The sequence below is a fragment of the Falco rusticolus genome, chromosome 1 (assembly GCF_015220075.1).
Source record: "Falco rusticolus isolate bFalRus1 chromosome 1, bFalRus1.pri, whole genome shotgun sequence".
Taxonomy (NCBI): domain Eukaryota; kingdom Metazoa; phylum Chordata; class Aves; order Falconiformes; family Falconidae; genus Falco; species Falco rusticolus.
In genome coordinates this window covers 3,040,188-3,151,452 of record NC_051187.1, presented here as the reverse complement: position 1 = coordinate 3,151,452, position 111,265 = coordinate 3,040,188, and the positions used below count along the sequence as shown (strand labels likewise).

Here is a 111,265-nt window from a genome sequence, read left to right as displayed (position 1 = left end):
TTGCATTTTATAAGGCTAATAATAAAATTGCAGGGATGGGAGTCCGTACAGAGAAGGAAAAGGGTGTTTGCAGGTGAAAGGGGCAACCAGGGATGAGCAGCTGGGGTTGGGGTACTGGCACTATGTGGGGGGGTGGTCTGCGAGCACGCGATGTCCTGGGTCTCCAGCTGCCAGGACCTGGCAGCACGGGCTGCACGGAGGGGAGCAAAGTCCAGCCGCATCTCAGAGTTTGCACGGAGGTCAAGAGAAGGTGCCTTGAACTTTAATCCAGGTTATTTACATAGTTCCTTTTCTAATCAGGTTCACAGATTTAATTGGCGCTTTGTGTGAGAGGTTTAATTTCCTGTGTCAGGATGTTATTTTTAATTACTGGGGCCAGAATTTGGTTAGGCTTCCGTGTTTCTCTACATCAGCCAGGTAGGATGCTTCCTCCTCTGGGCTGGCAAATTGACTCCCTCATACCGGGGCCCCAAATCGGGCTGATGGGGGAGAGTTCCCACAGCGCACAATTTTCAGGATTAATTTTTACTCTCAGCTTCACAGATCTACTTCTGTGCTCCCTTCCTGGTCTTACGCACTGTGAGCAATTAAATCCTCTAAAGTATGTGTGAATTATCTGCTATTAAAAGTACACCCCGGAGTACACCTATATGTATTTTAAAAATTACTCTTTCAAAATAGAATCACTGTCACATTTTGATATGTGTTGCTGTTGTTTCCTTGCTTATTAAAATTTGAATTGGACATAAATATATAGTTTATGTCCAGTTACCCCTTTACACGCTGCTAAGTTTGGCCCCCTCTGCTGAAGGTGCTTTTAACCAAGGAGGAATCCAACCCGTAGCTCGGGCTGGAAGATCAGCATCTAGCCCTTGAAGATAAACACCATGGTGGAAATTCTTGTCTCATTTAAAGCCGTGCAAAAGAGATTGAATAAAAATTGTGGAGATGTGAAGATACCAGTGTAGATCTGGGAAGGAGAGGGGTTGTCTCGGTGAAAATGATTCGCGAACTGAAGTTTGAACGGGGTTTTGTATTTTAAGTGCTTGGGTGATCCGTTTGCAGCGGGATTTGCTCCGTCTGCTGCTGGGGGAGCGGGTTTCCACCTTCTCTTTGCTGAGCACCTTTGATTGTGTTATTGGAAGAAGCTGTGAAGGGCTCTGACCCCTCAGCAGCTGAGGCAGGAGGAGAACAGCCAGCAAAAGGGAAAAGAAACAGAAAAATTGCCTTTGTGCCTGCAGACTCCTTCCCAGGTACACATTTAATGCGTTTTTCTTCTGGCAGAGTGTGGGGAATCGCATGAGTTACCGAGGGAGGGAGGTCTTGCGAGGCTGGCGGGGTGTCTGTGTGGACGAGGGTGGGCACAAGAGGTGCTGGAGGGGTGGCTCGGGGTTTTCCAGCGAAGGCAGACGGGACCCCTTGCCGGATGATGCACAACCCGTGTTCCAGCAGAAAAGGGCTGTGTTTTGTGAGCAGCAGGGGAACGACTGCGTGTCCATCCTGCAAGGGCTTGCTGGGGGTTGGGGAGCAGGTTCCTGGGTGGTACGGAGCTGGGGGGTGGGATGTGTGTGGCCCCCTCGCCTGGGCTCCCCACCCCACTCCTCCCCTCGGCAGGACAGGGATGGGGACAGGGATGGGGATGGGGACAGGGATGGGGATGGGGACAGGGACGGGGACGGGGATGGGGATGGGAGGACTGAAACATGGCAGTCAGCTCTGCGCCGTGAGTGCACACGCTTCTGCTTCAGCCTTTTCCGACCATGTCTGGAGGGGGGGCCCAGCTTCGTGCTGGCTTTCCCTACCAGCACCGAGCTGCCTGGTGGCCTCTGCTCGGTGGGACCAGGTGGTGGGAGCCCACACCAGCGGCACGAGGGCCTGCAGCACCTGATAGCACCCAGGGGTGCCAGCCGTGGGGCTGGCTGGGGCCGATAAGCCCATGTGCTGCCACGGGGGCATGTGCGGGAGGAAGATACGAGGCGGGAGGGTGTTCGGTGGCTGCTGCTTGGTACAGGGAGGCAAGCTGGGAGCTCGCACCGGAGCCCGGGGGCTGCAGTGGGAGAAGGGAGTGATTTCACGGCAGGCAGGGAGCCCTGCCGGCTGTGGGAAGGAGCTGGCTTTTCTGGGGGTTCAGCTTCAAGCAGAGCATGGGCTGTTGCTCCGCGCGTGTTTTCCAGCGTTGAGTTTCCCAGTGTGCATTTTGTAATATTTGGCCAGCTTGTCCCCCAGAACTGCTTTTGGAGGAGCAGTAGAGGTATGTCCCATCCTGCACCCCCAGGGATGCATCCCGTCCCGCAGGGAGGCTGGCTTCTTGTGCTGGGATGTGGAGGGCACCCTGCTTTACCCTCCTCTCCGTGCAAACTGAACCTGTTCTCACACCTGGTACGAGTTCCCCAGGGGAACGCGACGTGGGAATGTTAAGGTGTAGTAAAGCTGTGCCAGCTCCTGCCCACAGATGCTGCGTCCTGTGTAGAAGTGGTCCGTGTGTGGAGGTGTCCTCACATCACCACTGTGCTCCAGCTGCCGGGGCCAGCTCCAGTGGGACACACAGCTGCTGCCTGGCCACCGCCAGAAGCAGGGATGCAGACCTGCGAGGGGAAGGGCTTGGGTAGCTTTGGTCAAGTGCTGTGTCTCGGGCCAGGTAAAAAGCTCCAGCAGCACATTTGTCCAAGTGGCGGTGTCAGAATCAGACCTTGTCACGTATCTTCCTATCCTTCAGGTGATCTGTGCATCTGTCACTGTGTTACTTAGTCATTAATCTACAGTCAGTTTATACCCACTGCAGGAAACCTTCCCTACCATCACACATGGCCTGGAAGTGAAGCGGGGGGAACATGTTTGGGCTGCTGAGCTGGGGGTCCAGCACTATGAGCAGAGCTGACCTTGTTTGCTCAGTCGCTAGGGCAGGGGTTAGGAGGGCGCTCAGCAGGGGTTAGGTTGGTGCTCAGCAGTGGTTATGAGGGTGGTTGGCTTAGGCAGGAGCATCACCCTGTTACTGTGCCTGGGCAGCACTGGGTATGGAAAGTCACCCCTGGCAACGCTGGTGCTGGCTGCCCCGTGCCCCCCGTGCCTGCCTGCGGCCATCCTCGGTCCCCAGGTATAACTTCACAAATGCCCTTTGCTCTTCACTGATGATTTTGTCTTTGTTTCAACTTGCAACATCTAAAAAAAAAAAAAATACCAGCCACATTAACAGCAAAATGCAAACGCCTTGATGTGCTTGAAGTGCTTAAAATGCCTCATTTTGATAACTTCCCATAGCAGAAGTGCAAACTTGTGGAGATTAAAGCAAATTAGCAGAGCAGAGAGGCAGGACGGTGGGTACCGGTGTGGCTGGGGAGAGCAGGTAGCTGAAGTAGGAGCACAGGGTGATGCTCAGCACCCTGAAGGGTGATGCTCAGCACCCTGCTGTGCCATCACCCCACTCGGTCTTGCTCTGGCTCCTTGGAGCTGCTTTGGACCGTTCCTCTGCCAGGCTGACTGCAGCAAGCAGCCGGCAGCGGATAAAGTAGAAAAAGACGTTCACGACGTTAATGAAAGCTTTGACAAAAAGGAAGCGAGGGAAACTATTGTCTCCTTGGCCTTATTCTCATAATGTCTGTGTGTAATAAGTCTTTTGGTTATGCTTGCGGCTTCTGTGACAAAGCAGTGATTTAGGGGGCTGTCTTTACAGAGGCAGAGCGGCCCACATGGGCCAAAGTGCTGGTGAGTAATATTTTACCACAAATTGTTGTAACTGGAGCTTGACAACTGCAGTAGGAAGGAGGGTGGGGGATTGCATTTGATTTATTAGACGACTTACTGCAATTTGCAAGAGCGAGCTTTATGCTAGTGCAGCCACGGATTTGCAAATCCTGTGAGTCAAAGTCCCTGTGAGTGAAACTGGGGAGGGGAAAACTGCTGTGTTTTGCTGCCAGGACCCCCAGAGGTGGCCTGGGTCGGCGGGAGGCGTGCAGGCACCGTGGCTGCTCACCAGCTCCTTGAACTGCCAGCATCTCCGGGTGCCCAGGAGCCTTTCCCATGCACGGCCGGTGCAGTATGCCAGTGGTGACCAGGGGTTCTGCCTTTTGGTGTGGACATCGAGTGTCCATAATTCCTCTGGCCAGCAGCACTTTCCCTCTCAGCCTTCAGATGAAGCCGGAAGTTAAAGGGATGTTTTCCTAAATCCAACCTGTGAAGCATCTTTAAGATGAGCTTGAACGAGGGAGGAAGGCTGCTTGCTTGGGCTTGCATCACTGTGAAAATTCAGGTCATGTTTACTACGGGCAGCTGGAAAATGATGATCTCAGATGCTAACGAGTAACATCTGAGGGGAAGCCTTAAAACATTGCACTGTTGTGTAAGCACCTACTTTACTTTTTTCCAAAACCAGTTTAGCTATTTTTAAAGATCCATTTGTCCCCTTAAGTACCTGACGTCGGCTTATCTAAAATAAGTGAAAGAGAACAAGAGGTTGCCCTTCCTTTCAATTCCAAATGGAAAAATGGGTTTGTCGGTTTGGGGTTTTGTTTTTAAAGACCCCGAAACAACAAACAAACCCACTGTACAGCTTCCTTTCTGCTTCAGAAAGGATAGCTACCTACAGTCTGAGGGCTTTTTGTCCTTCTGCAAGCCGACCTTGTGCAATTTCCTTTATTTACATTTGGCTGGCACCGGGCTCGTTGACTCTAAGAGCTTACACAACCGCTTTGAGAGGAATACCGAGGCTTGGAGAAGTAAGTTCTGCCCCGTGTTGTCCTCTTTTTTACTGGTACAAAGTAGATCTACAGTGCTATTGAATAAAAGTAAGTATTCTTATCCAATTTTGTACTGGCCTTAGTGCCTTTGTACCAGGAGAACGGAGGAGGTCATGGGTAATTAATTTAAACCGGGTGGGAAGGATTGCTAGGAATAGTTGCTGTGCAGGGAGACAGCCGATAGTGTTGTTTGACGTGCTTTTGTTTGTCAGCTGTGTGCAGCCTTTGTAATGCTTTTTCTGGGGGGCAGGGGAGGTGTTTTTGGGGAAGTTGTTGCCAATAATGTTTGTTCCCCGCCGTCATTGAGCCAGAGTCCCGTCTGGAGACAGATTAGTTTCCCAGGACTTTGGTATTTGCCTTAAGCCTGCTCCACTTGCATGCATGGTCACCTGTCCTAGGACTTCTGCAACAAGAAGGAAACCAAACTGTGCCTGATCCACATCAGTGGTGTGATGGTTCCTTCCACAGGCGGTTCCTTTGCACCTCTAATACACGTGCTGATATTTGGAATTAAGCAGCGTTACTCCTTGGAGGGTTTGGTGATGCCAGGAGTTACGGGCTATGCAGGGAAGGGTGCACCTCAGCTGGTGTAAAAAGAAATAAGGTTTGAGGGGGAAGAGAATTGCCCTTTACTGCGACTGTCTTGCTATTTGGTAGGTTGATTTTGGATACATAAGCTGCCTAGCCTGGCACAGAGAAAGTATTCTGCAAGTCAAAGAGATAAAATAATTACATGATTGCGTGCTTCTTTAAGACTTGAGGGCAATGTTCCTAAGTGCCACCAATTCAGTTACCACTCAGAGGAAGAAAAGGCTCCTAATCAGGCCTCCCCAGTAAGGGTTTATAAGAGTACCCTTGAGGTCAGCACTAATCCACAGCTTCCAAAGCAGAGGATTGCCCAACTCCAGGGTGAACACACTACTCCGGGCTGGGGAAGTGGCATGTGACAGCCATACTGGATGCTTTCCCTGCGGGGAGGGGTAGCAGTGGCCAGACCCAGCAAGAACCCCGTGGGGTGATGGGTGAGCCAGCCTCCTAGGGATGGAGAAGAGGGAGAAGAGGAAAGTTTCTTCATTTTCTTTATTTCAAAAAAAAAAAAAAAAAAAGAAAAAAAAAGAAAAAAAAAGAAAAAGTTTATTGCAAAACTCAGTGTTTTAGAGTATTTCCAGAGTCCACTAGGTCTGTTACAAACAAATCAGTAAATCCTGCTTTGAACGCATTAAAGCCTGCTTCTGGGTCTTCTGCGCCCGCACACACACATACTCACTCGCTCCCCTGCTCGTGCCGCTACACAGACAGCAACAGAAACGTACTGTGAGGTCAGTGACAAACATTATTTGATCTGTATTGGAAATTTTTGTAAAAAAAAAAAATTAAATTACAGTAGAACCTCGTGAATCTGCAGAACAGGGAGCTTCCACACACACGCAAAACCTGGAGGCCTTATCCCACTTCCAAGCAGAGTTGTAATAGCAAAGTGCTGTAGTGAGGTCTCATATCACAAAGACTTCAATAATCTTACAATTATAGTCTACAGAACATTTACCAAAATGCTTGAAGTATCATAAATTAACAATAAATAAAAACTACATCTTAATGCAACATTGTTATTTGTTCATTTACTCACTGATTCACAAAACTCTAGTTCTCTGTAAGGGGTCTTCCAGTCCTGGGTGCAATGCAGCGAGGTTCTGCTGGCCATGATAAAGTGCTGAGGCAGAAGAAGGACACGAGACCACAGGTCTCGGGCAGTGAGGATGAATAGCTCTAGCCACTTGGTTGCAAGAGTGCCTGTCTTTTTTTTTTTTTTTTTTTTTGACACCTAAGACAGAAAAAACACATCAAGCACCTTCCCAAGAGGTTGATTTTTTTGTTGGTGGTGGTGGTTTTCTTTTCTCAGATTGTCCCACATTTCTATGGCTGGCAAAATACAGACAGGTCAGCATAGCAGTTAATGCATGATGCCACTTCCACTTAAATACACAGAAATGTTTGGGGGTTTTCCCCCTCAAACCAAAACAGACTTGTTTTATTTGTCCCCCTGAGTTGCCTAGAGGCGTTAAGATGCATATAGGTGGGGTAAGCAAGCTTGCATCACTGGGAGGAGGAATCTCTCCCATTAAGACTAAATGAACAGCTAATACATTGTCTTTTGTCATTCCCTTCACGCCTTCCACGTGCACAAGCTCCAGTTCATGTCTCAATGAAGTCAGCAGGAAAAAAAAAAAAAACCAAAAAAACCCTCGTGCTGACTTTGGGGGAGCGGGGAGAGCCAGGGAAGGGGGTACGGCTCCGAGCAGCAGCCCCGTGCCCCCAGGGGTGGCAGGCTGCTGGGGCTGGGTGACGTGGGGCTTCCCATGATCATTCTGTGATGCGGCAGAGATTCCCAGGTGCACCTCTTAGCGAAGGTTTCAGGTACATTAAGACATACTGGGCCAAATCCTCCCTGCGGGGTTGGGCTGGTGGCAGCAGCAGAGCCAGGTCCGTTGACACCAGCTGAGGCCTTATGGAAGGAGATGCTCGAGCTGTAGTTTAGTATTTTTTTGTTCCTTTTTAAATAACAACTGGGTTACCTAAGACCTACCTATTAAAAACAGCTACACTATGCTGTAAGAGTAAGTTTCCCAACAATTTCACAAGCTAGCAATACAAGATAGGTATTGAAGAGATGGATGTCAAGACAGCTTTCCGCTATGCAAAAGATTATTTTTCCTCTCCAGTTTAAACTAACCTCCTTTAACAATCTGAGAATAAATTAATAAATACTAGTTAAATTAGAAACAGTACATCAGATCTGACTATCAATAGAAAAACAGTCCTAAGGATACCAGTTGGGAGAAGAAAAATGATCTTATGAAGTATGTGCAGTAATAACTGGCCATAAAGACATACAGAGCCTTATGACTTCCCAGCATTTGTGATGTTCAAGTTAATTAGAAACCATTGCTAATGTTCTTAAGTCAGCTATCTAGCCTAGCCTCCTCCTCAAATCTAAAACATGAGTCCATATTCTTCCAGAAGAAGAGTCAGTTGGCTACTGGCGGTGTACAAAAAGCTCGTCTCCAGTTTGTATCATCAGTTTCTTGCCTGCATGGTATTTGTGGTAGGGGATGGATGAGGACAGGCAGAGGCTGAGCTGCTTCTGCTGTTGCTATTCTCAGTTTGTGTGGATCGGTCAAACCTTTACTTATGCTTGTTATTGGGAAAGCAGGAGTGTGCATCACATCTTCATGCTAGACAGAAGTTACTCTTATGTGGCTATCCGTATTTTTCTATGGAGCTTTCCATTGTTGGTTAAAAAAGTTCTAATAATAAAAAAAGTTGTCGGTAGCAACTGTTCACATTTAAAATTTCACATTCCCTTTAGAATGTAGTTTTAAAACGTGGAGCAGAGCTGACATTTTCCCCAGTCTCGAGTAGATTAGATTGAGAAGGAACGGTTTTTTATGCCACGCCATCACAGCCTTTTCCTGAATTTTCTGCTTTTCCAATATCCATTTCAATAAAGTCATCTGGTGGATCTGGGGCGACCTCCACCACACTCTCCTGTGTGCACTGCTGCTGGCGGTGGCACAGCCCAGCCTTGCACGGTCTCACCAGGGACAGAAACACAGCACCCAGGACCATGCCAGCAGCACAGGAGTAGAAGGCTGAGCTGTAGTTCTGTGTCGTATCCACTAAGACACCTAAAGAAAACACACATACAGCAGTTAGCCACAGCTGACTCTCTTTCACCCATCCATTCATCCCTCCTATAGGATTTTTAATCCAGGTACCACTGCATCATTTGATTTGCAATCACAAGCTACTCAACAACAAGCCGATGCCAACTGAAAAAAGTAAAAACCTTGTCTCCAAGGGTACAGTGTTGTCCTCAGGCAAGTCAGAAGCCTCTGGGTACCACTAAGCCTGATGCATCTCAGGCATCTGTGTACCGCGATAGAGACTTCACCTTTCTGCAGCGAACAGCAGGAACACGCAGTGAGAGCGATTTGCTTCTGCCGTTCGCTAGAGCCTGAAGTGATGCCGGGTTTAGGTTTCTAACAGGATCAGGGCAGCACTGCAGTATTTTCCTTCTGAGGTTCCTCAGTGGAGACTGCCTCATCTGTGGGACTCTGCAGAGCTGCATTGCAGTAGTCTTCTGGCTCCAGGAGTCTAATACTAGTTGCACAGCTTTTAGGGTAGCACTACGGTTAGCACTGCCAGAACACTCTCTAGACAGAGACCAGCACCCATAGCTATCAAATATACCAAAAAAAAGTTAAGACTATAAAAGTTTGAGTTACCTGCAAGGGGTGGTCCAGCCAACCCAGCTAAGCTTTGAATGAAGACGTAGACTCCAGCCGCAGAAGACATCTTGGCGATGCCAACCACATCGTCTTCTGCCAGGAGGGGAATATGCGTGCCCGCCACCGTTCCCAGCATAAACCCAAAGAAGATGCTACATGTCATCAAGCCCCAGAAGTCAGAGGCAAAAGGGAAGGCAAACAACGCTACAGACAGCAGAACAACGCAGATGAGCTCGATGTAGATCTTGCGGATAGGCTTTTTGTTGAGGACCCAGCCAGCTGAAATTCTTCCAAAGACCTCTGCGATGGCCATGGCTGACAGTATGTACGCAGAGTGGTCCTTGCTGATGCCAAGGCTGAGGCTCAGGGGAATGATGTAGAGGGAGGGAGCGAAGAAGCCCAGGGTAGCGAACAGGCCAAAGAATGCATAACAGATAAAGCTATAGTCTCTCATCACAGAAAAGTCCAGTAGTTTGGTTTTTGGTTCTGGAGGGGTGCTGTTATTTTCAGCAAGTATCTGTACGTGTTCCTTTGGTTCTTCACTTTTCGGCTCTGCTTTGGTGTTTCCAGGCACATTGCTGGGTGAGGTAGTTATTTCTACTCCTGAGTCTATGGACTCTATTGAGGTGCGTGTTTGCTCATTTTCAAGCATGTACTTTGTCTCCGTGGGCTCTTCTGGAGGAGGCTGTGCTTTCACTTCTTCTTGCTCTTTGATGACAATGGGTCGCAGCAGTGATCCACAGATGACGATGCTTAGCTGTAGCACCCCGACAGAAAGCAGGCTGTACCTCCAGCCAATCTGCTCCTTCAAAGCAGTAATTGCTGAGGGAAGAGGGCAGAAGAAAGTGGAACTAAAAAAGCCCGTAGTTACACTGAGGAGCTCTTTCAATGTACAGCTAGTGAAGTAATGGGAGCTTCATCCCTAGAGGGTCCGAAGCACCTCAGCTCTCACAGAGGCTGAGCAGGGGTCCCTCCTGGTCCACCCAGGGATCTGACACCCACATTCCTCCCACCAGCTGCAGCAGACAAGAGCTAGAAGCTGCATGTAACACCTGGCTAGCAGAACCTAGCCTCTAGGTAGTCAGTTTTGAGGTCCCAGCAGGTTTGGGATGCGCAAGCACAAAGGTGGTGTTATTTTTAGTGAATGAGAGCAAACCCAACACTCTGGTTTCCTCTCTGAGCTGACCCCACCCTGAAACCAGCTACTAGAGCTGAGAGACTTCCTCTGCTCAAAGGTGCATGTCACTGCTTCATTGCAAGCCTTCACTTGCAATCAAAGCAGCTTTGCAACAGGTTTCAGGCACAAGCAGGCGCGCGCAGCAGCAGACCACCTGAGCTGCAGAGGTGACACAGTGACTGGCACACAGTGTCTGGGGACAGGTGCCCAGAAGGCTGGAGCAGTTTGGCAGCCTGCGCCGAGCACAAGCCCACTAACCTTTAGGAACAGTTATGTGTATTGCAAATGTTTTGAATAGCTGAAGTCTTAATTTTCAGCCTGCTAGATCTATGCAGGGAACCTGGCAGGCTGCATATTGGTCAGGCACGTCCTGCTCCAGCAGATCATGCTGGGGAGGGCTCAGGCATCCTTAGACCAGGTCTCTGGCATTACTTGTAACCCTGCCACAGGCACAGGAGCAACCACCTGTGGGCTTTAGCAGCTCATGGGAATGTCCAGGAGCACCAGTTCTGTACTGATGGCCTTTGGCTCCTATTTGCTTGGGGAAAAGGACTGGAGCAACGCTGTGCTTTAGGCATGCACGTATGAAGCCACAGCGTTTGGGCACTGTACCTGGTGCAAAGGAGAAGACAGCAAAACATTCCCCTGTAGATGCCACTGCTGTGACCAGTGAACGTCTTTTGTCAAAATACTGTGATAAAATGGTGACAGTCGGGAGGAAAGAGAGGCAGTATCCAAGGCCTGTGAATAAATGCCAAAAATTGCCATAACAACAAGTAAGGGAGGGGGAAACACCGATGCAAGAACACGTTAAGTCAGCTTTCCCAGTGGCGAGATTACAGTATCATTTCAGCCAACTCAGCAAGTCATCCTGGAAAAAAAAATCATTGGGGAAACCAGAATGTTATTTTTTTAAATTGGAGGGGGAAAAAAAAAAAACAAACACCAAAAAAACAAAACCAAACCAAGAGGCCCAACCTCCCAAACCTGCTAAATAATGCCTTCTGTTCCCAAACAGCCAGCAGGGTCCGCTTTGAGGACCTCATTTGCTTAAAGAATTTGAGCCTGTAGCAATTGCTCCCCTAAGCAAGGTAAGCTCCTGGCCATGGATGTGAGCAGGACACCCAGGCCAGACTGGGGAGGGGGAGAAGTATCAGAAAAAAAAAAAAAGAAAAGAGACAGAAGGAGAGGTTAGAGGATTTGACCCTGTGAACAGCTTTCATCTCCCCCACAACCCCCGTCAATCAGAAGCAATCAGTACAGCTGCACTAGCATGGTGGTCTGCAGGACCAAGTCCCAGGGTGGTCCCCAGGGTGAGACAGGGCAGAAAGCCAAGCCTTGAGCCCAGGCTGTCACCCGTACCAGGACAGAGAGGTCAGCTCAGAAGGGGCAGCAGCAATTCTCAAGCACTCCCCACACTATGGAGAGTAAAAAACAACCTGGCCAGAGCCACGCTTGCAGGAAGCCACAGGAGAGAGCAAAGTGTTCGGCTGGTAGGGGAATAGGACAACTCACCAGAGACGACACCGATGGTGACATACATGTCCACAACAGTGTGGGCAAAGGAGGCGGAGACCATGCCGGTGCTGATCAGCACCCCTCCGGCCATCACCACGAAGCGGTGACCAAAGCGATTGCTGAGGACAGTCGACAGAGGAGCTGGATGCGCAGGAGGGGAAGAAAGCCATGGTCAGCACCCAAATCTGCAACTTCACCAGCTATCATCTCCTTCAGAGGCTCTTCTTGTACCCCTGCCCAGGTCCCCGTGACATGCCACCTCCCTTCCCAGTTGGCCTCATAGCAGAGCATCCCCCCGGAGCCACTGTGGAGCACTGCACAGCTCATGGCACTTAGGATGCGCTAAAAAGTCATCAGAAGAGACCAAGACAGGTGCGGGGCAGCCTGGGATGAACCTGCAGCAATATCCACAAACACCAGTGCATTTCAGTGAGGCTCAAGTAATTTCTAATCCTTTTCAGCACCGTTACGTTTTAAAACTCTTGGTTTTGCCCCCAGTGGAGAGAGCTGAACGGCCAGGCCAGGCTCAGCGACATGGACCACATCCCTGTACCATGCAGAAGCACACGAGATGGGGCTCAAAGGGACTGCCAGGCTGACAGAGACATTTATTGTTATTTCAGGGACATGCAGCCTCTGGGCTTTATGGCTATCACTTATAGTGAAGCCATTAGAGACACCAAGAGTCACAAGTACCAGGTCCTCATATGCTGAGTCAGCAGTACAACTGCCCGCTGTGCTTGTGCTGAACCCTGCTGCTCTTACCTGTGAAGGTCTGTACAAACACACATATGGATATTATCCAGGATATCCTGCTGTTGGTTTCGTCAAAGCTTTCCATCAGATCATTGAAGAAGACGCCAAACGATTTTATGATGCCGTACGTTAGAGCTTCCACAAAGAAGAAAGCAAAAGCAATTGTCCAACCCCATCCTCCATCAGGCACTTTAGTATAAACATTTGGAGCCGTGCACGGCATTTTTACAGCTTTGACAGTCATTTTGATCTGGAAAAGAGGGGAGAAAGAGCCAGGCATCAGTTTAAGGTTAAATTTGCTGGAAGAGGCATGGCCTAGCAGCCAAAACACCCCTAAGGCACTTCTAGCTGGTCCCTGTGCTGCCCAGGGATTTAAATGCAGGAGCTGGGCTGAAGTTTCTGCCTTGGTCACCCCATGGGGCTCATTTCTCCTGGTGCCCTTTGAGCCCAGCACAGAAACTGTCTGCTCAGCACCCAGGCAAGCTGTTCCCATCAGCACAACCCAGCGCCTGGGAGCTGTCATCTGTATTTTGGTGCGTGGGGGTGGATGGATGCAGTTCGTGCAAGATCCACCACAGGACCCAGCGTGGGCTGGCAGAGCTGCAGGAGCTCCCCAGGAGCACCAGTTCTCCTCACCATGTCCTCCTGCCCAGCCTGGGGTGGCCAGTGACATCTTGGTGCCACCCACCTGCTGTGGGATCAGTCAACGGCACAACCCACCGTGGCACCCTGCTGTGTCCTGAACCCACTGGGCAGCCGCTGGCACTCGGGGTGACAGTGACTCCTCGGGAGCCTGCCCCTCCTCCCCCCCCCCCCAAAATAACTGCTGCAGGGCTACCAAGCCGGGCTGCCCACAGCGCTGTAGCCTCACAAGAGGCGGTAGGGACACCCCTGCTGCCACCAGCTGCCTTTGCTGTCCCCTGCAGCCCTCGGGGTCACAGCTGCGCCCAGGGCAGGAGGAGGCTGCGGCCCTAAGGGCTGCAGGGGAGCACCCTTAGGAGGGGAGCACCCTGTGTACCACTGGGGGGTCTCTCCAGCCCCGCTCTGTGCCACCTGGGGATGCACTGGGGCAGGTTTTGTCCCGCACGGGGCTCCTGGCCAAAGCCGAGCCCTGCCACACCTGCAAGGCAGGGCACCCCGCGAGGGGACGGCGAGGTGGCCGTGGCCGGTGGCCAGTGGCCGTGGGCTGCCTTGGCCCCACGCCCGTGGTGTCCCGGGCACAGCGTGAACCTGCGGCTCTTGCGGGCGGCGCGTTTCCTCCCCGTCCCCAGCAGCCACCAGGCATTTCCCTCCTCCATTTTATACTCCAGATCATCGGCGTGACTTTCTCGGCAGGGAAAGCCAAGGCGGCTCCGGCAGCGCTTCCCCATCCCACGGGGGAACTTCTCACGGAGGAGCAGGCGAGTGCGTGCGCGGTCCCGGTGACACCGGCACCCACCGGGACCCGCGAGCGGCTCCGCGGGAGCCAGGGGTGGGGGCTGCAGACACCCACCGGGGGCTCCCCAGAGCGGGGCAGGGGGCTCTGCACCCCGCCGGCCCTTCTGCAGTGCTGCGCGGTGGGTCCAGGCTGGTGGACGGCCCCGGGAGAGGGGGAGCTCTGCCGAGGGATGGAGCGAGGCGTGGGCTCCAGCATCCCCCGGCGCTGCCTGCGCCCCGCTCTGCGGCAGCCCGGGCCGGGGGCTGGGGCAGGACCACCGCCGGGTGCCCGGGAGTTCGGCCTCTGCCCAAACTTTGTGGGAAGTGCCTGGACCCCCCCCCCGCCCCGAGAAAGGCAACGGGGCTGCAATGCATTCCTGTGTCTCTGCACAAGGAGCGGGGGAGATTAGATTAGAAGGAAGCACGCTATTTAGAAGCAGAAAGAAAAAAAAAAACCACCACCACCAGCACCAACCCAAACCTTGGCGTACATGATACACGTTTAAAAATTAAAAGAGATTACGGTGGGAAAAATAATTAAAAATTAAAATGCCGGAGCTCAGGGGCCCGGCGTGCCCGCCCGCCCACCCCCCCTCGCCTGCATCACTTTCCGAACATTTCAGACCTGATTTCTGCATCGCCACCGCCGCACCGGCTCCTCGGCGTGCGCCGGGGCCGCCAGCTAAAAATAAAGGGATGCGGAAAAGGGGAGGGGGAGGAAAGCAAAAAGGCAGGGAAAATAAAAAGAAATAATAATAATTGGGGTGAAAAAAAAAAATCCGAACAAAGCCCACCCGCCCTGCCCTCCCCTCCCCCGGAGCCCCCGGGCGGGAGCCCACTCACCGGGCGGCGGGGTGCTGCGGCGGGGCTAGGGGCTGCCCATGGCCAGGGCGGGCGACCCTCGGCGGCGGGGCGGCGAGAGGAGGCGGCCCCGCTGCCCGCCGGCCTCCGGCCGCTGCTGCTCCCGCTGCCCGCGGCGGCGGCTGCTCTGCGCTCGCTCCCAGCCCTTATATACCGGCTGGAGCCGGTCTCCGCCGGCGGCTCCGCAGCGCCATGTGCGCGCCGGGCCCGGCTAGCCCCAGCGGCGGCGCCGGCACCGCGTGTGCGGCGGAGGGCGGCGCTGCGGGAGGGGGGCTCGGCTCTCCCGGCGCCCCCGGGCCGGCACCTGCCGGAGCGGGCTGGGCTCCCCCGCCGCGCCTCAGCCCCCCGCACCCCCCGCCGAGCCCGGGGGCTGGCGCGGCGCCGGGCGCAGCAGGTCTCCGCCGGATCGCCGGGCCGGGGCTGCGCTGCGGGGTGGGCGCTGCTGCACGGGGGGCGGCGGGGGGCACCAAGCTGTGGCGGTGCTGAGCTGGGGCGGGGGCACCAAGCTGTGGCGGTGCTGAGCTGGGGAGGGGGCACCAAGCTGTGGTGGTGCTTGTGGGGGGGAGTGCCCCACCTGCCCGTGCAGCCCTTGGGGGGCAGGCGGGAGTCCCATGGCAGGGGCTGTGCCGGGTGGGTGCCCCAGTTCTGAGTCCTTTGGTGCAGGATGGGCCCAATCCCCTTCTGGGGAGGGGGCACGATGGCGCCAGTGGGGTGCGGTGGCGCGCGTGGGGCCGCAATGGCATGAGCAGGCAGCCAGCACACTGTCCCGGCACGCTTCTGGCCCTTTGGGCAAGCTCGCCTTGGTCTGGCCAGCTCCTGCCCTCCTGGCCCTGCCGCAGCGGGATGCCGCGGTGGGATACAGCACCGGGAGCAGCCGGGTTTAGGCTGGGCAGCCGCCATCCTGCTCAGCGTGTGAGGTGCTGGGGCTGGGATGGGGCTGAGCACACACCAAAGCCCTGCACGCCGTTTCTGGACATGCTGGCGTGCACTGGGCCCAGCCGTGCTCTGGCATGGCGGGCAGCGTGTGTTGCATTTTTAGGGGAAAACATCTCCTTTACGTAGGGAGGTTAAGAAGTAGTGATTTGTGAGTCAGACTGGAAGCAGGCGAGACCCAACTCACCACCTATGTGGACGGGGAAGGAAGGGAGCAGGGGGAGCAGACATCTGGCACGGAGAGCACGGGGCAGGAGTCCTTCCCATGCCCAACAAAGGGGGATGGACCTAAAGCCATGAGTGCTTTCGGGTTTCCCCTGTATTTCCCTGAAATCAGTAAAAAAGAGGAAAATCTGACAGCGTTGTGTTTCCCATCTCAGTGCGTCACAGCCACTGCCATCGCTGCGTGCTGGTGCTGGCCTCGGTGTGCTGGGCACGGACAGATGCTGCTGGGGAGGTTTTGGAGCCTCACACCATTCCTTGGGGCTCATGGTGAGTGACCTGTGCCCGCAGGTGACAGCAGAGGGCTCAGGGTGGGGTGCTGAGCAGACCCCTCCTCGCCTGCCCTCCCGTGCTGGCCCGGGACCCCAATCGCGGTGTTCTGTGTTCATTTGGAACCTGGTGGTTTGGGTTCACGCCCCTGGAAAAAACACCCAGGTTAAAAAGCTCCTCCAGCGCCTCACATGTCAGCCAGGACTGCTGTGTCTGCGTGGGCGGGCGTCCCTTCTGCTGCTTCTGTTGGTTTTGTCGCTGGGGGGTTGCTAGCGGGGCAGCACAGGTGTGGGTAGGGGGTAGTGGGGGCAAATTCTACAAACTTCTGACAAATGAGGTGAATTAGCTATTGCCTTCACTTGGGGGCTTTGAGAAAGCTGCCGCTGATTTCTCACGGCAATGCCGGTCCAGCGGCCGCTGGTGATGCTCACATCCTCACAGGGAGGTTTCGACACCTTCACCCCTTGCAGGTTTGTCCTGAACAAGCTAAAATCCAGGTGCTGGTCATGGGGGGCGATGGGGACTGTGCCCGGTGTGTCCCCGGGGAGCCTCCTACCACCCTGCCCTGCAGGAAGCCCCTTCCTCCGAGGGGTTCTGCCTCCCAGGGGTACGGACGAGGGGCAGCCCCCGCGTCTGGCCTCCAAGAGCCGATAGATCCCGTTATACAAGCCTTTCCTTGAGAATGGGTCACCCTCCCAGAGCTGTAATTCCTCCTGGCAGCGACAGTGCAAGTGGTTATGGGACAACAAAGGAGGTTTGTGCCTCCAGGGGAGAAATAAGAACGCAAATATCTTTGGCATGAAAAAACAAAAGCGATTTACTCCTTGGTATTTCTTGTCAATACTTTGCATCTGTCTCCGCTTCACCTTCCCATTCCTTTCCTTTGGGCTTTCCAAGTGCCGTAAGGCTTTGGGGAGCGGTGGGGGCCCCAGGGGCCCCGTGAGAGGGACGGGGCTGGTGGCTGCAGCCTCTCCAGCCCAGGGCTTCCCAGCTCCCCTGGAAAATCCTCGTTCCCCGTCTTGTTTGCCTGCTCCGGGGGGATTTCCCCTTCTGCAGCCTGGCCTTGGCTTGGCCACATCTTGCCGGGTCCCTTTGCCCCGGCGCATCGGCGGTGGGTCAGCCCCGTGCCCGGCGGCGGCTCGCACCGGGACGTGCTTCTCCATCCTCCCAGGGGCTCCCACGCCGCCCCAGCCAGGGGCCTGGCCGGTCCGGGGGTCCGTAAGCCATGGCGGAGGAGGGCAGGTGTCCTGGCGGGGGGCATGAATCAGCCGGGAGCTGGAAAACAGGGCGGGCTGCGAACAGGCAGGGAGCGCGGGCCCCTGCCTTCTGCCACCGGATGGTCAGGGACTTCCAGTTCATTTATTCTGCTGGGGTTCGCCCAGCCCTGCTCGGCATGGGTAATGTTTGCTCTGAAAGACGGGCGAAAAACATTCTCCTGTCTCAGGAGCTGGCAGAAATCCTAGTAAAGCTGCAGAAGTATGTTTTTGTCGGTGCTGCTTGTTCTGTTAGGGGAACTAGTATAAACTATTCCAGTAGAAAACCTTTTCCTGGAATGAAGTTTTGACTCTCTTCAGAGCATTGTCAGGACAGCTGTAGCGGGAATGGAGCTTTGCTGGTGACATGCTGGGCACGAGGAGGCCTGACGGGGCAGATGCAGAGCTCATGCACCCCCTGCCCCATGGGCGAACCCCTCAGAAGCACCTGCTGCCCTTTGCTGCGCTCGAATCAAAACTTAAAATCTGCGCGTGCTTAATTTGCAAACAAAACACGGATATTTTTTTCTCCCCACCTCCCCTTCCCTGGAAGCCTGGCCGTCCCTGCCAGGATGTGCCACCATCCATCCCCTCCGGGCTGTGGCTGGGCATCCCCCTGTGGAGTGGAGGTCAGCACCATGAGCCACACCATGGGGGCACGTCCCCGTCATGGGTCACTGGGCAGCCGTGGGGTCAGCACACAGCTCGAGCGATTGCTTCCGCTTGCCTGCCTCAGTTTCCCTGACCCTAGCTGGCACGAGAGGCGATGCTGGGACCCCGGGGGGGTGGTTGTGGGATAACAGCGGGTGCCTGCTCTGGTTTAAATTTCTCACCCCCCCCCCCGCTGCATCCTTATCTCCTCGCCCCTGGCAGCCCGGATGGGGATGCCTGCTGGGGATGGGGATGCCTGCTGGGGTTTTCAGCAGGAGAGCAGGGCCAGTGGCGCGGGTTTGGGCCGGAGATCAGAGCTGTGACACCCCAGTGGGGTGCGAGCCCCCGGTGCTGGCAGGCCACCACTCGGCTCAGCTGGCACAGCCGGGTGTGCTTCAAAGGGCGGCAGGTTTTTCTGGGCTCCGGCTGCTGCTTTGCTCTCCAGGCAGGCGTGAAAATGCAAAAGAATGTGAAAAATGTGAAAATGATCGTGCTGGCCCCAAGATTTGTAAACTTCTGGTTAATGTGTAATAAATACATGACAGATACTCCCAGTGCTGGGTGGGTGACCGCGGCTGCTCAGTGGTGGTACAGCCGGCGGTGGCATCCCTGAGCCGAGGGGGCATCTCCCCTCCCCTGCCCTGAGGCCAGCCCGGGGGGGTGTCCCAAGCAGCCCTGGCTGGAGAGGCTTTGGGGCTTTTCTGAACTGGTTTATCTGGTTTTGACTTATCCCTTGTCTTTCTGTGAACTGCCTCGTCTGGCTTGCTAAAAATGCCCTTTATTTATTTAATTCTTCCCTGGTACAGGGTGGGTGCTGTGAAGCCCAGGCGCACAGCACCCTGTCTGAGCGGTGCTGGCACTTGGCACTCACAGCCCAGCGCCACGCGGTGAGGAGCGTGGTGCCAGTGCCGGTTATCCACAAGCCTTGGTTCCTGGGCCTGATTCTGCTCGGGTAATTCATGGAGCTGGAACCACCAGTGCAGTATTTCCTGCTTGGCACGCAGTGAGGTGCCACAGCAACTGTGCTCCCACCATAGTTTGCCATAGAATCTCTTCTGAGTCACTTTTTTTTTTTTTTTTGGCGGGGGGGGCAGTGTCAAAAATAGCTAAAAGGTGGTCCTTCCAGCTCTGCATGGGTCTGGTTGTAGCAAAGCTATAGGGCAACAGAGATGCTGCTGAAGCGCAGGTCGTGGCCTGGTGGGGACCGGGGCTCATCACAGGGAGGTTCCCCCAACTGCCCTGGCACTGCCGGAGGGTGTGCACAGCATGCCATGGGGGCACAGCCGGCACTCGCCCAGGAGTTCGGGTGAAAAGGGACAAAGAGGCACCTCCATCAAGGAGCTCAGAGGCCAGTGCGCTGGAGTTGATGCCAAGGGGTGGCCTCACACTCTGCTGGGGTTTGGGTGTACGGTGGATGAGGATGGTTCTGCAGGAGCCTGGCAAGACCCGCGCCAGCACATCCCACCTTCCACGGGTCGTGTTCCACCTCTTCTTCAAATGGCCTCTGGGCATCAGAGATCAAGAGGTTTCACCTGACGCTAATGCATACATTTCAGCCCTGGGTGACTTTCCCCTGCAATTTAGAGAGAGCATCCTTTGAAAATGGTTTGATTGGTTTTGTTAGCCGTGTCATCCCAGCATCCCTCCCCAGTGTAAATGGAAAGGGCAGAGGTTTGTGGGCGAACATGGGTTTGGCTCCCTGGGTTTTTGCTTGGTTTTCTGGGTGGCTGCAGGTGCCAATGGGGCATCCCTGGTGCACAGTGTGCCGTGCAGGGTCACTCCACCAGGGACGGGATGGAGTCCAGCATGGTGCTGTGTGGAGGGTGCTTAGAGAGGCTGGGCTTGGCGGGGAGACCTGGCTCAGCTTGGCAAAGGGGCTCAGGAGCTGCTGGTTGCCGGTGCCCCAGGGTAAGATTACGTGGTAAGCTTAAGCATGAGCATCACCTGCCTTGGGCACGGCTCACCTGGGGTGGTTTACCTGCGGCTCAGCTGAACTTTGTCACTTGATTTTTTCCCTCAATTGAAACCAGTTTCAAACTAATTCCAGTGGTGGGTGATATCCTGCTCCATCGCCCTGTGGAGAGCCCCAGCCAGAGGGCTGAGATGGGGCTGAGGTCACCCTGGGCCATGTCCGGGTTAATCCATGCTGCTCCGGTGAAGCTGGTGGCTCAGTTCTCTGCTTTCCTCTGTCCAGCCTGGCTCAGCCCCTGAGCAGGGGTGTCGGACCAAAGCAGGGCTGCTCCTTTCAAACACCCAAAGAAATTGCAAAGGAAATTTTTAATGGGAAAATAAAGATGACTTACCCGTCATCTTACATGTCCAGATGCCTGATCGCAATTCTTCTTGTTGTTTGGCAGTTCAGGGCATGAGGGACAAGCTGTGGTTTTGCAGTTATGGTGCAGAATATGGGAACTTGGCTTGTGCTTTGTTTGGGCAGGTCTGTGCAGCCCCCTCCCGCAGCTCAGCCCCCTCCCACAGCTCAGCTCGCTGACCCACCGCATCCCGTCCCTGTTAATTAATGTACGGAGAATTTCAGGGCCCTCGGGTGGAAGTTTATAAATTGATGCTCTGGGCTATGAATTATGAATGGAGTCATATCCCTGATCACTGCAGTGCTACACTGATGGTCCTGAAGCTGCTGATCTGAGGTGACAGCTCAAAGCTTTTAAAGATGTGAACAGCAAAACCTGGGAATAATTTGCTTTGCCAGCTACAAACCTCTTGGCCTACAGATGGGGCTCATCATATTCCCTCTCCTGCCTCCTCCTGTCTTCTCCTCTTTTGTTTTCCAGTATTGCCTTCTCTCCTCACCTTCCCAGTTTGTCTTCACAGATGTCCTGCTTGGCTGTGTGGACCATCCCTTGGGAGCTGCATCCTCCATGGCATGTGCCTCCCCCAGGGTTGCTGGTACCAGCTGGGGACATCTGCCACAGCGCTGGTCCCAGCTGGTTGCCACAGGCCACCGGCCATCCCCACCCAGGCGCAGGTCCCCACACCATCCTGTGGCCTGTGCAAGCTCCTCACACTGGGCTCGGTGAGGTTTTGGCACATCCCTGCAGCTTCATCTCCCTTTGGCTATAACTTTGTGCCCAGGATGCTATGTCATCTCATCTGGGCTCCCTTTCCCACAAAAGGCTGGATGTGATGATCCTTTGAGGTCCCTTCCAATGTGGCCTGTTCTATGATTCTGTAAGACGTCGTGTTTCACGGCTCCATCTCCACCAGCGGTCTTTGGGGTGTTTGTCCTTGTCACCTCTCCACCACTGGAGGCCAAATCCTGCCTGCAGCAGCCATATGTGCTTAAACCTGTAAGCGTGGGTATTTCTGGGGTTTGTTGCCTTTGGGATTTGTCTGGATTTCTGCATTCTTGCCTCTGGGAGCGGCTCCCTCCCGGTGCCCGATGGCCGGCAGCGCTGCCTGCCCTGGCTCCCCGGCAGCAGTGGGGCAGTGTGAGTAGAGCTTCATCCCAAAAAGGAGCTTCACAAACCTGTCAGTTGTTACAAACTCTGGCAAAGCTCTGCATATTCCCCGCCATGGTGCTGTGCACCTCACAGCGCTCGGGTGGGAGGGAGCAGAGGTGCTCCCCAGGGATGACAGCACCGCGGGAAACCATCCCAGCCCAAGCAGTGAATGCAGGAAAGGGACACTTGTCCTTTCCAGTCCTTTCCAGCTGAGCCATGGTGAGCCAGGCAGCGTATAATACAACTTCAAAGGCAAAGTCGTGGCGTCTGGGTAAGGTGTCCTGCCCTGGGCTGGGGTGCAGGAGCACTCTGGCAGGTCCTGATTGCATCTTGTTTCTCTTGCACAGGGGATGCTGTAGTCGTGCAAGGTGAAGGATGGACTGACAGGCGCTGGCAGAACCACAGCAGTTGTTTATCCGCCTGAAGCAAGGGAGGGCAGCGCAGTCTGCAGGGAAAGAGCCATTTTTCGGACACAAACATCCTCCTGCAGCTACAGTGAGGGGAGAGGAGCTGCTGCCGCAGATTGAGCACGCTTCTGGAGGGGAAAATACCACTTTGGTTTGGTGTCTAATTAGATATTTACCAGGAAGGAAGGAAAGTTAAAAATAGGGTGACAGTGACTTCAAAGGGTGTTTTTGACTTCTAAGAATAACACCTTTGCTGGCACCGATTTCAGGAATATCAGCTGTGCCTGGGTGTGAAAGACAGAGGAAATGTTGCAGCTTGGTTGGTAGCCAAGGGAGAGAACCCAGACCTGCAGCCCCTGGCCTGGGCGTGCGGGAGCAGCTGCGCTGCGGAGGGGACGTTTGCATCGCTGCAGGGGCACGTGGAGAGCTCAGCTGCCTCTGCAGGGACGTAGCGGAGGGAGTTTGGGGAAGACGAAGACCCTGGTGCCCTGGCGTGTGTGGGAGGGGATGTGTGGCACCATGGGGAACCCCTCTCCGTGGGCAGTGGTGGTGCTTGTCATGATGCTGGCGGGACTCCTGGCTCCCTGTGTGGCACACGAGCAGCCCAACTTCATTGTCATCCTGGCAGATGATGTGGGCTGGGGGGATCTAGGGGCCAACTGGGCAGAGACGAAGGAGACCCCACATTTGGATGAGCTGGCTGCTGAAGGGACAAGGTAACATCTGTCTCCCCTCTCCGACCCCCTCTGAGCGTCCTTGGTTACTCCGTCCCGCAGCAAAGGGGATTCACTCCCATGGGACTGGCAGGCAAAGGGATTTCATGGACATGGTTTTGGGTGCACAGGGAGGGTGCCCAGAGCCCGGTATCTTGGGGTGCAGGTCCCTCCATATCTGCTGGGACTGCGAGCTTCACTCCAGACCCTCATCCATGGGGCAGAAGGGGAGGCGGGCAGGGGAGCAGGGAGGGATGCGGCAGTGTTAGACCACGCAGGGGCTTGCGAGTGAAGGGTCCTTTCATTTTCTAGGTTCGTGGATTTCCACTCGGCTGCATCCACTTGCTCCCCATCCCGCGCCTCCCTGCTCACGGGGCGCCTTGGTGCACGCAATGGGGTGACCCACAACTTTGCTGTCACGTCGGTCGGTGGCCTCCCCCTGAATGAGACCACCCTAGCTGAGGTCCTGCAGGAGGCTGGGTACAGCACGGGGGCTATAGGTAACACCTGCTGTGCCGAGAGGGCACCCGGGGCCAGGAGGTGGTGGGAAGGGGACACACAAAGATGCCCATGTCTGTCCCTTGCAGAGGAGGTACCGTGGCTAGTTAGGTGAAATGCTGGCAACTAAAGGGCAGTCTAAAGGATCATGTGGGAGAGATTTTGCATATCCCACTTGGATTTTGCACATTCCCCTTAGGTTTTGCAATCCCAAGCTTAAAATCTTCATTTCCAAACCTGCAATACTGCCTGAAAGTCAGGCCCTCCCCAGTTCTCCATTTAAGCTCTAATTGCTTCACCTCACAAGGAATGCACCGGCTTTTCCTTCACAGGCATGGCTGTGCACGGCAGCTCTGCTGTCCTGCATCCCACGCCAATGTGATGCCGCTGGTGCCAGCATGGTCAATACTGCTGACCCCTCCTGTCGCCGTGGACCCCCCCAAGCCTGCGCGAGCCCCAGCTGGTCGTGAGCCCTTTGCAACGCTGCTCCTGTGGCTTGTGCATATTGTGCTGGCAGAAAAGCCCTTGGTTTCTCCTTTCTTCCGTAGCTTTTGCAGTTCTCCCTCTTGGATTGATGCATTCGGTGGGAGTAAGCATGTGCTGGAGGTCGGAGGATGAAGGTGGTTTGGGAGGGGTTAGAAAGTCATCTCTGAACCAAAACACATGAAAGAGCCTTTTAAGTCTGGAAACAGCCAATTTGCACAAGCACGAGATACCTTACGCATTTTTTTCTGGGTTTCTGCAAAAAAAAGAAGGAATTTTGGAAACGTGGCCAGCACAAACAAGTAGCCGTTCTTGTTGCTAGATTGAAGCCCCCGGCACTGCGGGCACCTCGTGGGTGATGGCTGGTGGCGGCTGTAGTTGCGTTAACCTCTGAAATGATGTTCTGTGGCTTCCACACAGGCAAGTGGCACCTGGGACACCACGGCCGCCATCACCCCAGCTTCCGTGGTAAGGGCTGTGCCAGCAGGGACGGGCCGAGTGCCCCGTGGCCGCCTTGTCCCCACTGACACCCTGGCTTGCTCCTCAGGATTTGACTACTACTTGGGGATCCCCTACAGCCATGACATGGGCTGCACAGACACCCCCGGCTACAACCTGCCACCCTGCCCGCCTTGCCCGAGTCATGGCACGACTGCCAGGTATGGGGGTGTGTAGGGGGGTCGAGTGCCAGCACTGGGACGTGGGTGTTTGCACCAATGTCCCCAGCCTGGGGAGCTGCCCTTTGCTGTGGTCACCTCCCCTTATGCTCTGTGCACCCAGTTTCCCCCCTGTGCACTCCGCAGCAGGGTGCAGGTGGGGGAGGTGGGTCAGTCCGTGGAGCACCCTGTGACATGGGGACATTGGCATTGCTCCCTTTCTTCTCTGCTTCTCGGCTTTCTGCAAAGCCAGGAGAGCAGGCAGGCTCCATGCCTGCTGCCACACTGGTCCCCGCTCCGGTGATGAGCGTGGGGTGGCTTCTTCCCAGCAGGGTGGTGAGGAAGGACTGTTACGCAGAAATCGCCCTTCCTCTCTTCGAGAACGTCACCATCGTCCAACAGCCCGTCAACCTCAGCAGCCTGGCAGCGCGCTACGCGGAGGAGGCGGCGCGGTTCATCCGGCAGGCAAGGTGAGGTGCCACATGCCACCGCGGTCCCCTTCCCCAGGAGAGCTTGTGGGTCACTGCAAGAGTCTTCTGCATCACCTTGGTGGGATGCTGGGGGGAACGGGTGCTGCCCCATGGTTCTTGGGGAGCAGATCTGGGGTCTCCGTGGCTCAGCTTCCCGTCCCGCTGGAGGAGGGAGAAGCCACCGAGGCTGTCCCCGGTGTCCTGCAGGGGCTTGCTGCGGAAGCCTTTTGGTGCATCTCCTCTAAAGGGATCATGTGTTTTTCAAACTATCATTTACAAGGAAGATTAAAGCCTTGGAGCTGGGCTGTGCCTCCTTCCTGGGGGTAACAACGAGATCCCGGCTAGTGGCACTAGCCACTCTAGGTGGCACGGGGTGAGGTGGCAGCCGGGTGGCTGTGCCGGGCAGTGGGGCTGCCTCTGTGGGTGCAGGCAGGGGCATGGGAGCGGGTGCCCACAGCCGCTCCAGTGGTGGGACCAGGGCAGCAGCCAGAGGTGTTTAAACCCACCCCGTACGTGGGGTTCAATCCATTTTGAGGATAAAGCGCTCCGGGATCCCTGGGCTTCAGGGTCTGCCTTCCCCAGCCGCACAGGGAGATGAGGAGCCCCAGCACGCTCTTCCCTGAGGAGCAACGTGGCTCCTCCGAGATGATGACCCCAAAGCCCTGCTGATGGGTTGTGTAATTTTAATCCCTATTATCAGCGGATTATGAGCTGTGACTTTGCAGAATGCCTCCCGCAGCACGAGGAGGGGAAGCGCTGCTGGGCAGCCGTGTCGGAGCCCATCCCGCACCTGCATCCAGCGATAACACAGGCCCAGGGGAGGGCCACGGTGGGGGGGTCCTGTGGGTGTGCTTGGGGAAAGGTTTGTGCAATGGGGGCAAATGAAGGGCTGAGCAGGGGACAGCCGGCGGGGAAACGGCTCTTTATAAGCCTGGGTACCGTTTTGCATGCACAGTACCTATGGTTTATGGTACCAAGAATCAGGCGCAGTGTGGCCCGGCCGCGTGGTCAGGATGTGTGCATGGAACAGGGCTGGAGGGTACCGGGGCAACAGGCTCAGGGCAGCAGCGGTCACTCCTCCCGTGCCTCCCCCCAGCCCTCCGTGCTGCGAGGAAGCTGTTAGGCTGTGAAACCAAGTGCGTGAGCTCCGGGTTAATAGGAAAAACCTTTAAACTCCCAGAAGTATCTTGGGGTTATCTGCGTTCACGGAGAACAGGATTAAGCAGGTGCCTGCCTTTTCTCTCCTTCTCTTTGATGGCTTATTCCAGTTTTCCTCTGCCTGACTCATTCATTACAGGACAACAAAAGAACACCGGATTTGTCATCTCGGTGTTTTTTTAACTAGTCGTGTCAAGGTTGAGCAATTTGTGGCAGTGAGACTTGGCTCTGCTCGGGACACTTAAGAGTGCAATGAACAGGGGAGGAAAAGTCAGGGATGTTTGTCTTTAGTTATTGATTAAATGTTTGCTCAATTTTGGGGAGAATTCTGAAATGTCGGTGCGAAAGGCAAGCGGAGTGTTCAGCTGAACACCGCAGTCATGAGTCTGTCTGGATGCTGGAGCGGTGCTCCTGGGTGGGATGTGAGCTGGGGGGAAGCAGCTTTCCCTGCTCCAGGATCTCTAGGGAAAGGTGCCACATAGCCTTTTGCAGCGGCGATTTGCAAGGGGTGCGCCAGCACCCCCTGAACCCCAGCGTTTTGGAGGGGCTGGGCAGGGTGCTGCGGGGACGCAGCCCTTTGACAGGGCTCCAGCGCCACCGGGGAAGGATGCGGCTGCTCCGGGTGGGGATGGGATTTACTCATTTTCCATCCCCAGGTGGGTGACGGGTGAAGGAAGGAAGTGCCGAAACGCCTGTCGGAGGGCCCTGGGCGCTTGCTGGAGGCAGGGATGGGGTGGCCGGAGCCGGGCGCGTGCGCGGGCTGGGACACGTCCCCGGGATCCGGCCTCTCCCCACCGCTTGCCATCCCACCCTTCCCCTCCAAAGTCCCTGAGGAAGAGCAGGCCTCGTTGGAGGAGATAAATATAGCTGTAAACAAGAAAACAGGACGTGTCCTCTGATGATTTAAAAGCAAACAGGCAGCGGGGCAGCGCACGGCAGGGGAACGTGCCGCGCTCCCGGTGCAGGGCTGCTGGGTGGCACTGGGGCCGCGCTCGGGGTCACCGTGGGCATCCTGCTGCTGCTCATCCTCCGCTGAAGTCACCGGCGGGGCCGAGCGCTTGGGCGGGGGGCGAGGGCCGAGACGGGCCGGTGAGAGCGGGGAGGGAGGCGAGCGGGTGCCCGGGGCGCAGCGTCGCGGGGTGTTGGGCTGGCGGCCGGCACGCTGCTGGGGGGGGAAGGGGCAAACCCATCCCCAGTGGGAGGACAGTTGGCAATGAGGGGACACCGGGGAGAGCTTTAGGCAGAAGTGGCTCACGCCGGGCCAAGCATCCCTCTGGCAAAGGGAGTGGGTGCCCAGAGGGTGGGTTTTCCCCTGGGAGCTGCGACGGAGCAGGGGTGGCTGCGGGGCTCTCGGGAAGAAGGGCCGCCTGTGTCTGTGTCCCTAGGCTCGGCAGTGCCACCACCCCAGTGACCTGCCATCGCCTTCCCCTTCCCCGAGCCGGCTGAACACGTTTCCCCCCTCCCCTACACAGCGACAGCGGACGCCCTTCTTCCTCTACCTGGCGCTGGCCATATGCACGTCCCGCTGGGGGTCCCCCGCCACCCCCAGCCTCGGGCAGGGGCATCCTACGGAGCCGCCCTGCGCGAGATGGATGCCTTGGTGGGACGGATCAAGCAGGTCGCCGACGGCACGGAAAGGGCAAGCACGCTCCTGTGTTCGCAAGGTTACAGCAGAAACCAGCTGCAGGGGCTGGGATTGATGCCAGGGGTGCTCCAGCACCAGCACCAGGGTCTGCAGGGGGGGCGGTGGGGGACACCCATGTTTGTCCCCTGCCCTCGATGCTCTGCAGATGGGGAGCAAGGGGCAGCTGCAGCTGAGCTGCCCAGGGCCATCACCCATGGGGATGGGGGTCCCGGGTGGCTGCAGCCGCTCAGCTGGGTGCCCACCCCGCCACCTCACTTCGGCCACAGGGCTGAACCAGCAGGGCTGTGCCTAATTAAACCACAAATCCTCATTCATTAAGAAGCCCAAATCCGCTCTCACTGAGCAGCCTCCCTAATGAGGATGTCTTGCTCCTGACAACAGGAACCGCTCCACTGCTCATTACCACCCAGAGCTGGTGGCAGCCCCCCCCCCACGCCCCAGCCCCACTCCGGCCCCCCACCTAGCACCCAGGCAGCCACAGCCCTTCAAAATAAGCTTTTAGAAATACAAATAAATAAACCTGCTGCTGTTGCTAATGTGGGAAAGCTTCACAGGGATGGGGAGGAGGGGTGGAGGGGTCACTTGTCCTTGCACACCCCCTGTTGCGGAGGTGCCCCCTCTCAGCCCCCTGGTCCCACTGTTGCTCACAGGGATGCTTCTTTCTCTTGCAGGTGACAATGGCCCTTGGGCGCAGAAGTGTGAGCTGGCGGGGCGCCTGGGGCCGTTCCTGGGCGCCTGGCAGAGGCAGCGAGGTAACCCCGCAGTGTGGTGGGGGTCCCTGTCCTGGGGGGGCTGCTCCACAGAGCCCTTCACTGCCCATCGAGGGGCACATGGGGAGCATTTCACCACCAGCCTTTCCGCTGGCTGCTGCCCTGGCCTGCGTTGCCTTGAAGAAACCCCAGAATAATTATTTATTCTTTTCTTTCAAGCAGTCAAGTTTTCCCCTAAAACCACTGCTGCGGGGGGGGGTTGGGGGGGGGCAGTGCAGAGCCCTCCTGGTCCCTGTTACCCCAGAGCCTGAAGTGAGCAGGGGCTGGTTTTGGAGATGGGATGCTCCCACCGCCCAAGCACAGGGGCTGTCAGCTCCAGTGGGGTCTCCCAGTCCCCGGCCCCATCCCACCCAGAGGAGAGTACCCGGCCGCCCTCCCAGTGCCGCGGGACTTTGCTTTTCTTTCTCTCCACCGTTTTGTGGGGTTTTGGTGGGTTTTTTTTTTATCCTGCCTTTCCTCCTTTTCGGCCAAGCCATCTGCTTGGTGGGTTTGTTTCAGCCAGAGCAGCCAGAAGCATGCATGAGTCAGGCATTTCCCACTTCTGCTTGTATTACGCAGTGTAAACGCGCCGGGCTCGGTTCCCCTCTTTGCTCGGGGTCAGCGGGGAGGGAGCAGCGGTGGAGGGGCCACGGGCGGCCGCGCTTCTTTCCTCCTCCGCTTCCTGACACCCAGGCGATGCAACCGTGGCCACTTCCCTGGGCAAACGCTGCCGCTGGGCTGGCTGGCTTTCCCATTCCCAGAGCACTTCCCTTCGCCTGGCCCCGGGGATGAAATTGTAACCTTAATTTATTTTTTTTTTTAATTTATTTTTTTTTTAGTAAACAAACTCTGCTGACGACCTGGGTTGCTCTTGAGCAACCAACAGTCACAAGCTGGAGCAGATGGTACAGGCAGTCCAGTGTTCGGGAACAAAGCTAGGAAAACACGGCCCCTTTCCAGCCTTTCCCTGTGAAAACACCCCGAGCCCTCGAGCCCTGGCTATCGCGGGGGGCTGGGAGGAGGTCGGGCTGGCAGGGCTCTGGGAGCTGGCTGCAAATACCAGCTGGGACGGGTGACTTCTGAAATCCCTGGGCCGCTCGTTGCACGGATGTTTTGAAAGCCAGCCCGCTGTTACTGTCTGCTGCCGGCTGGTCTAATGCTGCCAGCGCCTGCTGGTGTGGGTGCTGGGTGGACAGGGTGCTGGGCCAGCCCATCCCGGGGGTATCGTCCCCCAGTGGGGAAGAGCACCCTGAGGAGCGGGAGGGCAGGGGGGGATGGGCTGCTGGGGACTCCGTATGTTCCACATACCTTTGCTTTTACTTTTAGGGTCCAACCCAAATTCCAGGGATGTTTTCCATTGATTTTGGGTGGTCACTGGAGTTGGTCCTTGCTGGGAGAGCAGCACATCCATGTGGGCTGTCCCCCTTTTCTGGTTGGGGAGCTTCCCACAGCCCCCAGCTTGCCCTGAAAACCCGTCTCCCACCTTGTGGCCGGGAGCCCAGCAAGGGCAGGTGCCGGGACGGAGGTGCAGGTTTCAGGGATGTGGTGCTGGGTGTGTTTTGCGGCAGGTTTCGGAGGCTCCAGACCCGGTGTCCCTGTGCTAAGGATCTGCTGTGCGTGGTGGGATTGGGACCAGGGGTTTCATCCCAGCACGGGGATGCTCAGTTCAGCTTTCCTGGAAAGCCACGGCCTCCACAGTCCCCACAGCAGCAGGGCTGCATCATGCCCCCTCTGCAGAAAATTCCCTGGCTGGGTTTGGGGTGCTTCAGCCCCTTTTATTGCCCAAAATGTTCCTGGGCAGCTCCAGCATCCCGCCCAGCCAGAGGCACTCAGGTGGCTGGAGGGAAATACCCACCCGGTGTCTTCCTGGAGACCGCTGAGCGTGCATGGAAAAGCCCTTGAAACGCAGCTGCCTTACTGGGAGGATGAGTTATTTAATATGCTTGCAGAGATGGGGATTGATATTAATTGCTGTAATTGCTATAATTTCCTAGGGTGTCCAAAGGCAGGGGAGGCACCTCGCTTAAGCCGTGCGTGATGTGCATTAGAAGCGCTGTGAAGTTTCCAATAGCCACAAGAGATGCTGGTGCTGGCTGTGTCCCACCGCTTCAGGCCCCGAGAGATGTTCAGTGTGGGAAACCACCAAAAGTTTGGGTGGGAGCAGTAGGGACTGGGGAAGTGCCTGGTCCGTGCTGGCAGGATGGGCAGTGGGGTCAGAAACCCTTCCCCCGGACTATTCCTCGTGCCGCAGCGTCCGTGCCCTACGTGTCCTCCTCTGCTCCGGCTTTGTGGGTACAGCAGCATCGCTTGGGAGCGCAGGATCAGCCCGTAGCATCAGGCAGTGATGCCCAGCGAGGCCGGGCTGGCGTGGGGACCAGTGCAGGGACTCGGAGGAGTGTGGGGTGGCCGTGCCACTGCGGGGACTTGGCCTCGCTCTTGGCTCTGCCCGGAGGAAATGGCTTTGGGCAAGCGCCGTTGCCATGCGCACGCTGAAAGGCGGCTGGACAAAGGCTGCGCCTGGGAAGTTTGCTCGATGAATCCGGTTGGGATTTTCTGTTTGCCCCATTCCCAGCCCCTTCCCTCCCCCAGCTGCCTGGGGCCCTTTGGGCTACAGCCAAAGCAGAGGCTCTCTAACACCCTTCCACTCATTTTGAAGCTCGGTACTCCCATTTTGGTGCTCAGCACCCCTGTTTTGTTGCTCAACATCCCCGTTTTGTTGCTCAGCACCCCCACCTCGATTGCTCAGCATCCCAGGTGGAGGAAGGGACTGGGCAGCCCCCCAGTGCCATGCACCTCAAACCCAAGGGCAGAGCAAGGGCATTTTGGGTGGTGTCAGGGAAACAGCTAACAGGTTAATTAGCCAGCGGGAGGGTTATCAAGCAGGCTGGTATTTTTAATGAAGCTGGTTTCCAGCAGGCTGGGGGGGCTGTTGGTGTTCTGCCACATGGAGAACAGCACCCTGCCTGCATCGCCGTTGGCAGCCTCTGGCATAAATTCCTACATTTCCCGCCTGCCCCATATTCTCATCTGACATCAAAAGTGGATGGAAATGTGGCAGCTCTGGCAGCTGGCTGCCTTTCTCATCTCTTGCTGGAGCAGAGGAGAAACACAAAGCAGTGTCAAACGGAGCCCGCTTTCTTTCCCCTGTCCTTACTTCTAAATATTCCTGTAACTGTTTCCCCTCCCCTGGCCTAGCTCCCTCTCCAGTGAAACCATCCTCCTTTGGGGTCATTTACTCCATCTCTGCCGCCGAGTCGTTCCATTCCTGGGGAAACTCTGGGGTCAGGAGGTCTTCCCACCGCCGCAGAGCTCCCGAGCAGGATGCTGAGCACTGCCCTTTGCTCTTGCAGGTGGGAGCTCGGCGAAGCAAACGACCTGGGAAGGAGGGCACCGGGTGCCGGCGCTGGCGTACTGGCCCGGCCGCATCCCTGCCAAGCGGACGAGCCAGGCTCTGCTCAGGTAAGGGCCTGTCCGGATCGCGTGGGGCAGCCCCTGCGCCCCTGTTTGGAAGGACCCACCGTCCCCACGCTGTGACCCAGGTGACAATCTGGATTTTGGCTGCAGCAACTGCCGGCGCTGGTTATTGCCTGCCCTGTGCCAGACTCTGTACTTTTGTCCTCTCTCAAGCCCGTAAGACTTAATGCTCAGCAAAGAGGAGCTGAAAGGGCTTTTTGTGAGGCTGCTGGGTTGGCGTTCGCTGCCACCGGGCTCCGTGTGCCTCCTGGCTGCGGTGGCCGAGTGCCTCCCGATAATTAAAAGATGACGATGTTCTCTCTCTCCACCAAGAAGCAGGCTTAGGCTTTGTGGTTTGTGAATGGCTTGATGTGGAGGAGGGTGCGGTTTTGGGAAAGGCTGGCCGGAGAGATGGCGCTTGCAATCGGTGCAGGATGCGGCCGGGCTGGGAGGTAGCGAGCGACTTTTGCTGTTTCCAGCAAGAGCGGAGGGGAAGGGCTGCTGCTGCTGCTCGCCTGGCTGGGAGTGCTGCGCTGCGGAGGGTGGCGTGGAGGGGCCCTTGCTGCAGCGGTCTTGCACCTCTCCTTGCGGCAGCTGCAGCTCTGCATGCAGCACTTGCTGCTCTCCTGTGCAGCAGTTGCCCCCCTCTCCACAGCCCTCCTCTGCAGCCAAGGCAGGGGGGGAGCACAGCCTGGGCTGGGGGCAGCGTGGTGGGATGCCCCATCCCCTTCCATCTCCTGAAGCACACTGGTGGAGGTCAGGGTGGCAGGACTGGCGGGGGTGGGGTTGCTGGGCGTTGGGAAAGAGTGTCCCAGCTGCTGGAAGCAGGTCCTGGCTGGTGGGCCCTGGGAGGTGTTGGGCGTTTCTATGGTCCAGGAGATAAGCTGGAGCCATTTACTCCTCAGCTGGCCTGAGGGCAGCTCTGGGCGCTGGATTTATGCAGGTGGGGGAAGGTTTGAGGCTAAACTGGGTGACTGTTGTCTGGCGGAGGGGACGGGTGCACGCAGCACGCTGGGCTTCACCTCCCAACCCTTCCCCACCATGGGTGAGTGGTGGCCTGACCCCTGGGACGTGGGGCAGAGCTGCCAACCTGTGCGTGCTGGGGCAGCACGGTGCGGGGCCAGTGCCTGACCCTGTCCCCCTGGCCACCAGCCCCCTCCTCATGCCCCTGCGCATGCTGTGGCCCCACTGCCAAGCCCAGGCATTCTGCTTATCTCCTCGAAGACCTTATCTCCTGCATTTCCCAGCTCCAGTCCAGCAGGTTGGACAGCTGGAAATCCCAAGAGCTGGGGGCCCTGGGGGTTGGGGGGTGGGCAGCACGGGCTGTGCTGCACGCCAGGTGCTCAGAAAGCAGCTCTGTACTTCCCCGGGAGTCACAGCACACCCAGCACCCTCCACAGCACAGCACTGCTAGGGGGCCATGCCCAGCTGGGGCAGGGTGATGCCCAGCTGTGCAGGATGATGCCCTGGCATCAGTGAGAGGCACCCCCCTGTCTGGGGGGCAGCACAGAGCCATCCTGGGGGATGCAAGTGATGGCTCATGCTCAGAAAGGTGTCACCACTGTGGTCCTGGCCATGGCCTGAGCTCTCAGGCAGGGCATGCAGAGGGATGTGGAGGGATGCGGAGGGATGCGGAGGGCACAGGGGCTGATTTGGGCTTGCAGTGTGTCAGGGCAGGTGGCTTTTCTCTGCACCTTCACCCCTGGGGGCATCCCTCAAAGGACAAGCATGTGAGATAGGGCAGTTGAAGATTTGTCCCCCCAGCTGATGGAGAAGCCCAAGAAGCTGGGGAGGGAGTGACATCTGTGCGCGGATGTGGCTGGGAGAGCTGTGCACACAAGGGGGGACTTCTGTCCAGTGGGACCCCCGGGAAGGGCAGGGGCTGGGCAAGGGCAGGCACTGGCCGCCTGCATGAACCTCCTTCTGCCCCTGGGGTTATGAAAACGGTGACAGCCTTTGCCGTGTGGCCTGGGAGAAGAGCCTGCCCGGACTGCCTTGCCTCTCCCTGGCAGCCCTTGGCTCCATGTCATCCCCAGCACGGGGGGGTGGAGGGGTGAGCGAGGGTGAGTGCGCCCAGGGGCCGGGGAAGCTGAAGCCAGCTGAGAAATGCTGATGCATCGCTGCCGACCTGCACCTGCACGCTGGTTTCTGCAGAAAACTGCCTTGTCGGCTTTTCTTAATCATATTTAATTGTCGGAACCACCCGCTGTGCGTCTGCCCTTCCCTGCCCCAACCCAGAGTAGGGCACAGAAGAAATAGGTCAGTGGGGTGGCGGAGAAGCAAATTGCACCACGCTGGCTGTGCTGGCGGCGTGGGGCTGGGCAGGCTGGGCAAGCCGGTCGGGGTGTGGGGAGAGATGGTGCTGCTGCCTGGGCTGCCTGCACCGCGCCATCGCCAGGGCCCGGCACAGCTCCCCGCCGCCGTCGTGCCCGCGATGCTCCGGCCAGCGCAGTGCCGCAGGCAGCTCTGCCCCTCGGGCAGCCGGCAGGCAGCTGCTCATCCCTGGGCGCTGCCGGGCCCTTTTCCCCTGGTGTTTGGGCTGGCAGCAGGACACTGGTGTGACTTTATTTATTAAATCCCTCTTGGCCCAGGGCAGAGGGTTGGCGGCGTCGCTTCCCCTTTCGCTGCAAGCACAGCTTCCCCAGCTCAGCTTCCAGGATGTGCTTGCTGGCACAACCTGTGCTTTGATGCCAGCTTAGACAAAAACCCTATTTTTTCGTGCCTTTTTCCATGGGTTACATCTGCCTGCAGCTGGGAGGATCTTTGACCACCTCTGCCCTCAATCATGTTGCCCTCCCATCACGGTGACAGTTTCCAGCAGTCCCATCTGCTGGGTTGGGACCACTTGCTGCAACCATGCAAGCATCCTCATGCGCCCTGCTGGGGGCCAGATCCTGAGGGTGCTGAGCACCCATGGGACCAGGAGCATGCTGATCAGGGCCTGCCCTGGGCTGCCGTGCTGGGTGGACCTGGGCTGACCTCAGCAAGGTGCTGTGCTCTGCCTTGGGTGCAGCGGGGAGCCAGAATTTTTTTCGGCGCCTCCCAGCTTGCCTGGCTGCTGGGGCCGTCTCCGCGAGCGCGCCGTACCGGGGCTGCCTCTCAGCAGTGTTTGTTCTTATTTGTTCTCTCCGTCTCTTAGCAGCTAAATTAAAACTTGTTGAATGGGAGAACCGGGGGCCCTTAAGCCCTGGGTGCTTTTCTCTCTTCTCACGCAGCTGCATTGCATGCCGGGCAGGAGAAATGTGGTGGCAGGAGCACAGTGGCAGGACTGTGGCAGTACCCTGGTGCCCCAAAGTTGGGGGACCTGGTGATTTTGCCTCCAACAATTTCCTTGCCCCAATTGACCCCCCGAGCTGCTGGCACAAGGGTTGTGCAGCCAGAGGGATGCAGGATGAGGGATGCAGAGGGATGGTGGCTCTGCCGGCTCATCAACTCCTGTGCCTCAGCCTTGTCCCCAGGGAGGGCAGCACTGTGATGTGTCACTTGGCCACACCGATGTGCTGCTGCCCCCCGGGACTGTGGGTCACCCGTCGTGTAGGTGGTTCCTTTTAGAGGTGTGGGCTGTGAGAGGGAGGGATGCTCTCGGTGGCAGCAGGGGGGGGCAGACACTTGTTCCTTGCTGGAGTGGGATGTGGGGGGTGGGGGGCAGATGTGGGGGCTGCCAGCAGGCTGTCCCCATCCCACTGGTGTCGAGCCTGGACCCACTGGGCAATGTGGCTGGAGGACAGGGGAGCTGGTCCCAGGCTGGGCAAGGGGCTGGCAGCAGGGCTGGGCGCCCGTCCCACCCCAGCAATGACTTTGCTCGACCCGCAGCCCCTCTGCCCCAGCCCCTCTGCCCCACGGGGACGTGCTGGTGGCTGGGGGGTCCTGCGGCCAATCTCTGGCCCCCGGGGCCATGCGTGGCAGGAAAGCAGAGACTCTCCCTCTCTGCATCCCCATGGAGCCAGAGGGACACCGGGTCACCCGTTCCTTCCCTGCATCTCTCCACGCTGGGAAGCGACCAAGGACGAGCCCCAAGCACTCTTTTGCGGCTAAGGCCCCTGAAAAACCCGAGAGGTTTACGGTGGAAATGCTGACGGGCTTTTTGGTGGGAGTGCACAAAATAGCACCGCTCTCATTTTCCATTCTGGCTGCGATGGCTCGTGCTGCGCCATGCAAAAGCGAGACCACATTTTCCTGGGGCGATGGGATCTGCTGTCATTGGCGTAAAAAGTCCCTGTGCTAGCACTTTCTCCGGAGGGTGACCTGCTGCCTTCGCCATGTGTCCCGGGGGGGAACACGGGAGGGCGGGAGGGGCCACCCCGCTCCCCACCGTGCCCCTGCCCTGCGGGTGCGGGATGTGCCGGGCGCGGGAGCTGCAGATCCTGGCTGAACCCGCAGCGCCTGGCGAGCAGCCGGGGTGGGAGCTGTGCGAAGCGAGGGCTTGCCAGGGCCGAGGCGCTGCTTGAAGCCGGTTTTAACCTTTTGTGCAGAGCTCAGCTCTTGGGGTGGGCGCTGGGAAGCGGCTGCCCCCCCTCGAGGCACTCGTCTGCTGTCAGTGTGCCCCCCTGGGTGAGGGGCTGCGGGGTGCACGTGGGGGGACCCTCCAGGGATCTTTGCTCCTTGCTCTGATGAAAGCCACCTCTTTCCCCAGCACCCTGGACATCTTCCCTACGCTGGTGGCCCTGGCTGGGGCAGCACTTCCCCCAGACAGGCGCTTTGATGGCTTGGACGTGTCCCCGGTTCTCTTTGGGTGGTCGGATGTGGGGCACAAGGTAAGGCAGAGCCACCCCCCCGCTGACATCCCCCTCCTGACAGCAGGGCCCACCACCTCCGAGCTAAAACAGGTAAGTGGAAGGTGATAAAGGCTCAGAGCTGTGGGAGCATCATCACCCCAGCCTGGAGGAGGACAGCCAGATGCTGTACCAAGACTGAGCTCCAGGTGCCAGGGTAAAAGGGCTTTTGGATTAAGGAAGAGTTGTTTTGTGCTTTGTTCATAAATCTGGGATTATAGGTAAAAATGCCAACGCGTGCAGCTTGGTGTGCCTTCCTGCGTGCCGGCAGGGCTGTGCCTGCTCTCCTGGGGGACCCCATCCCTGGGGATGCTTGGCCTTGCCTTCCGACACGGCAGTCCCGCGGTGCCCAGCATGGTGTGTCTCCTTTCTGACCACGAAAGGTACATCAGTGTGGAAAAGAAAAGATCGCAGCTCAGGTCTAGTTGTACCCACTTGACTTATCAGAGCCCTCCTTCTCCCAGCTCCTTGGCTGGGGAACATGCCCCTTGTTCCTGATGTTCAGTGGGGCAGCCCGCCCCATACCCTGAAGCTCTCTGTCCATACAATAGGAGCTGCTGACAGCTCCTTTAAGCCTAAAAAAGGCAGTGAGCAAAACAAGCAGTATGGCGGTGCATTTTTCTCAGAGTTGCACAAGATTTTTGCAGAACCAAAAGAAAAGGGGGGGGGGGGGAAGTGGCTTTAATAGCAGTCCCACAGATAAAGCCTGATTTTGCTTTTAACGTCCACCCTCCTGTGAGCACCATGAGCCAGCTCCCAGCGGGGATCTTGGATTTGCTTTCTGTGTCCATCAGGGTTTTGGTATTTGCTTCGTATTTATGGAACCCTCTGCTGAACCGTGAGATAAAGTGGAGAAGCGGATGGGATACAGCCAGCACGCTCTGCTGTACTCGGCATTAACCCTGTTCTGTGTACATGGTGCTGGAGGGGGGGACCAGTGTTTCGCTGGGGATGATGGTTTGCTGGGAACGATGGTTTGCTGGGAATTACAGTTTGCTGGGAGCAATGGTTTGCTGGGTGTCAGGGTGCAGTGGAGGGGCAGAGCCTGCGCCAGCCATTCCTGCATGTTTCAGACAGGAATAAAGTCCTGAGCTGCGACACACCGCCAGCTCCCCAGCCTTCCCCAGCATCACCCCAGCCTGGTGCTTTTTTTTGGGGGGCTGTGCTGCAGTCAGGGGTGAATTTCCATTAACATCTATGGGGCTGGGAGCGCACAATTCCCGCCCATCCTGGCAGCACGGCAGGGTGGGCATCCCCAAGGGATGTGACCCCACACTGCTGCGGGATGGGGTGACCCTGGGCGACACAGAGCCGCCGCCTGCTCCAGCCCCGCGGGGCAGGGGGGAGCAAGCACAGGTCCCCCTTCCCCCCGCTCCTGGCTCGCTGCTTTTCATCTCCGGCACCCACCCTGACTGCGATGTTGCAGGGTTTTCCTGGACACAAATCCTCCCCAAAGTGGTTCCTTTGCTCGCCCCACCACCCAGTTTCCACGCCACCGACAGCTGCATCCCTCACTGGGGTCCCCAGGGCGGCTGAGGCTCCCCAGCACGAGCTGCCGGGGCAGCATTGCTCAGCGCCCCAGCCTGCGTGCTCAGCACCAGCCCAGCTGGCAGCAGGGCTGGGGCAATGCCAAGGTCCTGTTTTGAGTGAAGGCTACTGACAGTAAAAATAAACGCAGCCTACAAAGTGTATCAAGGGTGTAAGTGCCGGACAAATAAGCTCTTGCCATTAACTCAGTAGCAGAGGGGTGTGGGCTTGCTCCCGGTGTGCTTGTTCACTGGTGCAAACAGGCTGGAGCCCTGAGTTCAGACAATGGGTTTTCTGGGGAGAAAAGGCTTTATTTTACCCTTTTCTATTTTTTTTTTTTTTTTTTAAATAACGAAGTCACAGATCGCTAGTAGGCTTGCAGACCTGCGACGGTTTCTTGACAGGGCTCAATGGAAACAATCTCCTTAATTATGCAGTAAATTATAACAGATTTTCTTAGTGTGGGGTTTTGTGAGGCAGGTTTGGGAACGTGCTTGTTGGTAGCAAGGGAGGTTTGAGCGCCTTTACACCGAGATGGCAGTGTCCCAGCAGTGCTACTCCAGGTGTAGCCAAAGCTTTAAGGCTGGAGGCAGATGCATTGGTTTGGTTCCTGGTACCTCGGCTTCAGGGGCCCTTGAATATTTTTATGTTTTATAATAAAAAAATGTTTTATTGCGACTGAGGAGAGTCAGCATAGGGGACTCTGTAGCAGAGGTTTCCTCCTTGCAGCAGGCTTACATTGCACCACCTCTTCCACTTGACACCCTTAATTCTTTTCCCTGAAACATGATTTTTAAACTGAATTCTAGAAGGTGATTTGTTTTTTTTTTAAAAAAAAATTACCATGCCATGGAGGGCAATAAAGGAAACCGACAGCATTGGGAAATACACACACACACACAAATCCTGGCATTTCTTGGATGAGTAACCAACCGGCCCCCCGAGACAGTGGCCACATCCTGATCAGGCTGGACGCCGGTGCGGCTGCGCGGGGTGCCTGGTGGTGCTGTGTGCTGGGGCAGGGCTCTGTGCCGGGCACCTGTTAAGGCATCACCGTGCTGATCAGCTGCGAAGGCTGTTACTAAACTTGGCACCGCAGCTGCCTACAACTTCAGCAGATGTTTCTAATTTTTAGCACAGTGGAAATTTCTTGAATCACTTTTAAACTCAATTCCCAGGGAGGAAACCTTAAGTGACTCATCCCTCAATGAAGCCATTGGCTCGGCGGCAGATATTATCCGACAGATGAGCCCGCTGAACCGTCCAGGTCACTTGTCTCCTCGCTCCCGTGTGCCAAAGCAGTCGTCCTGTGTGGATCAAGTGTCCTAAGGAGAGAAAGGGCGAGATTCGACCCACCCTTCCCTTCTTCCCTGCCTTCTCACCCCACTCCCGGTGCTGGGACGGCTGTTGTCAGGGCAGGGAGCGCCCGCGCAGCGGGGTGAGTCAGCGGCGCGGAGGGCCGGGGGTGATGTTCCACCACCTCACCTACCCGTGCGGCTTCGCCTGAGCTCACCCTCCGCTTGTGCCTGCTGCCGGCCCCGGGCAGTGGGTCAGCCCCCCTGGGGGTCCCTGCCCCCGGCAGCGCTCCCAGCACCGAGCTGGGCATCTCATGGCGTGGGGCAGTGGTGGGCGACAGAGCACCCGAGACCCTCCCAGCTCCAAAATACTCTGCCCTGCTCTGCTGAAAGCCCCGCAGCTTCGTGATCGCTTTCTTGCAGTAGAATCGGTCCGTGGAGGTAAATGCTGGGGGTCCTGCGTGCGGGGCCAGGAAGGCACAGGAGAGGTGCTGGTGTTTCCCAGTTTCACCACAGCTTTCAGCGAGCAAAACTCATGGTCGGTTGCTCAGACTCCAGGGGCTAAGTGGTGTCTCTGTATGCGGGCACACAGGGGTGGGATGTGGTCTCGCCTGGGAGGGAGGAGGTCTCAGGGAGCAGGTTTCTCTGCGGTGGGCTGACGGGCACGGTTCTGCTCTTCCTTCAGGTTCTGCTGCACCCCAACAGCGGGGCGGCTGGGAAGGACGGTGGGATAGAGGCGCTGCGGCTGGCTCAGTACAAGGCGTTTTACACCACAGGTACTGTGCTCCTAGAGATGGTGAAGTCTGGGGAAAAACTTCTGCAGTTCTTGGTTCCCTGCAGAGACAGGTAAAAACCAACTCAGGTTAATTCAAGCAAGAGCAAACCCAGTGAGGGGCAAGTGTGTGCCCACCTGTGTCTGCACGCTGGCTTTGCAGGGGCCGTTGGCCTCAGAAGCACTCTCGGACTAGCCGCAGGACACTGGCTCCCAGAGCTGGGACATGGTGGGACTGAGCCATCACAGATGGGTGAGGAATACAGAGGTGATGCCTGGGCAGCCTGGGACTCCAGTGTTTTTCTCTCCTTTCCTCCCTAGGAGGGGCGATGGCTTGCGATGGGAGCATTGGGCCAGCTGAGCATCACCAGCCACCCCTCATTTTTAATCTGGATCATGATATGCAGGAGCAGCAGCCTTTGGACGTGGCATCCAGAGAGTATCAGGCAGTGCTACCTGCCATCAGCAGGGCTTACGCCCAAGCTCTGGAGGACATCACAACAGACAACGTCTCGGTTGCAGATTACTCCAAAGACCCGGCTGCGACGCCCTGCTGCAACGTGCAGCACGTGGCTTGCCGCTGCCGAGCGCCCGGGTCCCACGCAGCTGTGCCGGCCCATCATGCGGAAAGAAGAGCAACGTGGCTTTGTCTTTAAGCAAAGAATTGCTCAAGCTGCTCGCTCCTTTCCTGAGTCTGGTTTCTGTGAATGGGGCTGTTGTGTGTGTTGGCTCTGGGCTGGCCACGGAGGAGAGGGGTGGAGGCTGAGGTCCCCTTTGCTCTGTGCTGTGGAGCAGGGAGGTGAGTTAGTCGTGGGTCTGTGTGAGCACAGGTCCCCTTCGCTGCCGAGCAGGACTGTCACCCTGGCAAAGCGAGGCAGTGCAGTACCTGGTGGGTCTGGGCAGATGGAAGGAGACAGGTTTTTTTGTAGGGCTTTGGCTGAGAAACAGTCGAGTCTGGAATGAAAACTACCTTCTGTGAGAGAGGCTTTGGGAGAGCATTCCTCTGGGAAATTCGCTTGGCTTTCCTGTCAAGTGGACCTTACAGGAGCAGCTGGTGGGAGGAAGGACCTACAGCCTCTGAGCAAACGCCCCTTCAGGTGCTGAGACCCCGGCAGCCCGTGGCTGCAGAGAGAAAACTCCCGGCTGGCATGAGGTGAGTGCTCTGGGAGATGGAGCACCTGCCCTGCCAGCTGCCAAGTGGCGTTTGTTAATGGGGTTCTGTCAAAGACCCAACTGTCTGTAAAAGAAAAAAGGGTCCTGGGCTCCCCCCCCCCCCGACAGCTGCCCTCCTGGTGGCAGGATGCTTGACTCGTCCTCTGCGCTGCCGTGGCAGAGGTCAGGGACTCCGCTGAGACAAGCACCCAAGTCCAAGTCTTTGGAAAAGGCTTTTTTGGGGAAGGGGGGAGAGGTTTGCAGTGCAGAACTGGGCTAGCTGCTCCCCATCAACTCCGCATGGAGAGACTGGTGTGACTGCACGCTTGTTTTTAGGGGGGTGAGGGAGAGGTCCCTGCCCCCAGGGCTCCCAGAGATCAGGGCTCCGGGCAGAGAAGCTGCTCCTGCCGATCCCAGTGCGATGCCGGGGTGCAGGTGGGGTGAAACAGCGCTTAGAGGGCCAGTTCTGGGCAGCTGCAAAGGCAAAATCGAAGGTGCAACCGAAACTTCAGAAATCACCGGGACTTCTCAGCAGCTGCGCGAGGGCTTCCTGAAACAGTTTGGGCTCCAATTTACGCACCCAGATCTTTCTTTGGACAAGCCGTAAGTGAACGTGCGTGGGCTTGGCCAGGTGGGTGCCGTGTGGGAGCAGCTGTCCTCACGCCAGCCCCCCAGCCCCCTTCTCCCACTCATAAAACTTAATCAAGACTGACATCTTTAGGGCCCCACAAAGAACAGCAGGAGCACGGGCAGCGAGCTGCCAGGGCCAGACCGTGACTTTATTCTGTCTTTAAACGTAGCAAATGGCATCTTCTCTAGTATCACTGCAAAAATACTTTGCCTGGGTAAAATATTATGTATATACTGTACAAAGACATAAGTTTAATATATCTTCCTATAAGTACATTTATACACATAAACCGGCATAAATTAGAAAAGGGACAAATGGGTATATAAAATTCTGGTTACATACAAATCTGATTAAATTAGCATTTACATTGTGGTTCTAACATATAGTTTGTTAAATATAGCAATGTGCATACAGTACATTGACACCCCACCCAGCCATGAATTAAAACAAGGGGATAGTGGGGCCAGGTATCCACTTAAAACATACCATAGGAAAAAGCAGGAGATATATATATATTTTTTTTTTTTCTCATCTTGGGGGACTCACAAATCTGTTCTTCGAAATTCCTGGCTTTTCCAAAGCACTTCCCAGCAGCTGTCCTAAGCGCGGATGTTTGCTTCTCATCATGACCTCTTCGCTTTGCCCGGCTGACCTCCACGGCACAAGATTATCTACCAAAATCAAAACAGAATTGGCCTTACTTTTCCCAGCAACAGGGTGTGTTTCAACTTGGTTTTACACACATGGGAGGAGAAGGGGGAGGGATGTCCTGCAGTGTTTTACTTTCCATTCAAAGGCAGATTTGTCAGTGGTTTATTTATTTACTCTCCCCCTCCCCAAATTTACAGTCCTGGGAACAGGAACCATCTGGCTCGGTGATGTGTGTCTTGCCCCTAGCTGGCCCTGGGCTGCGCGCAGCCACACTTGCCATTCGGCTACTGGGGGGCAAGTCCATTTGCCTTGCTAAGTCCTCCCCAAAAGTCCAGCTCCTGGCACGGCTGGGGGGGAAAGGCGCATGCTGTGCATCACCCTGTCTCTCCGGGGTCTCCAGCTGGAGCCCAGAGTTAAACACCTGCGTGTCAGACTGGATCAGGTGAGGGGAAGCCGAGCCGAGGTATCAGCAAAACCTTCGCGTGAAAGAGCAGAGCGAGCGCAGAGAAGGCCAGGCAGCAGTGAGGACCCTGAACCGCTCACATCGCCCCTCCTGCCACGGGAGGATGCTTGGGCAGAGCGGCAGGGCTGCTGCCGCACCCCGGGCGGGTGCCTCTGCGGACACTAGCCATGGGCCAAGGCACAGAGCTCCTCTTTATCAGCTCCAGCCTTGCCAGATGTGACCTGCATCTCCCAGTGATGCAGATGTGACCCCGCAGCCCCAGCTGGAGGAGGGTCTGTGCCAGCTCCTCCTCTCCATGGGCTTCAGGACTATCACTTGCCCAGTTTTGAGGGACAAGCATTGGAACTTAAGTGCACGGTTCCCGAGGGACCTCGGGTAACCACGTACCAATGTACCAACAAGCTGGGCTTAACCCTGCAAAGCCCCAGCTGCCCAAAATGCCTGTCTGAGCACCAGGGCAGGAGCTGCTGTGAGGAAGAAGAGGCCAGTCAGGTTCTGCCAAACTTGCTCGTCCCCCGTGAGACTTGATTACCAGTAGAGCTTCACTGCAAACTCTGCAGCTTTCCTCTAAGTCAGCTGTTAAAAACCCACCCCGATGCTTAAAATCATTACTGTCGCATATCCGTGCAACAGAACGAGTGAAAGACCCTTCAGCCAACAGCGAGGAGGAACTTGGGCAAATATCGGTCCCGTGGAGCTGAAGATGCATCTGCAACCTGGTCGCTTCTCTCAAGATCTGTGGTTTGGAGCAGCAGGGATGCGGCAGAGCCCACGCAGGGGCACTGATTTCCCCCCGCCTGCAGACAGCGGTGCTGCCAGGGTGGGGATGTCGTGCTGTCGAGGGTGGCTGCGGTGCGTGGGCTGCTGGAGCTTGTGCTCCTGCCCGTCCTTCCAGGGAGCAGGCAGGAGTGGGAGCTGCCCCGAGGAGCTGGTGCCGGCTGCTGCTCACTGCCGCGGGGGGAGTTTTCGTTCTGCCCTATGCACCCTGTAACCAACACTGCAGGCAAGAGCCACAGGCAGCAGCATCCTTTGGCAGCACAAGCAGCTGCCCAAGCAGTTTTGGAGGTAGCCAGAAGTCGATGTGAAAGAGATTTTTGAAAAACTAGCTGTGCCGCAGTGAGGGGAAGCTGTCTTTGAAGAGCTGAGTGCTGTATGCAGTCTAGCCTGACTTAATGAAATGGCTCTCCCGATAAAGCCTTCACCTCTCGTCCTGAAGCTGACAAGCTTCAGCGTGCAGCCAAATCCAGGATGGATCATGTATGCCCAGAAAAGCACCGAGCAATCTGCTGGAAGAAGTCACCTTTCCTACCAAATCCCAGAAGTTTTAAGAAAATCCCCTGGTTGCATTCCTCAGGTCCACACGGGCTGTCTCGCTTGCTGAATCCTGTAGGATTTCTTTTGTCAAACCTCACTGCACTACCCCAAAACTGTCTGACCATGCCTTCGTGGGGAGAGCCACCGAGGTGGCTCCCGAAAGTGGAGCTGGCCAAGCTGTGCCCTGCCTGGCCTGAAGCATGCACCAGCAGCTCCCGACACTGCTGGGAACCTCACTGACACTGACAAACCCACAAAGAGTGGCAGCTGCTCGGGCAGGTAACCAGAAACCAGCTGTAATCGCCGCAACTAGAGCTGGGTTTGCTCTTCCCATCCCGCAAAGCCTTCTGACCATGCGGAGCAGGGGTGACGCAGCTGCCTCCCAGAGTGTCTCAAGCACGGCACCTTCTCCTCACCCGCAGCTTTAGCCTGCTGTCCATCTCAATAATGCCTGAGTCCTTTCTGAGTAAGATCAACAGTGGGCCTGAAAGCACTTAATCCACCCCATCAGTGCAAGCAAGAGACGTAATTGAACTTGTTTAACCTCTTGCCGCAGGATCCTTCAGCAGTCCTGGCACAATCAGTAGCAACATCCACATTCGCTCTTGTTGAGGCCACTTTTTATGAGCCCTCCTTGGACTTCTCATCTCTCCTCTGATCTGTCCCTCCTCCTGTTTAATGAAGAGACAGTTTTTGAGAATCAGCAACTGATTTTATGTTGGACTGAAGCTGCTTTTCCTCGCTTTTGACAGCTGAGCCTCTGAAGTCTTGCTTGAGGTCAAGGGAAGGCAAGATGTTTCAAAATGGAGAGGAACTGCTGGGTCTGAGCATTGCTGTTTCTCCAGAAGTATGTCTAAGTTCAAAGCCATACTCGTGGCGTGGGCTGTGGGTGAATATTCCATTTTGTCACAAGTTTTGAGGTTTTTAAATGTCTTTTTGTTGCACACTGGAAAACAAACAAAACCCTTCCCATGTTTCCGCAAAGCAGAATGCTGTCAAAACATTTTTGTTGGATAAGGTCAGGTTTTCTCTCCCTCCTTCTCTGCACAGAAGTGACCGATTCCTGAAACCCCCCTTGAACGCGTCATTGAGACTGAACATCTCAGTGCTGAGAAAACAGCAAAGTTCAGTGAAATTCAGAGCATCAAAACATCCCAACCAACTCCCTGTATACACTCACGCAGCGGGAGCCAGCGCCGCACTAGCTGGTACACCAGATGCAAAACACATTACTGTCAGCAAAGGAGGCGCAAAAGCAAAGTCCTGGCTGCAGAGACTTTATCTGGAAGCTCCAATTGCTAAGCCACCATATCAGGGGGTATTTTTGGAAAGCGCTTTCCCTCCCACACCACCTCCTCCCTAACATTACATATGTAAGTTGCTCTGTCAGGTTAATTACAGCACAGGATTTTGAGAGATCAAAGTTCATTTAATAAAAGTACCTGCTGTTGTACAGCAGGGGTTTGGGGCTGCTTTTATAGGGCATAGTCGCAGCAGGAAGGCTCATTCAGGAGCAGCGTGATTCCTGCTTGCTGGCATTTGCTTGTCCCCAAACCACGTGTTCAAGAGCAGCTTCACCAGAAGCAAGCAAAAGATTTCTTTCTGGCCCTGCTGCTCCTCCCAGGGTCCTGGGCCACCAGCTTCTCCATGGCCACAGGGCTTTGACCAAAGGGGAGACATTTTAAGCATCCTTCTTGGGTAGTGGAGTCAGACAGCTAGAAAACTCCTGTTCTCAGTTTGCAGCAGGTTATGTTACAGGTAACAGAAGAGAATTAGTTTTACACCACTTGAGTTGGGTTAGGTAGTGTTGTTTCAAAGGGAAGCATGAGCTAGTCACCTTTCATCTAAATAACACTTCGAATCAGTTAATAGGAAAGTGCCTCACAGAGGTCAGCCTCATCATACGGCACAAATCCTGGGATCCCGATAAAGTTTTTACTTCCTCCTTTGCAGGCAAAACTCCAACAGCAGGATATGTAAAAACGGAGTAAGGGATTCAAATCTGCCAAGCCTACAACTTGAAATCCATTACAAAATTCTGCTATATTAATCCATCACTATTACGAGGACACTGCTGATTACAACCAGATCATAGCGCGATACCAACATCTGTCCATTCAGGGGTTAGATACTTTACACAATAAATATGTGTGTAAGAGGAAAAGGAGCCAGAAAGACACTGCCAGGCTTAAGTTAGATTTCAAAAAGCCAGTATCTTCTTCCAACCGTAACTGAGAAAGTGCCATATAAAAATTATAAAACAGTTTAAAACACTGTTACGTCTTTCATCTTCGTACTTGGAAAAGGGGGTTCCTTTTCAGTTAGCTTGGAAATGAAGAGACTGGTGAGGTTCAGGTATGTTCCAGTTGCATTCTGTAAACTAATACAAGTGACTGTAAATGCAACAGGGAATATTAAGTTTTTATTTCTAAAGGATGGTATTGTTCAAATTAAAGCTATTCTTGGTAACACTAGAAATCTGCACAAGGCACAAAGGTTAGATCTGGATCTGAACGTCATTCTGCGTCTGCCCTTCATTCAATAAGTTTGTTCTGATCCATCTCGTTAATAGTTTCGATCATCCCTGCCCCATCCCCAGCTCCCATTTAGTGGGGGTGTAATTTTCCTGGCACTGTCCCTATAACTTAATTAGTTATTTTAGGCTTCACAGTCAGCTGGGACAAGGTGGGGGCAACGGTATCTCTTCTGTAAGAGCTTAATACTTTCTTCTTAGCATGAGGGCTGAATCGCGGTTTTAGGGGTCTCGAATGCTCACAGGAGGAAACTCATTCTCGTCATCAAGACACACTGGTCCAGTTGCAAACTCATGCTCTGGGATAACCTCTCCTCGCAGGGCACCACCGTCCTCCGAATAACCTGTCCAAGTAAAAGTACAAAACGTTACAGAGGAATGGATGGAAGGAAGCTGGAAACAAACAGCGGAGACAATGTTATCACCTTTTTAGCACAGAGCTGCTTTCTCTGGATTTTTGGCAGAGCTCTGGGAGACTGCGGAACAGAAAGGTGTCTCAATCGACACTGCAGATTGGGGAATGGTTTACATGGCTAGCCCCTGTGGCAGAAGCTTTCCTCCTCCCGCCACGCACGTAAAGCACCGATTTCAGAATAAGATCCACATCTGTGTGCAGACCTTTAGACTTGGGAATAGAATGAGAGAGTCCCCCAGTCTTTTCCTGCAGCAATGTAGCGCTAGCTTCGTTAGGGTAAGGTGTAACAGGTTCAGGAGGATCTGCAGCGATCCTGCCTCAAAAACAGCTGAGATCTGACTTCTACACACAGGGTTTCAACTCCTGGAAAGCAGGCTGACAGCAGCTGCTGTCTGACGAACCGTGAAGCTCGGATGCGGTTACTGCTCTGCCAGCAGGGCCGTTTGTGGTACAGCTCTGCCCAAGGGGAACCGCTGGCAAGGGGTCCCGGGAAGCAGAGCAGAAAATGCTTGGCCTGTTTTTGGGGCTGGGGATGAACCAGGTAAGCTCCAGAGAGCCCTGCTGCCCCAGCCTGCATAGCACAAGTGGTGTTTCTGGTGGAACCCTGGAAGCCGGGAGACTTTCCACTTCGCCTCAGGTGGCTTTCTTGCTTCTGCCTGAGGAAGGGCAGACACGATGCTTACCTGGCATGGTCGAAGTTGAAGGCACTGTACTTTGTCTGGCTACGGTTGCTGCATAAGATTGAGGTAACGGAGGCCGAAGGTTGTTTTCTTTGTTCTCCTCCGTCTTTCCTGAGCCGAGCAGACTAATTGTACAGGAGCAAGAGAAGGGAGAAGAGTTAGTTCTGATCCCAACTGTTCCTCCCCCAGAACCGGCTAAGACAAGCACATGCATCCATGTCGCCTTGAAGCGCTTCACCCATCCACATCACTGCGTCTGGGCACTGCCTGCAGCCCTCACAGCGCTGCTGAGGAGGAGAGCATTGTGCTCCACAGCTAAAGCAGGGGGGGAGGCAGAAGATAGGGAAAGCACTACTTCAGCTAGAGGACAATGCTGGCACAAGAACAGAAGGGAACAGATTGACCACAAAAGCTTTAGGTTACAAAGGCAAACAGTGTTTCTAATCACAGAGGGGGCTCCAAAGGGCTTCCAACAGGAGCGGACTAGATGGGAAAAGCAGCCCTGGCTAGTTTAGGACGGAGTTTGAGCAGAGATATAGTATGATGTAACGTAACTCATGACCCAAGGGCCCTTCTCAGTCCTCTGATGCTAAGAGGAACCCACATTACAAAGCTGGCCCGCCAGCGCCGGACGGCTGCTCCGGGACGTGAGCAGGCGGGCGTCAGCGGTGGCTGAAGGCGGCGGGGCGGCCGGAGCACGCTGGACAGCGCAGCTTTGAAGTGCTTTTGTTTTGTGGCTTTTCAAAAAACTGCTGGCATTTTCCTGGCTGTCAGCCACCTCCCGGCTTAGAGCACATGTTACATCGCACCCCACCCCAAAGGCTTCACATCTGGAGCCAAGTAGCCCAGATGTGGGGGGAGGTTAGTGCTTAATCACATTTGCATACAAACTGAACAGCAGCACGCATACTCTGCCTTGGCACTGCACGCCTGCAGGCATGCAGCTGTGCGAGTTTTTGTTTGCAGAAGCTCCCAGCCTTGCTCCGCACCATCCTGCCCCCAAAGTCACCTGTCCGCACCCACTCACACCTGGAGAAGGTGCTCTGCTCTCCTGCCACCATGGTGGCCAGCACTCTGCTGCTGGAAGCATCTCCTAAGGCACAGCCTGTCCATCTCTGCTGAGATGCCCCACGACTGCCTAGGGATCTGAGACGTCTCTGGCTTCTTCTGCAAGCAGCCCCACGTCCCTGCCTGCTGACGTGGTTCCCACCCACGCCTGTCGGGTCTGGCAGCTAAAAATCACAAAGTCAGTTCTAACATTCTTGCTCCTACAGCTCCATTTTGTGCTTTTTGGCGAAATTTCCCTTAATTTGCTAAAAGATCAGCCTCTATCAGATGTGTCTGGAGGTGTAGTTACCTGTGTTTCTTAATTAAGACACACTCCCCTCCATCTTGTGGATCCAAGTTATAGATAAAGAGGTGTCCATCTGACGTAGTCACCAGCAGTCGAGGCAGCTTCTGAATGCTAATGAGAAAAGCATCATGAGTCCAAGCGCATCTGCACACAGATACAGCACACACCCACACTGCAGGCTCTGCAGCCATGGGCACAAGATAAGGGGCCACAGTGGTGGTGTTCTGCAGAGATAGCTGTGTCTGCTCACAGGCTGGCGTGGCAGAGGGGATGCAGATGTCAATACATACGTGGAGAGGGCACAGATGTTCCTTTGTCCAGAGATGTTCAGGCGAACAGTGGCAAAGGCTCGATCCTGGTTCATCATGCCCGATACCTGAGCAGGGAGGTAGTTGGTAGCAGCCTGGAACATCTTTCCCATGTAACCGCTCCAGGTTGGAGGCTCTTCTGGCCGGCTGAGGGGGTCACAAAGCAGCATCAGTGGGGCTACTGCAATCAGCGTGACAAGACAGATCAGGACCAGGCAAAATGATCCTGATCTCAGGAACGCAAAGGCTTCCTTTGGAGCACCTGCCCACGCTGTGCACCAACCTAGCTGGATACACAGGAAGGAGGCAGGAGACAGCAGGAGCTAACAAACCCGGAGGCCTGGAAAGGCTGTCAGCAGGGACGCAGTGCATAGCTTTTCCAGGGAGTGCAGCCCTCACGACACAAAGCCAAAGAGTTTGCAGCTGGTATTGCTCATGGAGAGTACGTGGTGAGGAAATGGAGGCCAGCTGTGTAAAGGCAGACCTCTGAGGCAGAGATGCCTCTGGGGCAGGGAGGTTAACCCAAGCTAACGCCCTCACCTGTCAGTGAGATGTTCCAGTTTAAAGATGTGCACAGTCTCCGTGTTGCTGGAAGCACAGAGGAACTGGGAATCCATGCTGAACACCAGAGAGCTGATGTTCACATACCTAGGGCCAAGCACAGGCATGACTGGTCACTTCACGGCACACCGTTCAAGGGGAACTGCTCAGGTTTGCTCACAGAGAAGAGGACCGGGAGGAAGAAGACCCATGCACGGTGAGGAGGCACCCTGCCTGCCCACTGCTGAGCCTGTGGGCTGACTGACTAGCATTTCCCTAATACCTCTGCTCAGCAGGGCTGTGGGTAGCCTCCAGCTAGTGACAAACAGCCAGAGAGGTTAAAATGTCCTTGCTCACAGAGCTGCCTGTGAAATGAACATCTGTGCCAGCCTCATACAGCAGCTAAAGCTTCTGGTACTGCAGAGGCCAGGGAGGATATCCAAAGTGCTGGACAGTGGGATGCATACGGCATCTCCCCCTGCGCAGGTTCAGCAGGGCCAGGGCGTCTCAGTCATGGCAGTTTTTGTACTGGCAGAAGTGGGTGTAAAATCACAGGCAGGTCAGGGGCAGGGAAGAGGGAAAGGTCAGGAATGGATCTACTGAAAGTATTTGAGGGAGCCTGCGGAAGGGCCACAACAGCCTACTCCTACCATTGAGTCCTGGGCTCTGCGCAAATGACTTCGTAGCTTCAAAGCACCTCCTTTGAGAGGGCAAGAGTTGGGCTGAGAACTTTTGGGACTTCATTATTTTAAATAAGAAACAAGAACGGACACAGTAAATGGACTGACTCTACCTCTGTTCTCTGCAATCGCCCTGTTCTGTGACACACTGAATTGAATCACTAAACTTGCCGGAGGCAGCTGGGCGCAGCGTGGCTGTCTGGCACAATGACATTTCTATCTGCTACGTTTGCTGTTGTTTTCTTTCTGCAAAAGATGCCAAAGCCACCAGGATCTGACGTTGCCCTTCCCCTCTGTTTACATTTCTGCTCCGGGAGCCCTCTGTGTACTTGTCACCGACAGAAGAATGAACTGACCTTTTCATCCCTCGCCGGAATTCATAGAGCTTTTGCCCCCCAGGAATGGAAAATACACGAATGACTGTGCCCTACAAAAAATGCAAATGGAAAGATCATGCAGGAGCAGGGCAAAGAGTGCCAGCCCTTTCTCTGACACACCCAGGAAACTCAGGATGTGCAAAGGCCCCTCTTTGCCAGCCGAGGTCAATCGGAACCCAACACTGGCCTCTTACAAGTCAGAGTCCTTTCAGTGCCCCTCCTCTGTTGGCTGTCTTTAAGAACGGGCAGCTCAGAGGTCCTGCTCTCCATACTTCAGACAGCTGATGCACCAGAGCAGGCTGGGACCCCCTGCCAGCCATGGGCAGAGAGCGCAGGCAGCAGAGAGGGTGCTCGCAGTGATGCTCACTCACTTTTTCGGAAGCACTTGCCAGCTTCGAGCCAGTGGAGTTGAAGGCGAGAGCAGCCAGAGGTCCGTCATGGGCAGGAATTGTGCAGGCTGTTTTCTGTGGGGCAGAAGGTAACGTGAGTGCAAAGAGGCACGTCTCCTCGGGCTGCCTAAGGGCAGGGCACTCCCTGCCTTGCACCCTATCCTCGCCTGCCCATACGGATTCACGGGATCGTATTGCACTTATGGTATCCTTTCAACATCGTCAGTATTTCTTATCTCTGCCCTGCCTTGAGCTCACTCCCCACCTGCTATGTCCACTGTGATTACAGAAAGCTCACATCAGGGGCAGAGGTCCTCAGCTCCCCACCTCTCCGGGCAGCGGGACCAAACTGTGCCCTCTCCAAAGCCGGGCATTTCTTTGTGCAGAGCCAGAGCTGGCCCCCCTGCCACTCGCTGGGCTGTCCAGCAAGTGCTGCCGCAGTGACACCACCTGATGCCTGCAGCGAGCCCAGGCCCTCGCTAGTACCTCTCGCAGCAGCAGCAGCGTGTTTTCCCCTTGTGCTCTGCTCCTCCCCTGCTGCAGATCCTCAGCTCCTGCTGCACGTACAGAGTGACAGCCTTATGTAATCCAAAGCCCTGGCATAAACAGCAGATAATCATGACTCTGCTTCCAGCCAGGGACAGATTTCCTGAGGGGGCTTGGGACACCTTGCCCTCTCTGTGACTTTGGATCTGGCATCCCTTCCAGCCCGTGGTGTGGCAACGGCAACGGCTTCAGGTCCTGCGCTGTGCCTGGAGCAGCTCCAACCCTCCCTGAGCCACCGTGGTCACACCAGTCCCTCAGGATACACTGCTGAAGCTCCTATAGGAACGCCCTATAGGAACCCCTGCCTCAGCCTGGCAGCGGCCCTCGGACTGCGGGGTAACGGGTCATGTTTCCCTGAATATCCCATACTGGGAGATGGACGTCCTGATCTCAAAAAGGCTGTCTGCTTCGCATGGCGTCCAAGCAAGGGGGATGGGGAATGTGCCTCCCCAGGCAACTCCCTGCAGTCGAGCTCGGTGGAGTCTATTTGTTCATCCTTCCCAAAGGCCCTGTTGGATTTGCTGTGGTTCTGTTTGTTTTCAGTCCCCGCCGGTATCCAAATGGGCGAGCTTCACACTTACCAAAGTATTTCCGTCGTAAAGCGCGATCTCTCCGCTGGTCGCACTGCCGGGATAAGCCAAGTAGGAGTTGGCGTGGTTGATCGAGAGAGTGCACAGACCTGGCAAGGCAAGGACACAGCTGAGGTTGTTTGCTGGTGGAAGACGGAAAGCAGAAATGTGGCCATGGACACCGCAGGGGGTTCGGGCTCTGTCTCCTTTTGGGTCAGTGTCCGGCAGCTCTGGCAATGCCTCGGCGTTGGGGACACCTGCTGGTATGGGACAGTACGGCTCCCTTCTCCGGCCAGCGTCCCCAAACCCTGCTCCGAAGGAGCCCAGGTCCTGCTTTTGAGCATGTTCTTGGCTTCTCCCCCTTAATCACTTCCTTTGGGAAGGCAGGAGTAGGTGCATGAAACACAGCAAGGGACATCTTGGTCTCAGGGCTAACAGGACTCCTGTCCAAGCATATCTGAGCACCTCCAGATGTGCACAAGGTGTAGATGCCAGGTCAGAAGCTCGGATGAGCAGCACAGCATGGACTCAGCCCTGGTATGAAGCCTGGCACATGAAGGCTGGCAGGCAAGGCAGTGGCTGTGTGGCTGCGTGGCTGTGTAGTACTGTTTCCTTTTGCTCTGAGCAGAAAAGGGAAGCAGAGAAAGACAAAGCGAATGCCATAGCTGTGCAGGGAGTTTCCAGCTGACAAGGAACTTAAACCTAGCTAAATTTTAACCACAGGGGGAATTCTTCCCCATAATAGCCATCTGCTTTTATGCTAACGTGAGCATAAGGGTTCCCAAACACCCCTTTCAAAGTGAGCAGGAATTACAGGAGGAGACAGGGATGGATGGCTATGTGTGTGGGTACGTCCATCTGCCTGTCCCCCAGGTGACCTTGGAAAAGAGCATCTCTTCCTGCCTCTCATTTCTGTTGCTGGCTGAGGACCCATCCCAGTGAATCCTGTCACATACAGAAACGTGTCTCGCTTGCTTCCTGCACCATGTCTGCGTGCTCAGAGTCCTCCCAAATCTGACTCAAGGCTTCAGCACGACCTGAGCTTCCTGGCCCCTGCCCGGGAGTCCCACCTAGTCCCACACGTGGAGGAAGCCACGGGGTTAAAGGCTGCTGGGGATGCTGCAATACTCCCCAAACAGGACACCCGCACGTGTGCACGTATATGCACGGACGTGCGCACACATGCCGTGCAACCCGTCCTGTCAGGACACAGCCCTGGCCCAGGCCCAGCAGCAGGGAAGGATCGGCTGAAGCTCTCGTTTTAGGTCATTGTTTATAACTAAACAAAGAAACCGCAGCGGAGCCAGGAGCTGCAGGATCAGCCAGGGGCCCCAGGGATCCACTCCCTATCAATCAGAGGCATTTACATCATGCCAGGGACAGCACGCACCGCACCGGGGAGAAGAAGAGGCATAGCAGCAGCAAAGTGCAGGCAATTAAAAGGCATCCAAAGAGGGAAGGGTAAGAGTCAGGCAAAGATAGTCCCGGGACTTTGCTCCTGATGCGCATCCTCTCTTTTCGGGATGGTCTTCCCCCGGCCCAGGCAGCACAGGGGGATCAGCGCAGCCCGTTCTCTAAGCAGAGGATCTAGAGAATGCTCGAGCTAAACAAAGCAAGCTCTGAGCCGCTGGTGTGAGTCACCCGCTCCCTCTGCTCCACGCCTGGCTGGGAGAGGCGGACGGGAAACCAGGCCAGGGGAAAACACAAATGTGAGTGTACTGGGCTGACCTCAGGGACGCACAAAGAACAAGGATCACAAGGGACACGGGCAGCCTTTGAAGATGCTCCTCTGCTCTCGGCAGCCCCACAGCCCTGACCAGGCTTGGTGCATGCAGTGATGGGCTCAGGAGGGAGGAGGCAGGCTGGTGCTGCTCAGGATGGCACCTCCGGGAGTGCCACATCACGGGTAGCTTGTCAAGCAGCATGGAAAAAGGCAAACATGTCTGAGAAGCCTGGCCTTGCCCTCAAGCTGGCAGGTCCGGGCACATCTGGGGCTTGGGGGGAGCCATGCGAAGTGGTTTCCAAAGCTGAAGTCATCCCTGAGATATGCCCTCGTGGCACACATGTCACCATGAACACTGTGACCTCCTTGGTGCAAATCCTGCCCCTGACATGAGTCACATGAAGAACAACACGCTTGAGCACACATGTAGAACAACAGGCTTGGTCACTGTAGACACTTTCCTCTCCTGTGTGGAGGAGGCTGGACCAGGAGCTGGGTCCTGGTCAGGAACAGCCAGAGATCTCACTGCGACTGGCTGTGGGTGTGTAGCAAATCCTGGTCCTCACCGTGTGGGTGTCACTGTGCCCAGGGAGCACACCTTGAGGTGGGGTGGCACACTTGTCTTGCGCTCCTACAGCCCGCTGGCGCAGCTCCCCACTCTGAAAAGGGTTACACACAGAGCGGTGAGGCTGGACTGCCCTGACCGCCTGGACACACCATCCTCAGGGGCAAGTTTAGGACCAAAGCAGATGGTCCAGGGACAAAGGGAGCACGCATGGCGCAGCACTTGTCACTCAGCTCATTTCAATGAGAGCTGCTGCAGTAAAAGGGTTTTAAAAAACTAAGCCCATATGAAGTCCTGTGATCCGCAGCAGCCTAGCCCTGGCCCAGCGAGTGCTGATTGCTGTCGCTCTTAAACCATGACCTGACCATTCAACCCCACTGCAGAACAGCTTCAGGCCTGGGTATCCCTGCCATTCCTGCTGCTGCTCTGCAGGACTTTCTCGGGAAGGTTTTAAACTTTAATTATATTTGCAGTATTTAGTATGTTTAATCCACACGGAGAGGCCATCTGTTGAGACCTGAAGTAGGTCAGGGGCGCCGCTGGAAGAGCATCCCTTGAAAGCCCAGAAGCCAAGTGTGAGTACATCAGCAACTTCCCAATGAACCACCCATCAAACGATACTGCAGCCTGTGACCGACCAGGATATCACAGCAACGCACAGCAGCACTGCCACAGGCACTCAGCCAAGTTTCCCTCTCCATGGCTAAAAATAGCACCTCTCCCATGAGCAGGAAAGCCGGATTCACCCTACGCCACACAGAAAGGTTCTGTTCTGCAGCCACCTGCCCTGCCCCCTGGGTTTGCTGCATATATGGAATAATATCAGGTAGCAGCCCAGGCTCCCGTGAGCTCCCTGGCAGGGAATTAGCGCTGTGCCTGGCTGTGTTTTCTGCCCCGGGTGATCTTCACAGCACTAACCACTTTAGGAGCGGACCCCAAGCCCGTAAGTAATCACAGGAGCTTTCTACCTCAGCAGAGCAGGGCATGTCCATGGTGAAAAGAGAACCTGGGTTAACCGCAGGTCTACAGGGAGCACCGAGCTCTGCAGCACAGTGTGACGCTGCAGAGCTGACTCATGCTGGCAGCATGGGGAAGCAAGTGGGGCTCCTTTGTCCAGGGAGCGAAAATGCCACGGGACTCTGACGCAGGGCACGGTGAAGGAAGGAGAGGGAGTCCCGGAGGAAGAATTTCAAGTTGTCCTATATGTGGAGGGTAACTTGCAGTCCTGGCCTGCCTTACAGCTTTCCGCTTGTGAAAGAGAATAAAGGCACATTGCAGGAAGCTGTGAGCTGCACGGACATTGCACGCGAGGACAGGAAGGGACCGAACCTGGGGGGTGAAGTCAAACCACACTGACCATTTCTGCTCTCCTTTGATGCATTTGCTCAGGGCAGAACAGGGTTTTGCTCAGGGCAGAGCAGGATTTGTGCTCTCCCAGGCCCAACTGACTGCCTCCATGTATTTCTGCCTCCCCAACACTGATTTAGGATATACAAGCCACAGGCTGGTTTAAATTCTAACACAAGTGTGGTTCTACAAAGCTCCTGCAGAGCTGATCTCTCCCCTTCACACAGTTCTCCCATGCTTACCTGTTGTATTTGGAGGTGTATCCATAATAGTCTTCAAAAGCTTCATGTCCTTAATGTTATGGATGTAAATTGACTCCTCCAGGCAAACAACCAGCCTCTGCAAGGACACAAAGGACATGCACAGAACCTCACCAGCATGTTGCTGTTGCTCCCACGGTTGACAAACCCAAACCTGACAGTGATGTCAGAAAAACTCAACAGGAATTTCTCATGCACTGACATGTAAGAGAAACATTATCTCTTCTGCTTCTCCACCCCCCCTCACTGGACAACCTTTGATTTTGTTTGACTGCCTTTGAGAGCTGTCTGCATCTGGTCTTGCTTTAGAAAGCAGACAAACCGTCATGACTACTCTGCTACTCTAAGAGCTGATCTTCCGTTCCCAGAATCCAGGAACAAGACGACACATCAGGATTATACTCTACCATGGGTCTTGATTGCCATCTATTCCTAATCCATCTTTTCTCTGCAGTTCTTTTCATAGCAAATCACTTTTTGTTCATAAAGATCTGGCAGCAGAGAGGCTGCCAGTCCTGCTTGTCAGTATGCCTACAGACGGAACTACGTGCCCCTTGCCCTGACTTTTTCTTGATTTGGGAGCGAACAGTTAAGTGATGGGCCTCCCACTGCTGCTAAACCTAATGCATCTGTTCAGCAAATTAACGTTTCTTTTCCCATTCAGCATCAGTGGGCAAGACTCTGCTTTACGTGCCCTGCAGAACTGCATAAAAAATGGGCTAGGAAACATTTGTTCCAGGACAGTCACATTTACACCACCTTGGCAGATGGGTAAGGTGTTTCCAAGTTCATGTACTTGTTCCTCTTCTACTGAACTCGTCAGGAATACCCACCCAGCCGAGAGGCAGCCGCTAAGAGAGGAGCTGCCGGGTGATGGGGAGGAAAGGCAGAAAGGAAAAAGGAAGCCTAATGCTGTAACTTTAGCACTGGGCCACCATCTCCGTGACCACTCTGCTTTGTGCCTCAGCTTGGTCCAGATCTCTACATGTTACCACAGAGGCATTTTGCATCGCGGCTTTTTTTGGGACCAGGCTTTGGATCTGGCTGAAAGGTTGTTCTTTCTAAGTCCAGCAAGCTCACAGCTCCACCTACGTTAGTGCCAAGTGTCCAGAAGCACCAAAAACCTCCCAATAAAAATGTAAGGCCAGACTCCATCCAGGCTTCTGAAGTTGGAGCTCCCGAATCCATGTACAGGAAGCCTCCACCTCTTCAGAAATGAGGCCACTTATTTAGTATCTAAATGCGGAGCTCACTCACTAACTTGAAACACCCACATTAGAAAATCTTTGCCTTGCTCCACCATTATTCTCAGATCAAACTCTTTCCCACTTCTATTCCTGCTAACCACAGCATCTGGGGCTGTGTCAGAGCCATTTTGCATTTCCAGGAAGACTTTGCCTTTTCTACAGTAACAGCCATCAGCTTGCTAGCAGAGACTGTCACAGTAATATTTATACAGCTGACTTCGGCGAAGCCACCACGTGCTTTCCCAGAACGGCAAACTGCACTGCTGTTGATGTACAGGTGAAAGGAGGTTTCCAGATGATGGCAAAGCAGCAGCCAGAGATGCTGGCACCGACAGGGAAAAAATCGAGGAAAGTGATGGGGGTGGGAGGCAAACAGGTGAAGGAGGCCTGCAGAAGCTCTCTGTGAGTTGGAGAGGGCTGGTTCTCTGCCTCCTGCGCCCCACGCAGCCCTGGAGCGCATGCTAACATCAGTGCAAACCATGCTGAGATGAGGAATGGGGTTTATCCTCACGGTGCACACAGGTGGAGCCTCAGAGAAGGTGCCTGGTGCTGTGATTGCCACACAGGGCTCAAGGCACTACATCTTGTACACAATGTTACTGCTCACCAGCATTTTTCTTCAGTACTTCAGTTGGACACGATTCAGGTTAGATAACTGAATTGTATGTTGAGGACTTAAATGTGCTGGGTATGGAAACAGCCAGAAAACATATCAAACCTCTCCAAAGAGCTCAGCAGGGTTTCTGCAGCAAATGAAAACTCAGGGAGGTTACAGGAGAGCTTCTCACCGGTCCCACAGCACAGCCTTATTCCTCACTTCGAGACGAATCACGATCTACCTTAACACACTTAAGAGTTACGTTGGAGCTTGGAACAAAGAGTTCCCCATGGTCAACAACTGAGTGTTTGCACACTTGTTTGCACAATGAGGACTTCTTCACAGAGATCAAATGGAAACATGCACCATTTGTTTGAGACCCGTTCCTATTTTATTTGCCACCATTTCCCCATGTTAACACCTTGCATGGGATTTGGCTTTTTGTGGACTTTTAATGAAAGTACAGCTTTCACACAGAAGCCCAGGCAAGGGGTTCAAATGTCACAGCACACGCAGAACCTGACTGCCACCAGTTTGATCCTGAACATAAATTGAAATGGTGATTACTCTTCTGCCTACCCAGCTATCTGTAGCATCCTCACATCTCTCCAGGTTTGTCTGTGTTACAGCTAGAGGATGAGCTTAGCCCAGGACTTGAACCCAAGCTCGTAAAGCAGCCAAGGAACACAGATGCAGTGCTGGGTCTATGCATCACCTTAGGCAATCTCCAGAGCAGCAGATGGGGAAAAGCCTGAACTTATTTTATTCTCACACTAACCTCCTAGAGCTGCTAAGCAGAACCTCCCAGTTTATTTTTATACATATACATCTATCTGCAATTCAAAGGAAGTCCTTATTTTGCCAGCTCCATTGTAAGTTTAAGTGAAAAAAATCAATTTAGGACAGATTTAATTGTAGTACAGGAACTTCTGGTCAAACACAGCTTTACTGGAAACTCAACCCAGCGTTTCCTTATGGGAGAGCCTTACTGCAGGACTCACTGTTGCTGAGGAGAGGCTGATTATATACAATTACACAGACTGCTTATTTCTTCATTGTAAAACCTCCTCTGCTTCTTACGGCATATACTTTGAAAATAATTATGGACAAAAAGAAAAGATGACTTAAAATCCTCCAAAAGGGCTCAGGGCTGCATGAAGCTGTGTCAGTTCAGAGAATAACACTCTAAAAGCCGCCTTTTAAGTGGCCTGAATGTTTTCTATACCTTTAAAAATCAAGCAAGGCTGCTAGCAGTACTTGAGAAGCAACCTTTCACTTCATCCACGGAGTTCAAGTTACTCCTGGGCTTTGTTTCTGCATTTGAAGGTCTCATTTGCAACCAAGACGGCAGAGGTGGGCCTGAAGTCAGGACGTGGAATCCAAGGGAGGGAGGAAGATGAAAAGGTGTTTTTTTGGCAGAGCTGCGTGCAGAATAGGCAAGAAGGCAGACAACAAAAAGTCTTTGTGTAACTGCTATGGAAACAGGACTTGGCTTCATTTTACTGAAAGAAACAGTTGTGGAGATGATATCCACAGCCACCCTGCTCCTCTGTCAGAGGTCAGCAAGCCTGAAGTGGAGCTGGTAGGGGAGGACAGGCACCTACTCCTCCAGTCCCACTTCACAGTCTCTGTGCAAACCTACCCAGGCTGACACTGCTCTCCTAGGCAGCGGGGCCCCAGCTAGAAAATCAACACCAGCGAAGAGCCAGAGTGGAACAACCCTGCCTAACCCCCAGCCTCTTACCTGACGATTCAGCCGGATGGACAGTATGTTACTGGAATAGCTGTAGTTGCAGATCTCTGTCCCTTTCTTGAAGTGGTAGACATTCATTTGCTGTGGCCTGGCATGACTGACCACAACCACAAGGCTGCTGGAGAACAGACGCTCCACGATGTAAACATCTGGGATTTCATCTGGGCACAGAAGGAAAGCAAGACAGAGTCTTTAGCTTGGCTTATGGTTAGTCTGATTGCAGCAACAAGATTCGATTCAATTCAATTGGGAATTGGGCTGGAAGGCTTGGTGCTCAGGTGTTCCACATCTGCTTTTGTTAAACATTTCTCATACCTGGCACAAAGCATTTAGGTCAGAACAAGAAAGGGTTAATGAACCTTTCCCTGAAGGCAGAATTTAAGCCAGCCCCCCTTTGATAGAGCTGTTGGGCCTCTCCTGGGCAGGGCCCTGCAGCTGAAACTAATTCGTGGGAAGGGGATATAAAAAGGAGAAGCCCACTCAACTTGGTCAGGGGCTTTTTTGGGTGGTATGAGAAGGTGGGGTGGTGAAGGCAGTGGCAGCTTACTGAGGTAAGGAAGATGACATGTATAACTCACTGCTTATTCTGCATAGTGTCTGATTTCTCCCAGTCTCTTTAGGGAAGGCTGACATGTTTAAGCAACCCCCCCTCCCTGTCACTGGGGTTGTGGCCTCTAGAGAACTCTAGCATGGCTGCGGGGAAGAGCAGTGTGGTATGTTTTGCAGTGATTGTGCTTGGGCTGACTCCCCTTGTGTTGAGAAGGCACCATTAGAATGGTCCTGGTGGACCTGTGCATAAATCATAAGGGGTTATGAGTTCTAGTTTAAGTAGCCCTGAATGCTGCTCAGTGCTTGGGCTGTGCTGCCCTGGCAGCATGTGCACTTTTCCACAGCTATAATGTGGGGCTGCTCGTGCCTCAGCCCTTGAGTGTGGCACCAGCAGGGATCTGTTTCTCTTTGGCCTGACTCTGGGGGCAATCTGAGCTCTGAAATACTACTTAATGTAAGCCTGTGGCTTGCTGCTGTAGAGCAGCTTAGTTACCCTGTGAGACAAAGATGAATGGAGCCTGGACTTTGTTCCAGATGATGCAGCTATGTCTGGTTGCTGAGGCTCCTTCTATAGCCACTGGAGAGAGACTAGTGTATACCAGCTGTGATATGTATCTTTACTGCATCTCGACTAAAATGCTTCTGGCCACGGCCTGAACCAGTCTAGAGTACATGCTCCATGAGGCCTGACTTGTTTTGGGCTGTTAAGTGCACTGCATGCTGCTCTGAGCACAGCTAATAGCCTGCTGTGAATAACCTTCTTAAACAGGAAACTTGTTAAAAATGCCTTGCTTGTAAATACCACATTGGACTAAAAGCCTGCAAGTTATCTAGCATCTGTGCTGGGAGTCTGAGGCCTCCTGTTTATGTATCTGAAATGTGGTAGTAGTAAACTGCCTCTGAAAGCTGGTTGGTAACAAGCTGCTGCTGTCAGACTGAGCAGTGAAAAAGCTGGATTCTAAACCTGTGGGACTCCTTCAGCTTTGTTAAAGTACTGCTGCTTTAAGTTAAAATTTAGAAGCTTCTCCAAGGTTGTAGCTAGCTCTAAAGGCTGCTGTGCACAGGGCAGTAATCGGACTCGTTCCTCTCCTGATAGAGGTACAGCAGGTACAGATGCCATCTCTGCAGCAGGGTGAGGAGAATCACCCCCTCGAGGCAGACTGAAGTGCAGTAACACAGGTGAAGTCTGTTGGCCAATATTCCACCACAGTGAAACAGGAGACTTACTGCTTTCGTGAACCTGGTCCAGTTGATCCACAGAACTTAAGGAAAAAAGCCTGTATCCAGTTGTAGTTCCAATTGCCAGGGAGCTGCAAAGACAAGACAGAAATCTGCTAGTTCAGATCTTATGGCCTCCAGGTGATAGCAGGAGTCCCTTGCAGGGGTTTGTGATGGTTTTGATTGGGATAGTTATTTTTTTTTCCATATTGGCTTGTACTGAGCTATGGGTTTGGATTTGTGCTGAAAAGTGTTGAAGATACAGGGATATTCTTGTTATTGCTGAGCAGTGCTTACACAGCATCAAATTTTTTCTGCTTCTTGGCAGGCTGGAGGTATACAAGTTAGGAGGGGACACAGCTGGGACAGCTGATCCCAACTGACCAAGGGATATCCCAGACCATATGGTCATGCTCCGCATACAGAGCTGCGGGAAGAAGGAAGGGGGACGCTTGGAGTGATGGTGTTTGTCTTCCCAAGTAACTGTTACATGTGGTGGAGCCCTGCTTTCCTGGAGATGGCTGAACACCTGCCTGCCCATGGGAGGTGGTGAATGAACTTTACCTGTTAAACTGTTCTTAACACGCTAGTTTTAGAAGGGTAATAGTGATAATTCTCTTCCCCCATCCCCCTGTGGGGAGTGAGTGGCTGTGTGGGGCTCAGTTGCCAGCTGGGGTTAAACCATGACATGGGTGAAAACGAGTAGTCCCAGGTATAGTGATCTGTGAAGGCACAACTTCAGTTTCAACTCTCAATCAAAAGCATATAAAGTAACAAAGGAATAAAAATAAAAACCAACAAGTAAAAGAGCCCAAGGATCTGGCTGTCAGTCTGAGGCCACTGCAGCCTACAGAAGGTAAATATCCCTGTGAGACACCAAACTTGTTTCTCCAGCAGCCACGGGACCACATGAATGGATGAGAAACAGGCATATCTCTACCTGGTAGGCTGCAGACAGGACCTTTGGGGCATTAATGGGGGCTGCTTCCAAAGCCACGACCTGATCAGTCTACATAGACACACAGATTTGTGAGGGCTGTAGAAGCTTTGCTCTCACTGCTAATGGCTGTGGGCACAAGCATGTGGCACAAGGTGTGGTGGTGCCAAGCGCTGGCTTTGCTCGGTTCCAGATATAGCAAGCAGCAACACCTAGGTCTTAAATCAGCAGCCAGCCCAGAATACCAGCGCACTGGTGGCCAGCAGGTTCACGTCAGCAGCACATCTCCACCCATCAAAGCACCCTTTGTTTAGACACAGCAAATGCAAAGCAGTGCTGGGAATAATGGTATTTCCAGGTGTGGGGCTGGGGTCTGATCTGTATCTCCTACCCCAGGCTCTGGGCTGCGACCACCAGACCCTGTGTGTGGCTCGCTGCTGCAGGATGGGTGTTGTCCCGCTTGGAAATGGCTCTTAAAATGATGGATGGGCTCTGAAGCAGGTAAACCACAGGTTAGACACGGTGTATGGGTGGGAGGCTCCAAGGAAACCCTCCTTATCGCCAGCCAGTGGTGGGGCCGGAGCCCTGGGCCACTTGGCCACCCACACAGTGGCCACGGTGCGGGTCAGCAAAGGCCTCCGAGGAAGTCACTTCTCTGACCTGCCGAAAACATGTCCCAAACCGGTGGGGAGGGGGACCCCCGTCCCCCGCAATGATTCCCCTCGGTGTGCGGCCTGCCAGAGGCCTGACCGGGGGTGTCTGTGGGGAGCCGGGGCCCCCGAGTGGGGCAGGGCTGGGGGCCCCACGGGGCCAGCCCCGTGTGGGGAGAGGAGCCTGGCCCCGGGCCCCACCGAGCCAGCCCCGAGGCGGGGCGGGGGTCCCGCGGGGCTCACCCCGGCAGGGCCGGTCCCGGGGGCCAGCCCCGCCCCGAGCTGCCGTGCCCGGCTGCAGGCCCCGGAGCCCCGCCGCGCTGCCGCTGCCCCCCGCCCCACGGCGCCCGCCCCGCTTACGTGCAGTCCTGGTTGTAGGAGAAGCAGCTGAGGGCCGCGGGCCCCCCCGGGGCCTCGGCCGCGGCCTCCATGGAGCGGGCGCGGCGGCTCGGCCCGCTCCGGCCCCCGCGGCGGCGGCACCTCCCCCGCGCCGGGCCCGCTCCGCGGCGCAGGCGGCAGCCGGGGCGGGGCCGCCTCCCACTGGCCGGCTCGCCGCCGGAGGAGCCGCCCCGCCTGCAGATAGACTCGCGAATCGACCTATCCGCGACGGGAAGGCGGGGCGGTCCCGCCCCGGGGCTGGCGGAGCCGGCGGCTATTGGCTGGCGGGGGGGGAACAGCTGTGCGTGGCCACGTGGTGATGTTGTGGTTGCATCAGACGGGCCCGGGCAGATGTTGGGGGAGCACGTCTGGGGGCTTGGGCGGCCGTGCGGGGAGGGTGGGCGGCCTTCTGGGGGGCGGGGGGTGCTGGGGGCCGGCCTGGCGGAGGGGTGATGGCCCCGCTGCCCGGGGAGCAGCGCTGCGCCCATCTGTCTCCCTGGCTAAATACTGCTTTCAATTCAGTTTTCCTTTTTTTTTTTTTTAAAACATATTTTTTAATATATTTTTTTACAAAATTAACACTAAACTCGCTGCCTTTGTGCACAGAACTGCTTTACTCATGTGACTAAAGCCGCTGCTACCTTGCAGGGTTGAATCTACCAGGGGAAAATACATGGAAAAACAAACCCCAGAGCCAGTTGCTAAATGACAAATGTTCTAGAAGTCAGTACAATAACATTAACAGTGCACAGAAATGCAGGCAGAGCCTGCAAACCCCCTAATTAGATGAGTAATCCTCATGTGAGTGCTGAAGTCATTGGCCCTAGATCACTTGATGTGCACCACAAGGCTTTTGGAAAAAGAGCCACATGTAATACCATCTAAATGAGGCAGATTCCATGTGGACACATATATCTGCCCAGATTAATCCCCCTTTGCAGCATGTGGGCCTTCAAGTGTCTGCAGTGTTCCCCTGTTACAGAGTTTAAAACCTGCAACTGTGAAGATGATTGATATTTTTTGGGGAAGAAATTACGAAAATGCAGACCTTCCAAACAGCATTAGCTTGGAGTGAGGCTGATGGTGGATCATTCCCTAGGACATAGAGCGTGTGAGCGACGCTGCGACGGCAGCAAGGGAATAATTTTAAATTCATCAAATTTTGGGGGAAAACATCTTCTATTCATAGGGGCCTAGTGGGAAGCTCTAATAAAACCCAAAATGAAACAGAAGCTGGTTTTGAATGTCCTGAGACTGCCTCTGTGGATCAGCGTAGTTTGATTTTGGAACAGAGATGTCAGACAGAAAATGGGGTTGTGGAGCAGGAAGAAGCTTGAAACAAAACCAGAAACCCTCCAACAATCAAAACCAGGGAGCCAGTGCCTTGTACTTCAAAAAACAGTTTCTGAGCAACTTCTACAGCTGGATGTTTGCTGCTTAGGTAATCACCATGAGCTGGTTCTAAAATGAAGCCCTGATAAAGCAGAGCCAAGGAAGGAACTGAGACTTCGGCAACACAATTATTTTTGTAGCTTGACTGATGCAACCATGTTGGTCAATCTCCCTCTCAGCCAGCTGCCTATGATGGCTATTTATTTAGTAGAGGTGGGAAAAACAAACTGTTCTTGTCCTCTGCTACACTGTGAAAACCTTTGGCGGCCTTGGGAGCAGCTGTTGCTGTTGAGTACTGCCATGTCACAGTGATGGCTGTTGCTGTTAAGACCATGGCCAGCACCAGGGCAAGGTGCTCCTCTGACTGGACTAGCTGGTGTGTGCTGGTGAAGCCCAGCCTCACAAGAGCCCTTGGAGACCTCAAGGTCTGTGCTCTGACAGGTTGGGGTACTTGGGTTCTGGGCATGAAATAGAAGCTGAAGTGCTGTGTGTGGAAACCGTGGGTCTTTCCGATACAAAAATGAGGTGTCTGATGTCCCAAATGTAAAGAAATAGCTAAACCGATTTTTCAGGAGCGCAGCTTTGGAAGGAGGTAGTAGTTAGATCCCAAGATCTTTCTTGGGATCTGGGTATATGTCACACCTGGGGAAAATGGTCTGGCAGACACAGCAGAGAGCCATACTAGACACCAGGAGGATAGCTCTTGGCTCTGATGCATGCATTTCCTGGGAAGAATATACCAGGAGTTGGATTCCCTTTCCTGACAATCCTGTGATTGCTGTAACTCTGCTTTGTGTGCAGTACCCATTGACAGTAACAACCCCAACTCAGCCATTAACTCTAAAACCAGTCCAGAGTGTGGCCATCTGATTGTAAATATTTTTCTATGCAGAAAACTTTGTGCGACAGATTGTTGGTTTGCATTCTCCACCCTGGGTGTATGGGTGGAGGAAATGGAGGTGAAGAAGATGGGAAAGCAGCTGCTGTGCCTAGAAGCCATGGGATCCTGCATGTTGCCATTAAGCATGAAAAGGCTTTTAGGTACCTTTTGATAGCTTTTAGGCTTATCCCCGGCTCAGTGTTTAAATTCCAGCTATGCTCTATCCTCTCAGATAAAAGCCTGCTCCTACCATGTCTGGTATTTGAATGAAATTTGCTACATTAAGAAAGGTCTTGGCCAGGGCTAAATCTGCTAAATATCCCTCACTGGTATGCGTGATAACCCGGGCCTGCTGAGGGACTAGAGCCTTCCAGGGGAAAAATAGGCAGGAGGGAACAGGCAAAAAAGTGAATGTCTATTAGGGAGAGTGACTTTTTCTTATAGCAAGGAAACAGTCTTTTGCGTGTGAAAGGAGTGGGGAAAGGTGGCATGTAGGCGCTTGCTTTGCTCTTATCTATTACCCTTACCAAGAGGTGGAGGAGGAAGAAGGGGCAGCAGCTCAGCCAACGGCCAAGCACCAAGGGGCCAGCCCGGGCTCCTCTCGGATCTCCGGACAATAAATGCTGCCATCTGGTGCCGCGAGGCTGGCGGCACACATCGCTCGTGCCGCCACCAGCACACGGCGATGCCCCTGCACGGTACTTGTTCACAGGAGAGAGCGGTCCTTGCTTACTCTTTGGATCATCCAATGGGTTACCTGCATCGCCACTAGCTTTTGGTACTGATGTAGGAAAACCCACTGATTTTGGAGTCGAGTGGCCCCGGTAATAGAAAGCTATAGAAAGAAATGCGGAATTTAAACCTCACATTCACCTCTTGCTTTGAGTTACTTCTTGTTTATGCCAGGACAGATATATATTTTTTTCCCCTCCTATACAGTGGAAAAATGAGAAGAAAGCAGGGAGCTGGACTGTATATGTCAGAGGCTAATCTGAGTTTGGAAGAACCCTGATCACAAGATCTAGACACCAGAGAAGTCATCAGTTCAAAGGCTTTTTTTTTTTTTGATATCATGATTCCTGTATCAAATATAAAAATGTGGGAAAGAAAAAACAACGGACAGAACATATTTATGACAGTTATCAGCAGACTCACTTGTCTTGCTAAATTTTCTGGACAGATGCTAACCTAGTGTGGGGAGGGAAAGGGGTACACAGTGGAAGTGTGCATGCCGTGAGCATACACGGAGTCTCATTGCACTCCGTTTAAGGTTCAGGAATGAGGAAAGATGCATCGAGACCTTGAGAGCCATCTGCTGGCACTTACATCTGTCAGGGTGATGGAAGGACAAGAGCGGTCGTGTCTGACTCCAGAGCCAGTCTGAATGTCACCAAAGTTTTGAGAGCTTTGCTTCTTGTAGTTTTTCCTTTTCAGTTTTAGATGCTGACCCTGAGCCAGCTCCTGCCATTTAATGAGCTGTCGTTTGTGAGCAGCCCTTTCAGAAGTGTTTGCCAAGGTCAGGGAAGAGCGTGCAACCTAATGCTGCGTTTCCTTGTAAGTTGGATTAATGCTCCTTATCTTGTCCTCGCTCTGGCAAAGATCCCATTTCCCTAACTAGCATTAGGACATCACACTTACCCTGGTAATGGATTATCTCACTGGAGGCTTTCACAAATTGGTTTGACGCGCTGCTCACAGGAGTGGTGCAGGCTGAGGGTGGCTGATCTTCACGTCTCTTTGGGGTGCACATTGGACTCTTTTAAAAAGTTGTGGAGTCTCTTCAGCTGAGAACCGTAAGACCTGTACCACAGAGAACAAAGGGGTTAAAACTGAAAGTGGGGAGAGAGGAACTTTTGCCTTCCCCTTAACTTCTGGGTACAGCGCTAATTATAATTCCTCTGTAATTATCTAAAGACCAAAGAATGTTCTGATATGAGAGATCAGAACAAGTCACATTGTGAGAGGGAGACTGGGAGCACACAGAGGTCCTGACGGACAGAGGAACATTGGGATCCTGCACAGCCTGGTGTGACCAGACGAGAGGAGCAGCTCTCCTTAGTGAGGCTCTGGAGGGATAACATGGGGAGAGACAGGCTCACTGCCCAAGCTGCTAGCACGTAAGTAATTCTCATGACCTGGGTGTCTTTCTCCTTTCATGCTAGAGGAGACAAGGAGGGGCTTTGAGGAGAAACAACACAAAACATTGGTATAATAAATGCATTCATAGCAGAAACAACTTGGCTCTTGTTCAAACAGAGCGTGCAGAGAGGCATCTACCCTGTCCGTGGGACTGTGGTGTACACAGAGCCAAGGTAACTGTAGCCATCGCTAGCCACAGCCTCCAAGTTCATCTGGGTGCAGCTTCACAACTTCTTTTGCAAACCATACCGAATCAGTTCTCGTGTGACCGGCATAAACCTTGTCCAAATAATTCAACTACCGATTCCCATGACTGGAGCATACAAACATCTCATGAGCTTGGATTCTTCCTCGGCCCGGAAAGTGCTTTTATCCTCATTCTGCTGGGGGAAGCGGAGATGGAGTGAGGCTAAATGACTTTTACAGGAGAGGCTGGAAATTAGTAGCAGAGCAGGAAACTAGACCTACATCTCTTAATCATCTTGCTGCTTCAGATTTAAGGGTTACAGTTGGAGAATGAAAAAAGGCTATATCGTATTCCTGCGGGCACACAGCACATGCCAAGCAAGCCTTAGCTGACATTTCAAAGACCTATTGTTTTTAAAGTGGGTTCCTTCCATCTGGGAAATTGTTCTATTATCTTGGGGGGAGGGAGGCAGAAACTTGCATCAGAAATTGCTTGATTCTGTAGCAAGTTTGTTAGATGTCGGTCCAGACATTGTTTGGATGTCAGTCCAGACCAAGAATAGTGGATCTGACCGACTGCATGATGTGTTTACTTTGCCACCTGCTTTCAGAGGCAAGCACATAAGCAAATGGCTGTTTTGAATGCTTTTATGTGTGCATTTATCGTGCAAGGGAACTGTGTCACAGATGATGCACAGGGAGGGAGCCCTCCCCAGACTGCTTCTATGTTAAAAGCACGGGAACTGAGGATTCTTTTCAATGGGGGTATTTACATTCTATTACAAAACAAACACTGGTAGCATTTCACATGCGTTCCCGGAAAAGAAGTCAACAGTAACTGTACACTATCTCATTGCTCTTTAATTCGGTTTGCGTCAGAGATCTTAAAATCAAGAATCACATTTGCAGATGCTTGGGCAGTTCATGAACCGCTGAAGCTGCCCAGGGGTTGTATAAAGTTAAGAATGCAAAACAAAAATGGTTCACATCCAAATTGCAGGAGGCAAAGACCTGCTGCTCTCCCATCTTCTTCCCTCTCTGGAGGCCTGAGCCTTGCAGGGCCTTTTTTTGTCGTGCTTTGGATGCTGTTTTCTGTTTCCCAGCTCTTGTGAGGCAGCCTAGCACTCTGACTGCATCTGTTTCCCACTCTGCTAATCCCTGTCCTCACTCAGAGTCCTTGAAGTCCTTCAGAGTTGTACATAGACACCTAAACAAGGTGTTTCCAATAAATATTGTCAGGAGGGTGCTTAAAAACTTCTTGCCTTGCTGTTGAGGTGCAGATTAATTACCAGTCTAGCTACAACTCCTTAGGTCAGAAGAAAGAGGGAACACTGAATTCAAGTTAAACATGGTTGGACGACAGGTGGAACATCATTATCTGTGTTAGAATTTAAACATGATATCATGGCTTTTTCAAAGTGTTATGGAGCCTGTCCTAAAGCAAACAGAGGAGAGCTATGTGACATATCTCAGATAACAAGGGCACCTGGCTGGCTGCACTGCCTTCCTCAGCTGCTGAGCTCTTTAGCATTTACTCAGGAGGTAAAATGTTCCCAGCGTTACCCCTTGGGTGCTGGAAGCCTTCCAGCTGGGAACCACACTGAGTGTATGATGACGGGCTGTGTTGCATCAGGCAGGTCTTGCAGATGTAAATGGATTCCCCGACTGGCCTCTCTTTAAGATCTAGGCACTTCAGGGCATTTTTTTCTTGGCTTTTGGATACTCTGTTTTGAGTCTTACCAGTCATTTTCTTCTTCAAAGTAACATATGGAAATGATTTGAGATCTGCCGTTCAAAGCAAACTCGTTTTACACTGGGGACCATTTCACACAACTGTCTGCCCAGCTGACGTGCAGCAAGACCAAAGCCAGCTTCCACGCACCAGCCTTTGTGGTCCAGAGTGGCTTTTAGCCCATGGTGCAGGTCACGATGGGGTTGGAGCAGGAAGCTTAAGCGTTAGCTTTCAGACTGTATTTTGTGACCATATCAATTCCTTGCTCTGTTCCTTTATCACCTTTCATGTGGCAAAATTACAGATGTTGATAGCAGATTTATTTACACTGTAATTCATCCAGAGGCTCAGACTACCTGGCAAACATTGTGCCTTGCTGGGCACTGTGTGGCAAGTACCCTTTTCTCTCCTTGCACGCAGGTACATTGAAGTGTCAAAATGAAAGCGGTCAAGTTCGTACAGTCAACTCCAGAGTTTGGCCTGGAACCCAGAAGCCCTCAAACAGTCTATTGTCAAACAGGAATATGTTTTTTTTCTGTCTTTTGGCTCCTAATTTATGGATCTTCCTATGAATCACACTGCATAGTCTCAGTGAGACATGGTGTGTAGCAGCAATAGGCAGTTATTTTGTATGCTAGTTAAAGCTTAAACATACAAGAAGACATGCCCAAAGGATACAGTGTGAACTCTACCTCTGACATCACCATAGTCCACAGTGAGCTCACAGATTTTTAGTTTCACTGACTTTCTGATTACTGATCGATGTGGATTTTAGGGCTGTTGGGGCTGATGGCAGCTTCAGTTGGTAGAAGAACCCTTTCTGTACCCCTAATGCTTCTTCATTCCCCATTCATCCACCCCAAGACAGCGCACACACAGCAGTCTCCCCGATCAAGAGTGTTGCTGCCAGGCTGTGCCTCTTTGGACCCTGCTTGTACCTCAAGGGCGATGGATTTGCACGACTTGACATGTGAAGCTGTGTGTGGGACACAAAAGTGGCTGCTTCAGTCTGACACTTGTTAAATTTGTTTGCTTTCAGTCCCAGTGGCTTGTCTGAGCTGGTGGTACCTCATGGGCAGAACATGATGCAAAGGTGGGATGGTATCTTCAGTGCAAACCCCTGCTACTGTAACTCCTGTGTAGGATTCCACCTACCCAACAGGTGCTGTTAACCTTGCTGCCACTAAAGTATCTCTCAAGAAGCCTTTTTTGTTCTATGCACACAGCAGGGGTAGATGACTTCTGGGCTCTTATTTCTCATCTTGGCTCATATAATTTTTTTCTCCCCCTGAGCTCCCCAATCACTGCCCACTGTTATTCCTGGCAGAGTGTGATTGCTCATGGAGGTATTTTTTCTGGCCTAGTAATCTATGATTTTTACCTTTTTTTTTTCTTTCCCCATTTTCCTTTCAGATGGATCTAGCGACTCCTCAGCCACTTTAACTTCAGGCTGCTTTTCATGCCCTTTTAGCACTGCTCCTTGTGCCCTCTCCCCATGTCATCCTCACTGTTCCATGCCCAGCCTTCTTACCTGGCTACCTTGCCCTGGATCTCCTTCCCCTCAGCTAACCTGCTGTGCCAGCGTGCTCTCATTTACTTCCTCAGTGAATGCTGCAATGCTCTATGCTTGCAGGATTAATAACGAGTCAGTATCTCTGTGGGGTTTAGCAGAACAGCAAGCCTTCACTTCTTTCCTTCCCAGTGACCATTCTTAGCTTCTATTACTGTTGATCACCATGTTGATAAATAGCACCATAAAAATTAGAGTAATAAATTCAGTCTTTGTAAGAACTTCTGGGAAGCTTTGTTAAAAAGCAAACAAATTATCTTCCCACTTGGGATATTTCAGATGCTTTTTACAGACAAATTTATTGGTCTTTTATGAGACCAGGAATATGTATCCTACATGGCTTAATGCAGAATGGAGATGAGCCAAATGCTTAAGAATGATGAGGTGGCATTATCACTCAGTTGATGAAGGAATTGTGATGATCTTGAAGAGGGTTCCTGTTTTTAATCATGAAAATAGCGCTTTTGACTCCCTATGAGGCTGAGGCAGAAGCAGCTAAATACATAATTCTAAGAGTAGAGCACTGAACAAAAATGAGCGGACATACTGGTCCAGGTTCTCCAGGGCAGTTAGGTCACTAACTCCTCTTAACTTGCAGGCACCTAAGTATCTCTAGACACTTTCATCCAGAATCTGCCCAGAAATACCATACTTCAGGCAGTGTTTTTTTGGTTTAACAATGAGAGTACTCAGGCTGCTAAAATGCAGGAAGTCCTATCTGCAGCTTTCTGCAAGTCCATGCTGTGACACATGATGATTCACAGCCCCTGCCTGGGGAGTCGTCTCCTCTCATCCATGCTCAGACTCTGCCAGTATTTACCAGTCTCGAAAACTGAATGTCCCACCACTAAGGACATGTGATGGTTACCGTCACTGAAATCACTACCACGCTAACCCACAGTGCTTGCCATTGGGGTTTGAACCAAGACTACTAGATTTGCCTAAAAAAAAATATAACGGTGCTTTAGGACAGGCTCTGCTACAGGATAGGAGATGAGACTGAATTAGAAAAATGATTCTGTTGAGTTCTTGTTGAGTGTAACCAGAAACAGCCCGTACAGTTCCCCACCTTACCCCTCTTTATGGTGACTCGCTGGCTGTATCACGCCACGTCTCTTAGGCTTGCGTTGGTATATTCTGCTGGCAGAATGGGCAGCTCTCCTCTGCTCTTCAGCAGCCACAGCCTCAGGCAACAGACTGCTACATGAGAAACTCTAATGCATAAAATTGAAATGAAAGTTGTGGGAACAGTGCTGACGGTAATGCAAGTTATTTACTCTGAAATGTTTATTACTTAATTAGACAGTTAAGACCAGGGTCTGCCTGTAATTCAGACCAGACCAAAGGGAACAGGGTTTTGTTTGTTTTTAACTTCTCTTACATCTTTAACACTGTAAGAATTAACACATGCATATGTATGAACATATGCTTATGAGAAGCATGATTTAACTTTCAAAGATAAATCAGTGCTGACTCACGGTGAAGGAGTTGTACAGTTAAGAGGGACCTCAGGCTGGCATCACAAGGCTCCTTTTGAAAGCCTGTTCTGTTCCCTTCATTAGACTCCGGCCTTGCCATCTGAACTCCCTGGCTCCAGAGCTCAGGAGAGGGTTGCATCAACAGCATGCTGTACAACAGTATACTTGTTTTCTTAATAAAGAGAATGTTGCAGAACAGGTTTTACGTACTGGTCTGATCTTTGCTCCAGACAGGATCTATCCCAAAACAGCACCAGGACTTGTCCAAACAAGGACTGAGATGTGACAATAGCAGGGAGCTTGCAAAAAGGGAAGATAAAAAAGCAAAAATTCATCTCTAGGGGAAAATGCATGCAGCTTTTTTTCTAGTGTTTAGAAACTCCTAACAGTTTTCAGTTACAGAAAGAAATGTTACCATGTGAGCACGTACATTTGATAGTTACTAATACTGTACTCTGACAGCATTTCACAAATATTAATGATTCCTTACAATAGATATTGTTTGTAAAAATCCCAGCTTTTGGCTTAGTGTCAGAAAATCCCAGACCCTGGCTTCTAATTAACCTGTAACAGGCAGAAGCTATCAAACATCTAAGGAATGTGAACTCGGGCTTTCTTTGCTGCGTCATAAATGCGGATCCAAGATCTAGGCCTAAGATGTTACCCTTTATTTCTTTAATATAAGAACTAGCCAAGAAGAAATGCCATGGCAGATAGCTCCTGATGGCTTGTCACATCATTGCAAAAGCACCAGTATCTTCTGGTCTTGAAATATACATTAAACCCTGGTTCTGGGATCATTTTGGTTGTCTGTAAGACAATTCTCCCAAAGGAGTTAAGCACTGGTGAGTATTGGTTGAAGCGCTCTCACAGCAGTTGTAACATGGAGTTGTAAAACGGCGTTATGTTCTTGGTTATATGCAATGAAGGGGTCATTCCTTCCTTTCCCAAGCCCCCTGTCCCTCCCTGCCAACGCAGCTGGGATCTGCGGTGACTCCTCACGGGCCTGAGGCCTCACCTCAGCCATAGCGGCAGAGGAGGCGATTCCGCACGGGGATTTTACATCGATGGCAATGAGATCCGCCACACCTGAACACCGTTCATTTCCCCATTAACAGCCCCTGGTCCCTTCACCCGGCAGCTCCAAGGCCGAGGCTGCCAAGCACCCGCCGCTGCACCAGTACTGAACGAGGCCCCCGAGGGCAGGCCGCGGCACCGCAACCCCCAGCGCCACTCAGCGGGATCCCGGTAACACCCGCCCGCCCGGGGTCGGGCCCGCACAGGTATTAGGCAGCGCGGCTTCTACCGGGCGGCCCCAACCGCCGGATCCCCCCGCCCAGCAAGGAGGCCTGCCTCGGCCCCGGTCCGCCCGCCGTGGGGCCCGCTCCCCTCAGCGCCCCGGCCACTCTCTCCCCGCCAGCGCCGCGCGCCTTAAAGGCGCCCAGGCGGCCCCGCTCCCAACTCTGCCCGCGGCCCGCTGGAGCAGCGGCGCCCTGCGCTGCCCCTTTAAGGTTACCGTGGCGACGGGTCTAGGTGAGAGCGAGGCGCATTGACGTCACGGCGGGCGGTGATTGGCTGGATCAGTCGGTTTCCGGTGGGAGCTGCTGCCGCCGCTGCTGCTGTCGCGGAGGCCGCGGCCGGGCCGGGACTGGCGGGGGGGCGGTGAGGGCCCGGCGGAGCCGCCCGCAGCAGGTGAGCGGCGCGGCCCGGCCCGACCCGGCAGCCCCTGATGCGGGCGGTGGCGGGGCGAGGAGGCGAGGCCGGGCTCGAGGGGCGCGGCGCGGGGCGGGAGGCCTGCGGCCTTTGGGGGCGGGGGCTGGCCCCGCTGAGGGGAGCGGCCCGGTGCGGGCAGCTCCCGAGGCTACAGTGGGGGCAGCGTCCCCGTTCCTGCCGTGGCTGGAGGCCCCGGGTCTGTGAGGGAGAGAGGCCGCGCTGCGTTGGGCCCCCGCCGGCTTGTCGGGCCGCGGTGGGGCTGGGCGGGCGTCGCCTCCAGGCGGCCAGTGCTCCAGCAGTCCCCCGGCCCGGCGTGGGGCTGGGGGCTTCGGGAGTGCCCCTACCCCGGCAACGCCGTGGCGTTAATTTCGCCCTGGTGCTGCCGTAGAGCTGCCCGCTGGGCCGTGGCGGCGCCCCCGGGGAGCGGGAGCACCCCCGGCCCTGCGGTGAGGGGCGGGCTGGGCTGGGCCTGGCAGGGCTGCCCCAGGGAGGGCAGGCCGGGCCCGGGCCGTTCGAGCCATCTAAGTGCAGCCGGGCGTTAGGAGGCTCTGGGAAACCTCGGGTTTGTAATATGCAGAAAAAATACCTTGTAGAAATGCTGCAGTTTTCAGTATTTCTTTGGTATTTTCAGCCCTGGCCTTGCTGTTCTCATGACCAACCGTGATCCATGTCTATCAGCAGCGCAATTCTTTTTCTGTAGTTTGTAATTTGCAGTCTGTCAGGGAGCCACCAAGTTTCTCTGTGGCTGTTAATTAAGACTGACCTTCACTGTGTGAGCTGTCAAAACAAAAGAAGTAACTGGAGAACTTTAAGGCACTCTTTGAATCCATGTGAAGTCCATAATTGGTGTTTGTGCAACACAATACATCTGTCTGTGCATACTTATGCAGGGATGAACTGTGACAAGAATGAAACCTGTTGAAGTGTTAGCAATTTCGTATTAACTCTAGTCCTCCTGTAATCTCTGGTGGCATAATTCAAGGGGCACAGTGTTATATTGCCTATGTTTCTCAATCTGCTGCCTCAGTAGGATAAAACGCGTAATATGACTGCATCATTTGGCTTTTCAGTTGTCACTTCTCAATGTCATTTTGACTGAATCCATTTTTTTCTTTTCAAAAGCTGATCCTGGGATCAACATATCTTCGTATTTATAAGCTGTTGCCACAGTCCCTGTAGCAGGTAACTTTATTTATATTTCCTCAGAAATGCACTGAGAAATTCTTTTCTATTTCTAAAGTTGTCTCAGTGTTAATTGCTTTATGAAAAAAGTTACGTGAAATGTTTTTATATATAAATGTAAAAATAGATTTTAAACTGGTTCTATAACTTGGAGGGGATGACACCTGCTTAAGAATATTTTTCAAATTGTTACAGCTGACACTATAATTTTAAAGTCTGTTGAAAAGTTGGCATCGTAATAGATGTGTTTAAAGATGTACTCTTGATTATTTATAGTTGAAGAAATATTTTTGGGACTGCAGTGTATCCACAGAGATAGTTACGAAATATGGACCAGTTTAAAATGGAGGGTAGCTTTTTAGAAGTAATGCCCCTAATTCCATAACTTCTGTTAGTGGATTCTGCCTTGGCATTTGGCAGACTGGCTTTGGTTTCAACCTTAATGTGTTTCACTTCCTAGTACTTTTCATACTGGCCTCTCAGATTCCCAGCTTCCACCCATGTGTCTCCTGCTCGTCATCTCCGTGACCCTGTACAGCTCTGTGAAGTGAGCCTCCAGTCCTATGGAATACTAGGCTTAATCAGCAGAAAGTTTAGGTGGAAGCTTCCCTGACTCTGAGTGCTTGTAGAGCTTGAGTTATTGAAGATTTTCCAGCTCGATCAAATGCTTTTCCTTTTGTGCCTGTGGCTAAAGAGCACCTAGATTTTTTATTTCTCTCCAGGTGCTAAGTAAGTTCATAGCTTTTTCTTTCACGGTTTATTTTAGTTACTAGTTTTACCAATAAAGGTAGTTTTATGCTGTGGTATCAGTAAGATTGTAATGCAGTGTAACTTTCTTTCAGGCAGCATAGCATGTCTGACTGTATCGGGCTGCAGCATCTTTGTTTCTGCTAGTTATTTAACCTTCTCTTTCTTTTATCTTCAGCAATGGCAGCTTCTAGCAGCAGCAGCAGCGAGGAGGAGCGTAGTCTTCGGGAATGTGAACTTTATGTCCAAAAACATAACATCCAGCAACTTCTGAAGGATTGCATTGTACAGTTGTGCACAGTGAGACCTGAAAGACCCATGGGATTCCTCAGAGAGTACTTTGAGAGACTGGAGAAGGTAAAAATACATAGCGGGGGGGAAGGAGGGTGGAACAACCTAAATTTGCATCATCTTCTTGTGATTTAGAGATGGAGCTTTGGATTTGTCTGGTGTTCATATTGGCCATTTGAAATTGGAGCTGATGCTTTTGGAAAACAAATCATATTTTCCAGTAGTTTATGCCAGTTGAGCACGGTGTAAAAGCACCTCTGTCATAGCAAAGCACACAGGGCAGAACGTAAGCTGACAAGGAGACTTACCCAGCTGGGATGCAGATGTAATCCCAGTCTAATGCTTGCTCATGAAAGCTAGTAGGTGGCACACACGATTGTGTCTGTAGTTAGATAACTGTGGTGTTTGACCTTGGTTAGACACAGACATTAGGTGTCTGATTTCTTATATTGAGACAAATGGTTTACGATAATGTGGGTACAGCACAGAAACTCCTTCTGTTAGTTTCTGTTAGGTTAGTGGTAGTTGGGCAGGCCTAGCTGAGGACAAATGGAAGTATTTGCATTCCAGATCTCTAGGAGAGCAAGCCTGTTTCTGCCTTCTCTTGGGAGTTCGGTGTTGGTGTTTTGCTTTGTTGTTCCTCTTGTCCTCAAGGTCTCTTTGGTGTTCTTGTTGTTGTTGGAAGCATTCTGGAATCTTGGGAATGGAAAGCATTTTGTCATCTTGGTGCTCATGCTTGAAACGGTGATTTTGCATTCTTTTGAACTGTTCATTTTATATATTGATGCTTAAGCAGATAGGAACGGAAGCTGCTATGAAAATGGAAGGTTTTAAAGGCTAATGCAGGGAAAGGTTAGATACAATGACTATTCAGAATACACAATTAGTAAATAATGTAGCTGTGACCTCATACACAGTCAGTTGCAGGTGCTCCTTTCAGTAGTTGTTGTATATGGGAGTTATGTCTTTTTAATTTTTTTTTATTCTAGCTAGTTACTAATTGCTAATGTAAAGCAGAAAGAAATGAACACTACAGGTTATCAATATGCATAGTGCAAATTGTCTTTTAATGGAAGTGTTCAAGGTAGATACTAGAAAATGACCACATGGTGCAAACTAACCTGTAACTCCATGTATTTGAAGAACATTTTGCTTATTAAATGAACAAGAACTCCAAGAACTCTGCAATATGCCTGACTTGCTTTTTTTTTTTGGTGTAGATGCATCTTGAGTACATTCTCTTTCAGAGAGAATACCAGCAGCAAACCAGGTAGTAAGCAGGTTCTTAAAAATTCATTGTGCCTCCTTCCCCACCTTGGATTCTCAAGTTTCTAAGTACTGATAGATTGGTAATTGGTAAAACATTGCCACAAGTGTTGATATGCAAAACTTTACAAAGTAAACTGCATTAGCGCACTTAGAATAAATTGTAAACCAATCCATACATAGGGATATAAAATAGGAATATTTCGATGCTTTTGTAGTGAACTTACAGTCAACATGCATTATTTAAAAGTAAAGGGAACTGTTGGCTTTTAGCAAGACAAGTCTAGCTCTGAACTTAATCACATGTATTCTGGAGTTGAATAACTTGATTTTATTCTGGTGCAAGTAGGCTGTCTTAAGTATTTGGTCAGCCTACAAGGAAGCTGAAAATAAAACTGGTTAAGTAATGTTTCTTCCCCCTTAAATTACTCTTATTAGAGTTTTGGTCAGGGTCTCTTATGAGTTGTGTTGGTATGGGTTATACGTGCCCACCAGCACGGCGATAGCTACAGGTGAAACTGTAGTATTTTTCTTCTTGCCTTCTTGAATTTAAAAATTGCTACAGCTTTCTCTTAAGTCAAGTCTCACTGTTCAGTCTAATGGATTGGTCTTAGTTTAGCCAGGTAATGTGGTACCTTAATAGCTATCAAGTAACAGCAGTGAACATCCTGTACTATGTTAGCCAACTCCTCTGACATCTGTGTCTGGAAAGCACAAATGTGAAGCACTATTATTAACCAGCTCTAACGTGGTAGTTAGCTCTGGGAGAGGAAAAATAGGTGAAACAAAATCTGCTTCACCTTCCAGAAGTAATGTCTGTTACATCTTCAATAAAGCAGGGTAACTTTTCAATATACTTTTATAAATGTATTCATCTGTTAGACTGGCTGAAATTGAGGTTGAGATACAGTATTTTTTTTAAGATTGAATTTTGAAGGAACACCATTTAAAACTGAAGCAAGGTTGCTATTTTCTCTGTGGTTATCCTGACAGTCATCTCTCCCACAGCACGCAAACACAGAGCTGATTCACTGTCATGTTATTAAAATACATTGAAGACATTTTAACATGCTTTTGAATTTATGTTCAGAAACATTAAAATTACTGCCTCTGAGATTGCTGTAGCTACTGTAGGAATTCAGATATCCTCTTCTGGGTTATGAAAGCTGTTTCATGCATCTAATTACTACACATTGATTGTATAAATGTTTTTATTTTATCTGTTTGTGGTGTACTAAAGCCTCTATTCTTTTTGCTGTGCAAACGTGTCTGGTAACAGCAATGCATACTAAAAGCTAATGGCTATGCTTGGCTGTGTAGGTAGTCTGAGCTATGGAAACGTAATGTAGAGATCGTTATTACAGTCTGCCAGATGGATATTGGTCGTGGCTGTCCACTGAAATAAGTGCATGTTTGAAATATTGTGTGTAATGCAGTTATGTGCATCTTAGGCTTTACAGAAAGCTGGAATTACAAAGCGCAATTGACACCCAGTCACTGTACTTATTCCCTGCCACCTGCCCTGCCTCTGTACATACATACCTGAATATTTTCCCGTTTTCCTAAGTGTTTCTTTTGCAAAACATGGAAGTTAAGGATGATAAACTGTGCAGTTGTGACTTTATTTTATTGCGGGGCTTTTAACACTTTTTTTTTTTAGCTTCTGAGTGTTTGGGATTTAAGTGTGTGGAGAGCTGATATAAATTAAATACTAATTAGCCAGAAGTTGAGACTGTTTCTGGTGTGATGATAATTACCAGGTGTCATGCTGTACAGTGTAAAACATAATTCTGAAATTGCGAAGGTCATCCTCAGTAGCTGGTAGACTTCAATATGAGTATGTGAAGTCTTATCACTTTAAATTATTACAAGTAAGAAACGTTAAGTTAACTTAACAATTTTTTACTTGTCAGGAGAAATGAGATTTTACAGTTAATGGTCACTGACACTGAAAACTTCAAACTGCTTCATCAACAGAAAGACCAGGCTCAACACTCGGATGTAATAAACAGGCTAACTTTATTACTAAACCTTCTTAAAATCCTGGTAATGGTTATACTGATCCATACAGAGTAAAATGAATGCCTTTGTTCATTCTCTGTTAATTTGAGGAGCCTCTAAACCTGAACAAATATATTTTCTCAGTCATAAGTAATGGCTAAATTCTAAGGTAACAGAGTAACAACTGCCACTCTTCCTTCAGGTCCTAGTGCAATTTTTCTCTGATCTGGTGGGGGAGTAATGTGGTTTAATATCAGGAATTGTAAAAGGTGTATTTTAAAAAGATGAACACATGAAAAGCTACTGCTGTGAAAACAATGAGATTTTAGCATGTCACTGCGTGGCACAGTGTTGTCTTGCAAGGTGTAATGGGATACATGGAGATTTGTCTCATTCAGGGATAATCTTCCTCTTGCTGTGTGTGTATGTAGGCTATTTAGAATAGCTGGTATATTTTAAATTAATGTGTTATCTTGCCCACCTGTAACTTGTTTATATGTCCATACCCTATCTTAACATACTTCTTTTTAATATAGTAATATTAAATCTCAAATCAGGCAGAAGTTTCCAGTTGTTTTTTTTTTTCTGTTAGTGCAGTTTTATTGTTCCTTGAGTGGACCATTACCCTGATGAGTCTTTTGCTGAACAGTGTTTTGATACACAGCTCCCTTGGTAAATGCTGCTGAAGCGCTTCTAGCTGTGAAAGTTACAGGATCTCAATATTTTATGTGATACTGGGGAAAAAATACAGCAGCTGGTGTTCACTTACTTAAAAAGTGTCAAGGCTTTTTTATGGGTGAAATACTTTGTATGTGAACAAACAATATGTTTCTGTGGTTGGTGGTGCTGCCCACTTAGTAGAGAGGCAGTTTAAACCGAACACTTACTACTGGTCAAACTATTTTTAACTTCATCTCAGTTGAGACTTGTTTCTCTAAAATCAGAGGATGGAAACAAGGTTTTAAATATGTTTTGCTCCCATCATTTTGAAATGTAGCACTATTTTTATCAATGGGCAAAAAGCAGGAAGTGGAATGTAATTTGATGGATCAGTGCTTGCTCTTTGGCTATCTGAGAGGTGTAAAATGTAAACTCGCTGTAATGGTTATCTGATGTCCCTTTCCTCAAAGTGGTGGTGTTATACATAGCCTCTGTGCACCTCCGGAGCGGAGCATGGCAGCCAAGCAACAAGCTGCCCAGCTGAGCAGGGGACAGTTTGATCAAGGACACTGGGTCAAACCCAGCTTTTAAAAGTGCCGGGAGCTGTCAGAGAACAGATGACTCCTTGTGCTTTTAAGGCATGTCCCAAACCCCTGTTTCCTTAATGCTGGGAAAGTAATTTGAGCTGTTATGATGCAAATGCTTTGGCTCCAAGGTTGGCTTTTTTGTTTTGTTTTTAGTCTGATTTTAGTTGATTAAGGTGAATCTTCTAGTACATAGAAGAATCAAATTTTGTGTGTCAAGTTAGACTTCACTTTATTGTGAGTATGCTAGTCTTCTACAAAATCACTACAACACAGTGCAGCAGGTAGCTGAGGGAAATAAGGAAAATGTGTGACGTCATGCAAAGATCCGGGGTTTGCAGAAAAAACCCTACCGTTTGGCCTCTAGCATCCTCCCTCCAGCTCTTTTGTAAGCAGCGTTCATATTTCTTTCTCCTAAAATAACTGTTGGTTATTGAGTATCAAGTTGGTCCATGACTTGACCTTGTTTCAAAAGCTTCTCATGTAACATGGATTTCTGAGGAATTGCTCTTCTGTCTTTCAAATCAAAAAAGGCTTAACACCTCCCAGCTGAGGGAAAGAACTGCTGGGTTTACAGTTGGGAAGACTGTACAAAAAAACTTTACAATTTGCAGAACGTCCTCATTGCCTGTGGATTACAGTAGTGGAAAGTAGAATCGACTTGTTTATACTACTTAATTTATGAAACTATTAGCGTAACTTATTAAAAATAAACACCATTGTGATATGAATGTTGTGAATGGCCTATCTGCCATCTATTTTGAAAGGCCTTTGATCTTGGTTGCTGTAGTCTCCTGTTGGCCTTAATGTGGGAGCAGTAGTATGCAGGAAGCTCCCTTGCATTGGCAGGCCGAATTGGAATGTGATATATAACGACTTTTTTCTTCACTGGATTATGTGATGCAGACATGTCTCCCTTCCTGTTTAGGAGGAAACAAAACAGTTGTTGAATCAACAGAAGTCTGGTTCTCGCTCAGACTCGCGGGAGGATGAAATCTCTCCCCCTCCTCCTATGAACCCTGTGGTTAAGGGTCGAAGAAGGCGCGGGGCCATCAGTGCAGAAGTCTATACAGAAGAGGATGCTGCATCTTATGTTAGAAAGGTGCTTTGACTTCTAAATGTTGCTAAAAATTGCATCTACAATCCAAGAGTTTGTCTAAGACCACCTTTTAGCCAGTGTATTGGGTAACACTAAGCTCCTGTAGCCTGTTAAGTCTTGTGATAACTAAAAAGCAGACCTCTGTGTACAGCTGTTTAATTGGAGGTTAGAATAAACTGTCATGCAATTAAACCATTTATGCATAACTTGGATCTGTTCCTTTTGAAGTAATATATATATTTAGATGCACATATTTATATATTATATATATAAACAAAGTGTTTCCAGTTATTTGACAGCTGCAACAACATTACGTTTAGCCTAATGGCAGAGCAGACTTGCTGCTATTCATAGCAAAATGGAAGTTGAACAGATACATGTACTCTTGCAAGAAACCCTGAAAAACTTAGCATTGAAGGATGCTTTTACAGTTGCATGAAGTAATACAGGATTTTATTTACCTTCTGCAAAAACTGGCTGTAAACACTGACTATATTTGGTTTTAGATCTGTAGTCCTTGAAAGAAACTGCAAAAACTCAGCCAGTGTTTTGTAGCAATTTAAATAATCTGTTTACCCTGGGGAGTGCAGATTTTTTTTAAATTAATCAGTTACTTTTTCTGTTTATATCCTAGGTTATTCCAAAAGATTATAAGACTATGGCTGCTTTGGCAAAAGCTATTGAGAAGAATGTGCTGTTTGCCCATCTTGATGATAATGAAAGAAGGTAGGAGCAAATCTTTGTAGTCTTCCTTGAAGGGCAGGCTTCAGAAGAGCTAAATGTGTCATAACGTACAAAGCTGCACAGCCACTTTATAATAGTGTAACCATACAGAGGCTATAGGAAGAGTATTGAGAGGTTGGAGGTACAGATGTATGAATGCATGCGTGCCTGGCAGTTCTCCAGCACTTGTCTAATGTTGGTATCCTTTTCTTCAGTGACATCTTTGATGCAATGTTCCCTGTCACTTACATCGCAGGAGAGACTGTCATACAGCAAGGCAAGTGACAGTTGTTTACATTGGTGAATAAGTGCGCTAGTGCTGCTGTTAGGTTTTGGGTGGTTAGTTGTTTGTTTGGTTGGTTTTTAATAAAAACACTGTCTGCATACAGTAACCCTTTCTTGTTATGTTACCTGAAGCACAGCTCATACTAAAGGGAGGAGTGGAGCAGTTTCAGGAAGATGTGGTTTCATTACATATGTTATCTATTGTAAAGATTGTCATTTGATGGCTCTGTAGAACACGTTTTATCAGTTTATGGATCTGGTATGCCTTTCCAGTAATACTGGCAATGCTGCTGATCTCCCACATACCAGTAGGTGTCCTCTTTCACAGGACTAAGATGAGTGCAAAATTGGCAAAATGTGAAATTTCATCCTGCAAGCTGTGCAAAAATTGGTTGCTGTCAACCTTATTAGATTCTAAACATCAAAGTTGTCAGAGGTGCCATTTCTGTGAAATGTGAATGTTTGCATAGCTTTACTTTTTTTTTTTAATGTGTATTCAATATTTTCTTGTCGTCTTTAGGTGATGAAGGTGATAACTTCTATGTTGTTGATCAAGGAGAAATGGATGTAAGCATTATTGGTCGTTTATTAATGATATTTTTGTTCCTAGTAGAAGAAGTAGGCTTCTTCTACAGGTCCTTCCTTTAGCAACTGTTCTCATAATAAATTCTTACTTGTAAAAGCTTATTTTGTTCCCTTAACAGCTCAATCTGGCTGTTCATACTGAGTTGTGTGGCTTTCAAAATGAACGATTTGGCCACCAACACAATATTAATGCATTACAAGAGCAGGGTGGAGTCTAGTTGTGGTGTGGGACAGGCGTTAAGAATGAACAGGCTTTTTATTTTCCAGTCCAACTCATCTGTAACTTTCTCTGACAGAGACTTTGTTGATATTTTATTTCTTATCACAGGATCTCAGGAGTCTGTGTGTAGTCTCTGTGCATGTGATGTAGAAGAGAGTCCCTTTGTTGATGAAAGTAAAAAATTGTGGCTGGGACTGGGGTTGGCTGTGGAATGTTGATGAGCCTGGAATGGTCAACTCTGGCTGTACAGATGTGAGAATTTCCCTTTATTAGAAAGGAAATGTTTTCTAATAGCATTTTAGAATGCTATTCTAGGCATTCTATAAAGGGCAGCAGGAGCTTCATGTTGTCTTTGACCAGCTCGCGAGACACCGTGGGCCTTGGCTTACCACAGTGCGCTGCCTTTCAGGTTTATGTGAACAGCGAGTGGGCAACCAGCGTTGGTGAGGGTGGAAGCTTTGGAGAACTTGCCCTTATCTATGGAACTCCCCGTGCTGCAACTGTCAAAGCGAAGACGAATGTGAAGTTGTGGGGCATTGATAGAGATAGCTATAGAAGGATCCTGATGGCAAGTATTTTTCCAGCTGGTGTGTGGCTTATGTCATTGACTCAAGTAGCTGTGTGCATAGTCTGGAATCGGGCTTTTGGTTTTACTATTCACTCAACTTATACTGGTCATCTGACCTTTTATCTGTGCTGGTCCTTTCCTGGAGTTGGTTATTCGAAATCCTGCCGTCTCTTTTGTAATCAGAAAACTGATCACTCAGCATATGTCTGTCAGGCGTGGGGCAAGGAGGAGTCTTGCATTAGTGAACAAAACAATACCAATGCAGTATTAAACGACTAAAAAATGTAATAGCTGCTGGTTAACAAGCCAGATGTTTTGATTCTATTCTGTATTTAGCTTGCTATTTGTAAGTGGTGTGTGTGCGCAGCAGTTGTAACTAAGTTGAGCAGGTGTTGTGAGTTTTGGTAAGGTTATACAGTTAGAATGCATTTAAGAGTGTTTATTGCAGCCTTAATGTTTAAGTACTTTATGAAGGTTGCTCAGCTCTGAAATATTACTGAAATAAATTTGAAAACAATCTTGTGAGTTTGGGGTCTGTGAGACAGGATGCAGTATGTCTGGTTGAAATTTTTTATCTTGAGTTTTAATTGAAGCCTCATGTAAAATATGAAGTAGAAAGAAAACTTACTTCGTGTGCTTGGGGTGGAGTGACTTTTTTTTTTTTCTTTTGTAGGGCAGTACTCTGAGAAAGAGAAAGATGTACGAGGAATTCCTTAGTAAAGTATCTATATTGGGTAAGTGAGAAGACTTCTGTTGCGAAGTGGAATAAATTGCCATATTGTCATAAGGCTGTTACCCAGCATTATTATGATAACAGGCTATTGTGGAAATCTGTTAAAACTGACTGCAAAGTGTGTGCAGCTTTTCTGCATCATTCCAAAATAATTCTAATTCAAGTCTTGATACCTGATGCACAGGTGTAGCCAGAAATAGGTTGACCTCTGTGTAAAGAGAGATCAAAAAGTATAATTTGTGTCTTGAAAAGATACTCCGTTAATGAACTTCTAAATCTGTAGAATCTCTGGACAAGTGGGAGCGTCTCACTGTAGCTGATGCATTGGAACCAGTACAGTTTGAGGATGGGCAGAAGATTGTGGTCCAGGGAGAGCCAGGAGATGAATTCTTCATTATCTTGGAGGTAAGTAAAGTAAAAAATAAAAGCCTAGAACTTTTTCTTCTTAACATGGTTTATTCTGTCCCTAAATAGGCACTTGGAAAAAATCAATATGTAAGAATATACTTGTGGAGAATTCCTAAAGAAATATAATCTTGCCGGACATGCAGAAGCTTATATTTGGTTTGCTATTTTTACAAATGGTACTTCCTGGAAGAAAGTAACAAGTTTTTGGCTGAAACAGTTTATCTTTTTCAGAAGAGACCTGTTCTAGATAGTAACGTCTTGCTAGTGGTAATCATTGTTTCTTGTCTGGTTTGTTTTTTTTTTTTTTTTTTTTTTTGAGTGCATTTGGTCTTTCTCCCACCCCCTAGTTATACTGTAATATTCTCACTGTTATGAGGAAAAGCAGGAAGAGGTCAGTGCTGCGGATGTGCAGATACCCCAGACATTTTCTGCTTAGAGAGGAGGGAGGACCAGCTGTTTTTATAGGGCAGTCTGCTGAGCTATGCAAGGACTGTGCAGCAGTTTTTAGACTGAGACATCATAACAGTTATTTGTGCAAAGCAGCTGAATCTGTGTGGAATTCAATGTTGCAAGTGATGCTGGAAATTCCAATTGTTTAATTGCTGTGATTTATTAAAGGGCACAGCTGCAGTGTTACAGCGTCGATCAGAAAATGAGGAATTCGTTGAAGTGGGCAGACTGGCACCTTCTGATTATTTTGGTGAGTTACGTACTGATGGTGACATACACCACTGTCACCATTTTACCTGTGCTGTGTAGGTGACTGTTGTGAATGATAGTGATGAGGTGGATTTGCTTAATTACTGTTTTGGCTAACTCTTGTGGCTTCATTCAATGTCAGGTGAGTATCAGAGTCGCTTGGCATGCAGGTGTGCATGTGTATCACAGAAATGTGATTGTTCTAGAATACTTTAATTTAGAAGGGGCCTGGTGGTGGTTTGGTCTAACTTCCCTACCCTGAGTAGAGCTAACTTTGAAATTGCGTCATATTGCTCAGGGCTGTGTCCAGCTGAGTCTCTTGGTCTCCAGGGATGGGGATCCCGCAACCTCTCTGGGCAATTTCTTTCACTGTTTAACTCATGTTGTGAAGAATTTTCTTCGTGCCTGACAAGAATTTCCTGTTCTGCAACTTGTTGCTTTCTCTCTGCCTTTCACAGTGCAGAGAGCAGCCTAGTTTTGCCTTTATAATAACTCATTACGCAGCGAAGACAGCCTTAAGATTCCCTCCTTAGCTGCCTTTTCTCCAGGTCAGACTAATGCAGTTCTTTCAGCATCTCTGTACACCCAGTGTGCAGTCCCCTGACCATCTGGGTGGCACTGCTGGACTTGCTGTGCTTTGTCAGCATCTGGTACCGGGGACCCCAAAGCTGTGTGGTGCTCTGGACGTTGTCTCCCAAGTGCAGATCAGGGTCTTTTCTCCTGTTGAAGGTGTTCTAACTCAGCTAAAAGTTACATACCATGTAAATTGCTTTGGGTTGAAAAAACCTTACATATGTTGGCAAAGAAAAAGGCTGAGATCCTGTGATAAGTACTTGCTTGTGAAGACTTTGGAATAATCTTCACATGGAACTAGTCTCTTGTCTAGTGCATGTTGATTTATTTTGGATCACAGATAAGGACTGGATATGTATGCTTACAGAGCATTCTTGGAGTATAATGTAACAGTATGTAACAAGATACTCCTTGTGGCCTTATTTGGGTTCAGAAGAAAAGTGGCTTGCAGCTCAACCTGTTCAGAACCTGTTGTTTAAGGTGTAATAATACTTCCCTCACTAAGAAAAAGAAAGAAAACCCAGCTGCAAACCAGAACCTCTAACTCTTTTCTCATGTTTAAGGTAGGTCCTCTCTCCTTACTTCTTATTACTCCTTCTAAGCAGTCCTCTTGCTGAAGGGTTCTGGTTGTTCAGTTTTTCAGCTTTGTAGATGATGTAATCAACAAATACTCTGTTGCAAAGGTCTGAAGTGGGATGTACTCAAGAGTGTGTTAGTAGTACTGGATCTGACCAAAGGTCAGCTTAGGTCAGTATTTAGTACTGGATTTTTGTTTGGTGAATGTCATTTCAGTCTTTTCTAACATTTCCCTTCATGTGTACTCTGGAGTTTTCCACTCTCAAACTAAAAGTTATCTCTACCGTTGTGTTCAGGTGCTGCAGACCTGTCCTCCAGGGGTTGAACTCTCCCTTAGAACCTACTTATTCTTTTGCAAGCCTGTGTTTTGTAGGTTAGTGAGTTCAGGAGTTTTAATTGGGCACAGAGGAAAAGTTTTTCTCATTGCTTTTGAACATCCCTTCTGATAATGCAGGCAAATCTATTCTCTGAGGAGCACCAAGTTCTTTCCTCAGTCCCAAACATGGGTGTAACCAGCCCAACTGCTTAAAAACAAACAAATCCAAAAGTTGGTGGTTGATGCTGTGATTTTTCGTGCTTGTTCCTAGGGATGTTAGGCGTAGCTGTTATCACCAGTGGAAGCAGGGGCTTGTTGAAAGCTATTTCCAAATATGTTGTTTAGCAGTTGTGACAGGTATTTGAAACAAAGCTTTTGGCATGTTTGTGCATAACTTACGAAACGGGAATCCGATGGGACTTCAAGATACTAATCTTCCACAGTCCCATAGCAAAGTCAAACTCTTGATTCTGGCTAGCTATGGGGCAAAAGCTCCTGTCTCGTGCATTAACGTTTTTACTTCAATACCGTCGTTGTCTTGTCCTGAATTTCCTAGAAATATCAGAATTGAACAGTAGCTTACCTTACATATTAAAAATAACTATTTGTTGACTAGAAAAATTACATGTTTAATTGAAACATGACCATTTCTCATGGAACCAATAGTCGAAATTCTTTAGGCCTTTTTCAGAGAGACTTGAATGTGGACAGGCTTTTTAATTAGGAAAATCAAGTAGTTTTGTTTTTTTTTTTTTTAAACTGCCTTCACAGTTGCTTCTAGTGTAACTACGTAGATACTTGTTCTGATCAGTGTTAAAACCTGAATTACCTTTGGTTCCTGTAGCAGTTTGAAATAGAGCAGGGTGATTTCTTTGGCTTTCTTGCACGTTGATTTTTAACACTGTTCATGCTTTCCTGTTGCCCTAGGTGAAATAGCTCTGTTGATGAACCGTCCCCGTGCTGCCACAGTTGTTGCTCGTGGCCTGTTGAAATGTGTAAAGCTCGATCGACCCCGATTTGAACGTGTCCTGGGTCCGTGCTCGGATATTCTCAAGCGAAACATCCAGCAGTACAACAGTTTTGTATCGCTGTCTGTCTGAAACCTTCCTCCCTATCCACACCATGCTTCACGAATGCAGACTGCTTTATTACCCTTGTGCAGAGCCACATTGCCACTGGCATTTGCAGCTTCCTGTCTGTTTAAAAAAAAAAATTGCTTATCATGGCACTATTTTTAATTTTAGAGCATATTAGTTCTGTGCTCTCTGTCCCTTTTAATTTAATAGAAAAAGTTCTATGGAGGTGTTTGCTCTTACGGCTTCTCTCTGTGCAACAATGTCCAACTCGGGCAAATGCAGCCTTGCGTCAGCGAGGGAGAGATCTCCTGGCGCCATGCCAGTTGCCATAGAGTAAGGAGGTGATGGGGGAGTGGGTGGAAATGCTTTTAAAGGTGTTACTCAAATTGTTGGACAGATTTTAAGGCTGTGGTCATAATCTGCTGTATTTCTCTTGAAATGAGAACTGCCCTTGTAATGGCGCTTCTTGAGGCTTGGGGTTTTCTTTTTTTTCTTTTCTTTTTTTAAAATTTTTCTGGGTACTGTAATCCTGGGTTCAATCGTGAGGCATCAGCTGCTAAGAAAGCCACAGTTGGAATTTAACAGTATAATTGTTCCTGTTGTCTGCTGGTTTAAGATTGCTTAGTTACGTTTTTGTCAAGTGTAAATCAAAGCTTTTAAGGTTTATAGTTCTGGTGAACTACTGCAGATGTTACTTAATTTGCTGACTTGCCGCAACTGATTTTTTTTCTTGTTCTTTCTTCAGCGATAGATATACCATTTAAAACTCTTCCTGTTCAAAGTGGCAAGAACCAAATGTTACATTAAATGCCTAACTTTGGTGTAAGAATGGTGCAGCTGTCCAGCTGTTAGTAATGTTCAAGTACTTAGATTGGTGTAGAAATTGGAAGCAAACATTTTACTTTCCCTGTGACTCTTGCTTGCTTTGTATTACTCAGCTGACTTTTTAAAGAAATGATCATCAGTTCAGGTGACCCTTTGTTACCAGGGAAAATAAATGTTGAGTATTTATGGCCAGCATCAGTTGCAGGTGGCAAGATTCCTGGTCTATACAGATGCCATTATTCTTGGTAGAGAATGAGGCAGAAAAAGTGAATGTTTTAACTTTCTTGCAACACTCAGTTATTTTAAGTTTTAAATCAGTTAATCCATAATTTTTAAAATGGTTAATTATAAATCTAGTTTGAATACAAAAGGTGCATTCTCTTTCCTTGCCAACGGAATTTACATGACACGTATTTCATACTCATTCTTTTTTCCAAGTTCAGTATGTTGCGGAGTCTTAAATGTATTTCAGTATTTACCAGCTTTGTGTTACATTATTCTGTGCGCACCAGTACTTCCCAGAAGTTTTTTCTGAATTCCACGGTTCAATAATGGTAGGCAATTTTTAAGGTTTCCTTTAAACTGTAATTTATATAAAAGTAGTGTAGGTTTGTATTTGGGAGTGACAGCAAGCAGTTTTGCATTTGTTGTGCAACTACTTCTAACGATGGAGCCCTCGTTTTATTTCCCTTCTGAATCGATAGGGATTCAAATTCAACAGACTTTCTCCCAGGCCCGTAGATAATGAGGAAGAGCCTGCTGATTGATGCAAAATAATAGTGAGGGTATCAAGCCTTTACAAAAGGTTTCAGGGTATTTCTGAACCTGAACTCCCAATAATGGGATTTAAATGCTTGCAGTTTGAGTTCTTTTTTCAGAAGATGTTGAGTAGAGGATTTCTGCCAGAGTCCTTAAGGAGTAAACAAATGCTACCTTTTCTGGTTTCTTGGTCTTTTTTTTTTTTTTTTTTTTTTTGTAAAACTATTTTCTTCAGTTGACTATCCAGGTTTTTTCTTCATATGTATTCTTTGTGTTACTTTAAAGCACCAAAAACTGTGTAAACTAGTTAGAGCTCCACAAAAAAAATGCACATTTTTTTTATATAAGGCTTTCTAATCCAGTTTCACTACCGCATCTTTTTAGCTTGCTGTTTACTCCCTTTTGTAGTTTTACCTACAAGATTTTAAGATAAATCAGCTAAGTCTGAGTTAAATATTAATCACAGTTATAGCTTTACCTTTGTGTGCAATTTAAATATGTTTGAAACCACAATTGGCATAGTTTTGCCTTAGCTAACATTCAGGGCTTTAGAAGTAATTTTTTGCTAGTCCGCCTTTAGCGAATTTATGAAGTCTATTGCCCTAGAAAGCTATAGTCAACCAGAGGACCATTTTTGTATTGTTACCTGACTATATAAGTCTGATTTACTGTATGTGCTAATATATTATATTCCTTTTGTTATAGATTGTCCTAATGGCAGGTAAAGCAATAAAATGATTTAAATTCTTAAATGCAATCAGTCTCTTTTTTTTCCCCTCCCATCCTTATATTGTGTTTTCCTTTGGCCTCAGGGCATACATTATTAATGAGGTGGTAGAAACTAAGAAGCTTAATGGATTAGCTTTGTGTTAACTCCGGAGGCTTGTGTTCAGGTCCTAGCGTACAGTGCAACTGCACCTTCCCCTCGAGCCTGCTGGAGAGCGTGGTCTCCGTGAGCCAGCCTGTGCCTGTGCCCCAGGAACTCCAGGCGAGTTCTGGCATCGTACACATGACTGCTTTTGCAGTAAAGGTACCTGCGTCTTTTCCGAGTCTCTCTTAGCAACTTGCGCTGCTTTGATCTCCTGCTAAGGTTGTCAATTCCCAGCCTGATCACTGTTACCGGGGCTCATAAGCTTCTGTAAGGTGTCTGTTCCCATCTATGCATACCCTTAATGAAAGTTTTGAACGTATCATGAATGAGTTCTGGTGGACAGACAGTGAGAAATAGAAAAGAGGGATTTTCATACTCGATGAAGTAAGAAAAAAAAGTTGAAGAGTGATGACCTGAAGCAGCTCAGACTGGACATTTTACATACAGCTATGAGAAAGCTAATACCCAACTTTGAAGATATGTTAAAAAATTACCATGTGAAAGAGAATAAAAATAAGAGGCAACCTTGCAACCCCAGTTAGTGTACTAGCTATTTAAGTATCTGTGGGTTTCTTTCCTTCATCCTGCCCTCCCTTTCCCCCATCCCCTTGGGAAAAAAAAAAAAGGCTGAGAGCAAGTTCTTATTATTGAAAGTGAAAATGTAAACCTTCCAACCTTATAACTTTTTACCATTTATCTTCTGTTGCCATGTTCTTCCTGTTCAAGCAGCCAGCCAGCAGTCACCATTCCATGAGACTGATCAAATTAATTTTGGACTTGTCATGTGTGGTAAGCCCGTAAAACATCGCCGGCAGAGGGAGATACAACTTTGGGAATACAGCGTCTTGTACTGGAACAACTGCTGTGCTGCGCATGCCAAGAGTGAGTCAAATCTTTTTATTTTCATGTATTCTCTGTCCCCAAGAGTCCAAAGGCCTGTAAGCCCCCCCGGTGCTGAGAATTGTTTGATTAAGACTGTCTAAACCCCTGTTTTTGTGAAAGCTGGAAATGGAAGGACATGGCTAAATCACAAGTCATGAGCGACTAAAGGGCTGTGGTGTGGGGTTTGGGGTTGGCTGGGTTTGTGTGGGGTTTTTTGCTAAGCTTCATGGCTTCAGAATGTTGGAGGAATCTCTTCGCTAAATAGAAACACTCCAAACTTCCTCAAATATACAGTGAATACAATAGGCACCTGTGGGGACATAAAGAAATTACAGTCTCGCCTGTCATTTTACAGTGTGGAGACAGGTATATTGTAGAATTATAGTGGAGCTGAATGAAGTGCCAGTGCAGTCCCCTGTGAAAAATGATAGCTGCGGCCAAACGAGCTTTGTTCCTTCCTTGCATGATCCAGGCACTTATTAACAGCATCACTGAGTTCCCTTTAGGTTGGGCAAAAGTCCAGCCCGTGAGAAAATGAGCCAGCGCTAGGTGCAGCAGCTTGCTGAGAACCTGTTAACTGCTGCCTGACAAGATCTGTACTATGGTTTTGGGATTCTCTTCTGAAAGGCCTGCAATGCTGTGGGTGGAATTTGTTTAACTTCAAGGTTAGTTTAGAATGAGCTAGCGCATTGGTTGTGGCGTGTTTGGTTTGGGGTTTTTTTTTCCCCTTAAAGATGACAAATTATCAACAAAGTTCTCAACTACTTTCCCTAGGTTGCCAGAAAGCTCAGTGCAATTGTTCTTAAACAGTTAAAGGAAAAAACTTGTTACTGAAGTCCTCTTTAATAGCTATTTTTAAGCCTTGTTACTGGGAGGCATGGGGAAAACTGCCCATTGGAAGATATGCAGTAACTCCCTCCCCGTGCTTTTTTGTTCTCCAGTTTCTATTGCATCTCCTCAAAATGCAGGGGTGTGTGGGGTGGGGGCAGGTTACCATTTCTATTTTCCAGGGAACTCTGGACAACTTAAGTGACTTTAAAGCAAATGGGGAGCCAGATGACCTGAGCTAGAGGCCCCCCCCACTTTGGTGAGACCAAGAGGCAGTGGACAGGCCTGATGGTCAATACTGTGCAGATACTCTTCAGTCTGACCATGCTGAATCAGCGTGTTGTCTTGGTGGCAGGTACTGCCCTCATGAAGCAAGACTGCTCTTTTCTCAATGCATAGTCTTGATTACAGAACAGAGACTTAATAAGAGGAAAATGCTCTTGGCATCTCTTTATTCAAGCCTCATCCTTGGACCTGGTTTGTGTCCTTCGCTAGCAAGACCGAGATCCTGTGCCGGTTGAGCAAACAAATGGCCGTGTGTTCCCCCACCCTCCCAAGGGCATGACCAGCTACAGAGCAGGAGATCGCTGCTTTTCCACCAGGGAGCTGCTGTCCCGGGTGTAAGGGTCTGCTGTGGTCAGACCACAACTTACCAACACGCTGCCCAAGCACAGCAGCTTTGGTTGAATACCCAGCATAGAAGCCCAGCGTGATTCTTGAAGATCTTCTGAAGAGTTTCCCCTCTGTCTCTGCAGGTGTTTGTAGATGGGAATTACCAGCCATTATACCTGTCACTTGCCTTGCAGGAGTTTTCCCTGCCTCTGAGCCCGAGTTAAGGACTGTTTTAAGTGGACAACTTCACTCTGTCGGATGCAGGAGCCTCGACCTGTGTGGTGTCATTGGCCACCACCTTGGCTTCTCCATATGTGTCTATGCATTTCTTCACGGCTTTCAGGATAAGCTGTAACCGTCTGTCTAAAGCCAAGAGATGGGGTTCGGTGAGGACAGGTGCCAGGCGGTCCTGCAAGAGGGATTCCCTCATCATGTCGCTGAGCCGATACTCTGGCTCAGCCAGGAGCTGGAGTCGTAATAATGTTGTCCTCTTTATTCTGGAAAAAAAGAAATCGCATATCTTAATGCAAACTACTTGCGGCATCCTAGCAAGAACCAGCTATCTGGGTGCCTTGGGTAGTGGGGAAGGAGGGAAGGCAAAGACAGGTGGAGATACTTCACAAAGAACTTTGGAACAAAACCTTGCCATTTCTGAAGGAAATAAAAATTTTTGCAGCAACCTCTGCTGCTTCCTTTGGTTTTCCAGACTGCAGAGTATTTATTTGTACTGTGGATTTCTGTCACCAGAGAAAAACAAGATAGAAGTTCTCAGTAATGAGTGTTCTTCCTCTGAGCCAGAGATTCCCCAGATTACTGCAGGATGGTGCCGTGTTCCCAAGGATGGCATTTATGGGCTGGGGGCAGAGGGGGAGGTAAAATGAAGAGGCATGAATGAGAAGAAAAATCTGTCAACACTCTGAGCAAAAAGAGGGAGTCTTTCCTGGAACTGATTTAACTGTGACTCTTCACCTTAAGAGATATTGCAATTTAAATATTACTTCCTTTTGACAGAAATTGGGATGAAAAGCTATAATCTTGGAACACTTCTGGGAACGAGACTGAGTATTCTGAAATCATGTGTTTAATCCTCAGCAGAAGTGTTTTGATTTCAGCATCTCTAATACTGAAATTAATCAGTGGTTTTAATTACTGCCCTTTACATTTTGAAAACAAAGTAGTCCATGTTCGTGGAGCCATTCTGATTTAGCTGAGCCAGAATTTTTCAGATGGGAAAAGGTGTAGTCAGGAACATTTTAACCAGCTCCAGAATTTGTCTTTGTACGCTTGTTATTTACCCAGGCTGTCAGCTGGGAACAGCGACCTGGCTCTGCAGCTCTGATGGGACACGTGCGGTTCGGATGGCAGGGGAAGGTTGCTGCTGCCGCTGTGCCCGGCTGAGCAGCCACAGAATCGCACCAGGTGCCAGTGGTGCTACAAGCAATGACGTGCCAGCAGCGCTCTGGGGCAGCCAAGTGCCCTGCGTGTCTTTGGTCAGCAATGCTTGTGTTGCAGGAGGGAGAAGGATGCTGTGAGCGGCTGCCTCCTGCGTGGTGCTGGCACAGGGGGCAGGAAACTTCACCTGTGGCTGTTGTCCTGGCTGCCAGGCTTGCGTTGATATTCCTGCAAACCCCCAAATAATCAATTGATCAAGCGCTAAGGCTGGCAACGAGGCTTTAAATCGCTGCCAGAGCATGGGTGTGAGGTTCTGCTGCTGCCAGAGAAAGCTTTGCACGGAGCAGATGCAAACCTTCTTCTAGGTGAGGGGTGACCGAGGAGCTGCTGTGGGTAAACGCCGGCTGTGTTTGCTCTGGTCCAAGCGGTGACGGGGCTTGGAGGTGGAGTAGGGGATAGTGTGACCCTGTGGGGAATGGCGTATTCCATGCTGTCACACTTACATAAGAAACAGGCAGAACATGGAAAGGAGTGTGAGATGGAAATCCTGCCACTGGCCCTGCTCCTCTCCCGCAGGGTGGTTGTAACCCTGCTGTTGTACTGAATTGCTGAAGATTTGACCCTGAGCCTTCTCAGGGTTTCATCAGCCAAGAAGATACATATGCCAGGTTAAGTGGGGTCTGTTGTCAGGCCTATCTGTACCTTCTTGAGGGTTTTGACCCTTTCAGGAGAAGGACCATCTCTTACTGCATGGCTACATATGTGCTGTTTGCTATGCTCGGAGCAACGCTGGGAGAGGAGAGCCATGTGGGACAAGAACTGCTGTAGGAGCTGTGAAAGGTAGCTAAAAATACCAGTTTTAAATCTGCTGGGAGCCAAACTTAGAGAAGAACTCAGCTGGGAACAAGATGAACATGTTTGACAGGGAAGCGAGCAGCCTGTTCAGCATCCCTGGGGTTTGAGTGGTCCCTCGTGGCTGGAGGACTTGGTTCCTGCTTAGGTGTACACGGCTCAGCTTCGCCTAGGAGCAAGGAGGTGACTCGGTGTGCTCAGTCCAGCCAGTTGGTCAGGGCAGGCTTGAAATCGGTGGCCTCTGCAGTTTACTCAGATAAACCTTTTTACCTCCTTTCCAAGCATTTTTGGATGCTCCCCCACTCCAAATGGATTGGCTGTTCTGGGAAATGAGGGGGGTTTTGTGTGTCCTCTGGGCAGCGTGAGTTGGTTTTACGCTGTTCTTGGCCTTAGTTGGCTTATTTCAAGGTGTGACTTGCAGGTGGTCTTACCACTGCCTTGTACAAGGAGAACCAAATTAAGAAGAGCTTCTGGGAGGTGGATCTGGCAGGATAGGAAGGATCTGACCTGCGGATATTACTGTATACAGGTCAAATTAAGAGGCAGAGTTAATTTACACTGCACAGAACAGGAGTTCAAGAGAAGGATTCACTGCGAGCTTGCCATTATAAATGAAAAGGCTGACTGGGCGCAAATAACAGTTCTTAAAATTAGATCCAGTAATAGAAGTGTATGGGGAGAGAGTGCAGTTGACACCCCAGGGCTGAGATGGAGCAGGTACAGCAAGGAAATAGGTTAGGAGTCTCCTAAAGAGAAACCACAGGGAAGAGCAGCGTTTTGTCTCTTAAATGTAACTTTCAGCTGATGATTTATGTAAATTAATAAAGGAGGAAGACAGGATTCAAATAGGAAAATTTATGAACTTCTTAATGCTACGGGAAGAAACCTGATTGACTGGTAAGTTCTATGAGGTTTTTGGATGGAGATTTCTGAGCTTCATGTCAGACAAATGGGGCTGATAGCACCTTATGTCGATGGGCTGGGAAATGCCAGTAGACCCTTCTGGAAGGGTTTGATCCAGTGGACAGTGTCTCCTGGTCTAGCTGTGAAAGCTTTTACACTTGCAAGGCCTTTTAGCTCCAGTGGGGAAGTATCCAGGAAGGACTGTCGTATGACGCCGCAGCCGGCTGCAGCACAGCAGAGCTTAATGCTCTGATATAACAGCTTAATCCCCGTTCAAGGGACAACTTGCAATTCCCATGCTCCAGCGCCTGGCCTGCCCCCTTGGCTGGGATTAGCAGGGGCTTTCCCTGCACTGCTGGATGGAGCCAGGTCTGGGTGACTTCCAGCAGTAAGCGCTGCTGGTCTGTTGTGGTGGGAACACTGATGTGTCTGGGCAGGAAGATGAAGCTGGCACTTACATGCAGCACTGGGAAAGCGGGGCCAGGATGGAGGTTTCATCATGGGAATGCCGCCCGAACCTGGAGGGGTAAAGCAGAGAGCACAGAGCTTTAGTGCCTGCCCACCACCTTCCCCCCCACCCTGATGTCCTCCCACAGCCTCACCCTCTGGCGTTGTCCAGGTGTAAGAGGAAGCCGTCATCCCCAAACTTGGTGAACATTTCATAGTGGTGACGGTCCATGTTCCCTGGTAAAGGGCAGACAGAGGAACAGAGTTTCCCTTGCATGTGACCAAGCAATTTTCTAAAACATCCTACATTTTCTTTCAGCTCTGTGTGAATGAATTGTTGCCTTGCTGGAAGCATCTCGAGATGCCCAGGGCTGCTGTGCTCTCCTTGCTGGGCCCCCTGGGGAGTGGGCTGGGGTGGGTCTGGGGGCTCCCCCTTGCCTGCACATCAGGAGGGGTTGTGCTGGCTGGCTGTAGGGAGACAGCAGTCTCCCAAACTTGTCTCTGGAGCAGAAGGGATGACTTTGAGAAACACCATGGCGTGGGAGGGCAGACAGGCTGCTGAAGGCCCACACGGAAGGAAGGAACGTTATTTCCCCCTTCACCATACATACCTATTAGGAAGTCAAATATGGCCATGTCGACGATGTTAAGCAGCCGGTTGCCGTTGCTGTAGGGGTAGATCTCCTTCACCGTGTTGCAGTAGAGCGGATTCACTTCCCACCTGCAGGAGATGGAGGAGAAGGGAGAGGTGCGCTCGGGTGTTGCTGCTGCTGTGTCCTAACGGCATGCCAAGGTTGGTCTCCCGTGCGGAGATGAGGACTTAAATCTCCCTCCTTGTGCATGCAGGAGACTGGAAGTCAAACCCAGTCAATGCCCAGGCATTAAGAGTTTATTAGATTAATTACAGGCAACCTGGGAACCTTGGCTTTCCTCTGCCTGGACGTACAATTTCTGTATGTGTGTCTGTACCCTGCTCGTTCTCCTTCCCATGTGCTCCCTGCAATGCAGATACGGGAAGCAGCATCATTTACCCACTTACTCCTCTTTTTCATCAAACGAGTAGGACCGGATCCATGGGTTTGGGATGGAGAGTCGTGGTGCCAGGTTGAGGGATGGCAGGAAGGCAGAGAGGGACCCTTCCAGGAGGTGAGGGTTCCCACACACCGCGTACTCAGTCTTGCACATGTACGGGCACTTGGCGAAGAAGCATACGTTGCTGGCTGTGGGGAGAAGAGAAGAAAAAGAGTGGGGAAAGGAGCTACGATCTGTAGGAGGCCACAAGATAGCCTGGACTGACCTCTTCCCCATCGCGTGATGGCGACTGCATATATCGTGGCACACGTAACAACATTGTGGATGTGAAACTCGTGGAAAATCATGGAGAATACCTGGATTTTAGTCGATGGACAGACTGGTCCCATGCTAAGGCAAAGTTAGGAAGAGGGGGCAGGTGAACAGACCTGGCAGCTGGTTTCTGCTTGAGGCTGAGAGAGGGCCACCTCCGCTGTAGCCGTGTCTTTGTGCATCTGTTTCACCCAGGCGTTTTATTTCTGCGCCACAGCCCAAGTCCTGCCACCCCCCCTTGCCTGCAGACCCTGCCCTTCCACCCACCATGGACCAACATGTCCAACCCCAGCTCATGGCAGCCCAGCGCTCACCTACCTGGTGAGACGAAGAAGACGCTCTGCAGGATCTCGTTCTTGGTGACCTCCAGGATCTCCTTGGTGACATTGATCAACCTCCCAACCGTGGGTGGTACCCTCCGGAAATCCAGGATCCTGCACGAGAGGGACAGTGGCTCAGAGCCTGCGGTGCAAAGGGATGTTACTGTGCAGGAAGGCAACACGGGGCAGCGGATGCTGTCCTCATCCCTTCCGTTGGTAAACCCTCTGATGACTATGCCTACATGGATTTTTTTTTTCTTTTTTTTTTTTTTTTTCTCGTCCTACCTTCTTTCTAGTAAATAGCCTGCATCATTTTACCCCCTGGACCAAAATGCGGCTGAGTTTGGATTTTGGTATTTTAATAGCTGCTGCCTGGAACAATCTGGATGTTCTCCAGAATTCATGTCTTTTTCCCTAACTGGTTTCTCGCATCCCCTTGCACATAAGCAAGGCTCTTCAGGCTCTTCTATGGTGCTGGGTTTGACACAGAAAGATGTGTAGAACCCAGTACAACGCAGCTGAGACAGCAGGAGGTGAGGAGGCATCACCCCACTCAGAGGCACTCATGCCCAGCTGATTCATCTAAAATACTAAAAAAAATGAGGGCCTGGGGCAGAAAGGCATTCATGTCAGTGAGTGGAATTGCTGATCGCTGAGTCAGTAACACGGGGTCAGCCAGCGAATGCTGTGCTTTGCTCCTTGGGCAATGCCCTCTGCTTCTGAGAATCAGGCAGAAAACAGGATTTAGCCTGTTCCTTATTGAGCAATGTTCAAAGAAAGAAGAATCATTTGCTTTCATCTAATGTCTTTCAGCTCTAAAAACCACAAAGCGCTTCAGAACAGCACTCCGGCCTCATTTTTCTGGCGGTGGGGCTGGGATGCAGAGAGGTAAGCTGATGGTAGCTGAGTCAAGCAGAGTCGCTGTGGTGATGCAGGGATAGAGCTGGAAAGGGAATTCAGCTCCATTTCTTGCTCAGAGTTTGGTCTACAGGACTTACAGTCATGTCCTGCTTTTCATGTAAGTTGGGTGTGGGAACTGGAGACCCCCATCCACCACCATCATCATCAGGGATCATTTTCCCTGGATGTTCAGTGCTCATCCCATTGAGAGGAAGAAGCTGCTGCCTTCCTCTTGTAATAAGGGTATTTTTGATTTTATTAAATACCGAGCCTGCTAGGGAGAGGAGCCAGGTTAATTGCTCGTTAGCTGAGAACCTGAAACTGCATCGCTGCAGTTTATCTCCATCCAAACCACGGCGTGATTGCCGATGGAGCGTGTGACTCCCTCCCTGGGAAGGGATCCAGGCTGCACCCAGAGCTCCTCTTTGCACTGCAATGCATGAGAGGGAGCGCGTGCGTGTGCCTGTGGGATGGCTGGGCAAGGACCTGACCCACTCACAGCCCGGACTTCATCTGCCAGCCTGTTCTCGTGCGCTGGGCAGGGCAAAGCTGGCTCCTGGGCTTCAGGCGAGAGCCAGAGCCACCCTGTCCCCAAATCACGCATCAGCTCTCCAGTGGGTGCTGCAAAGCAATCGCTCGTCTGAGGCTGGGCGGCTCTGCGGGGCTCAGCGCGGCTTTCCTCGTGCCAAAGCCTTCTGTGGGCAGAGGACTGGCAGCTGGCGGTGGCAGGCCCCTACCTGTCCAGGTGGAAGGCAGCGATCTCCGCGTTGTGCCGCTGGAAGTCAACAAAGTAGAAAAAATCCTCAGGAGTCTCTTCCTCACGTTTCTGCCTGGGAGAGAGCACGGGGGTTAACGCAGCCTCGCGCAGCAGCGCAGGCAGGCAGCCTGGGCGCAGGGTGGTGGCAGGAGGATGGTGTGCCCAGGGACAACTGGCGTGTGGCTGTCCCAAAGTGCCCAGTGCTGAGCCGGAGCATTGCCCTGGTGCCGGGTGGGTCAGGGAGGGGGAAGGGGTGACTGTGGGCTTCAACACGTCTGTGCCACGGCTTACACCCACCCGGGACGGTGTTTCAGGTGGGTGCAGCCAGGGGTGCTAGAGGCCATGCTGCGCTTCTCATGTCCCCGTGGGAGGCGGAGAAGAGCTCAGGTCTGGACTATTATACCCCTGAGATGGGAACACCACCTTATTTAATTTCATTTTCTGGCTGCCACGCAGTGCCCCAATTTGCGTAGCATGTGAATTTGCATGCTCAGCCTCCCAAGCAGCTGTATATCACGGGAAAGCCCACAGGCACTGCTGGGCCCTCCTGGCTCAGCTGAGTGCATGGATGCTTTCCCTCTCCTCTGGGACCTGCCGGACGCGGCAGAGGTGGATGGACACCAACAGGAGAGGAGCTGGCTGCTTTCTAGATGAGCAGACCATCGCAGTCGGTGTGCTGCTGGCTGCCCTGCCTGCGCACAGAAAGGAGAGGGGGAATAAATATGAAGAGTCCCAAGCAAGTGCAGAAGCAATTTAAAACTCCTGTTTGAGGTGACTGGGACTGGTGGCTCTTTCTTGGAAATACTCTGGGGAATCCAAGGCGAAACAAGGTAAAACACAAAGTCAGCTGGGGAAGAGGAAGAAATGAGCAGTCCCTAAAACAAAGCTCTCGGGAGAACAAGTGTCCCAAGGTCCTTTGCCATCTGGCATCTACGAACTAAGAACTTTCCAACATCAGTAAGCAGTGTGGGAACACCGGTGTTTATCCGTGCACGCCTCTGGGATGGTGCGAGCAGCCAACAATAATTAAACCTTCTCAGCTGTCAAGGTAGCTGAGCACAGGGGAGGAACGACACAGCTGCGGCGTGGCTGTCCCTGCCAAGGATGCTTGCACCCCACGCCGCAGGGCTCCTGGGTTCATGGCTACGCGGGGCAGTGGGGGGCTTGGTGGGGGCTCTGCTGCGTGCCTTACCTCATGGGCTTGAACATGGCTTTCCCAAAGTCCTGGAACCTGAGGACCAGCTTCAGGTGCACACCGCTGGGCTTCACAACTTGGGGAAGAAACGGGACGTTAGCCACCTGGAAAGCCTCCCCGGCACGCAGTGAAGCACTGGTTACACGCTGTGCCACGATCCGGCTTCCCACCCTGGTAAGCGCATCCCATCGCTCCTTCCGGCTGCTCCCCTCTGCTTCTGTGGCTATTTTTCCTCTCTCCCTCTCCCCTGTGCCAGAGATTTCCCTCTAGCATTTCTCCCAACAACCATTTGTTACGTTCTGTTGGGGAGTTTTTCCTCCTCCCAGTACAAACCAGTGGCATACTGGTGTCCTGGCACCCACATCCCAGCTTCTGCTGGTGGTTTAATGGAAGGGAGAAGGACCTGGCATTGCCCGGTTTTACGTTTCCCTTGCTGAGGTTAGGATGGAGGAGTTGGGATGGGGTCAGCCGAGGTGGTGGCATGCGAGGGGAGAGCAGGGACCTGAAACTCACTCTGGCTGCAGTCGCAGGCTCCCAGCAGCGCTTTCTCATCCTGGCTGTAGTCTGTAAAGGCAGGAGGAGCGGTGAGACCCCACTGGGCTCAGTCTCTTGCTGCTGAGCCCCCTCCCAGCACTGGGCATGCAGGGGAGCCCTGCCTGCATGTCCATGGCAGCCCCAGTGGCGTTGGTGCGCAGTGAGGGGTGCAGTCCCCTTGGGGCACGGGGGGTGCTGAGCCAGCCTGTCGGGACTGAGCTGCTGTGCAATGGGTCTGCAGCATGGCTGGCACCAAAAAAATGCTGCATTAAGGGCCACAGCCTTCCTCCCATCTCAAGGTAAGGGCGCGGCAACTGCCCAGCATGTAAGGAAGCCAGCACAGGGCTGGGAGCATTCTCCAGCGGGTGACAGCCCCTGCCTTGTTTGCAAAAGTAAGCTGGGGGGGGGCTGGAGCCCCCCAGCCCCATGCAGCTCCCCCCAGCCCCAGTCCTGTGGCAGGAGGGTGCTTACCGGCACTGATAGTGGTGAAGTCTTGCATGTCCCGGAGGAGCCTGTTGACAGTGGGGCTGGAGCGCGGGTAGAGCCCATCGCGGCTGATGCCCAGGTGGAACTGGAGCCAGCTGGCCTCTGGCCGCAGCGGCACTGGTGCTGCTGGGGAGGTGAGGTTCAGCTCCTCCCTGTAAAGCTTGTGTCTCCTGGAAGAGAGCGGTTACGGAGTGGTGAGGATGAGCCAGGGAACGGAAATCCTTGCTGCGCCGAGCCCGGGGGCTGTGGGGGAGTGGGGAGGGTGCTGGGGATGTCCTGGTGTTGGCCGGGATAGAGTTGATTTTCATCTCAGTAGCTGGTACCAAGCTGTGTTTTGGATTTAGTATGGAAAGAATGCTGCTCGCACGCTGATGTTTTAGTTGTTGCTAAGTAGTGCTCACTCTATATCCAAGGGCTTTTCACTTTCCCGTGCTCTGCCAGCAAGTGAGTGCGCAAGAAACTGGGAGGGAGCAGAGCCAGGACAGCTGACCCCAGCTAGCCACAGGGGTATTCCATAGCACAGAGCGTCACACTCAGTACGTAAACTGGGGGGAGTTGTCTGGGGGCTGCCGATCGCTGCTCGGGGATGGCTGGGCACCCATCAGCAGGCAGGGAGCACTGCATTGTGCATCACCTGGGTTTTTCCCTTGGGTTTCATTCCTCTCTCTTCCTCTCCCCTTTTCATTACAATTATTATTATTGTTATTATTATTATAATTATTATTATATTTAATTTCCATTATTAAATCATTCTTAACTCACAAGTTTTACCTTTTTCTCTATTCTCCTCCCCGTCCCACTGCGGGGGGAGCGAGCGAGCGGCTGCACGGTTCTCAGCGGCTGGCTGAGGTTAACCCATGACAGGGGAGCAGAGCTGGGGGCATGGGGTGGGTAAAGACTCTGCGTGTTACCCAAGGGGAAACTGAGGCAGGGAGCAATGATTGAGATGGTCAAAGGTCTTGCAATTTGTGCCACCTTCTTGCCTCTGCAAAGCCCTGAGAAAGCAGCCTCAAGAGGGAAGACAAAGGACTCTGTTGTCTTCTCCTCACCCCATCAGGAGCAGGAAGGGTGTCAGGGCATGGCTGGAGCTAAACCACATCTCCAGCAACACAAGAGCTGGCCTGTGTGGTGGATGAAGGAAGAGCTGCAGGTTCCAGGCCAGAGTTGGGGAGGGGATGTGATGTGACAGCGGGTGACTTGGGTCTTGACTGCTCAGTGAGGAGTCTGGAGAGCCCAGCAGAATGACAGGGTCTTGTCCAAGCGAGCCTCCACTGAGGACTGTCTTTCTGGTCATTGCATCTCTGACAGAGTTTTCTCCTGGAGCCAGAGGTCCCAGGCGGGGAAAAAAAAATCACCAAGTTAGAGCCAGAGATTGTGCCTGTGACCAGATTCACAGCCCTTGGTCTGGTGGGCAGGGATGTGGTGAGGCCCGCTGGCAGCTTCCCGCGCATCAGCTCTTCGGATCAAGGTTGAACCCGGCCCTTTCTTGGCAGGTGGAGCCGAAGGGGCCTCCCAAGTTCAATAATAACCCAAAACATCTCCCCGCTTGATCAGTGTTTTCCTCAACCTAGAGACCTCCACAGCTGAGACCCACACTTTGCCAAACTGCAACTGAAAGGTCACTTATTCCACGCGGTGGAGGACAGCGCGTTAGTTTCTCATTAGCGCTGGCCAAGCCATGTGCAGAGTAGCTGTTCCTGATAAAGGGAAAATGAAGTTCAGTTTGCACTGAAAGTGCCAAGATACATCCGTGAAAGAAAACAGGAGCTGGGGGCTGATCACGAGTGGGGCGTTACCCAAGGCTGGGATGGAGCAGCTGGAGGGAGGGCAGTGCCATATGCCTTGCTAGACCCAATCCAGACCCTTAGCAAAACACACTCTGGGAAACACAAAAGGTGAAAAGAGATGTTTTGCTACCCCTTTAGTTTCTCCTACTTTTCCCGATTCTTTAGGTTTTGCCTAATGCAAACAAAACCGAAAACAGGGAGGAGAGGGAGGCGTGTGTGGGCACCCGCAGGCATGGCAGGGTGTCCCGGCAGCGGGGCTCTGCCGGGCTGGCTGCGCTGCACAGCTTGCAGTGGTGGCTGCGACAAGCAGGTGCTGACCATGCACTGAGGCATTTATCAGCCAAGAAGGTGGTGCTGGTGGCTGGAAAGGGCTCACAGGTGTTGCTCGGTTTTTTGCTTCCCTGCTCAGACCAGTAGGGAAGCACTGGGTTTTGGCTGGTCTTTTTTTCCGTCATTCTCCATCCAAGCAGGCTAAACAGTGTGGTTAGTCCGGTCTAACCATGAGCAAGGGATGAGCCCTGCTGGTGGTGAGGGACACGTTTCAGTAGCACCCTGGGAGAAATCCAGGCAGCAGAGAGACGTGGCTTATCTGCAGGTCAGAGCAGCCTGTCCTCTCTCCCAGCCTGTTTGCCTTTCAGTTGGACGGGGTCAGCTGCGGTGCGAAGTCCACGCGTGCGTGGTCGGGCAGCAGGCTGGCGGTGTGCTGCGCTCAGTCCAGCCCTTTGCCCAGGACATCTGCAGAGGAGGCAGAAGCTCCCCCGAGACAGGAGGTGTTGGACACAGGAGCATGGCCAAATGGGGGGATTGGCTGGCAGGCTGCACACAAGGTTGCGGCCCCAGGATGCTGCCGGCTCCAGCAGATGTGCCTTGACCTTCCAGCACACCAGTGCACCAGGTCTCAAGGGGGCAAGACACAACCTTAGCCCCACACTGTGGCCAGGGACAATAAAGCCCCCAGTGTAACTTAGAAGAATGACTCAGGATTTTTCTCTAGGGAAGCTGCCCAAATATTTTACCATATTTGCTCTCCTGCCTCCCGTACACACAGGCTGTTCCCCCCGGGGTGGCAGTGTGCAGTAGATCACTGATGGGGAAAAAAATGCACCAGTTATGCAAGGGGAGGCAGTTCCCAGCGGTGGCTGGGAGCACCCACGTGGTCCCTGTCCCGGGTGAGCTGCTGCAGGGCCAGCGAGCCCCTTTCCAGCCTTCAAACCCAAAACGCACCTCCCTCGACCTCCCCATTTCCTTCAGGATTCCTGAAATATTTCCCTGTAAGAACAGATCTCTGCAAAAGACATAACGATATAAAAAAGCAGGTTCTTTTGTACCTTGCTATAAATAGCCCCGGGGCTGCCCTAGCTCTCTGCTCAGCCAGCTCGCTGCTGGGCTGCGAGGGGCACGGCATCAGGCTGCTGGTGTCTGCTCACCCCGTGCCTCCCCCCGCACCGAGCTGGCTGCAGAGTCTGGGGTGTGGAAGCTGCTCCTTGAAGGATAAAAATGAGCTCTGGAGTTTTTAAGGGTTGTCTTGTTTTTTGGTTTTGAAGAGGTGTGGATGGGTTTTTTTGCTGTTTCCTTCCTGCATCCCCATCAGTGGCTCCAGCTGGTTCTGCATGCTGCAATCAAACTCCTGGTCCTAATTGAAGTGCTGGGGAAAAGCACAGGAATGGGCAGCAGCTGGCGTGCAGCCAGCACCGTGGAGGTAGGATGTGTGCTGCTGTGCTCCCCTGGCCACGGGGATCCGAAACGGGCCATGTCCTGGGGCCACTCCATGAGCTGGCAGAGAGTCCCAGCCCAGCTGATGTCCATCTGGCCACAAAAATAAAGACAGGCACGCTGTGCTGCAGGTGCAGGGTTGAAGCTACAGCCTCTTCCACTCAAGAAGAGCATCCTGCCACTCTGAAAGCTGCTTTGCCAACAGCCAGACCTACACGTGATGCAGAGACATGCCATCACCCAGCCAAGCTGAGGAGGGGGCGACCCAGGGACACTCAGCTCTGAGCCTCTTCTGCCTGCTAGGGGATGTGGTCACACCTTGGGGAGAGCTGGTGCGGACCTTGCTCCCACAGCACGATCTTCAGCTGCAGCTTCGCTAAGCCTGTGCGTTGGGAGACAAAGCCGTGGGTTCCCGAGTCCCGCGGAGGCGCTGCCCTTCATTGTTGGCAGTTATAAGGGACGGCTCTTTCACTGACCGTGTCAGAGAGGACATGGGCTCTGCAGTGCTTCTGGTGAGGCAGAAATTCCTCCATGCCCACAGCAAATTAACAGTCTCACGAAACGCATCAGCGCTGGGAAGCGCTGTCTTGTATATGCAATTTGCAGCACCGGCAGCAGGAGAGGTGGTGTGTCCCTCGGCCTGTGCATGCTCTCCGAAGGCTTTACCCGCTATGTGAGCATCATATATTTTATTTCAAAGTGACTGAGGAATAATCAATACCCTGCCTTCTTTCTCCTTCCTTTCTGCTCTCACCTGGAGGTGCAAAGTGAAGTCAACCAAGGGCAAATGGCATCACAGCATTCCTCCTGGCCACATCATAACCAAACCTCAGAACAAAAGGCACTGTGCAGCCACGGTTTCGTCCACAAATGGCGCATGTTTTAAACAAAGCGGTAAATAAAGCTGGGAAATGCAGACTTCTTACCAAATAGCTGGGGCTGTCCTGCCGGTGAGGCTGGCGTGGAGGTGATGCCAGCACTGCTGCAAATGCTCAGCACTGGGTGCTCAGGGCTTTTGGTGGTACTCAAGAAGCCACCAAGTATATGCTGTGAGCTGTTTCGGTTCAAATGCCCCCATCCCACCGGGCTTTTGCTTGGGAAACATCCATCTCGCTACCCAAATCCTGATGTCTTCAGGATGCATTGCCCAGCTCTGAGGAGATGCACCCAAGGGGGGTCCGGGGCATTTGTCCCCAGGGATCCCCAAACACCCTGTCCATGGGCATCAAGTGATGTGTGAAGGGTTCAACGTGCTCCAGGCGGACTCGAGCAAGCGATGAGCCTCGCAGGGTGACCCCCGGCCGAGCACACGGGGCAGCTCCAGGACCCAGGATCATTCTTCGGTTCCTTCCATTATCGCTTCCCGTCATCTCCTCCTGCAAATTGTGCCTGAAACCAGGACTGGGTGAACCCACAGAAATGAGAGGAATCTGCATCGAAGCGGAGAAAGTGGGAGCTTGGAAATCCTGCCCGCGCGGCTCAGCAAGCAGCACGTGGGTGGCAGGAGGAGCAGGGGCTGGCTCGGACACTGACAACCAAACCCCGGCAGTGGGGAAGTGCCAGGACAGGGACCTCTGAGGTGGTCCCAGAAAATGCTGCCTGGTGGGCACTGTCCCATCCCATGAAGGGGACAGTGAGATGATGCTGCAAGCTCGGCATGCTGGGAGCCTCTGCGCAGAGGCACCATGGTGACCTGCTTTGGCACCGTGTCACCGTAGCCATCCCCATTGGATCTGAGTTTGTGCATGAAGGAAGAAGCTGGTGGGGTGCAGGGAGGAGCTGGAGGACGCTGGAAGGTGCTGCCCGTTTCCAGTTTGGCCGCAGCCCTCCTGCAAGGGGGGTTAGATCAGGGGTTCAGGGCTCCGGGGTGTGGGAAGCCTCAGTGGTAGGATCCTGCGCAGGCAGCTGCTGCTCAGAGCTGGTGCTGAGGGTCACTGTCCCCTCCGGGGTGGGGGCCGCAGGGGCTAGTGCCAGTCACACCCCGGGAGCAGGAGATGGGGGAGCGTTCCTGCCAGCGTGGCTGGGAGAGGCAGGGAGAGGGGGCTCTGAGCTGGGAGCCCTTTGCTGTCCCAGCGTAAAACCCTCTGTGCCTTTCCTCGCGGAGGAGTTGGCAGAAGGAACGGGAGAGGGGCTGAGCAAGGTGCCAGCGCCCCGACACCCCTGCCGTGGGTCGGAGGACACCCGCTGGAGGCAGATACTGAGACGTGCAGGGCTCTGGCCTGGGGGACTGGCTGCTGCAGCCCGAGGGCTCCGGTTGTCACCCAGCCTAAGGGCTGGGGGATGCAGGGGACCAGCTTTGGGGTTCAGCACCTGGGGACTGGCTCCCCTCCTGCCCCACGCCAAAAAAGTGACACGGAGCAGAGGTGCTTGCTCTTGGGAGGACATGGCTTGCAGGGTCTCACGCCGTGGGTCAGCAGCCACCTCTCCCCTCACCTGGGGCTCTAGCAGCCGAGCGGGGGGCACCGCAGGACAGCCCTCCCAGCAGACCCCCTCTGCTCGGCTCTGCCTGTCCATGGGGTGCGGTTACTGGGGAGGGGGCGAGGTGGGGGGATGGTGGGGCAGAGAGCCAGGAAGGGGGCACAAACCCAGCTGGGGATGCCAGGGGTACCCTGGGGCGCGTGCTTAAGGGGTGCTTAAGCAGGGGCACCCAGGAGAGCTGCCCAGAACGTGGGTGCCTGTGGGGTACCTGCGCAGGGGGTACCCAGGAGGGGTGCCCGAGGGGTGCCCATGCAGGGAGTGCTGGGGGGCAGTGTGCCTGTGCAGTGGGTGCGCGGGGGGTCCTGCGCTTGGGGCGCTGGGCTGGGGGTGCCCATGCAGGGGTTGCATGGGAAGGGGGTGCCTAGGAGTTTTCCGGGCAGGGGGTGTCCAGGGAGGGGGCGCCCATGCAGGGGGTGTCCACGGAGGGGTACCCGCGGAAGGGGGTGCCCGGGAGATGCCCACGCAGGGGGTGCCCGCGGAAGGGGGTGCCCGCCCAGGGGTGCCGTGCCGGCGGGACGCACCTGTTCCAGCGAGCCGCCTTCCGCCGGTAGTAGCGCAGGGCTTCGCGGGCGCCCAGCAGCGGCTCGGCGGGGCCCCGCGGGGCGGCGGCGCGGTACAGCGGGTGGGCGAAGAGGCGCCGCAGCGCGGAGGCGGCGCGGGCGCGGGGCGGGGGGGCGGCGGGCGCGGGGCGGCGGCAGGGACAGCCCGGGGCACCGGCCGCCAGCTCCCGGCGCGCCCGCGGCCAGAGGTGGAAGTAGAGGTCGGCCGCCAGCAGAGCCCCCAGCAGCAGCAGCACGGCCGGGCGGTCCCGGCGCGGCCCCGGCATGGCCGGCAGCGGCGGGCAGGGACAGCTCCGGGCGCGGGGAGCCGCCGCCGCCGCCTCCCGGGGCAGGGCGCACGGGGGAGCTCGAGCGGCGGAGCCGGGGGGTGTGCGGGCACCTCGGGGCGGGGACCGGGCAGGGCGGCTCGGGGCCCGGGGCGGGGAGCCCGGCCGGGGCGGGGGCCGGGGGCGAAGGGGGCGGCGGGGGTCCCGCGGCGGGGGGCGGCTGCGGGGCGGGCTGCGGGGGGCGGCAGGTCCCGGCGGGGCGCGGGGACCCAGCCGAGCCGCCCCCGCCTCTGCCACCCGCCCCCCTCAGCCGCCGGAGCCCCGGAGCCGCCCGGCCCCCCCCCGCTCCCCGGCTCCCCCCGCCTGCCCCCGCCCCTGCCCCCCCGGGGGGCTCTGCCCCCTCTGCCCAAGGCGCAAAGGCCGCCCGGGCAAAGCCGCGGGCAGGAGCTGCGAGCTGGCAGGCGCCGGGGCGGGAGGGGGCTCCGGGCGGGGCTGGGGTCGGGGTCGGTGACCAGGAGCCTGAACAGCTCTGGGGGACCATGGGCAGAGCCTTGGGGAGCTCCGGCCCCACAGCTGGGCTTGAAGCCCTTCTGCCGTGCTCCCTGGCACATGGGTCTGGTCTGCTTTTGTTTTCTTAATTCCTCAAAAAAAAATAATAAAAAAAGATATAATTTTAAAATTATATATACACACACACACATATATGTATGTGTATGTAGTTGAGGAAACTCCTCCCTGCAGTGTGCTGGGAGAGGCCGGGCAGTGGGGATGCCTGTGCGACCCGTGGTGCCCACCGTGGGAAGGGGAGCCCTGCCGCAAGGACCCCAGCAAGGAACAGGTTGAGGAGCACAAGGCCAAGGGAGGGAAACGGAGGAGAAACTGCCTGTAAACAAAAGGAGCATGACTA

At 52.1% G+C, this 111,265-nt stretch overlaps 5 protein-coding genes across 11 annotated transcripts; 2 read left to right on the top strand and 3 right to left on the bottom strand.

Moving 5' to 3' along the window:
• The first annotated feature begins 4,548 nt into the window (after nt 1–4,548).
• ARSG (arylsulfatase G) lies at nt 4,549–40,825 on the top strand. Its single transcript, XM_037404934.1, is given in 13 exon segments — nt 4,549–4,781; nt 21,888–22,663; nt 22,973–23,160; nt 24,189–24,300; nt 24,627–24,767; nt 24,893–24,902; nt 27,404–27,431; nt 27,434–27,583; nt 28,236–28,322; nt 31,670–31,778; nt 36,406–36,526; nt 40,052–40,142; nt 40,460–40,825. Coding segments are annotated over 12 exon segments (1,581 nt in total). The 5' UTR covers nt 4,549–4,781; nt 21,888–22,454; the 3' UTR covers nt 40,795–40,825.
• On the bottom strand, nt 5,848–14,895 carry SLC16A6 (solute carrier family 16 member 6). Of its 3 annotated transcripts, none has more exons than XM_037404846.1 (6): nt 14,733–14,895; nt 12,483–12,723; nt 11,715–11,858; nt 10,812–10,940; nt 9,020–9,844; nt 5,848–8,419 (listed from the first exon to the last, which is right to left on the bottom strand). In XM_037404846.1, exons 2-6 carry the CDS (start codon nt 12,715–12,717, stop codon nt 8,178–8,180), a joined length of 1,575 nt encoding a protein of 524 aa, XP_037260743.1. In that variant the 5' UTR covers nt 12,718–12,723; nt 14,733–14,895; the 3' UTR covers nt 5,848–8,177. The 3 variants fall into 3 exon arrangements, with proteins under 3 accessions (XP_037260743.1, XP_037260750.1, XP_037260739.1); XM_037404853.1 differs by lacking the exon at nt 14,733–14,895 and adding an exon at nt 13,704–13,873; XM_037404842.1 differs by lacking the exon at nt 14,733–14,895 and having other exon boundaries at nt 12,483–13,873.
• A 1,223-nt stretch (nt 40,826–42,048) lies between the features above and the next one.
• Nucleotides 42,049–73,641, bottom strand: WIPI1 (WD repeat domain, phosphoinositide interacting 1). Of its 4 annotated transcripts, XM_037404877.1 has the most exons (16): nt 73,553–73,641; nt 72,939–73,078; nt 67,876–68,037; nt 62,010–62,092; nt 60,225–60,394; nt 56,618–56,714; nt 52,753–52,850; nt 51,608–51,700; nt 51,216–51,286; nt 50,180–50,287; nt 49,622–49,786; nt 49,335–49,442; nt 47,981–48,102; nt 47,126–47,226; nt 44,894–45,020; nt 42,049–42,592 (listed from the first exon to the last, which is right to left on the bottom strand). In XM_037404877.1, exons 5-16 carry the CDS (start codon nt 60,309–60,311, stop codon nt 42,450–42,452), a joined length of 1,320 nt encoding a protein of 439 aa, XP_037260774.1. In that variant the 5' UTR covers nt 60,312–60,394; nt 62,010–62,092; nt 67,876–68,037; nt 72,939–73,078; nt 73,553–73,641; the 3' UTR covers nt 42,049–42,449. The 4 variants fall into 4 exon arrangements, with proteins under 4 accessions (XP_037260774.1, XP_037260761.1, XP_037260765.1 ...); XM_037404864.1 differs by lacking the exons at nt 67,876–68,037; nt 72,939–73,078; nt 73,553–73,641 and adding an exon at nt 63,948–64,067; XM_037404868.1 differs by lacking the exons at nt 44,894–45,020; nt 67,876–68,037; nt 72,939–73,078; nt 73,553–73,641 and adding an exon at nt 63,948–64,067.
• Nucleotides 73,642–74,913: 1,272 nt separating this feature from the next.
• Nucleotides 74,914–91,988, top strand: PRKAR1A (protein kinase cAMP-dependent type I regulatory subunit alpha). The gene is made up of 12 exons (XM_037404921.1): nt 74,914–75,034; nt 76,178–76,237; nt 77,163–77,341; nt 82,715–82,888; nt 83,520–83,611; nt 83,824–83,885; nt 84,414–84,460; nt 85,108–85,266; nt 85,940–86,000; nt 86,283–86,404; nt 87,026–87,107; nt 89,499–91,988. Exons 3-12 carry the CDS (start codon nt 77,165–77,167, stop codon nt 89,669–89,671), a joined length of 1,149 nt encoding a protein of 382 aa, XP_037260818.1. The 5' UTR covers nt 74,914–75,034; nt 76,178–76,237; nt 77,163–77,164; the 3' UTR covers nt 89,672–91,988.
• Nucleotides 91,989–94,236: 2,248 nt separating this feature from the next.
• On the bottom strand, nt 94,237–110,462 carry FAM20A (FAM20A golgi associated secretory pathway pseudokinase). Of its 2 annotated transcripts, XM_037404900.1 has the most exons (11): nt 110,054–110,461; nt 103,540–103,724; nt 103,048–103,098; nt 102,532–102,610; nt 101,320–101,412; nt 99,681–99,796; nt 99,058–99,238; nt 98,630–98,739; nt 98,174–98,255; nt 98,030–98,089; nt 94,237–94,921 (listed from the first exon to the last, which is right to left on the bottom strand). In XM_037404900.1, the coding sequence occupies exons 1-11, from the start codon at nt 110,356–110,358 to the stop codon at nt 94,657–94,659; spliced, it is 1,527 nt and encodes a 508-aa protein (XP_037260797.1). In that variant the 5' UTR covers nt 110,359–110,461; the 3' UTR covers nt 94,237–94,656. The 2 variants fall into 2 exon arrangements, with proteins under 2 accessions (XP_037260797.1, XP_037260805.1); XM_037404908.1 differs by lacking the exon at nt 103,048–103,098 and having other exon boundaries at nt 110,054–110,462.
• Nucleotides 110,463–111,265: the final 803 nt, after the last annotated feature.

Coding starts and splice junctions, on each gene's coding strand:
- SLC16A6 (XM_037404842.1), bottom strand. CDS start 13,146: ATGTCACTGGCCACCCCAGGCTGGGCAGGAGGACATGGTGAGGAGAAC. Junction 11,859..12,482: donor GTTTGTACAGACCTTCACAG/GTAAGAGCAGCA, acceptor CTGCGCATCCAG/CTCCTCTGTCGACTGTCCTC. Junction 8,420..9,019: donor GGCTGGACCACCCCTTGCAG/GTAACTCAAACT, acceptor TGTTTTCTTTAG/GTGTCTTAGTGGATACGACA.
- WIPI1 (XM_037404864.1), bottom strand. CDS start 64,018: ATGGAGGCCGCGGCCGAGGCCCCGGGGGGGCCCGCGGCCCTCAGCTGC. Junction 49,443..49,621: donor AACATCTGTGCCCTCTCCAC/GTATGTATTGAC, acceptor TTTTCTCATTAG/CATTCAGAAGCTGCCTCGAC. Junction 42,593..44,893: donor GAAGGATCCTGCGGCAAGAG/GTTAAACAAGTT, acceptor TGATTTTGGTAG/ATAATCTTGTGCCGTGGAGG.
- FAM20A (XM_037404900.1), bottom strand. CDS start 110,358: ATGCCGGGGCCGCGCCGGGACCGCCCGGCCGTGCTGCTGCTGCTGGGG. Junction 102,611..103,047: donor AGCCTGCGACTGCAGCCAGA/GTGAGTTTCAGG, acceptor TTCTTCCCCAAG/TTGTGAAGCCCAGCGGTGTG. Junction 94,922..98,029: donor CCGCTTTCCCAGTGCTGCAT/GTAAGTGCCAGC, acceptor CTTTTTTTCCAG/AATAAAGAGGACAACATTAT.
- PRKAR1A (XM_037404921.1), top strand. CDS start 77,165: ATGGCAGCTTCTAGCAGCAGCAGCAGCGAGGAGGAGCGTAGTCTTCGG. Junction 83,886..84,413: donor AGAGACTGTCATACAGCAAG/GCAAGTGACAGT, acceptor TGTCGTCTTTAG/GTGATGAAGGTGATAACTTC. Junction 87,108..89,498: donor GGCACCTTCTGATTATTTTG/GTGAGTTACGTA, acceptor CTGTTGCCCTAG/GTGAAATAGCTCTGTTGATG.